We start from the raw sequence: 140,983 nt of genomic DNA, 5'->3' as shown, positions 1-140,983 counted from the left end.
GCCAGTGAGATTGGATGCACCTTGTTACCACCATAGTGGGCAGTGCACTTCAGAGAGGCTGTGGTACTTTTCTGGGCAGACCATCTGAGCCACAACAGAGACCTCATTTTGGCTTTGAGTGAACGTACAACACAAAATCACAATTTGTAAAAAAAAAAAAAAAAACTATGGCTGATGGTTTCTTCGTATGACATTTTTTTTCAATCATGCTGTACAGTTCTGTCAGCAAGAGGCATTCTTACATTGTTCAATGATCCACTGAAGCTAATCAAAATATATATTTGTCAAAATATGAAGAAATACCTGCGTTGGTGAAGCAAACCATGGCAGGTCTCTAGGGGTGATCTTTCTGTTGTGAAGGACAGTATTTCTCACAGACAATCAGTGGAGCATTAAAGTGGATCAGAAGCCCATTTTCACAGCAGGTGATATGGTAAGAACTGGAGGACCACAGTCAAGCCCTCAGTCCCCAAGTGCTATCACTGCATCCCAGTCAAGTCCAGTTGTTTTTAGAAGTTGGTGAAATATCATTTGCATTCATATGGATTTAGTCAATTCATGCTGGGTTTATCCTAAGTTATTTACACCAGAGGGAATGGATTATGTATCTAATCCATATGACTCGACCTTAGAAACTAGGCTAGGCCTATGACTTCATTTTGGATCTTGCCCTACCAGCTGGGTTAATATAGGAAAATGATACATGTAGCTACAGGAATGATTTTACATGTATGAAAAGAAAAAGACTTCATTACAAAAGTACTGTGCCTCATACATTTTGATAACAGAATTGTACACTCTCAAAACAAATGTGTTGAAAATGCATTATGTTTCACACATCTCTGTGTCAAGATAGGAACAACACAGTTAAGAGTTGTTTGCGTTTTTATTTGGCACACAATATGTGTACTTGCTTGCTTAATTTTTTTAACACATCTGTGTCCAGATAGGGACAGCACGTTAATTTTAGGAGTGTACAAGCATTTGCAAGCACTAACATTACATCCAAAAGACATAACTTAGATGACACAAAAATAGCCTTTGAACAGTGTCCAACGTAACATTTCCCACCCACTACCCTCTTGGGCAAACACATGAGATTTGTGCTGGGCCCTTGTTTATATTTACTGGCCCAGAAAAGTAATTTTCACACAAAAAACAGTTAATTTATTACATTGTAATAAGCTCCCTCTTTACATTTAGTAGCTTCACTTGCTTAGCTTGAAACAGGTATAGCACCATACTGTAGGTGAGCTGAGTTGACTCATGATGGTGACTGGCAGATTAACTGATTGGCCAACCAACTTCCCTGACGTGCTCTTTTACTAGCCTCAGGTCAGTGGGCCATTGCAGTGGAAACCCTGCCTCCACCTCGAACACGGTCCTTTTCTACAAACCGTTAGTTATAGATTTACAAAGTAATGGAGTCTGCAAAGACTTGCCAACATAAAGAAATCCGATCTGATTCAAAAATGACAATATAACCACAAAGACCTAAGCCTACCTTATTGCCTTCATTACTCCAGTGTCCTTCGTGGAGCATACTGTAACCCTGTATTCCCAGGTAACACTTAAACATGTATTGATTTTTTTTTTTTGCAGTGGCAGGCCAAAGAGCCCAAACACTGTGGTTTTGTATAGCTCTATGTCCTTACATATGCTGAGATACCAGATAGCTACCTGAGCCCGCCATAAATACAATGGTTCACTATTAAGAGTGACAAGTGCAAAATGAATCCAAGGACTCCATGCATCCATCTAGCAGAATCAATAGGTGGCACTCATTTCTCCTCCATTCAGAGCCACAGGCAAAAGATGCCGTTAAACAGATACAGTTAGAAGCATGAAAGAGCTACAGTATGTGCTAGTGTCCAGGGCGAGTGATGGACATGTTGAGTGCGCTGGACTATAGACTATCCAGTTATGCACGATTGCACAACCATACAATAATGCATACTAACTCCATATGCAGAACATGCTGTAATGTACTATGATCCCAGACCCAGACTCAAAACTACTCTGCCGAAAACTACTCCACTATCCACCAAAATCTCCTTTTTGGACCAGAGAGAAATTGGACATTGAGAGAAAAGGTGCCCTGTACTCTGCACCACACACATGCATGATTCAACAGTACACATACAGTATACTTTCCAGTAAAAAAAAAAATAATGGACCTCACTTCATTAGAAAGGGACATTTTTGGTGTCCCCACTCTTTGAGAGTGAGAAACCCAATTAAGCCTCGCTTTAAGGTACAGGTTACAGTGAAGTGTCAGTTAGGGTTTGGACTTGTGCCAAAGGGTAAGGGCAAGGGGGTAAGAGTGAGGGAGAGGTCATGGTTAGGGTTAGATAAGTCTTGGGACAATTAAGGCAACATTAGAACAGTCTGAACATTTGCTCAGTTGGGTATGTTAAAGGTTTCACTGAGTGGAGATGAGTGCTCCATCACAGTGGCCTGCTATGTGTCAAAATCATGAGAGGAGAGATGTACAATGTAACACTGCTGTCTTCTGACTAGTTGTTAATTGTTAATCACCTGGGGGAAAAAAACCTAAAATGTTGTTTGTGTGTGTGTGTGGGGGGGGGGGGGGGGTGTTTTCACTTTCTTTCAAGACAGCTGCAGCTTAGGTGGGCCAGCTTTGTAATGCTTAATTCCATGAATGCAACTCATCACAATACAAAACAATTACTTCTCTGTGACCACTTTACATACTCACTGCACCGACATTAAAAATTATGCAGTTGCATTAGTATACTGTCCACCTTGTGAATTTGCCATTAAGTAAAGTGTGTTATGCTACAGGTTGCATGTGTAGGAATACATGTTGGCCTATAACCATTATAGCAAAGAGCATCTCCACAGTAGACAGATGGCTTCTGTTCAGAGTACTGTATATCCAACCTCTCTTGTAGGTGGATGGAATCAGGCCTCAACACCTTTGCTGTCATCTCATCACAACTAAAGACTGGCTAATGTAATTTTTGGTCACAGTGCCATGTGTAACTGTCATTTCTACTGACTTGCTGAACTATATCACAAAACTTTGTTAATAGAACAAAAGGGCTAGACGGGAAGGCTGATGAGCTATAATGCCAGAGTAATAACTTATAGGACTAATAACAGCCTACTAACAGATTTGAATAATTTTCACATCGCAAAAATGCCAGACTATAAGCGTGCAACTATTTGATACATCAAGGATGGGCATTTGTTATAACAGTGGGCAGATCTAATAACGACCAGGCCTAATGTTGAGAGAACTAAACGACATGCCAGCGATTCTTCTTCACAAGGTCATGGTGGAATTCCTTGTTATATACCCTGTGGAAGAACATTCATTAATGCTGCTCGCTTACCATACACTCCTTGGCAATGGATGCCCTCCAGATATACGTTGAGAAGCCACAAGAGACCAAAACGTAACCCCATCTTTACGTTAATGTCAACATATCCAGCCCGGTAACGACAGGTTCTTTCCCAGGCAGCACCGGTTTCAAAACTAGTAGCAATTTTCCGTGGTTCCGCCGAAAACCTGGATTTTCAGTGCGCCGACAGGGGTAACGGGGACTGTCTGGTCAAAATAGCAGATAGCGCTGGTAATCGGCTCGTGCTCATCTGGTTGCTGCGGTTTAGGAGAGAGTTATACTGTGATGTTATAAGAATATGAACCGCAGGCGTGAACAGAAGTAAAAATCACAGTGAAAGGGGGAACGTTCAAGACGTATGTTCCAACTGACAAGTCAATTGGTAGCTCAGTGGTCATTGCACATTTTAGATCAAACCCTTGAGGAGCCGATTGACATGGTAAAAGTATCAGAGAGAGCTACAGATATTTGCCACGAGAGCATTCTTGATCGGTATCCTGTGATATCCACTCGAATCCGGCGTCTCTTCTCGATATTCTACGGCTCCCATTGCTGGATGAAACAGAACCAACGATTGAGAAGGACGTCTCGTCTTTTCCCCCCGTGACTACACACAGGACCCAGTGAATGGCAAGGCTAAACGGCTTTCTGTGATAGCTGTGGTGATGAGATGCTGTTCGGCGTTCAGATGCTGGATCCAGAGACCGTGGACGGTGGACTCATCTCCGGCGAATGAGAACAGGTCCTCCAATTCGCCTGATATGCGCAAGGCTTATTACACGGCAGCTAGCCGTCTCGTTTGAAAATACCAGTATCTGTAAATATTGCAGTAATTGCAACATCAGAGTCCCTTGTAACTGTTTTCTACAGAAAAGAAAACGTTAAATGCGGAGGATAATTTCAGGGGATGGTCATCCACGCTGCGCCATACGTAGCCTACTGCACTGGAACGCGAAGCCCCAGCTGGTTGACGACGTCAAAGTGTGCGTGAGTGCTCACATCTCATTTGTATGAGAAGCACTTCCACACCGAAAAACGCACCATGTTGAGCACCACACAGCTTTCAGCTCTTCCACCAATCGTTCGGTTAAACATTAAACTGAGGAGGCAGTTCACCGTTTAATCAAACGATTGCTTTTTTACGCATTCTTTACCAACGTTTTATCGTAGGTCACAGGCATTTTAACCTTCCAACTCTTGCAGTCTCCAGTTGTTATATTATTTAACTGGGAAAGGCAGGGCGCCATAAAATTGTGACAAATACTCAAGCTAAAATAGAAATGTAAAAAGATACACAATACTCAGAGTACTATCTTTCATCACATTATCAGGACAAATTAAATCCACCATTGCTTTGCCGTATTGCCCTCAGAATCCCACAGTCATGTGAAGGGGCAATTCAATTGGGGTAATGGTGAAACAGGAAAAAGGATGAAAGAGGCATTTGGTTCATCTAAACTATTTGTCACGTATGCTCAGCCATTACCGTCGACCTGGACAGATGTGCAGTTTATTGGGCATTCAGTACTGCTGGAGTTGTACAATGAGTGCCATCTCCTGGAGACAGAGGAATATTATTAGCAGCCTGTTGAATTGGTCCTCTTACATATTCTGACAGTAGGCCTAGCTCTGCTCACATACAGCAAAACTCCGTTTATTTTCTCCAATCCTTGGAAAATATGTAGTGATATTGAGATTGTGAAATATACTTATGCTGTTTCACATGGACATGTAGCCTACTCCTGTTTTTCTTTTTTTTCACTACACTCTAAAATGAACCCAGTTGTGTCAGTGTCAGTCAGTGATCCATATGCATACAATAAATAGACTACCTTCAATATGAATATGAGGTTGACTGCACATGACAAACCTGTCATGTTTAAAACCTGTCTAGGACATGCTTTGTCCTTTACATTGCATCAACATTTGTATCTATGTAGGACCAAATACATCTATTTAACTAAAAGTCACTTAACACTTAACATTCTCAAATAATAACCCAAATAGAGAAGATGACAAAATACATTAGTCTGTTACATTATAACAATACAGTCTCCTTAATAGAACAATATAGTGACATTTACTTCATCCTCCAGATGTTATGCAGATTTAATGGCTTTGAATCACATATTTTAATGATGTACTTTTATATTCTTCCATAATTACAATCACTATTCCTTTTACACCTTCTAACGGATTCCCTTCCCGAAGCAGTGGTTGTCAGACTCATCTCCAGGGACCATCAACTATTTAACATGTTGTGTCTGGTTTAAATGCGACAAAAAAAGAGATTATCTAATCAATGCTTAAATTAACTGTGACAGTCAACAAGTAAAATGACAATAAACACATGAAATGTCTGATGATTGTTGCGACACTGCTTGGATTTCGCCGCATCAAAGCCTCCCAAACCAACATGTGCAGTGTCGCAATTAAAAAGCCCAGCAGGAAACTGACACATTGAAGTTATGATAATAAACCATTGGAAAAGATGCAAGTGCCCAGGCAATTTCACATCATTTTAGGCACAGGAAGGCCAGAATCACAGGAACACCAACAGAGCTTGTAAAGGGCCTTTTGAATTCAGCTTACCCACATGTGATGTGGCACCAAAGGAACCAGAGAAGACATCACTGACAGCTCTCTCTGTGGACTCCTCTTGTTCTCGTAGTTAACATAGATTTGCTGTAAAAACGATCACGTTCGCTGAAATGATCGCTGCTAAAGCCGATTAATGGGAAATAGTGCAGTGGGCGATTTCAGACACATTCAGTCGTTACATAAAGGTGTTATATACACCAAAATCGCATTGTTTTTGAGGCATGGACATGCCTTCTCCCATTAGCGGTTATCTGCTTTGATCTATGACTCAAATGCCCGTGTGTTGGGGACAACATAAACCATTTTTATTGTCTCCACTGTAAGTCACCGGGGGTCAACGGCGGGCAGCTGTTACACATAAAGTTAGGTCGTGTTGGAGATGGATCATTCAGCCTCCTTTGGAGGTTATGAATGCACATGGCTGACTGGATACCTTTTGTTTCTGGAGTGACCTTGGAGGCATTTCTCAGACCCACGGGGAGCCATGGTGTGACTGACCCCCTCCATGTATTACCTCCTGTCTTGCCATCCAAGCTTTTGCTGTTTGGCTGTAGAGGGGGAAAGAGAAAGAAAGAAAGAAAGAAAGAAAGAAAAAACCTTCCACAGCAAAGTGGTCCCACTCCTGATTTAAAATCCATTGATTTATTGCGCTTAATTTTTTATTCATGTAGGTTTCTCTCTCTTTCTCTCTCTCTCTCTCTCTCTCTCTCTCTGCATCACTGCTGAACAGTAGCTGGGGCCATTTGCTTGTTATGGTCTTTGTTGGGAGATTCAATATTTACGATTCATGCATCCTTAAGCTTTGGTCACTTGAAGTTCAACACTGTGTGTCTTGGAGAGGTGCAGTGGTGTGCTCTGCCACATTATACAACACTATCCTCTTTAGTATCTCCAGCTAGTAAAATTTTGATGTCATTTTTACATCCTTTGTGAACCACCAAAGCATACATTTACAAGAAAAATCAAGATAGCAATTAAATGTATAATAACAATAAAGTAGATAACTATCAGATTCATGCATCCCATTCCAACATCTACACACACACACACACATAACACACAGACACACATGCATTGAATATACACACACCCACGCACACACACACACACACACACACACACACAGACACACACACACACACACACACAGAGAAAGAGAGAGAGATTAGTACATACAATCACACACATACACACACACACACACACACACACGCACACACAAACACATACAGTACACTCTCCATATTAAACATTTGGAGCTAGCAGCATCTGTAGGGAGAAATCAGATCTGCCACAGGGAGCTGACGGAATCTCTGTTCTCATCAGTTTGTGCCACCTCGCCAGATCAAGAGAGATGCAATGGGGTTATTAGATTTCCCCATGCTGACTTCTCACTCAGGAAGCCCAGGCATTGTGTCAGAGTGCTGCTGCCTCCGTGCCGAGCGAGAGCTTGAATGCATTCTGTGAGTTAAAGTCTTGGAAAGTAGTCAGACGGAGAACAGATGTTCTTTTTATAACCGTACATAAAGCAAAACCTGCTTGCTCTACTTTATTCATTCCTCAAAGCACCATTTCAAGGTTCCATTTGGTGTGTGTATGTGTGTGTGTGTGTGTGTGTGTGTGTGTGCGTGCGTGTGTGTGTGTGCGTGTGTGTGTGCATTTGCGTACTTACATTTGTGAGTGCTTCTTGGGTGCAATCGCTGGTGCATATTACATTGGGGAAAAGATTTTTTTTTATGTGATCAGTATAGGCTAGCAAACACGAAACAACTTAAGAGGAAAGATCACAGCCAACTTTAATGACAGGAGTGAATTGTGGGGTTTGGAGTCTAGTCGGCACGAGTGCTACATTGATAAACAAACTCAAATTTAAACTCAGTTGAGCTGGAACAGATCCTGGGCCGGCCTGCCAAAACAATCTATTCGGTTATAATTTCAAAGGGGTAAAGGAAATGTGGCTACAAGCGCTCCGAAAAAATAACTTGTGTACTTTTAGCCGACTGATTAAAGCGAGTGTGTTCTAATCTAATCAAAACAAGGAACACACACAAACATAAACACAAACAAACCCTGATTTGTTTCTAGTCGCTTAAAGGAGAATCTTGACATGGTTATGATGCCTATATTTCTCACCTCTGGGATTTTTAAAAAGCACTTCCGAGTCAGGCTCACCTTGACAATCACCTTGAGAGATAGTTCTCGTCTGAGCCACAGTGGCACTGGATGCGCTCCAGACTCTTCCATATTCATCTGTAATAAAGCGACCGCTGGTGTCCTTTAATACCAGACTACTCCCAGGATTGTTTGCTCAAGTGCAGAGTACTGACTCGCTCTCCTTCCCTCCCTCTCACTCTCTCTCTCTCTCTCTCCATCTGTCTCCCTCTCTCTCACTCTCTTTCTCTCTCCATCTGTTTCTCTCTCTCTTACTCTCTCTCTCTCTCTCTCTCTCTCTCCCTCTCTCCCTCTCTCCTTCCCTCCCTCACAGTCAGTCCCAGTCTCTGGAGGTGGTAAGCAGCCCCAGTCATTGGACAGAGACAGATCTGCTCTCTCTCCAGCTGAGGCAATAACAAAAGTCGGGGGACATTTTTTTTGAAGTACTCCACACACCATATCAAATATGAAGCAAGGTACTGCCCGGGTGGTGGCAGCCGGGGTGACACCCAGCCAACAGAGCCAAGGCTCCAGGGAGGTCCCCTGTAAATATCTTTGTACAGCTGCCATTGTTAAATAATATTCATCCCCAACGCACTTGGTCTCATAGCTACCATGGCCATTGCACAATGTACATCAGTAAAGGTGTTCAGTATTAGCATAGCCGGGGGGATCCATTGGATGCTTGCTAAGGCCTCTTCAAATACTGCCTAATTACGCACAAATTTGATAAATAAGCGTGGATATCTCTGCCAATCTTGTGTTTGATCAGTGTTTGTGTCAGTGAGTCAGTCTTTTGATTTGGGTTTGGACTTGATGGGGAAAAATAAATGGGCGATGGACACAAAGCATCACTGCTAGGACTGATTTGAAGGGATAAGGCACACAGCAGAAAGGATGGATGTGACATACCTGCATCTGAGTGACATGCCTGCACACTCCAAGGTTAAGTCCTTCTTTAAACACATGGGTGTGCCATTGAAATAGCTGTAATCTACTGTATATGCTACCATCTAGATTGATCTGAAGTCTACCTCCATGACTGACACTCATCCCAGCACAGTGATGACACCAACATGTGACATATCAGTTCAAATGGGAGAGGAGGAAGTGGGCCTGAAAGTCAGCCGTTTACTTTGACATTATTTATTTGATGTGCTGGTGTTGGAGCCAAAGCATTATACTTACAGGAATCATATTTAATTACTTTGAAACGTCAAAGATTTGACAGTTGATTAGCTTTTAAGTCCTAGATTATAGAAGATTAGCGGAATAAAGTGAGCTATCGCTGCTGACAACAACCAGTGCAGCGCACAGTTAGCACAAGTACCGTCGGGCTAGGACGCCGTGTACATTTCAATGACTATCTCCTTGTACAAGTGACAGGCAACACACATCATGATAAGGGCAGTAATGCACAGCAAGACGCGACAGAACAGAACAAAGAGAATACACTAAGGGTCTCCTTGAGGTAACTGAGATTCATCCAGCCTTCAGATGGTTAGGTGTGTGTAGAAGGGCACATTGACTCTATCTGCTCGCGGCTTTAGCTATTGTTCCAATCTACAATTGGAATGTACTGGGAATATGATGTGATTGACTTTAGTCCAGGTTTGCTCTGTCCAAATTCTATATTTACATAGACAACTCTTAATCTTTCCCTGGAATGAGTGGAGACATTCTGCTACAAAAGCATTTCTCTCATTCTGTGACGGCTGAATAGCTGAAGGTGAAACGAATAAAAGCAATGGAAAGTTTTAGCAAAGTACCTGGCATGGTAAATGTATTTGAATGAGTGTTCAGCGCCAATATGCAATCTGTATTCAAGCAGTAGCACTCAATGTCATCCAAGTAAGGACGTCGTATGGCCTGAAAATAATCAGACATGACTGTTTGTGCAGGAGTCACTGGCACCCCTTACTCCTTCCCGCTTAGCTGCGAAACGGAGGTTTTGCTAAAGCCCATTTTATCGCTTCAGTTTTTATTTATTTTTTTTAAAACCCACACTCAAGGTCGGCCCTTTGAAATGATTTGCAACAACACCATAATCATAAACAAGTCAGACAGGGATTTTCTTTTGTGTGTGAGTGTGTGTGTGTCTGTGTGTGTGTCTGTCTGTGTTTGGGGGTCTCTGGTTAGAGAAAAGTATGTGTGGGGGCTTCTTCTGATAGTCTCATTACTGTGAGAATAAGCCTCTTTTACTTGGGTCACATCTTACACAACACCTTCCGTACTTATCGCCTGGAAACTCCTCGGCGCCCGTTGGGTTTGGCTCTCAATGCCGGCGGCTTGCTGGGAGGGCTTCAAGCTTAATACTTGTTAACAGCTCTGCGGCTCTGCTATTGTTAAGAGCAAGGACGCTGTAATCATGCTGCACAATCAAGCGAAGAAAACTCCCCCACTAGTCTTCTCAAAAGGTATATGCAAGCATGGAATATGCAGAACGTTTTACTTTCAGGAAAGCTATGAAACTGTAATGCCATTTTATAGAAAGACTATTTTTCACGGCAAGCCCATTAGCCCGTTCTTGGAAAAGAGTGGTGTGATGGCTTGAACTCTTCTCAATCTTTCTCCATGTCTTTATCAGAGGTCAAAACACCTCATTTTGTTGCAAATGCGGCAGGTCCAAGCACCGTTTTTTAATGAGCGTTCATTCCATCACGGTATGCTCAGTGAAGGCCATTACTGCCCATGCCTCAAATGTTCTTCCTCTGTTGCAAGTTTGTTTCAGTGCTTGGTAATTGGAGTTTGAAAGGTGGCTCCAGCTACCTTAAGACAATGCAATATTGATAACATTGGGTTATAGGAGCCATTCCTAATTGATCTGAAAATGCACCCTCTCAGTCTCCTTGTCTCCTTCCAGCTCGTTATTTTTACCATTTGTGTTGTTTTTGTTTGTCTGTTGTTTTTTTCTCTCACAGAACTAGGTCTCACCCATTCTGTGCTTCAGCGTTGTGTCTTCATCAGTTACAGGAAGATGTATTTTACATCCGCTCATAATGATGTGGAGCAGAAGGGCTCGGCTGATAGTCAAACGTACAATTAGCTGAGCTGCGGCGGCAAGCGAGGAGCTTCAGCGGTAGACAGGTTTTACCCCTGAGACGAGCGAGCGCGAGACATTTCAGAGGACACACTTCACTGTTTTTGGCATGAGAATCAAGATCACACCTGGAGCATTCTTAATTTGCGTTTTCACTTTTTCCCCTCTTCCTCATCCTCCTCTTCTTCCTCTTTCCCTCTTCTCCTCTTCTCTCTCTCTCTCCCTCTCTCTCTCTCTCTCTCTCTCTCTCTCTCTCTCTCTTCACATTATTATCTCTGGTTATGTTTTATGAAAGACGCATAAGGGAGCCGTGTAAATTTTAATGCGGGTTTGAGGCTCCTGCTCCGCTGAAATATGAATATAACTCACAGGCCATAAGCTCACCCGTCCCCAGATGTCCCAAGGAAGCTGGAGAATGGCATCATTACTTACTGCGGCCCACGCCCACCTGCGACCGGCCGTCCTCCTCTCGGTGTCCTTGTGCGAGCTGACGGAGCAGGAAAAAAAAAAAAAGCTAAAGATGCTCTTTCCTCCGTATCATCATAAACTAGTTATCTTTTTTTCATGTGGGGGTAAAAGATGCATGCTCAACTATCAATGGGAACATGCTGAAGCAAGCATGATGTTTTTTTATGTAAACATTTTTATTTATTTATTCTTTTGCACATTAAGCAGACGCACTCTGGAGACACGCGCTAGTAATTGCCCTCTGCACCCGAACAGTGATCCCCCTCCACCCCCAAAGGTCGTTTTGGGACTTATGTACGCCTTGGGTTCAGGGGAACACTGGACGTTGCTGGCAGCCAGAGTGTGTGCATGTGGTTTTTGCATGTGTTGTGTGTGTGAGCTCCCCAGTGTCCCGTGTATAGCTGCGCGCATCCTAACAGCGTGCGTGGCCAGCGTCTCCCGGAGTGTGTCCTTGACTGTGTGAGATGTGTGAGCTCGTGGCGCGGTGCTCCATCACACACACTGGGGAGGAGAGGAAGTGGGAGGACGTGTGGTCAAACTTGACGTTGCTCGCTTGCAATACACACACACACACACACACACACACACACACACACACACACACACACACACAGACACACAGTCTCTCTTTCTCTCTCCCTCCCCTTACCTGCCACCCCAGCAGACTCACTGCACTTAAACAGGCAATTAAAACATTACAGAGAGGACATCGGCGGAAGCGAGCCAGAGGAGACAACCCCATGGATGGATGGCTGATAGAACCGTAACGACCCCGGAGGGCTCCCGGGTCCCAGGCGAGGGGTCATCTTGTCACGCGCCCCAGCCCCCACAGTGGCCTAATTGCCCCCCCTCCAGCTCTAATTTGCCTCCATCCTCTGACAGAGTGCCAATTCTGGGGCCCGGCTTAATTAATCAATGACGTGAGCTGCTATACAAACATGCTGTTTCTTAAGACAAGGCCTTGCCACTGGGAGTATCTGCTGTTTTCCCTGCCACCCGTTACTGTTGTCTGAGGTTTATGGGCCATATGTGTGTGTGTGTTGATTACAGTGCCTAACCAAGTGAAGGTTGGCTGAGTATTATCATAATAAGATTTTATATCTCTGTCAGGAGTGGCTCATACCTTTAGGGCTCAGCTTTACAAAATCATCATAGATATTGAAACACTCCACGAAACAAATGGAGAAAATAAAGACATGTCTTATGATGCTGTCTGACCTCCAGCATTTTCATTCGAATTTGCTGAAGAATTTGACATAAATTCCAATCAACATAAATCAGTTACGCGGAGAAGGGTATTTTTTGGTGGATGTTTAGGTGTTTTGTGGAACCCTAGGGTAAGTGAGGGGGTGTAGGCGTAGGCGTAGGCGTTGGTGGTGAGAGAGAGGGGCAAGTGCAAATTGAGTGGCGATGCCCCCTGGTGGCATTGCTGAAGAGAGACCGAGGGCCGTGGGCGTCTTCTCCCAGTCATGCCTCCTGACGCTCACGCTTCGCAGGCTGCCTCTCACGGTTAGCTGCTCGGACTAATTACCACCAGCGCTTGTGCATCCCACCGCTGCGCTTTTGTGTTTTTAATGGCCTCTGTAATCAAGCACACATGCATTAGAATACTGATCGCCCCGATGCTGTGACTCTGAGGCCCTCACCATTTCTCTTCTCACCCCTCTCTCCTTCTCTCACTCTCGTATCTTTCTTTTTCGAATTGTTGTTCTACTCTTCTTGTGTCCTAGGCTCCTAGCCTGGGTGTTCCCATGCTGCCTTGCACACGATTTGATTCACGCAGCCTGGAAACTACCGCCCTAATTTTTGCCTCAGATAGGGGACCAATCACCGAACAGGGGGGAAAGCAAGACAATGATGAGCTATACACAGACGCATTTGATAGACATCCGTGGCGCCCAATAAACGGATCTGGGCATTTTTTTCAAATACAAGAAAATTAACCATTCTCATTGAGAAGTGGTGGCGCTAGCCAGGCTACTTGGGTCCTGCATTCTATACTGTATTTTTCTGTCTGGGTTGGTGATATTTCTTATACTTTCCTTTAGGATGTCTTTTTTACCACTTCTGTGATTTGTCATCCTTATGCTTTCTTAGTTGTCAAAATGGGAAAAAAGGTCGATGAATTGAGTATGAATCTAAGATGCCAGCTATACTTTAGATCAGTTACCTTTGTCAGCTGGTTTCCCAGGCACATTGCTGCCATATAAAAATATCATCGTTAGCCAACACAGCTCTATCTGCCTCGCTCGGTGTCAGTTACTGTCAGTCAACTGACAGACAGACACATCTACATCAGCTGCAGTCGAATCAATGTGTTGCACACTGGGAAATGGGTAGACTCGGGAGGTACAAGCAAATGTGTGAATCTGAAGGCAAAGGTGTCAGATGGTCTTGCAGGCATAAGTTGTTGTTTTTTTTAGATTGATGCCTTTTTCTGTCTTGAGGGGGCATTTGAGATCTATATTAGTTTAAAAATACTGTCTATTTTCTAAGTTCCTGAGTGTCATTACTGATGCTTTAAAGTATGATGTGATGTGGATAGACACTTGAGGACACACCACCTGCACACTGATTACTGTTATTCCACTAGTGACCTGGGGGGAGAGAGAGATGGAGAGAGGGCAGGGCTGGAGGAGAGAGAGAGAGAGAGAAAGAGAGAGAGAGAGAGGGGTGGAGGAGAGCGGGAGAGAGATTTAAAAAAAGAGAGAGATTAAGCCAGAGAGAAGATGCGAGAGAGAAAGAAACAGAGGAAGACAGAGTGATAAAGTGCACTAAGAAGAACAGATGAGGGAAGAGAGACATTTAACAGTGAACAGAAAGGAAGGAAGTGTTAGCAGAGAGAGAGACAGAGAGAGAGGCAGAGGAGGGGGGGGGGGCGGAGGAGGGGGTGCTACATGATTTAGTAAACCAAAAGGATTAGCAGCCAGTAAGGGAGACGGGTGATGTCAGAGATGATCATGTCAGCAGAGACGTCAGGCGGTATGGCGGAGCGGAGTGTCTGAACACTTCCAGAAGGGCCTGTCAATAAAACCTGGCCATGTCTGAAGGCTACGCGTAACATTTATTACCAAATGCCATGCGGCCTTGGTCAATTAAAAAATGGCTGGAGAACCTCACTCTCTCTGTGCACAATATCTCGGGGTGCCACACATTAAGCAAGCTGACAGTCTATGTCCGGAAGGAGAACTGGGGACAAGAATTGAAATTCACAACAGGGAGTTTTTTAGTGGCATGGAATCAATTACACATTACCTAACAACGAGAATGGATTCATTCTCTGCTTGAGAGAGACAAACGGTTCCTCACCCCATTAAAGCACTTTAATGGATTTTGGTGATTTCTAATAGGGGGGGAACGTGGGAAGAACTGTAATGGAAAACCACCTTTTGGAAAATTAAAAGGGAAAAAATTCAAAGCCATTAAAACAAGCCATTACTTGGCACATTTAAGAAAAAAGGGAGAAAGTTATGAAAGTAACTCGCTTGTTGCTTGCGTCTCAACTTCTGAAGAAACTGTAAAATGATGAATATGTCTCTGAGTATCTCGCTAATGGAAACCTACATAAAATTTCAGCCTGCTATTAACACCCACATTTTTTGTGCATTCGCAAGTCAGCTCCTTGGAGGAAACCATTACAATGAAGTCGAGGAAAGAGAGAAGATGATGGTACAAGAGAGAAGCTTAAAAATTGCACTGTACTTATCTAGAATATTCTGGCAAATGAGATGTGGAAGGGTGCTCTCTTCAACAGACTCCACTACTTCTTGCCAGTAGCCCTGGGCTTGCGAGTCACAGAGACATATTTACATATTTATAAATTCCCCTATAACCCTGACTCGGAGCCATGTTTTAAGTGCTCTGGGATAAAGACATTTAGAGAAACAATCACTAAATTATCTCCCCAGCCTCCTCAAAAAGCATTCACTGTGTGTGTGTTTTCTTTTTCTCTCTCTCCCTTCCTGGTGTCCGTGTAGCCGGCTGGTGCGTGTGTGGTGTTTCGGATTCACTCAGAGGCAGCTGCACGGAGATAAAGGCATCTTGGAGCCTGGGAGAGGAGAATAGTCGGGGGCCTTTCCCGAAAGCATTGTTGAACAACTACCATCATTAAATGATAAAGAGACTATTAGTTAGAACACTCTCTCTCTCTTTCTTTCTCTCTTAGTTGTCTTGGTGGTTGATAAATGATACTATCAGGAAACACAGCCTAGAGCAAGGAGCTGTAGGAAACAGAGAGAGGCTGACTGAAGTGGATCTTGCCCTGATCTGAGACTCACCTTATCTGGGCCCAGATCAATGCTGGAGTTGGTACAGAGTCAGTTGTTGGGGATCACGTTTAAGTCTAAGTTCAAGGTTTGGTATATTCAGATGCTTTTGCCCCAAGCAAGTTTTCAAGTCACTTAAAATTCTGAACCTTAACACTGACAATCAATACAGCAGCATTAATGATTGGAAAGATGACGGAGATTGAGCTTGAAGAATAAAGCCTGAGGAAGTTTGAGAATTGGAGGTGTTTGGCACACTAAAATAAATTGATGACTACAAAACTGGTTTAAGAAATAAAATGTGACCATTACTACTCTATCTATACATTCATTTGAGATGGTGTTTTTTGCAGCATGCTTGTTTTTAGCATCAGTAACAACTATGCTGGAACCCCATCACCACTCTTGAGATAAGAACAAATATACATTATTGATCCTATAGGGAATGCATACGTGCGTCAAGCAGAGATATCACAATTTCTAAAATGCAGTTTATGTATAGAAAATCTGCTGAAGGTCTTTACAAACAATGGTGTTGTCAGTTATGGAAGAATGAGAGATGTTTTTGAGAAACTTGAAATGTACTTGGAAATATACGTGCTATGGTTTCATCGTGTTACTGTATGTAGCCGATGGATGTGTTTTGTCAGCCAGATCAGGTTATGATTCTTGATGGTGTGCTGTGCTGTGCAGTTTTATTGCATGTTTCCTGTGATAGACTACACACACATTGCATTTTTGCACTAACATCATCCTAAAACTCAGTTACTGCGAACAGACAGAATGAAGTGGAGCAAATCTTCATCATGAAAAATGCAATACTGCTCTCAAAGTTTACCCCTCGAATCATGGCAACCTGAACATAAAGTCACATAAAGAGATATATGGCTAGTCACAGTATGAGAATAACTTATTCAACAGTTCACATAGGCAGAAATGTATTTGAATGTATAGCAGCTTTAGACACTAAAAAACAAGGACATCTGTGTGTGCAGTAAGGAAATCATTTGGATTCTGACTCTGACAATAATATAAAATAACTAATGTAACTGCTAAATAAAGAAAAAGATGTTTGCCTGCTGTGTAAATGATAGCTGCAGTTGTAACTCAGCTATGACACATTAATACGAAATGTAAAAAGTGAACCTAAACCTGGAGGGTGAATGTGGTTTTCCAGCAGTGTGGATGAATCAGAGCATTTGTAGATACATTTCTAATCAGAGTTTTCATTCTCTGTGTCTGATTGAGGATGTTTTTCGTCCTCACAAAAACCCCACTGCTGACTGAGCCATGTCAAGGTTGCCCCCTTAAACAAGTCATTTGATCAAGGTCCAAGGCACAATTTGCGGTATGAAATTTATTTTCCCAAGGTGGTAATGAGTTCATCTAGATATAATTACAGTGGATACAGTCAAAATAGCAATACATGGACACACACAATAAGCTACGGAAGATGAAAAAAGGCCCCATGTTGTTACAGGTGGGTTTTTTTCCCTCTCTCGTAATGTGGAACTAAAAACTAATTCTCACACCCCAGGAAAGCCAGCACTAAAAAAAAAAAAAAAAAACATGTCCCCCAGAATGCCGTCTTTCACACTTTTGCAGATATCAGGGGAACAACAAAGCTCTCTAAGACAAAAACAAAAGATCCTATCTTCTGCCATCATGAGCACAGCACAGTCAACAATTTAGCTACTTCTTGATGAGAACAACAGTGAGTAGGTGTCGGCGACCCGAGGCTGTGATACAGGAGGAAGGAAGCGATGATAAATTACCCACAGAAGGATCCAGTGAGCAGGTTCTCTGGGAGTTCAGGATGAAATTGAGTTAAACTGAACTCTGTTTGAATTGAGGCATCAAAACGGAGAGTGGGAGTGGCACTGAGACCGTTTTAATCAGAGGAGCGTTGGGAGTGCCAGTGTAACTAATTCCTTGGTACACTGCAGTCCCAGATGCCAGCTCAGCCCATGTTGGTGGCATGACGGGGTGACGACAGACGTGGGGGAATAGTGCTGGCACAGATACTCTCCAGATCAGGAGCACAGTCATTGCAGAGTTGTTTTCCAGGACTGGGACTGTGTGTGCGTGTGCTTTTGTGTGTGTGTGTGTGTGTGTGTGTGTGTGTGTGTGTGTGTGTGTGTGTTCATGTTTGAATGTTAGTGTTTGTTTGTGTGGGTGTTTGTTTGTTTGTTTGTTTGTTGGTGGTGTGTGTGTGTGTGTGGTGTGTGTTCATGTTTGTGCGTTTATGTTTGTTTGTGTCTGTGTGTGTGTGTGTGTGTGTGCGTGTGTGCGCGTGTGTGTGTGTGTGCGTGTGTGTGTGTGTGTGTGTGTGGTTGTTTCTGTCTGTCTCTCTGTCGGTGTCTGTGTATTAACCTCTTTAGGGGGGTGAAACCACCGTTCAGTTCATCAGAGTTCATCACTACCCAGGCAGCGTGCAGAGCCGTATAATAGTGTTTCTGTTACCTTGTGACCTGCTCTGTGCTCCTCATTCCATTGTGCCCCCCCTGTCTGAAGGAGAGAGCGGGAGCTGCAGTGCACTTGTTCCCATCACCTTCCGAGGTAGCGGCTCCTTATTTTCGGTTCTGGATTGAGCTGAAGTGCACCACATGGTCTCTCCCAGGACACCCCGGTGTTGCTCCAGCGCCAGGCCTGCTGCTGCTGCTGCTGCCAGTGGATCCCAACTGCCTCCTCGGATCAGATCGGCTCTGGCTCCGTGTCCCGTCCCCCCCGGCCTGCTCATCTCATTCATATTCCCTCATTAGGAGCCCGCTGACATTGTGTTGAAGCTATAGGCCTCAGCATGGACAGGCTAGCTAATGACTGCTGCTAACATGATCCTCACCACTCACTAACACCAACTGACCAATGTTCAGTTTCACTCTGACTATAGGGTCTTTATGTAGGTGATTGATGTGACGTGACATGGGCGCTTACAGACAACTCTCTCCTCAAAGACGCAACATTTTGTGGAATTCAATCATCCAGTGATAAATAACCGCTGTCAAGTAGGTAATGTTGCCCAAAGATGGCTGTTTAAAGCGTCTCTCGTCCTTCCCCCCGTCGAGCACCTCGCTGTAAGGACATCAAGGGCCTGCCTTTTGTGCCGGCGTTTTTCCAGCGTGATATTCATGCGGCCCCAAAGTACCCTGTCAGCTGTTACACCTGGGTGCACTGTCTGGATCTCTTCAATATTCATGTGCTCCACTTCAGCCACAGACCCATAATCCATTCTCTGCCTGGTTCAAAGGCACCTGGCATCGGGAGGCAGAGTGGCGGACGTGGGCCTCCCGAAGCCCACGGAGAGGAAAATGGGAATATGGGAGCAGTCATTTTCTGCCCGTACAATTTCTGTGTATTTTCACAGCAAATAGCTTCGCTCTAATAGAAGGTACCTTAAAGTAAAAAGAGTAATATACTTTGAAACGTTCAAATATTACTATGAATAACAATATTTTTAGTTATTTTATTTGTCTGTGTTTTGAACTGAATATTATTTTATAGTGCATGAGAGGCGGACTGAGGGGTGGGCCTTGGGGAGAGATGATCTCTCTGTATCTGGTTAGCCGTCCTATCAATGCTCAAATTATAATCAGGCCATTTGTTAAAACTATGTGAACTACAGTGGTCAAGATTACAGCGCAGTAAAGGTGGTCTTCAATGAACAATTAGAAAGACTGAGCCTGAATTTCACCAAACCATTTGTAAAATCATCTGTAGGCGGACTATTTTAATAAATCGTTGCCAAAATGGTTGTTTATCTTTAGGTCAGTCACAGTTTCGTTTCAAATGTGTTTATCTGCTTTATTGTTTGCTAGAATTCCCTTCTCTCTACTTTCAGTAATGTTCTGAAGCCCCATTAGCATTTTGTTTGCGGCTGGTTTAAAGCACCAGCTGGTGTTGTTGAAGAGAGGCTCAGTTGCCACCTGCAACCCAGAGTTTCAGCACGTTCACTTTTTAACAGCGACAGAGGCCATGTGGAAAACAACGTTCTCTAGGTTATCTCCGGGGTCTCCACAGAGAACGTCAAAGCATCATATGAAGCCATTGTTGTCATGGCAGTGTTGACACTGCTCCCTTGCTGGGAACACAACCAAGCAACTTTATTCATCGACAGCGATTTTGAGTTTGGACATGGCTATAATTGACGGGGAGTTATCGCCCGTTTCAGGATGTCCGTTCATCACAGCTCGTTCATGCGCGCTCGTACCATGAAAGCGTAAATGACAGAAACTTGTAGACGATCAAAGCATTTCCGGCTTGGGCGGCGTCAGTAATGGAGTTTGAAATCATTCCCTAAGAAAAAAAAGATCCACCTGGAAACTGTATCTCAGTTTTATGCTCCAGTCTCATCTGGGCCTTTGAACAGTGTAATAAATTATATCTGTGGGCGTCATTTCAGAAGGGCCTCACTTGAAAGATTGTGCTGGATAAACATTTATTGGCATTTGTGCTACAGAGTGAAAGAGTGAGAGAGAGAGAGAAAGAGAGGAGAGCGAGAGAGAGAGAGAAAGAGAGAGTGAGAGGAAAAATTGCATGAGTTCAAGAAGATTGATAAAGAAAGGACCCAGATGCTTTCAATCACCAAGTCACATTTCAGGTGTGCCTGGGCATTTTCAATTCCAATTTTCATTGCTCTTTTGTCAACAAAAATGAGACGATTCCTTTTCTATGTAACCCTTAGCCTATCTATTTTCGGTGAGAGGCGGAATAGAAAGCATGATAACAGAAATTCAATTAAATCAACCATATAAGACGCAATTGTCTATTCAGTGATGCACAGAATAAATCTCATTGATGCATTCCATACAAGTTTTGATTAACACCTTTGTTAAGTGCATAGTTGATAGGCTCATCATGTAGAGGACATATTGTGGTCTATTAGAAAGTGTTGCATCCTTCCATATAAACACCTCAAATCCAGCTCCTTTTTCATTTAACTTTAAATAACACCTTTTTCTTAAACAAGAGTTTGCAATTCATGCATTCACACCTTCAAGTGCATGTGGCCCACTGCAGTGCAAAATGCCATAAACAGATTGGTCTCTTTAAAGGACACTGCCCATTATTACAACCAATATACCTGTCCAAAGCCTGACATCTTGTCCTTTCTGCGGATGAAACACTAGACAATATGTACCGGTAAGCACACATACCGCATTGTTATAAGGTATGCTGAAGCACAGTGCCGGCTCCACAACATGCATGCATGTACTTATTTATTTATTTATTTCAGGTTTCCTGGAGTGCCTTTTAATGCTTCAGAGACACAGTATCCTACTGTGACCTAACTACTTACTGACTACTTACACCGGCAGAATCCAAAATCAGCACTAAGGGCCAAGAGCAGATGAAAGTGCCCTTGCGGGATCCTGACAAGGTGGCGAAGGACCCAACAAAAGGACCCTCGGCAACTCATTACGGGCTGAAAACCGCGGCTGCTTCCGCTGGCGCAGAAATCAAGACATCATAGAGCAAAAAGCGACGTCCTCGCTGCTCAATTATTTACTGCGTTTACCCGGCACGGAGCGGGGAAGAGAGGAGGGAAGACATATTCACTTTGACAGGAGGATCTTGGTGACTTCTAATTGCGGCGAGGGAAACTTGGGGATTTGTGTGTCGGCAGGAAGGGCATGGTGGCCAACGTCGACAGCAGCAACATGCGTGTCATTTGTGAAGTTAAAATTGGCATTCTTCCACAAATAACAAGAACATGGCCAACCGGGAGAGAGAGAGAGAGAGTTCCGATTAAAATTTCGCTGTGTTGTGAATTCAAAAAAAGCCATTTGTGTGTGGCCCATTTTCAAGGAGGCCCCTACAAGGAGCATTTCAACCCATTGAGCGGTTTAAATCCATCAAGGTTTTTGTCGTGTGTACTAAATAATGGAGACCAGGATGTAATTACGAGTTGTCTCGCAGACTTGGGGGTGTGGATTAGCAGCTCTCTAAACTGAAAGGATTTCTCCCAGAGGATAATAGCTCAAGTGTTGCGTGCATTGTTTTGCCGTTCAGACAGGTACAGCAACCTCCCTCCCTGCCCTTGTATGGAGAGGACGTCTTTGTTTGGCAGAAAACAAATTAAAGCCTCTGCCAAGTTCTTTTTTTTTTTTTTCAAGCATGATTCATTATGGCTCCTCTGTATCCCCTTGCACCGAGATGGAGAGGTTTCCATTGTGACCGGATATGCGCGTGGCCAATGCATACAACACAGATCTAAAACAAACAACGCAAGGCAGCAAGAGGGGTTGGTTGTTTTTTTTTCTTCTTCTTCTTCTTCTTTCTGGAGATTTCGGGGGAGTGCAGGTGTTTCTCCGGAGACTTTCAGAGTGAGCAGAAAGCAATCATTGGATTGCTCCCCTCGTCGACACCTAGCTCATCGCCTCCCCCGGACGATCGATGGGACATTCTATCCATCACTCCATAAGCAGTGAATAACTGCCAAGGCTGCATAGATTTGATGTGGAGAAGGGGGAAGTCGGCCTCCATTCTCCACGAGCCAGCCTCATTCCAAGTCCTTTTATTATTATTTTGAGCGCATTTTTCACCTTTTCACAGGGGCTACCTTTCCTGGCGATGTGTTAATTACTTCCTTTTCAGTAAATGCTAACAGGCCAGAACGACCACTCAGGAGAAACCCGATTATCAATCAAGATGAGGGAAGGCGAGGTGTGTGCAGGCGTAAAAGCGGAACAGGGTACACCGTGTGAATTCAATTTGGGAACCTGCACACCCAAAGGCACGGACAGAAAACGCTGAGAGGGACTCTATCACAGACTTTTTGCTCACACCCACCCCCTCCCTGGCACATCTTCGCTCTCGCTAACCTTTCACACCGAGGCTGCGGTGGCGGCGGCGGAAGCGGCAGCGGCCGCCGCGGTGGCGAATAATGGCGGAGTTAAAATCCAGGGCCTGCCAATAATAAGAGCCGCAGAACTTTATTAGGCCTGCCATTATGGCATTACCGTCTCCCGGCATTATGGACACCGCAGAGAGTCACTGTGATTAGTATGTGCTGTAAATTACCTGGTGTAAAAACAGCCATTGTCAGGAGCGAGAGACCAGAGTACCCCTCCAACCCACCCACCCACTCTTTTTTTTTTTTTAAAAAAGGTCTACCTTTCAGCCACCCACCCACTTCCCATCACCAAAATGACTTTAATAGCCGTATCGTCGCTCTAATGCTATAGCCCAAAGGTCTTTTTTACTGTCATTCGAACTCTATTTCCATGGCGCCTCATGCCACGGAGAACTGTGTCAAATAGACTGTGTATGCTCTTTTTCATATAAACGTCACAAAGTCTGAGAAGGCCTCACTCACCGTGGCAACCTTGCTTTTCCTTTAAAAAAAAGGCAGCCACTTCTATTTCTACCACCACTGAGAACATATGAGTGACATTTTGTGATATTTAGGAAGCCACGTCTGATCTATTCTTGTGCGGCAGGCTTCTCTGAGGCACCGTGCCTCTACATGAATGCTCTAATAACCAGAGCCAATAATAACTCATCTACATTCCGATTCATTCCAAAACTTCGGGTAATCTTGGAAAGGCAACATGAACCCCCCCCCCCAAAAAAAGGTTCTCTGAACTGTTCATCGAGTATCACTGATTTGCATCTCTCTTTAGTAATTCTGAATATCACCTGAGCATTGCAAGAGCAGTAATTTGAAGTGTATTTACAGTTCAGTGGAAGTGCATCTGTCTAACTTCAAAACAGCAAAGTTTACATATTCGCCCAAGTTAAATAATGAAAAGAAGCCTCTTTAAATGCATACCCTTATAAAAATGTATTGCAAACCTCCCACGACACGCCCAGATGTCCCTTGAAAGACTTCACTAATTAAAAATCTCATTACCTTACATGGAAAAAAAAAACCCTAAACATCTTTTCACCTGAATTGTCATCAAAAGAGTCAAACCCATACAAATTGAAAACGGTCGGCTCGGGGGCAGCGTAATCCCAGTGTGTTACAATTTTGCATCTGCAGGCAGTATTAAAACTTTTTTCCAGACTTCGGCAAACAAAAGGGGACAGAAATCAAGTAAAATAGCAGCCCTCTCTCGCCTAATGAGTGAGAGGCACTCTGGGTAATGAGTTCCCCTCGCAGCAATGTAAATGTTAATCCATCCATAAGGTTTGGTGGCAGGATTTCCAATAAGATGGGAGATGCCAGTGAGCATGTACGCTAATGTGCGTGCGCAAGGGAATATACATATGGATGTGACAGCAATCGGGGGGAGATAAAAAAAAAAAAAGCTTGTTCATTACAAGTGTCTCAGCTTGGCATTGTGTTCTACCTGGTGCTTATAGTTGCCTGTCCTTTTTCCAGCTTTTCTTTTGAGTTTATTGCTGGCCTGTGTGTTTGTTTGCTTTTTTGTTTTTTGTATACAAAATAGCAAGACCACCTAGCAGAGCTCCCGCCCCCCCCCAGGCCCAGTCCTCCTGTGGCACTGCGGCCGTCCTCCTGACTGGGCACAGCAGTGCCAGGACATGCTCTCGCCCCCTGCCCACCACAACAACACACTCCCCGGGGGGAGGCCCCATGTACACTGTCACTTGTGTGTGTGTGTGTGTGTGTGTGTGTGTGTGTGTGTCTGTGTGTCTGTGTGTGTGTGTGTGTGTGTGTGTGTGTGTGTGTACAGTGTGTGTGTGTGTGTGTGTGTGTGTGTGTGTGTGTCTGTGTCTGTGTGTGTGTGTGTGTGTGTGTGTGTGTGTGTGTGTGTGTGTGTGTCTGTGTGTCTGTGTGTGTGTGTGTGTGTGTGTGTGTGTGTGTGTGTGTGTCTGTGTCTGTGTGTGTGTGTGTGTGTGTGTGTGTGTGTGTGTGTGTGTGTGTGTGTGTACAGTGTGTGTGTGTGTGTGTGTGTGTGTGTGTGTGTGTGTGTGCGTGCATGTGCATATTTGTTTGTGTCGACCAGCCTCCCCGACCATATTGCTGATGACATCACAGACTCTGCTGTGGTATATAGTGCCAAGAAACCTCCTGACCACAATGAGCCGTGGGTCTAGCCAACATGATGTCTGCTTTTCACGCATGGGCTACTTCATTCACAGAGTATTTATTCAAATAAAAAAGGAATGGTGGTAACTCAACACACTTGATGAAAAAAATAATTCTTTTGAATGGATAAGTGAATTTGGCTGCCCTGGATATATGCTTGGATATATTAAAACTAACACATTATTTATTGTGGACTGAAAATATCTTGGTGAGCTCGATAAACAAAGTCATCCGATGACTTATTGTTGATGCCCTTCAAACAGAAGGCTTCCTTTTTATTCTCTCTCCAGAAAACTCATTACTTTAACCTTCGGTGCACGTCGTGTAGAGCACTTCAAACCAAAGCCGATATATTTTCATCTAAAAATTCAGTAAAGGTGAATAATCTTCATCTATTACAGGTCATATTAGAGAGGGGATACGTGAGGCGTTTGCCTGAATAAAAATGTCCCCTTATGCACTGTAAAATACAGGTTTTAATCATAATAAATTCAAAACTGCTGGTTACACCACTAAACGCTCCAAGAAGCATGACTTTGGGCATAAGATTTAAATCTGAACTTCTTTGAAAATTAATTCAATTCCTCCGTCAACTGGGGCAATCAAAGGGAGGATTTGAGCAACAGAATAATACCTAAAGTATTTCCCCTCTCAGCACCACCCTGTAAATTTCTCTCTTTTTTTTCAATAACATGAAATATTGCCTGTGGTTGGGGTGGGCCGCCATTGTCAAGCTCAAAAAGATCATATCCGCCTTTGCATAGGAGCGCCTGGCAAGGATCAAAGGCACCGCAGCCCTCATTTTCTCTGGAGAGCCTGCTTTAAATGTGTTCAAAGACTCAAAAAAATATTGTGTAACATAAACAAACACTAACCACTGCTTTTGTTTTATCTGCTGACAGACTGTCACCTACTTTAAATCACTGAAGGTGAACAATACAAAAGCAGTGTTTCCGGCAAAAGCTGTGGACAGTTTCATAAAGTGTGTCACAAAGTGAAAGGAATAAGTATATCGGTCACATGTACGATCACACTGTAATATAAGGTTTCAAGCAGACACTGCCATGTTCTTACATCAGAACAGTTGCCCATGCAGTCCATGCTAAACTGTCTTTTGTCTAATGCTCGTCTTCTCCCTCCAATTTATAGCCGCCGATTAAACTCCTCTTGTAATATTTTATGAAACCGATATCTGACCTATTAAAATTCCTTCCCTCTTTAAATTGTGAAGAAGATTAGCGTCTTAATGTCACACTGCTTGACTTTATCTTATTTTAATCTTTTAATGCGTCTACTCATTTCAGACATATTGACCATACTAATGAGTAGTTTTGCTAGGGCCATGGCTGACTGTATCAGTGAGGAACTTACCCAGACCCAGAGCTAGCCCCAGCCTAGCCGCTATCATACAGTCAGATGGTAGAATGATGCCTCTGAGGTGGCTCTACTGTAGGCTACACTTTGCGCAAACAAGATGGCCGACCATGCAGGTAACTCACTGCCAAGCTTGTGCTGGAGGAGACCTGGTCTCACAGAACGCTGTTGCGGCTTGTCACATCCAACTTCAGCGTCACAAGAACGGAGCCTCTTTGGTTATCATGAAGGGGGAGTACCTATGTTCCCCGGGTCCTATGTTCCCGGCTTTTCCCAAATACATATGTATGTATTGCGACCAGGGAACATAGGACCCTTTTGGGGAAAAACAGGGAACCTAGGACCCAGGGAACATAGGGATGACCCCTCATGAATGCTAACAGCCACGGTGGGCTCAGAGGGTATTCGCATCTCCCGATGACTGTCTCTCTCTCTCTCTTTCAAGGCCCCCCATGGACAGGTGTAATTCTAATACCCACTGATGCGCACCCATGTGCCAACTTCAGTGTGCTCCCATCCATTTGGGACCGCCACAGCGTTCACTTAATCCCCTTAGCGCTGGGCAGAGCCACCATTTCATTACAGTGATATCCCAACTCCTCACCTCAATAGCTGAGACATGACACCAAATGGGCTCGCACGTTAGAAAGGCTCTGTCTTTGCGGCGACAGTTACGGAGGCTCACATTTCACCGCTATCTCCATCTTCGGGGGACAATTGAGAGAATCCGTCTCAGGGTTTTGGATGCACTAGCTGCATGGATGCTGTTGAGGGGATTTGCATTACTACAATTACCTCACTAGAAGAGGCTAAACAGCTACCCAAAACATATGCTTTCCCAGATGCTGAGATTCAGTTCACTGCACTTACGGATATGAGTGTTTTCACATGGCTGTCTGACAAGCTTTTTTCCAGACCACCTTTTTAGGCCTTCCTTCCTTGAGCTGCAGTGCAATTTCATCTGTCCATTCAGGAAAGACTACAAAACAAAGTATAGGCCTACCGTTATGGAGGGGAAATATTCTAACTGATCCGCTCAATTACTTTCTTTACAAACTTCTTAAAATCTCACCAGGGGAAAAGATATACGGTCTTGTCTTTGTTTAGAGTGGAAGCAGCTACAGTATGTCTCATCTCCTCTTTAGAAACTAGGTCCCCAGTCAGAGTGTGTTACAGAGGCTCAGTTAACCTTTCTGTTCTGCCGGAGGGCTGAGAGCATGACAGCCCCAGTGAACAAATTGTTTAGGGCAATAACACCTTCATTTTCAGACGCTAACACTGTCTGTCTTTCAACTGTTAGGTCGCTTTCAAACCTCTTGTGATCTCTCTCAAAAGCCCATGTGGGGATTACTAAGACCAATTTTGATTGGCAATTTTTTGGTGGTAAGTATTGTGTCACATGCAGATGTACTGCTATTACAATGGGACAGTGTATTATGTAAAATGTCTAGAATATGTTCAATGCACTATATGTATAGTATTATAGTACAGTTAAATTTGGACAGACACAATAACAGTATTATAGAACATTTTCTCCTGCTATGTTATTACAGAACACCAATGCAATACCTATAGTTACAATATATTAAGCAGTTATAAAGAACCTTAAAACACCTACAGCTTGCTACCAAAACCAAAATGGCTTTACAGTAGCTCTCTTTGAAGTCCTGCTAACAATACCGGTCTATTTACAAGCAGTGCTTGCCTTCCACAGGAGGAAAGCTGTGTTCAACTCTCCTGGGACAGTTTGTGGAAAGTTCAGTGATGTTGATATCCCAAACTGACCTGTCTGATTCTCCGATGTAGTCTGTGTCGGGCCGGAGCAGTCGACAGCAACCCAAGCCCCCCAGTGCTGACTCCTTTTGATGAATAATTTACAGAGTCAATAGGAAGCTTGTGGATGTGCTGCTGGTGCAACATGCCAGTGGACAGACAGTGTGTGGGCTCGGTGTTTGAAGAATGGAGCGCTGCTGAACACTGGAGTCCCCGGGGCCAGTGGTCTGTGTGTGTCTGTGTGCATATGTGTGTGTCTGTGTGCATGTGTGTGTGTGTGTGTGTGTGTGTGTGTGTGTGTGTGTGTGTGTGTGTGTGTGTGTGACTGTGTGCATGTGTGTGACTGTGTGCATGTGTGCATGAGTGTGTTTGTGTCTGTGTGTCTGTGTGCGTGTCTGTATGTGTGTGTGTGTGTGTGTCTGTGCGTCTGTGTGCGTCTGTGTGTGTGTGTGTATGTGTGAGAGAGAGAGGAGAAAAGGAGAAACAAGGATGTCACGGTGAAAGTTTGCCATAGTAGTGGACCACTTGTAAAAACATGCAAATGTCGTACTCTTTTTGGAACAAATGGGATGAAATTACTGAAATGCCACTGTCTTATGAAGGCTTCGCATATTTTGGAAGTGCACAGTTGCCAGCATTAGTCACTTTATTCAAACGTGTCTTGGTCACGTGGGCTACAGATAAATCCTCATCAACTGATTGGCTGAAGCATCAGACCACAGAGCATGTTTAAATGTCAAACGTTTATCTCGTCTCGTAAAAAAAATGGCAGGGCCATTTGGGCAAGTGACAGGTAAATCCCATTGGAAAACATAAGGCTGGGCATACACGTATGTGACACTGAGTTGGAAACAGCTATAAACAGAGTCAGTCAGTTTTGGGGGAGAAGGACACCCTTATTGACTCATAGGACGTCAGCCAGCAATTAATACTTTACCCAGTGTCACCCATGCATGAAAAGCCAAGACTATCAAATTAATCCTGAACGTTGTGTTAATTATGTGTTTGGATTGTGCGGAGCTTCGGAGGACAAATGAGATATCACCATGTTTCTGTCAGGGAGGGAAAGGGGTGAAAAGCCATTGAAGCCTATTACATTTCAACGGTGGATTGAAACCACACAGTTGGTGTGTGAATTATGAATAATGAATAATGAATAGACAAACAGGTTTATGCAAATAACCGGCACACTGAGTGTGCTGTATTCATACAGTGTCAAAGAGCAAGTGTGCAGATTCTTCTGAGATGAGTTTTCATCCCCAATAGCAGTCATACTTAAAAAAAAATACAAACATTTAAAATACTCTGAATGGTTATTGGCTGTTTAACTCAGTGTGTTTTGGGTTTTCTCTAAGATGGATGACTTCCTCAATGCCTGCGTAACTACTTGAAGACTATTTAACAGCCTTGAACAGATTTGCCTCTCCTCCGTCCCTCCTGGTCTCCCCAAAACTATTCTCGGAGGCTGGTTTGTGCCTCTCCACAGATGTTTCATAATGGATCCGCAAATTGGAAGTAGATTTAAATCTGATTGCGCTTACCAAGTGCACTGATGTCCTCTCTCAGTGTGTGTACTATGCTCAGGATGTCATTATCCCTGCATCTTCCTCTACTTTTCCCTTCATGATCACTGGAACACTCACTGTGATTATTTCTAAAGTTTAGTGGCAGGGAACAGATACTTATTCTCCGTGCGCTAAAGCAGCACAATGTAGGAATTACCCCTTTTCATAAATTTTCAAGGTACTGGGTACCGTTTAGCACTGAACTACGCAATTCCTCTCAAACTGCCAAAAAGGTTCATGCTACTACCCGTGACAATGATGTCGCATAGTGCCATGTCAGGTGTTCTGGGCGAGCATCAGCAACATCAGATAAGGATAATGGGGACGTCAGATACTCCATTATCCTTATTGTTAGTCAGTGTGACATCAAAATGAGTTTGAAGCCATTATTTAAAGGTGACGGAACTATTGTATAATACCCACCCTGAGATCACATTTTCTTTACTCCACATATTGCACACACTTACATTCATGCCACAATCACTACGTATTGGGTAAAGTACACGTTCAAAATCAGTCATGCATATTGAACAAAGACCATAAAACCTTTGCCTTTTGCTCATTGTACTTTTCTCATTTGAGCAGATGGGTGGCCTAAGTAACTATTTTATATTGGCAAAAGATTAGAGTCTTACTTCATGATTATGAAACAACTTACTGTGTGTGTTTCTTCACTTAAATGAATCTGTAGTTCAAATAGAGTATGTTCCACATCATTATCCAAACTCTGAATACATGGCGCTGACAAAAAAAATATTTACAGTTCAAAAAGTGCTAGCATCTGTCAGCACTTAAAATATCTATTTAAATGTCAAGTCTCATTATCAATGCAAGTCAGCCTTTAAACAACAAGCCAAAAAGAAAATATCATCATCCAAAGATGTGCTCTATCATAGTTGCTGGTGTTAACGACCTCAATCAAAGATCGTGAGCATTCTGTGCATGGAGTTCCTCCACAGTCTATGACCATTTCCAACATTTTCTTCCACATCTATTGCAACGCTATACCCATTACGTTGAGTGATTCACTCGGAAACTTCAACCGCACGGCTGTGCTTACTTGAGTGTGACTTTTTCTGGCCCTGTACACTTCCAGAGCTTCCAGTAGGTTAGTCAGAAGTTGAGAGCATCTACAGAGGCCTGGGGACACATTAAAATGCTAACGACGGACTAATCACTCTAGTCTCTCTGCTTCTTCTGCCATGCACACTTTGCCACACATGCATTCAATTATCACAGCTTTCCCACCCATTTAAGTGAACTTTTTCCGGTGCTAATTGATAGATTAATCATTTCAGTCCATTTCTACAATGTTTCTGGTATTCTGACCATGCATACATTTGCAAAGCTATTTGCAATCACTTACATGCACCATTAAGCCAATCATTCCAAATGGGGCAGGAGCTGAAAGGAGACCAGGATAGCAGATTAATATCTCCTTAAAATGTTGCTACAGAACTACATCCAGCCTCTCTCCATAGGGTCCAGCATCTCATCAGGAGCTTATTGGAGTGTGACGCTTCTGACCTCGTATGGTATCTTCTCTTCACCAAAAAAACCCATTTGTCTTATGAGCTGTCTAAGCTGCCTTTAAGTTGTGGGTTCAGTTGCATATGGGGTTTTCAGAGCATTCAGATGCCACGTATAATGGTATGTGCTCAATTATTGTGTCGGGATTATCCTATAAATTGAAATAATGTTTACTGTTAATTAAAACGGAATGCAATTAAAATATTAACTGGATTCCAAACGCATTTCATTATCATGCTCATGCACAACGATGACCCTTTTTTTTGGTCTTTTGCTCTGCTGGGAGTTTTCAGAGGTGAAGGTGACCTGAAATGCAACTCTGAAAATAATCAGAAATAAATTGCTTAACATTGCATCACATCTCTTGGAGCTGTAATCAGTGGCACAGACACAGCCTACTGCACAGAGTGCACTGGAAGGCAATGTAAATGCTACCAAATACCAATAAATTACAGCATGCAGGCACCATAGTGGCTCCACCCTTTACTGGTGCCTTTGCTAACTCGGCCCATTGCAATATTTGGTCTTGAAGTGTATTAGGGATTAGCTCGTAGCTAAAGGGCTATGCCAGTGCAAATGGCTTTTTAGAGACGCTGGTGTGTATTCTGTCTGCACAGTAGAGATGGTGTTGTCAGTAGGACACATTCACCTTTTCGTGAGGATACTCCTGACAGGGAACAGAGTGAATCAAAGACGATGCAGAGGGGAAAAAAATAGATATTTATGCACAGATCTGCAGGGCTTTTGATGAAGAACATGGAGGTTGGCATCTTTTGGTGTCTTTGATATTTTGGAGGGGGGTGGAGAGTCCTGAGCATATTCCATATTTTCTCCATTTTAATTCAAACACGGGAAGGAAGCAAGATAAAATGAATCTTTCCTGTGTCCTTCGTTTACAAGAAATAACATTTTTAGCTGTAATTCCGAATATTTTTGTTAAGAGTTTGATTTGAGTTAAATTTCACTGCTGGTTATGCCCACTTGGAAATCAGAAGTAAATGAAGGGTCCACAGATCCACTGCCAACCTCAACTTTTGAGATTTGAGAAATGGTCCGGTATCACATGGCTATAATTTTTGTACAAGTCATTCTGTCAAGTTTAGAAGTATATGGCATTTGCCACTGAAAGGTTGCTTTTTTAATCCGTTCTGCTAAACTCAACACATGAAGATATGGAATCACATCATCACATTCAAACGGCATCTTTACATGCATGGGGGTTGCAAGGATAGGCCTTTTTAGCAGTCAAGTAATGATGCTGTCACATCCATATTTACTGTGATGAAATGTTATAATTGATCACATGCCAATGCCTTCTAAACCTTCTAAATCCAGGAGAGTAATATTCCATTCATGGAGCACCACTAGTTTCTCCGGGCAGAAATTGTGGTGTAATTATAACTTGTTCAGTTAAGGTTTCTAATGCTAATGTATTGGAACCCCATAAATGGAAGATCTCTCATTTTGAATGTACATGAATCTAATATAAACAGATATTTCAGGCTAATCCTTTCTCTGAATGTCTGTGGAGTTGTTGCTTTCCCCCCCCCCCATTTTGGCAGCACAGCAGTCACATAAATTTGGTTCAGGTAGACTAATTGTGTGCAAAAAACAAACACGTCCAAAAAAGAAACCTTGGTTTCCTCTCTCACATGCTGTTTGGCATGTGGCACGCACACACACTCTGAGCAAAGTAGCTTAATTCCTAACCTCGAGGGCAAATTAATTTATAAAGTTTGATACAGCCTTCTTAAAATACTTTGATATGAAATGTTAGGCTTATACGCCTCTCTAAATTCACAACCTGTGTTGTGTGTCTTTGTGTGCGCTATGTATTCATGCGTGTGTGTGTGTGTGTGTGTGTGTGTGTGTGTGTGTGTGTGTGTGTGTGCGTGTGTGTGTGTGGTCGGGGCAGTGAATTGGTTTGTGTGTGAGCTGGCGAGGGAAACATCACAATTAGAGATTGGAGGAACTTGCCTGTGCTGATTTGAATGCCAGGCTACATTCCAGACATGAAAAAATAAATGTGGGAACACTGTGAGTATTTAAACACTGGCACCATTGCAAATTGGCAATTTCTTCCATGGGTGATTGCCATTTCGGCCACATGGGCCAAGATCTCACCCAGGGATTTGCTATAGTTTAATTAAGAAGGAGAAGGGTGAAAGTTGCCCATGTTAATTTCCACTAAGGTCAACAAGGTAATCTGGTGTAGCAGCTTAAGCTAAACTCGTTTCATGTTCCATCCTTGTATTTATTTATTTATTTTGTGTGTGTGTGTTTTTACTGTTTTTTCTTTGTTTATTCACTGCCTTAATTGAACACATTCAGCTCAACTAATTAAACTCCCACTGTGTAAAATTGGGAGGGCAACAGATTTTCTCTTGGCCGGTTTGTGGCCATTTTAATTTGGCTGCAGGCATGGATATAATGCTCTGTGGCCGTAAAGGAACACAGGTGTTTTTGTGGGGTGAGGGTTTGCGTAATAAGATGCTAAACATTACAAATTACCCTTAAACCATTTGCCGTTATGAACTACACTTTTAAATAGAGATGGCTATGGTTATTGTATTTAGCAGATGATTGTGTGTGTATATGTTATTATTACACATGCCAATTTAGACTGAAAAAGAAACTATAGAGCTCCTCTAATTGCTAAATCAGTTGGCTAACCAAGGAAAACAGGTGTTTGAACAGCTCATTCCAGCTATTTAATGTTCTCTTTGTCTATTTATTTCATTTTCTATGGGAGTGCGTATTAGTGGAGATACGCAAGTGCAATCCCCTAGTCTCAGAACAATTTGTACAGCGGCTTCCATCTTGCACTCCTGTGGCCTGATCAACATTGGTGTTTTCATGAAAAGCCAGATATGTGAAAAGGTAATCTCAAACAAAAACCTGAATAACCTTTTATTTAATTTGACTTTTTTTTGTGCCTTTCAGAATAATAAATATACCCTGAAAACACAAAGAGATGACAAGTCCCCCCCCCCCTCTGGTTCCCCCACTGATGATGGTGGTGAATACTCATTTGCTTATAACATTTATAGCAACATTAAAGATTTGTTTGTGCCATAAAATAATGTTTCTAAAATCATTTCAGCGGTTCATCAACTCGTAACAAGGTGAACGGCCCTCTATCGGCTAAAACCACATTATGCAACTTTACCAGATCGGGTATACTGTAGCGTACCTGTAGTTTGATGAAATGAGACATAAGAAACTACAAATTTGACTTGCTTGACTCGCAATACATCATACTTTCATAGAATCATGCAACAAACTCTACCTTGTCTGTGGGCATCGTTATTTGCTGATATAAACAAATAGCGCGCGTGCGACAGAGGAACAGTGCTTTAGTGTTGCTTTAAAAAGTGCAGATGCTGAAAGGCATGCATTGCAACATATGTATGGGGCACCACTGTCCAAAGGACAGCCAGCCAACTAGATATCAAAAATATTGCTGATAATGCATACATGATTTATAACACATCGAAGCACAGATCATGCTATTGGGGAAAAAAAACGATATGCACAAACAATTTTGGCTCCATTCCCTTCAGTAAACCTGGCCTTTATTGCCATACATAATATCAAACAAAGACAACCGCAGTGATACAGTATATGCACAGCCTGGATGGGATGCCTACACTTGCATGGCCTAATTGCTGTCTCTTGGGCTTTTGAGAGCTTATCTTGCACAAAAAAAGGGAAACTGTATCTGTGTACCTCATTAAAGGAGATCAATGGTGATCTCTGGACCTGACTGCTGATGCGCCCAAAGATATGATACAGAGCTGCTCCGTGCACTTGGAATTGATAGAGGGCTCGGACCACTGCTGGGCCTGGAGCTCAGCGACCAATACCCTGGCCAGAACATCAGCAGTGGAGCCAATGCTGCTAAACCGGAGGTGCTTTAAATCCTACACACTAACACACACACACACACACACACACACACACACACACACACACACACACAGACACACACACACACACACACACACACACACACACACACACACACAGACACACACACACACATGCACACACAGTCAGTCACACACACACACTAACACACACACACACACATACACACACACACACACACACACACACACGAAGAGAGACAGAGAGATAGATAGCCAGGCAGCCAAGACGAATATCATTTACATTCACAGTCAACATTCAGTCACCACATGACGACAACATTACAATATCTACACTTACACCTGACAAGAAATGTGTCATGAAAGTCAGATAGACTGAGCACATTGTGATATTTCAATGCCTAAAAACTCCCTTATCCTTGATAGGCCTATGTGAAATACGGTATATATGTCATATACTGTAGCACATGTTAAACTTTTGCCATATCAGGAATATGATTCCCTTCTTTTTTAAAACATATATCTTCCACTGTTAAATGGATCTCATCCATAGACATCCAGAAAGCAAACTTGACCAAATAAACTCTGACACTAAAAGTCAGGCAGGCATAGTTAATGGCTCGTTACCATATTCATTTGACACTCCCCCCTACCTCACCCTCACCCCCGTGTGGTGCAGTCGTGTCTACTAAGTCGACTCATTTTCCCAGATCCCCCTGTGGTTTTCTAAGATATTGCCTTGTATGGAAACTGAGGTCCCCATAGCCCTGTGAATGTCGTCAGTGCTGTGCACTTGAACCGTAACCTCGTGTGTGTGTGTGGCACTGTTGATTTGCATGTTTGCGGGAGCTCTCCAGTGGAACTCTACCTACATACCTCCACTCCCCCCCCCTCACACACAATAACACACACTCAAAACACCCCTCCACCACACACACACACACACACACACACTCATATTAACACACACAATCATCCATGTCACACCAGTCAGCTTATTATAGCGGGGCCGCTGTGGTGGCATGGGAGCTGAAGTGGGCGGGCTTGATGCCAAATGTATGTGAGGGTTATAAATGTTTATTGGTCTGCGGCACGCTCGGAAAACACATCACCAGGAGAGAAAGGGAGACGCGCTGAGATTGCTTTCACTGAGGATGAATATTGGATTTTTGTGAAATGTCAATGGAAGGCTCCTGATCATTAGACTGAATATATTCATTTCCCCTTCTGGCATTACGGAGGTCCTCTCTTAGTGTTTCCCCACTTGCCATGTCAGGACCTCCATAATCATCATTGTTTGTCATCATTCTTTGGTCAGAGAGTCTATCTGCGCGAGCCTGAGAGGGTGTTTTTTTCTCTCGAACGGAATAAAATTGACTATCTAGCAAGCGTGATTTTCATGAGTGTGGTTGATGAGTCTATGATCTTGCCTGACTTCGATCCATGCTACATGGCCAACCAACAGACAGTTGGATTTATTGCCCACATTAACAGGAGTCCATGGATCACTTTCATTCCGGCACTAATCTCATCATGTTGATTCATTTGAAACACATACATGATGAAGACTCAACAGTAATTTCAATGCCCTCCAGGAGAATTGAGAAAGAGTGCTTGTAGAAGAGTGAATGTAAAATGCTCTATGAGAACTACTGTGTACATTTTCCCTAGACATGCCGAACACTCCGTGTTATTTTGAATGTGGGGTTTTGAAAAGTATTGCTGAAAATGAACACTATTTCAGTTGGTTTGATTAAAATGTCTGTGATATCACAAGTGACATGCAAGTCTGCAAGACTGTTTAGATAAGCAAAGTCAAGCTACTGGTTTTTGTCAAGATAAAAGGAACCTCACTGTCTGATACTACACATTCTATTGCATTTTTCATTAAAGAGTACAGCTTTTATCCACAATAACTGATCGTACTGTTACACATTTATACAAGTTGTTTTCATATCCTTTCCAGTATATAACTATAGCTAATGAACACATCAGTTCCACCATTTAAATCATTCTATGTCTGCCTTTACCCTCTATTTCCAAACTACTGAGACTCAGGATTCCATTCATTGTCAGTTGTTTGCATCAAAATTTCATCTGCTGAGGGGCTGCAAAGGGGGTTACAACACATATTTGGGGTCCAAGTGCCTGCATGTTCAAGTCCGACCAGGGTCATTTCCTGATCCCTTCTCTCTCTCCCACTCACGTCCTGTCAGTCTCTCACTATCCTATCAAACATAAAGGCAAAAAAGACCTAAAAAAAACCCAAACAGGATTTCATCTGCAGTAAGATTGCCGATGATGCTACCAGGACCAGCCCTGAAAATTTGACAAGCCCTTTGGGCTTCTTTCAGCACACTATACCATTTCAGTTATTTAATAGAACATTTCCAGAAGCTCATTCCACTCCCTGGTCACAGCTATGATGAAATTCCACTGACAGCTATCCAACTCTTCACATATTGAAGTTAGTTTCAACTTGCAGGTATTCTGAAAATGAGCTACTGCAGCAACAACACAAATCAGTGTGAGAATGTGTTTGTTCTGAATATCACTCTGAATAGCTGTGAAATGACTTCCAGGCAAGCGAAGCTGTGAGAACACCCCTCAGCCAGGATAGAGGACAGTGCTCTTTTAGGGCAAAGGGCAAAGCGGTAGACCTTGGCTGTCAGAGTCCTAGCGCTCTGAGCTATCGCACAGTTTCATCTGTCCAGCTTTGAGGCCTAAAGTGCCTTTGTTTGTCAAACAGCTGCTTTTAGAGAGAGATGTTTCCCTATACTCTTAACTAAGCTGGGCAGACAAGGGGAATCCTAGTTCACGAAGGTGCTGACAGATGAAATAGTCTTCTGTAACACCCGCTAGCCCACAATGTTTAATATTTGTTTCCAGTCTCTTTCAGGTCCAGAGGAGATGAAATGTTATTTGCTATTTTTTCATGGCCTAGAATAAATATCTTCGCGCACTTCGGAGGTGTTGATGAAAAGAGTGGGCTTTGACTGATTGCATATCTCCTACCGGGGTTTGCTTTTGAAATTTATGAAAAATATTCACTGTGTTGAGAGACTATAAATCTAAAATTCAATATCATGCTCAGTCTGCTGCAATAATACATGCCCATTGAGTAATGAGGCAACATTGCCTCCATCTTATTTTAATTACTATATGAATATTACACTGAAATTGTACTGGTTGGTGTCACAGAAATATTGTTGTGCCGGAGGAAACAGATCTTACAGACTGCATGTGCAGAAATCATGTTAGTTTCATGTGTTTCCCACCATATTACAAGCATAAATTCTGTGAAGTTTCTATTAAACGTGCAGTTTCAAGAACAACGGCTCTGGTTTTATAGCTCAAGCATACATTAGACTAGAAAAAAGGGGCTGGCTACAGCTGCTTTATAATATGCAGTTAGAGCACCGTCACAGGCGCCTGCCTGAACCCCCCCGAAAAACTCAGCTGCTTGGAAATGGATCGTCGCCACAAAGACTCCCTCACAATGGTCTGGAGGATAATCTGTGAACTTGGGAGGATACATACAAACCCGTCGCACATCTGCGGATGTTCCGCTGCTCTTTCCCAAATGAGCAGAGGCACTCCATTCAAATGTGTAATCAGAGGACTAATGGACTTCGGAGTGGTTCCGGAGGCTCAGACAAGAATCTCGGCACATCATAGTTTATTTCACACAACTCAGCCAGTCTCCCACAGCATTAGTACCTATTATCTTAGTTTATGACGATGAAATCAAAGGGGATATCATGGGGACGTTTTACAAAAAAGAGCTGGTTGTGTCATTTGGCCACAGAGAATGAGATTATTCCACTTTGTTTCTCCATATTGTGGAGTATTTCTTGACATGCCTAATCACACTGAGTGAGACTAAGTTCATTTGGATGCTGTGCAAATCAGACATCTGAATGCATGGAGGACATAAAGACTTGCTCTGCCCTATACCATTACCCATCTGTTTTGGTGAGTATCTTTCCTGGTGTAGAGATTGCTTTCTGCAGACACTCAACGTGAGATAGCCTACTTTAGGCTGCATGTATTACCTTCAACATGTCAAAACTTTGAAGTACACTTCAAGCCAGAATAACATATCAGTGCATGTCATACATATATTCTTCACCGCAACTCACCTTGTTTTCTTCAAGGCCTGTACAAGCTAATTTGTTAATGAATGCAATGTAGTAGGCTACAGCTAATGAAGGCATACTGTAGCCTATATATAACAAGAAAAAAATACATTTGATTATTTCTTTGGTTTGTCCAAGACAATTATGAGATTAAACTGAATGACAAATGAGATGTACTTAAATCTTCTGTCTCTTAGATTAAGCATGGGAAGAAAAGGAAAAGAACAAACCAAGACAGTAGGCCCATGTGTTCAGAGACACTGACATCCCCACTGAATGAATTGTCAACACACACACACACACACACACACACACCAATCTTCCAATGAAGTCATACATATTAAGAGAATGTCAGGACATCTTTGACGATATAGACATTTCGCTGCTCCTTCCCAATAAATGACTGGCCCCAGATCTTTTCTACCACCAAGTGGTTGACAGAAGAAGTGCAACTAAACTGCAGTCAAATTCATATGATGTTGGGTAAACATCATGCAACTCACAGTTATTGGTGCATGCAGCAGTATACATGACAACAAGTGTTCAAGAGTGTTCTTTAAGATGTAGACATTTCAGTTGGAGACGATCATTTCTCTGATTGTCTTTTATGAGAGTCATTCATGAACCGAATTGTGTTTAGTGTATAGGCCTACTCTAGTTTATTGAAGTTCAAACTGTTAACTACATGAGTTTTTTGTCACCTCTCTAACCGAATATCTCACAAATAGATTAACCATACGATTCACTGTCTTCTAGACTTATAGTCTGCATAATACATGGTTGATGGGCTACAGAACATTCATCAGAATTGCAAAGGACAAGGCATAACGGAAGTTGTTACAGGAGAAATGTCAGGTTTTAACAAGTAAACTTACTTGAGGTCGACAGGAAACGATGAAGTAGACTACACGATCATGTGAAGATAATGTCTGGGAAAAAACAGGTCCTGCAGGTCCATCTGGAGACCATCCCATTGAAGACAATGTCCAAATCATGAAAAACACAGGAGCCAATCAACCACTTGTCCAGCATGGAGCGGGCTTTATGATGACACAGACTGAGAAGTATAGTTAGCAGTGCTGTTCAATACAACCAATAGATGAGCTAATGTAGCCTATTAAGTGTTAGGAATATGGTTGTGTATTTTTCTTGAGTAGGCCTAAACAACTGTATTTAAAACTTTTGTTTATAAGACAGACACATTACTACCGAAAACGCTGGGTAAGAGTTTAATTTCATTGCTGACTATTAGAATTGGAAGTGAATGAAGAGTTCCCAGACCCGCTCTCTATTTCAGTAAAGATTTTAGAAGCTATGTTCCTCACTGTAAAGTATAGCTACTCTGGGTGCCTTGATAAAGAATGAAATGCAATGCAATGTTGTTGCTGCTATTTACAAGGTAGACTAAGGTCTACCATATTAGAAATAGTTTCCTAGTTTCCCTTTCCTAACACAAAGTGTAGGCCTAATGGATCTAGGCCTAATGGGGGTAATTTTAAACTGATGGATGAAAGACCACAATCTCATATGGCAAAGAAAGATGACCCTTAATGGACCAGACATAAAGCCATGGGACAACAACGCTCAGGATGTCAATTCTGCACAACACTCCTAGAGCCTAGGCTAGGCCCTACAGCGTAGACTTCATTGCAGTGCCCCTGATGCACACATTGTTGTAGACATTCAAGGCCCTCACATAGTGCAAAACGTACATTGTAATTAGTCTACTTTTTCAACTTTCGTGGGCGAGGAAGACTGGCTTCTAAAACAAAGACCACCGCAAGGACTACATCGGGAGTAGGCTACTCGATGCGACCATAGACCTAAAAGAAATGCGACCCTTGCGAACGTGCTTGATCATCTTCAAAACAGAGCCGGTCGAATACGTCTTCACTGCGCATGCGGTGTCCTCTTACAGGCGCGCGGCAGTCGTTCCCACAAAAACAACAAGGAGCTAGTGTTGACAGTGACAGCAATATCAGTAATGTGTTGGAAGTGCGAAAATGACACGGACTCTCATTTCAACTGATAAGATAAGAATGCATCAAGAAATGTAACGTCTAGCAATCTGTGATGTTTCCCGTCGAGGATGTTAAGTACAGACACAAGTTTGCCAACTAGCCAGCAAGCTCGCTAGCTAAAGGTAACATTTGCTAGCTAGCTAGTCGGGTAAGTTTTACTTTGCATAAAGTTTTGTTGTTTTAAAATGTAGTAATTTCTAGCATGATTTTGATTATCTTGTGACATGAGTAGCAGAATTGTGTATGGCGCTTACCAAGCCAATGTAGCCGATATCAAAACGTTGTATGCATGGCCACACGTAACGTTATCGAGCTAGTTGATGCTTTTTGAATAGCGAGGTGATTTAGCTGATAACTTCACGTGGAATTACATATAATATAGTTTATTTTTAAGTGCTTTCCACGTGTGGCAATAGCAGTGACTACGAAGTACTGAAAGGGAAACATTGAAGCGTTGTGATTTTAAACATAGAAGAACTATTTGGAATCTTGCGCAACGTTAATACATCATGGTTTGTGTTTTTTGTTTTTTTGAAATGGGATGGGCATTGGTAGTATTTACCCGAAAACGGCGTTGACGTTGCAGGTGCAGGTGCTGGGAACTTTTTGGGAGACGTGATTTACGCCAAATACTGGGACCACGATGAAGCTTCAGTGCGATGTGGAAGTCATCAGTCGGATGCTCCCTACATATGGGATGAAAGGTCGAGGCAAAGGAGCCAGAGCAGTGTTATCTATAGGGAGACACGTGGACAAAACAACGCAGCGGAGTAGCATCTATTTGTTGATCTGTACAGCAAAAGACAGAGCTGGCTCAAAGTATAAGGTGGGTACCGTAGGTGTCTACTTGTGACCCAGACTTTGCTCCCTTCATCCGTGTGTGTGTGTGTGTGTGTGTGTGTGTGTGTGTGTGTGTGTGTGTGTGTGTTTTAAACAACAAGAGGGGGATATTGTACAGCAGATTAGTCTAATGCTACTATCTCGAAATGTGTTGTTTCCATTGTGACTTTGAATGCCCTTGTTTTTGAATTGTAAAAGCTATGCCTGCTAATGAAGTTGCATGACAATTCACAGACTCCCCCTAAACATGGTTCTGTAGTTATGGGAGACCACAGTACCTAGATCACAGATAGATTTGGCAGCTGGTGAAAACATACAGGTTTTATTACGTCAAGCAAATCTTGCTTCACTAAATTCCTGTCAATCTTCTTCCTGTTGAAATTTTCCATGCTCTTCTGGGTCCAATAGCTGAAGGAAAACATTGAGAAGTTCTTCACAATGTTCATGGAGGAAGGTAAAGCCACTGTAAGACTTAAGGAGCCTGCTGTGGACATCTGTTTAAGCAAGGTAAGACATTTACTATCCATGTTTCTCTAACGATACATACATATAGCTTCCTTTGTTACTACATCATAGAAGAGATATGCACAGTTTGACAACATGCAAAGAAGGCAGACACACACACACTGTGACTCGCATAATTTACGTCAAGGCATGACGGCTCATTTCTTCGAAGTGAGTGGAGGATATGTTTTGGCAAGCACCATTCACTAGTTTCAACAGACACCAGTGGCACAATTGCTCTCTTGTCTTGTCATTGCTTTTGTTACCTGCATGTTGTCAGTCCCCTGGCTCCTGTAAACAAGGGCATAGCAAGCCAGGTGACAACCGCCCCCTTCTCCCGTGATTACACCTCTGCTGCCACTTCTCCATGTTTGCAAGGGGCTTTTTTCCCCCAGATACGTGGCATGTAACAGCAGGTCCTGCAAAAAGAATAAGACGCGAGCAGTGGCGCATTTCAACAATGGAATCTGGTGGTGGCTTAGTCATTGTTTCCCCTGGGTGAGAACTGGAGTGGCGGCTGAGCTCGGGTGACCTTTCCCCCAGTTCATGCACATGTGGTTATAGGCCCCGTCAACGGTGCAGACGATAGCTCCTGACATTTCATGTTGTGCCCCAGCATCTGTAGTTCTTTACTGTGGACAGAGAGACATCTGTAGTTGATAAAAGGGTGTGTCGACACTGAAGCAGTGAAGGTAATCCCTGTGTCATTTGCCATAATTGCTGTGGTGTTATTGCCAGACGAATGTGTTGGATTAATGAATTGTTTTAAAGGGCACAGTTTTTTTTTCTGTTGTTGTTACCATCAGACACAAGGCCGTTTGCAGCCTTGGGGTTTTCTTAGCTATGCACTGAACACAAAGGAAGTTAGATGAACTAAGTTAGGTTGATGATATTCAGTTTTAAATAGGCCATACTTTTTTCCAGTTTCTCATTAGACTGCAACCCTGCTTGCCGATTGGAAAGCTAATTGTGATATAGAAGGGAAAATTGTACTGTGAAAGTTTATGATTACAGGTTATAATAATGAGTACAGATTGCTGCATTGTAGAAAGGTCATACACTACAAGTTTTTCATTAGTTTTTTTCTGAAAACCCAGAAATACCATACATGGCACCTTTAGTTCTGTATTCGTTGTACCTTTTGTTATGCAAGAACAGTCTTTCACTTGTGTGCAAACCCCTTGAGCAACCTTGTGGTGACATTGCTCCTCCAGGCTGATGCCAACAGTCTCAAGAACTTCCTCTCCGCTGCGCGCCTGGCTCACAGAGGAAGTGATGCAGACAGCATGCCTCTCTCCACCCTGACGCCGGTCCGCGCCCGCGACGTGGAGAAGCCCAAGAAGAAGCTCGTCGTCGTCTCCAAAAAGGACTACCCGCTGACCTCCAACTTCCCGTACTCCCTGGAGCACCTGCAGGTCTCCTACTGCAAACTGTCCCGTGTGGACATGCGCATGCTCTCCCTCAAGCTGCTCCGCAAGCTGGACCTCAGCCACAACCACATCAAGAAACTGCCCGCCACCATCGGCGACCTGAGCTTGCTCGCCGAGCTGGTGCTCCACAACAACCACCTGGAGGCCTTCAGCCTCGCCCTGTGCCTCTCCAGCCTCCAGCGCACGCTCAAGCACCTGGACCTCAGCCAAAACCGCCTGCCGGCCCTGCCGGCCCAGTTCTGCCAGCTGCAGGAGCTCGTCACCCTCAAGCTGGACGACAACAAACTGACGAGCCTGCCCCCTCGCGTCGGGCAGCTGTCCAAGCTACGCTACCTCTCCGCTGCACACAACCAACTGGCGCACCTGCCCAGCGACTTCCGGAAGCTCTCGTTGGACAACCTGGACCTGTTCGGCAACCCGTTCACACAGCCCAATCCCTTTGACCACACCATTCAGCTCAAGTTCCCTCTCACACTGCAGGAATTAGCTTCCAGGGCTGTCGTCAATCTCCGGTGAGGACACAAGCACAAGTGTAACACTATTGTTATTATTTTTGACCAATCTTGATGTTTATTTAATCTTCTACCTCACAAAATCTACCCGAGCCCCAGGACAATAGTATGTCCTCTGTCGTTAAAATATGAATGTAATGTTAATTCCAAAATGTAGATGACTTAGAAAGATTTACCATCCGCTTGAAGAAATAACAGTACTATGTCCCTATGGAGATGGTTCTCAGTTGTACAAATCTTAGGTCAGACAGGTCTGGACTTTCTGGTTTTTCGCCTCTGCACTGAATCTGTTGTGGCTTTGTTTGCAACAAAACAGTGTGTCGTCTTTGTTCTAAACACCTTGTTTTCATGTCACAGAATCCCTTACGGACCTCAGAGCATCCCGTTTCACCTGTGCCCCGAGCTGGACGCTGCCAAGGTGTGTGACTGCGGCCGCGCCTGCCTGGACTCCTTCATCCAGACCTCAGTCAGCATGAACCTCCACCTGGTCTCCCACACCGTGGTCCTCGTGGACGACATGGGCGGCACGGAGGCCCCCGTGCAACGCCACTTCTGCTCGCTCATGTGTTACTGCGAGTTCCTCGACAACTGTGTGCAGCGAGGGGTCAGATAATGTGTGTTTTTGTGTGTGTGTGTGTGTGTGTTTTATCTATATATTTCAAAACGGTTGAGTCAGCTGGACCTTTTTTTTGGCAGCTAGCCAGTGTGGTGATATCAGCCTGTTTGGATATACTCATAGAAGGGTGTCTCGATGCTGTGATTTTAAAGCTGGCTCTGGACAGTATGCTGGTTTGTTCACAGCTCATGTGCCAGTATTTAAGAGGTCAGACTTTGGAGGCAGAAGTGGCGATTGGTGGTTGAATGTTCTATGTATGTTATATGTGTGCTGTCGTTTTTGTTTTGTTTTGTTTTGTTTTGTTTGTTTACCCTTGTCTGAATATTGGGTGCACTTGGACGTTGGAATAAAGCACTCCATTAGCCTACTTGAGTGTAAACACTTTTTTTTTTACTTATTGTAATGATTTACAAGCTTGAATGACTATTGAATTTGAAATAAATACAAAACAATATTCCCTTTGCCTGAGAATATACTGTGTTAACATTTAGCTCTTTGTATTGGATATGGATGGAACTGCACAGCCACAGAATCACAACATGTAAAAATGAACTAACAGGATGATACAACTGCACAACAAACTTTGAAGAAGTAATGCTCATTTAAAGTGTAACTCGAACTTTTGAGGAAGCGGAAAATAATAGCTCACACATCACAGGTCTTGTTTGCAAAATCAGTTCTTGTAGGCCATCAGACAAAAAGGAAATATTTCCATAATCATGTTATAGAATGACTGCAATATCCTCTCAAATCAAATGGTACATTTATGAATCTTATGAGACCACACAGAAGTGAAGGTTCAGACACCCTGTAGGCTCACTAAATTGATTCAAGTGTCTCTCAAGTGTTTCAGTCGAGCTCATAAAGAAGGGAGTTCTGGAACACAAAAGCTGAGGACGTGGTGTGATCGCTGATGATGACCTCGGTCCCATCCTCTGGGTTCATCTCACGCAGAACTACCACAGGCTGCTTGTTGTGTTTAGTGCCAGTGAAGCTCTGCTCTTCAGGCAAGTCATCTTCATCACATTCCCCAGCTACAGACACTCTTTCGCTGAACCGCACAGCCTTTTTGGCCTGTGCACGAGTTACCGTTTCATGCTTATCACCGTCGCTGCGTATGTCAGACACAAAACAAGGCGGCTCGGACATGTCTTTGTGTGTGCCTTCGTCTTTGCCTTGTGATGGACTGTCATTCACATGATGATGTGGGGTCACAGAGTTGTCGATGTTGGACCGCTGCTGAGATATCACACTAGTGTTCACCTGTGAGTCCTCTTGTTCCTTATCTGCCAGGGTGGACTTACGTGTATCCTGTGTTTCACCCTGGGCAGGAAGACTGGCAGAGATCTCTTCCAATGTCTCATCTATCAATGAGCTTACTGCAGCATCTATGAATGCGTCCACCTGCAAAGCATTGTTACAACATCAGTTAAAAAAGACATTCATATGAAGGACAAATATGCCTACTTTAGGAAATGAAATTACTAAACTACTACTTACCTCCACCTCTCTGATTCTAGGTTCATGTACTGACTCCTCTTCAGTGTAATCAGTGAAAGATTCAGCACTGGTAAGGTCAACTGACTGTGGAGTATCCCCTTTGACATCTGAGGAAGATATATGCCATTTCTGCTTGATCAGTCTTAGCGTTGGCAGCCCACCGCAGTCTGACAAGGGTGCACCATCCAGAATGGACTCCCCACACTGAACATCTAAGCCAGACTGTTCAGTGTCAGTTTCAACACACGTGTGTTTGTCTGCCTGTGGGCTATCTCCAGTTGAAGTTATTTCCTCTGGCTCCTCAGTGATTGGCCCATTCTGTTGTTCCCCTTCAGTAAGAAGTTCCAGGCTCTCTGAACTCAAAGGAGATTCCTTAAGAGGAAGAACTGGCAAGGTGACAACCAGCTGTTTCTTTTGCTTGTTGAACCTGGCCAGTCCTTTTTTTTCATCCACAGGGTAGGACAAGTTAAGCTCTAGACGGTATGCAGGCTTACTGGATTTAAAAAAAAACTCCTTTTCTGTTACCTCCAGGTCAGCATCCGCCGCAGACTTGAGCAAAGGCAGATGAATGGTAATCTCTATTTCTCTGGGGCGTGGACTGGGTGCTGAGTCTCTGGAGCACCTGTAGTCTTGTAAATCAACAACTGACCTGTATTTTATAGTGTAGTGCGGTTCTGTTGGGTCCTCCTCTGGTTCTGTGGGTTGCTCCTCTGAACAGCAAGTTTGTATGGTTTTAGCAGGTTCAGTGTCTGTTGACTGCCCACCGGACAAGCTCATTGTGTCGTTGTTCAGTGTTGACAATGTCTGGATTTTGTCATAGGGGTAAGGGAATGCGAGGGGATCATTTTTGTCCACAACTTTTTCTGTTCTTTGTCGTCCAGGTGTTGGCTGCCTTATCACAGCTGCATGGGGTGCTCCTTTGTATTTTTTCTTCAGAACTTTGGTATTCTTCCTATCCAGCTTGACCTTGAAGGAGTTTTGTATCCCGTCCATCGCAGTACTGTCGACAAGGTCCATGAATCTGTCATTTTTACTTGCCATGTGGAGAGTGTCAGGATGAAAAACGACGTCGTATATCATGTGCTTGTTTCCATTCGAATCCACGTCTAGCCTCCCTGGTGTCAGACTGTATGGAAGTGACCAGTTCAGACCTCTTCGTCCATCCTCATCGACGACGGCTTGACATTCTGCGATTTTGATCAACTCATTTGAACAGATATTGATGAAGCACTTCTGCTTCCCGTCACTGGTTTTCAGGACACGAAAAGGCTTCGGATGGACGAACTGGACGTCCATGCCCCTTTCCTTTTCCAACAGCTGTATTTCCTCCTCGTATTTCTTCTTGTTTTCTGGATTTGAAATTTCTTCTGCATATTCGTGTAACATTTTCCGAAAAGTTTCATTCTTCAAAGCTTTGCCTAGACGGCTTATTTCGTCTGATGTCAGATCCATCTCTTTAAGTTTCGAGCCCAATTCCATTATGGTGACACTAACGTTAACGTTAATCTGAAGTGCTAACTTTATAAACTGTGGTTCGCGCAGGCCTAGGTTACCACAAACGAAATTCTTAAAACCCGAGTAACATCCAATTCTACGCTCATTTGGTAACTGTTCAAGTTGTATGTTTACATTTGTGCCTGTATCTAGCAACTATTTTAGCACCAACGTAGCCTAAGGTTGAAGCGATGTTAGCAAGTTACTAGCATAAACAAAAGTTGTTGTAGCCATGGAAACATTACCAACATGCTTTCAGGTAACCATGGTAACATTGACACGTTCCACAAATACATTCCACAAAAATAAGTTATTTATTCCGATGAATAATCATTTTGGACATGATATGAAATAAAAAGTCATTCCTGAAATACCTTATGATCACTTATTCAGCCAAAAGTACAATGTATAAAATAAATAGTAAACACATTAAATGTTGAAAACACAACTCATATGATATGTGCATCTTTTGAGGCTTTAACAGCAGTAGCCTACTTGAGGAGACTTCGAGTTGATTAGTGTGACGGACATGGTCTGTGTACACACTTTTAGCTGAAAAGGAGGAGCCTGAGGTATAAAGCTCATATCTGATCTGGTAATGTACTTGCTGGTCTAAAAAAAGAAGTCCGTTTTTCCACAGCCCCCCTCAGTTTTCTTGGTAAACAGGGAAGTTCTTTCTGAAACACTGTAGACTTTCTGGCAATGAAGTCTTCACATAACCTAACAACAGAATGTGGAATGCAATTTCAAAAAGATGACACAGTGCCTACATGTGCAGGCCTACATATAATGAGAGTAAGTGATTACTGGTACTCCACAGCACTAAACGTATGAGTCACCACTGCATTAGTACTGGATACTTTTAGTACTGACTATATAGAGGCCTACTGAATAAGATTTTCCCCTAATTCAAATGAGTGTTAAAAAGAGGCAGACAAATTCAGTGATTAGAACTAAACTTCATCATTCAGTGTACTGCTACATTAATTAATAACATTATATTAAATACATTACCTTAGAAGGGGATATGGCTGGGTTTGGAAAACTAGTGCATCATTGCAATGACCCTAAGTAAAGAAATACATATTATTCATTGATGACAGGCACAAAAAAGATCACAAAAAAGTCTTCAGAATAGCCTATGCAATATGTCATCATTATAATATTAATTTCTATTTTTGATTTGTGATGTAATAGATTTCTAGCTGCTTTCAATGTGCCTAACATACTATTTCAATAAAGTGTCCTTAAAATGTTAATTGTGCCCTATAAAGTATGTGCACAATTCTGTACAGGAAACTATTGTGAAGATGGCTTGGATACTCACAGTGTCAACAAGCAGGATGTAGTCACGACTTCCTCCAAATACAACAACGTCAGAGTCCCTGCCCAAGCATGCAGTGTGCCACAACCTGACATAAATAAATAAATAAATAAATAAAAAGTTCACGGGAGGAAGTGCAGGGATCCTGACTCTGAGACAGAAGTAACCTTATCAAGTTTATAATGGTATGTGTGACAAGAAAAACCATGTGTAGATAAGACAGGTTGTTCACTAGTATGGGAACTGCCCGGCCTTTTAAACTACCTCGGCTTGTCCTTGTAAGGGTGATCCAGTTCCTTCCATTTTTTCGTCTCAACGTCAAACACCCAGCCATCACCTATTTCCGTGTAAATTCAATACACAGATGTACATCATATTTTAAATTATTATGTATTTGGTATGCTATGGTAACATTAATTCAAGGTGTTTAATGGAATTGTACTTACTCATGGGTTTGCAGTCATCACTCAGTCCCCCAAAAAGGAACAGTGACGTGTCTGATATGGCAGTGAGGGTATGCCATGACCGCCCCACAGGAAGCGTAGAGACAGGAGTGCTGGAAATGATTTAAATTGTGTATTAGTTACTCATTACTGGTGTGGTTTCAGAACACACTAACTATTATTTATACCAGCATTGGGGCAGCCGTGGTGTACTGGTTAGCGCATCGGGCTTGTACCCGGAGGGTTGCCGGTTCGATCCCCAACCAATCCACCACGGCTGAAGTGCCCTTGAGCAAGGCACCTAACCCCTCACTGCTCCCCGAGCGCCACTGGTTGGGCAGGCAGCTCACTGCTCTGGGTTGTGTGATTCACCTCACTGTGTGTTCACTGTGTGCTGTGTGTTCACTAATTCGGTTAAATTGGGTTAAATGCAGAGAACTGAATTTCCCTCACGGGATCAATAAAGTATATATTCTATTCTTTTTTCTATTCTTATCAGGGTACTTTCCCCTAATGAGAAGATTTTGGCATTGCAATACTCGGCATTGATTTAGACCAGCAGTTCCAAAACGTTTTTTCCCCCCCGTGTACCCCCTTCTACATCCTGACATGGCTCGCATACCCCCACCATCCGTCACATTAAAAAGTAACACAGTCTATTGACGTACTCCTTCCAGGCATCATGTTCAATAAGCTGCCCTTTTTTTTTTTTAATGAAAACATAGCCTACTACAGAGTTTACAAATGATATCCTTTAATTTCATGTTTCCATATCATTCTGAGCTGATTTGAAATGATTTATTTATTCATAAAGATTTAATAAGTTCAAGATGTCAGCCTTACATTTCAGACCATGTCCAGGATTTCAGATCTAGGCAGAAGACATCACTTGTTCGGTTCTCCTGCAAAAGATAAAAGAGTGGCAGGGGGGGATCAACCTCCCTCAAAATGTATAGTACTAATCACGTAATTACATGGTTGTGTATTACTGACAGGTTACACAAGTGACCACTGACCATGACTCTGCCTCCACAGATATATCCCTTGCTCCCGAGGACAGCACTCGAATGGGCTGCTCTTGGAGCAGGAAGATGACCCTTTGTACGATAAAAAAAATAATAAAAAAAATCACACTGGTGATCACTCATTACTACATTGCAACCAAGTACAAAAATAAGGGTTGGTCATTTAAAAAAGTAAGTTATGCATTACATATTTACATCTACACCTGAGTATGTATGCTGATGTTGCACAGTAATTGTCATCAGGGATGATATACAGCAGCACTAGGTACATTGGGAAAACCTCCTTTCCAACCCCTTAAGAAACTTGCTAGTAAGAGATTATTTTCTAATTTCTTTTGTATTTCTTCATGTAGTTGTTAAAATGTGTACTTTTGTTGTTCTTTGTACATCAAATAATGTGCAATATGAAAAAAAAAATAATCTTACAGAAGTGCGTGGTTGACTCCAGCTGTTTGTTCGGGGATCAAACACATGAACCTCATTATTCCATCCCCAAAATACATCCTCCATCTGAAATTGATGTAAATGTCACTGATAGGTTTGGCACTTCATCTTAATCTGAAGTGTTAAATGTCGTACATTTGAGCTCACCCATGACGCCTCATCTACGATAAAGTTTCTAGAGTTGGTGAGCTCACTAAGGAGTTTGTGACCATAACCACCAAAGTAGATTATCCTGAAGAAGAAAAAAAAAACATGTCATTGTAAAGGACCTAGCATAATAGAAGTAAGCAACAGTAAACACTGACAAAATGTCAAAACTGTCTCAACTAGTTGTAGATCTTTAACTAAAACATGACAGTAAAGGACATTTTAAATGGAAAATCCCTCATCATTTAAGCAAGCAAAGTGCTCATAAGAAAAACAAAGTTGTAAGTCACAGTCATTCAACACTTGGTCTCTCTTGGAATTTTGGAATGCGTTGCAATGATTGCTATGCTTTGAACGAACACAACACCTGGACTGCTGAATTGCACGCCAAAGAACGCACTGTAGTAGAAACACACTCCGAGTTGCTGGGAAAAAAAAAAAAAAAACGAAAATCCTGTAATTTTGTCTTACTTGTCTTGATGAACCCAACAGGACAGTTTATCTCGGGGCGATGGCACTGACCCCGTTTCATGTTTCCTCTTCCTCCATTTGTATTTTTTATCCAAGAGGTTTACAGAGTAAAGCTGGTGAAAACACAACACATGATAACCAGGACCGTATACTTTCAGTACGATGTTTTGGGACTTAAAGATCATATGAATCATATATGCTAGAAGAATAAATATTTGTCAACTAACCTCATTTGTCTGGCCATGATCACCACAACCTCCAAATATGAACATTTCACCATTGAGTGAGCATCCACACATGCCTGACATGGATGGTGGGATCTCTCCAGTCATGGAGGCAATTTCCCTATAAAAGCATGTGTGTTTAAAACACTGTCTCATGAAGACATAGGCTGCATTTTTTAGACTATGCTGTAGAATTAGAATTAATATCATTTTATCATTAGGCATGTAAAATAAGCTAACTCATGAAACAATTTTCGATGTCAGCAAATACAGACCATGTACATTGTAATTTGTTGTCTGACAATTAGGCCTAATAATTAGAAATCTATATCCTATAATAATAGTAAAAGGTGTACACATACAGTAGGTATATTGGTAGTATGTATTTCAGGTAAATATGAGTATATGCTATGAGTATAACACTTTTCTGAGACAACCTCTTACCAAACACCACTGTCCAAGTCATATAACCAGATCTCATCGTTTGGGAGGAAGATTTCATGTTCAGCAATTGACTAAAGGGAAAAAGGGGATCACAGTGCAGAGACCTCCAGTTAGTCACATTTGTGCTTAATTCAGCCTTCAATTCCAAAAAGGGTGTCGACACTGCAAGACTTAACCACAGCCAAAAAACCCCACTACTCACTCACCACGTATCCCCCCCAAACGTAGAGGAAATTGCCCTCTACAACAGCTGTGTGTCCACTTCTTTCACGGGCCACGAGTTCCTCACGATAGTTACCTTGCGATTCCATAAGCTAATTTTCAACTACTAATTCTGTTATATTCCATGAATAAGAATTGTTTTCAGTCATGAAATGCAACGACCGGGTTGACAGGTCGAAACAAATATAAGGAGAGGAGGAGATTTATGATAGCCTTGCCAAAGATTGTGGGTAGGCGGAGCGAAGCCTGCCAACGCAGGGAAACGAGAATAAAAGTCGGAACCTGCGAAACTTTGTATTGGCCCTACGCTAATATCTCTCATGTAGCACCTGTTATTAGATGGATTTGTGTCCTCTGTATTTTCATATACTTAAGAAAAAAATATTGGTGGCTTTAAAGACTTAAAATGAATGCTTCCGGTAATATGAAACTGTTATTTTGAAAAAGATCCCACCCTCTTTTTGGTCAAAACAGAAAACACTGTTAACAAAGATATTTAATAACCACTGAGATACACTAGTCCAGTTATGAACGCTACAGTGTCTGTGGGGTTATGTTGTTTTTTCTTCGTTTATCAATTTCACCTGTTAAAATAACATGAGAAAATGATAGCAGATCTGTTATCGTGTCCTGTTCTAGGTCTACTTCAGTGTTCTCAGTTTAAAAAGAAGTAGCAATCTTGCCATTTAAAGCATATTCAGCATAGTGAATGTTTTGCCTTCGCAAGACGTGTTTCCTTACTAGCAGAGGCTTTTATACGGGACTTCGAATAGTTCAGCAGCTAAAACTAAAAGAAATATGCTTCAGTCTTACTGATCATGCAATTTATGCTAAATGAGTTGTCTAGTAGTTGAGTGCATGGTCGCCGCCCTCACAAAATATCTTTGTATTCTTGGCGGAAACGTGAACACAGAAGCGGAAGTTGAAATTTAGCGCCAACAGTTAAAGCTGAAAATGGATGTACGGAAAGTGAAGACCAAAGTTTCTGCGGGGTTCAAGATGCGGGGATTAATGCTGCGACCGTATGTGTTATTTTTATCAAATAAATGCTACTTTAATAATGCCTCAATGATCTCTCTGAAGACAAAGACTGTTCCAAGATATGCCAGCTGTAGTTGTTGTTAGCTCTGTGCGCACCACTCACTGTCAAATGGTGAGCACGGCTAATCTAACCAGATGGACAGTCATTGTATTAAGAATAATGTTTTGGATTAACAACATTACGCTCAAGAATCCAAAATGCAGGCAGAATACTTTTCCCCGAGTTATTTTATTCGAAATGTGTTGTCAACATGATCACTCTTTCCTCCAAGCTACCATGAACAACCCAAGTTCATGATCATTCTGTGTAATAAATGCCACACATGTGTTGAGTGTTGAGATGCTTTGTAATACGCCTAGACTCATTAAACTTGTTTTAATCCTGTGAATTAGGATTGAGTGTGCACAGCCCTGTTGGGATCAGGTATTGACAACTATGATGTGCTTTCACAGGGAAGCCAGCAAGTATTTATTGGAGGTATTGGAATCTGTGAGCGAGACTGACCTGAATGATGTCATTGAACGCATACTGGATGCTGTGGAAAAACAGCCATGTAAGGACACACACTGGTTTAGATCATGCAAAACTGCTGTTAGCACCACTAAGTACAGTCTCTTTTTGTGCCTAATGGTTCACTTCTAATGGTTCACTGACAATTATCTTCTTTTCCAGTAACGTCTAGCATGATTGAACTGTCTATCATGGAGACAGCTGTGCAGGACTGCAGTCAGTCATGTGATGAAACTATGTAAGTTAACAGAGAAAAACACATCTCGTCACTACATTGGCAGTTTTTATTTTGTATGAATATGATTCATTTTGTTGTGTTTTGTAGAGATAATGTTTTCAACATCATTGGAGCTTTCGATGTTCCAAGATATATTTACAGTTCAGAGAGGAAGAAATTTGTACCGTAAGTCCCCACAGATCATACGCATGACCATTTGATGTGCATGTGACCATGCATTCAGTTGGATGTTAATCTCTAATGCTACGGTATGATTCTGGTTCTGTTACAGTCTCAGCATGACCACACATCCATCACCCAGCCTCTGTGGCGTGGCTAGGGACAAAGCTGAGCTTTTCAGGGAACGCTATACCATCCTACAGCAGGTCAGGCACCTCAACTACGCTTCCCTTGTTAAAAGTCCAAAAGTCGGAAATTATACCATGCATTGAACCAGAAAGCATTGAGGTTTTAATGTCATGATATACAGTATACAGTGCAGTCTGATGTGTTTATTCTGTGCATTTTACATTTACATGAAGTCTTTTGGCAAAGCAAAGCATTAGTGAAGCCTTTATCATGTAGGAAACATTCTGCTTTTATTGTTGTTGTTTTTTTCCGTTGTTCAGTATAATGTAACTTTTTTTCTGAAATAGTTGTCTTGTTTCCATAGCGCACTCACAGACATGAACTTTTCACTCCTCCTGTGATTGGCTCGGCTCCAGAGGAGGGCAGAAATAAGTTCCAGGTGATGTCACAGTCTTGGAATATTTGCCATAATTTAGCAGAAACAATGGCACCTGAACAAACATATAACAAAGTAGTTAGTAATTTATACATTAAACTCCAAAGTTCTTTAAGGTAATTAAGTCTTATTTGATCTGTAGCTGAAAACAGTGGAAGCACTCTTGGGAAGCACGTCTAAGCTGGGAGAAGTCATTGTCTTGGGCATGGTAACACAACTGAAAGAGGTAAAGCAAAGTTAGTCCTTTTGTTGTTGTTTTTGACACATTGATGCCATGACATCCTCATGTTTATCTTTGTTTTCCGTCAACAGGGCAAGTATTATCTTGAAGATCCAAGTGGCACAATACAGCTGGACATATCGAAGGCAATATCCTTTGACAAGCAATAGTTTTGTAGGACGTATGTTTACGTTTTGCATGGCCAGTGTCCTGCCAGTGTTGTTGATTACCTTAACCCTCTCCTTACCAGTTCCACAGTGGCCTTTACACAGAGTCCTGCTTCGTTCTTGCTGAAGGTAAAGTGCATATTATGCTATTCAACTTTCTTTAGATTCGTTTCCACCCAGTATGTGTTTGACATTAATTGTCACTACATCGCATCGCAATTATTCCTCCCAAAATATATATTTTCCTAAAGCAGTCGCAATTCAAATAGTTGTTACTGTTCTTAATTGTCCTGTACCGGTAATTACTTTTTATACAGGATGGTATGAGGACTCCGTTTTCCATATAAATGCCTTTGGGTTTCCACCGACCGAACCCTCCTCCACAACAAGGTAATCAGACAATCACATTTCACTTGCCATTTCTTGGTGCCTTTACCGTTTTTGGCTAGTACTGATTAATGATTGATTCATGAATGTTGAATGTTTATACTGATTTAATGTTTATTATTCTCAACTTGTTCTACAGAGCCTACTATGGAAACATGAACTTTTTTGGAGGCCCATCCACCACCTCAGTCAAAACCTCTGCCAAACTGAAACAGCTGGAAGAAGAGAATGAGGACGCCATGTTTGTCATTGTGTCTGACTTGTGGTTGGACAATGTAGAGGTCCTGGAGAAGATTCACACCATGTTTTCAGGTGTTGTGATTTTTTCCTACTGTACTTCGATAAACCACACGCATGGTGTACCACATTTCACTCTTAAGTATCCTATCTGAATAAAGGCAAACACCCCAAAATGTGTTTGTTTAAAATTGCTATTAATTTTTGACTGCACAAAAAACTGCACTCAGCGTTTGAAATGTGTGCTGATTGTTTTCAAGGTAATGAGCAATTTCTGTTTGTCCCTCTGCAGGTTATTCAGCCATGCCTCCCACCTGCTTCATCTTCTGTGGCAACTTTTCCTCAGCCCCATATGGAAGAAACCAAATCAAATCACTGAAAGGTGTGTTTTAAAAATGACATTGATAGCAATTGCATAGCACAGGGTCTCCCTCTTTTTTTTTTTTTTTAAATGTTTTTGTTTTCTATTTCTTTTTTCCGTATAGAATCATTGAAAGCGCTTGCTGATCTGATCTGTGAATATCCAAACATCCATAACAGGTATGTGTACACTGCCCTTGAATGTTTTTATTGTGCTGTTGAGAAGTCATGTAGATGTTCACAAACTAAAGGTGTATCTTTGCCTTTTTATATTATGATTATTATTATTATGATCATGATGATGCTCATGTGTTAGGCAAGACATTCAAGTGTATATTGCATCATAAAGCTCTTGGCTGTACGTACGTTAAGATACTCAAGTCTCCAAGCCATCTTGTTTTCTAAGCATATTGGAATCAAGAACCTTCTAACAGAGTTTTTATCCGGTGAAACTGCAGTAGTCGCTTTGTGTTCGTCCCTGGACCTGAAGACCCTGGTCCCAGTGCAATCCTGCCTAGGTGAGAATGCTACACATCCATGTTATCCAGTTACATGTCTTTGGATTGGGCCTTGGGTGTGAATTAGAGTATTTTGAGAAACGGTCAGAGTGGTGTGATTGGTTGGATTGTTTTGTAACAGCTGTTGAATATGTGTGAACAATGAATACCCACAGGCCTCCACTGGCGGAACACATCACAGAGGAGTTCAGACAGAGAGTACCGTTCTCTGTGTTCACCACCAATCCATGCAGGTAGAACATCATGTTTCCATGCCCATTTTAGACATTAATGATCTGTCAGAAGTCTCAGTTCTGATATAACAGTTTCTCAGGCTGAAATGGCATACTGAAATGGCATACTGCACACTGCTCGCATACTGATCTCAACTGGAAAGAAGTAAGTCGTACACACAAGTAGTATAGCAGTATGGCATTACAGGGTCTTAGTCTATGCTGTGATGTGTGTAACCCAGTACTGGTATGACCCAGTAGTTGTGCAGTGTGTAGCCAGCTAGATCAGTCTGGTAGCTGTGCAGTATGTAAACCTCATGGCTCATGTGCTATGGTTTATGTAGGTAACACACAGATACATTATAGGCAGGCTCCCATGTTACATATCCAAATTTATTTTATACAGAGTACTTATGGCTTAAGACCTCAGGACACTATTTTGGTGAATGTACCTCAAGCTAATTTCTAATTTCCTTAAATCACTTTAAAGGTTATAAAGGTTATTTTAAAGCCATAGAACATAGCCATAGAGTCTATCCATTTCTTGCAAATGTTTTAGTTGATGTCACTTTTATTTCCACTTGAATGCACTTGAGTTGTCTTTGCCTCTTTTGTGTTTTGTTTTTGTTTTGTTTTGTGATTGTTGAATGTTTTATATGAAACTATTTGTTGTACTTGGCCAGGTCTAGGTTAGACTTCCCAAATCTTTTTTTGCTTCTCCAGGATCCAGTACTGTAGCCAGGAGATTGTAGTGATGAGAGAAGACTTGGTAAACAAAATGTGCAGGAACTGTGTGCGTATGCCAAGTGGCAATCTGGATATCCCAAACCATGTGAGTAATCCTATCTGAACCTTTAGAGAGATTTCATGTGCATACATACATCGAATTCTTCCCTTAGCCCTGTTCATATTAGGGCGGTTCATTTAATCATCATTTAATGTTTCTTTTTTTGTGATTTCTAAATTGCAGTTTGTGAAGACCATCTTGTGCCAAGGTCATCTGAGTCCTTTGCCGTTGTATGTCAGCCCGGTATACTGGGCGTATGACTATGCGCTGCGGATTTACCCTGTTCCTGATGTCGTTGTCTTTGCTGACAAATATGACCCCTTCACCATCACCAACACAGACTGCCTCTGCATTAATCCGGTATGTCATTTCTGTGAAGAAAATGGAGATCTCAATACTACACTCTTATTAGCAACTTTTACAACAATTACGTTTCAGTAGAAAAAGACTGCCATTGTTTTCTGTTTGATATTTTTTTAATCCATAACATCTACAGTTAAAAAAGTGTCACGGTGATTTATCCATTCATTTTCATGTTTTGCTGTTTTAGGGATCATTTCCCAGAAGTGGCTTCACATTTAAGGTGTACTACCCCTCCAATCGAACAGCTGAGGACAGGTATGAAATAAATGTATTCTAGTTCTGCCATTCTCAGATCTGTTTAATGCTGATGTTTGTTGTTCATTTGTTTTGTATAATGCCATGTTTGTGTTTTTGTCTTCACAGCAAACTTCAAGGACTGTAGCAGACCTGGCAATTCAACATCTTGTTGTGCAACTTCACTCTTGTAAAATATTGTTTTTTCTAGAAATGTCTTTTAAAAAATATTACATTTGTTTTCATGTCTGTTTTGTTGTTACTGTCAATAAAGGTGTATAATGACACTCTAAAAACAGTATTTTTACCGATATATACATAGTGAATTCACAGATTTAAATCTGGGGCTTCTGAATATAATATTTTCATGTTCAAGTTTTGTCTATACATAAGTAGGGTATTCTTTCACATACGGTCATCAGATATGACCGGTTCTTCTGAATGTATATATGCACTCTGGGGTACACATACTGTGTAATACTGTGTAACATGTAGGCATGGCATTTAGCTGCTCAACTTTCCTGTGCAGAGATCAATAAGTAGTATAAAGAAGAAAGATTTAGAAAAACAATTCTGAATAGATTGAGAGAGACAGGGGTAAAAAAGTGTGTGTAAGTGCAGTGTGGAAGCCCATGTAATGCATTTAGAGTGTTTTCTATGTATTTAGGGTGCGGATGGCTTGAGGAGAGAAGTCCTCCACACTCAATCATTCATAATCACAGAATTATTTATTATCTTTATCTATTATCACTGAAAATCAACCATCATGTTATGACACTCATACATGTCCTCATGTTATCTATGCTCCATGTCTAGTTGAACTGTCGAAAGTACTTAAACGTGTAGGGAAAATTGAAGTGACCTAATGATAGCTGTGCTCTTGCCTCTGCCACTGAGCACAAGCGCACCTATCACCTGAGATATACAAGCTATGCCTCATCAAGTCCTGGTGAGGGTTCAGGGTCAATGATTTTCTCTGGAAAACAGACTGTGTGAGCGTAGCCAGAGCGTAGCCATTAACAGTTGCTTTTAGACTGATTGAAGAAACCTCATTACGTTTTTAAAGCCAAATAATCAGATTATTCTCGAGCAAATTCTAACAATTTAAAGATGCATAGCCTATGTGTCTCTTTTTATGAGTTATTCCAGAGACATTATGAAAGGACTGGTTATTCTTGTTGGCACAACCAGCTGACACACAGAAAAAAATAATTATGAGTTTCAAAAGTATCGTCATAAAGAATATCAAAGCATTTCATTATTTATGGATTGGGACATGTTTTGGAGATGCTAAATCCTCTTTCATTTGGCGGGCCTGATCATGCAAATTACCTTTCAGACCACCTGTCAGTACACGATCCGTGACTGGCTGTAAATCCGTACTGCGCATGCGCGTAATCTTGCGCATGCGCAGAAGGTCACCGTGTTTTTCGATTGTTTACGACACTTGCATGATCGGTTCTACGCATGATTGTATCTATATGGCTCTGGTTAATACATGCCGTTAGAAGTAGAAGAGTAATAAAGTATAAATAGTTTAAATGTACATGTTTTAAGTGAACAAAAAGAAATATAGCGGTTACCCAGACAGCAATTACGAGCTCGAATAAACGTCGATCGCTGGTCTGGGTTGTGTTTACAAAGTTAGCTACTTGCTAATGTTAGCAGCTTAGCTGGTTGCTAAGCGAATTCCAGACACTAGCAACCAAAGATTCTAGAATCTTTGCTAGCAACTGTGACAACTCTATGTCCTCACGCTAACGATTAGCTTTACGTCAAATCAATGATCTTAAAGTGTCAAATACACACTACGCACAAATTCACACAAATGTCATGCTAAATCTTAATCATGGAATACAGCTGATCTGGGAAACATTTTCTTTTAGTGGCCCGTAAAGGTTGCATGCGTGCATGCACACCTGTATGCCTAATATAGTATGTAAATAATTTGACTGGATCAGACAGAATGGGAAAGATGATCACCTCTAAGCTACATTTAAATGAATGCTATTATAGCCATTGATTAATGAAAAATATCAAAGTAAACCAACTTGTTGTGTCGACAAAAAAATGGACTCAATTATTGTTTATTACTATATTTTATTGCATACTCGAAGTAGAACACATCTTGGCAAAACCCTTCAAGGTTATAGAGTGTATTGGTTTTCATCCTTTTGAAGATGCTCTGCAACTTCCGACTGTAAATACACCTCAGTATCACCTCACCTCTTGAATTTCCCCTTGGGGATCAATGAAGTATCCATCTATCTATCTATCTATCTATCTATCTGTAGTAGGCTACAAGAGACCCCCCCTTCTTTGTCATGAGTGATATATATAAATTACCACATAAGTCTAAGACTAAACAGAACTTAATAGAGTGTGCGTGCCTCTTTCCACAAATCATGTGTAGTGGTAGAGTCATAAGGTAGGAGGTCAAAATGACAAAACATGATTTAGATAACTTATTGGTGTATTCATCTCCAGTAGGGATTACTGCAATGGGTTTTTCGCTTGGGTGTCACTGAGTCAAGCCCTCATCTACTTCTTTGGCTTCCGAGGTTTTCTGTGAAAGAGAATCACCTTGAGTTGACCATTTTTCATTTTGAATGCACTTCATTCACATCAATGTATTATAACTGGTTGGGCACCGAAACACTGTTCTGGTATGGCAGAGGTGCCAACGCAAATGGTAGTAACTGTACCGAATGACCGCAATACCATAATAAACTACGAGTCCCTGTACATCATACGCCATTTCTAATATCTTGCTCTGATAGCACCACATTAAGATACAGTTAGCTAACATAAACACTAGATGTACAAGCTTAAAGCTGAGGGGTGCACCACATAGGTAAGTGGACAGTGTTTGAGAACTCACATGTATAACTTAGTGTTGAGTACAACTTTGTCTTAACAATAACAGCAATAGCGACAGTACCCTCTAGAATTATTGGCACCCTTGGGTAAAGTTTACTAAAACCTGTATAAAAACGAATCTTTTGGTGATTAATTGTACTCCCACAATGAAAACATATATGATTTAGGCTACCTAAGATCATCTGTCCCCATGTTACACCCTAAAAACTACCAACTCTTAGAAGAGTCCGTCAATGCAAACGGTCATGTCCCACTGAAAGATGGTGTTAACAAGCACATAGAAGGGTGGAATATAACTAATTATAGCTTAAATCACATCTACTCTTTAAAGGCATTCCAAAAATATATAATAGGCTACTGAAGATGATCTGTTGCCATGTTACACCCTAAAAACGACCAACTCTTAGAAGAGTCCGTCAATGCAAACGGTCACGCCATTTGTGTCCTTCAGCTTGCACTGGGGGGGGGGGTCTTTGTGGACTTGGTTACAATGCATCTTCTGGTGGTGTGAACTGTTAAATCAGAGTGAAAGTAAGAAAGAAAAAGGACAGACAAAAGTAATGTATTAAAATAATATTACTATGGCACTACAACAAAACAATCATTCATACACTAATACTGATTAGAAAAACAAAAGGGCAGACACTAAGAATCTACAGGTACATACATACATTATAGACTCAACATCTTTCATTATAATTTTTAGGTGTGCGTAGGTGTGCAGTGTGGCGCTGGTGGTTTTGGGGTGGTGTATTATGGGTATTGAGCATCTTGGAGGAATAGGCGATATACACGTTGCTAGGTTACGGGGACGCTGGCGAGACACGCCGCTCCGTCTGGCATCATATTTTTGTTTGTTTTGATGTAATGTTCGTTTTATTCTGTTAATTTTTTTGTATTTATTTGTTTAGATGAATGTTTTTATTCGTTAATTAACGATATTTTCGATAGTCTTGCGCTTTTGTTAGTCCTTATTTTGCTGCTTCAAGTTGGCTGATGCCACAAGTGAAAGTCCTTAAAGACCGCTGACGATTTTTGCCCTGGGCCTCTCACATCCTCCATCCGTGCGCTGCACTTCATCGTCTGATCAGAACATCCGAGCTGAGGACCATGGCTACCAAACGCGGGCGGGCGGGCGATAGCCTACCAACTGTGGGCGATGCTGCCGACTGCCGAGCTGCTGCCTGGACTGAGTCTGTCTGAATCGAGCAGCGCGTAACGTTGGAGGCCAGGGACAAAATGTTGCTAACCTGCAGGGTCGCTCTCGACTTCAAGCTGCTCGGTGCATCTGCTGCTTGTGCCTCTGCTTCTGGTGCTCTCCAGACGGCCTGCCTAGCGACTGAATTCCGCCGGGTTGGTCTGATCAGCTACGGGATGTGCATCATCTATTGCCCTGGGACTTTTATCGGCCGTCTACTGATGCAGTCATTTGGACTAATAAGTTGGCGTGGACTTTTCTGATTTAGTTTGCTTTTATTATTTATTTGATCTGTGTTTGTTTTTGTCTGTCTTGTAATGTCTTGGTGTCTTGGAGTCACGGGTACGCTGGCGATTACGCCGCTCCGTCCGGCATCTTTTGTCTTGTGCCAACTTTGTCTTTTGAGTGTCTGTGTTGTTTTTATTATTTGTTGATTTTTGTCTGATGTCTGTGTTTGTATGTCTTGTGCCACGGGTACGCTGGCTAGTACGCCGCTCCGTACGGCATTTCTTTATGTAGCGATTTGTTATTTTTTAAATTTGTTTGTTTGTCTTGGTGTCACGCTTGGTGGGCACGCTGGCGACTACGCCGCTCCGTCTAGCCTCTGTTGTCTTATGTACCCTATGTTTCTTGTTTGTCTGACTGTTTGTTTTACAGCACTTTGGTCAACTGTGGTTGTTTTTTAAAGTGCTATATAAATAAATTGACATTGACATTGACATTGACAGTTGAGGCCTCAATTATCAGCCCCCTTGAAATTTTGTAACATTACTCCCTACAATGTGCATTGACTGTTTACCTAAAGATTCCAAGGAATAGGCCTACCCATGGAGGTATTATAAGAACTGGAGAAAGTGAACAAGTCCTGCCCCCATTCATTTCAATGGGAATGCTAGGCTAGTGAAAATTGCCAAAATTGAACGATTTTTTCGGGCTTCAACATGGCATTTCAAGGGGCTTGTTTCCGGTGCCGTTTTACTTAGCCAATTAAGTGCCAGGTTACTGATTGACGTAAGGTACAGAAGGAGAGCACGTGCCCACACTAAGCTCGTGCATGAGCTGAGAGTGGAACAGCCACCAATCAGCATGAGGAAAACTATGGGAAAACGGCACCGGACATGATGTATTTCTGGAAAATGGCGACGAGGAAGTGCCTTGCTAATCGGCGAAGCTAATCAGTCAAATCCTGACCCCCTGGGCCTACCGGCACTTGAACACCTGTCTGACAGGGGACTGCCTTTACAGGCATGCTGAAGATGAAAGAAATCAGCCTGGACCTCAGAAATAAAGTCATTGAGGCCTATACTATGGCGGAAAGCTATACTGTAATTTCTAGATGCATCAGTCTCTTCAACAGGTGTGCAAGGCATCATTATACATAGGGATGCACCGATCCGATATTTGGATCGGATATCGGCCCCGATATGAACAAAATAGCTGGATCGGGGATCGGAAAAAATTAGCCGATCCATGGGCCGATCCGAATTTAATATAGTCTCAAAAAAAGGCTGAGCCATGACGCGCAACCAGCCATTTAGCGCAGCTCACTGCTGCGGGTTAGAGCGTGCCTCACCTCACTGTGTGCTCTGAGTGTCTAAATTCATGGATGGGATAAATACAGATACCAAATTTATGTCATAGGATCAAAAGAATATCTATACTAACCACCATTTGTCATAGATTAATTACGATCTTTATGCGTTTTGTTGCATTTAGGCAACACGTTAATGTGTAATAGTCAACAAAATAGGCTACTCAAACTAAACACATTGTCATTTTCATCTCATCTGTATAAACTGTTCTTGGTATAAAGACATGCAAATGTTCAAATTGGCTGTTAAAAACTTATAATTTATTAGATAAAACGTACAACTTCTACCGTTTACCACCATTCAAACTCCGTGTGAACTAATTAGTTTATCGTGGGGAAACTGCAGGACCGTACCACTATGAGTAAATAGAGGGGTTTCGCGGGTGACACCATTTTGGCAGGGGTGTTTCAATGTATGTCACTAATACGGGATTTTTATCTGCAAAATTGTTTTTTTTGTTAGATGTATTATTTAGTAATAACTGTGAACTTGAATTTGAATGCTGTTCCAAGTTGCTGCTGATGTACAACTGTTTATTTTTAATACTAGTAATATAATCAATAATGATGATGATAATTATAATAATAATAATAATAATAATAATAATACATTACCTTTATATCTAAGTGTTATTTTGTTAGATTTTTTTTAGGAAAGTAATGTTTAGTTAGGGAAAGACTGAAGAATGAAGTCAAGCCTGATGCCTTTAGTCTTTTCCACATGGTGAGGTATACAGTTTATTAATTAACAATGGTATCGGATCGGTATCGGATATCGACCGATACGCAGAGCCCAGGCATCGGTATCTGTATCGGGACTGAAAAAGTTGAATCGGTGCATCCCTAATTATACAGTATAAAGAGTTCCAAATTTGTGCAAAACAAACCTAGGTGTGCATGAAAATGCTAAATATCTCAATCTCTAGAGAGAAAAAAAATCATCATGTGTTTCTCTATGGCAAGTCACGTTCATAATACGGTTTTGAGATCCTAGCAAACTCCTGTATGGTATCCAATTCAAGATTCATATTGCAATTGCATCCAAATTTGTTTGACAAATAAACACTTTTTTTGCGTTTACTTTGTTCATTGCAATGCAGTTAAAAAATATTATAGAGAATCATCATATGTACCAGGCAAACAAGTCAGGTCAGATCAGATAGTGTCACAAATATGGAGTGCAAAAAGTGTCAAAAAGTCATTTCTCAGCACTAAATAAAAATGGCCATTAATTTCTGGAAGGCACACACCAGATATTTCAGTAAATTACTCAGCCCCACAGTATACCTCCACCATGGTTCTTATATTGCCATTTCCGGGACAGTCATGCCTACACAAACATGTAAGTCATGTCGGGCTGTCAGCTTGCTGTGGTGAGATACACGTCAAAATGTAAGAATTTGTGTAGTATGCTTTTCAAATTTTTATTATTTAAAAATCTACATCAAATCAATGCAAGTATTTATACATGATATTGTAGCAGATCTGTGTAGCCTAGACTGTGCTGAAAAAAACAATATGTGGCACTTACAATGACCAGGATAAATGCTTCTAACTAGAAGTAGTGAAAATGCCCTTAAAACAGCTTAGGGCTCATAGGGTTAAACTGGAGCTGTTTGGGCACATGGATGTTGCCTATGTTTGCCGAAAAAAGGGAAGGTCCACAACCATAGCAATACAGTTCCCACAGTGAAGCATGGTGGTGGGAGCATCATGTTATGGGGCTGTTCTGCTGTCTCATGCACAGAGAGCCTTGTTTGGGTGCATGGGATCATGAAAAAGAAAAAATAATGTTGACATTTTGAGGGCTAACATCAAGACGTCTGCTCTTGGTCTAGGCTTAGGTCGCCACCAGTGGGGTATCCTACGAAGCAAGTTAGACATGTCTAGGCTATCTAGACATATCGAGGCTGCACAAAGCCTTAACTCGGGTATTAAAGGAACCGTATGTAGGAAATGTATTTCAATTAATCATAAAATGGCCCTGATATGTCACTAGACATTTAGAAAACATGCTAATTTCAAATACTTACATCACTGACAACAGTAGTCCGGCCAAGATACTGTCATTTAAAAGTGAAGTTGCAGCCCTCAACTGTTGATGTTGTTATGTTGTGTTTTGGTTTGATGCGCCACCCTACACTTATCTACGAATCACGAAGTCAGTAGTATTTCGCCATCCGGGTTGCCAGCTATGCTATGTACCACCATAGACAGCTGCCGCTACAAACATATCAGATAAAAAATGTCTAACGTTATGGAACCTAAAAGACCTTGTTATGAATCAGAAATATGTCGAAATAAAACAAGGATTTAGGAGATTGATACGGCTGAAAACGGAGAAGAATTAGAAGACAGACGTCACTGTTGATAATTTGCTCCTGGACAGGTACAGATTCATTACTTTGGCTAACTTACTTGTAGGCTAAATGGACATTTCAAATAGCCTATTCATGATAGTTGAACAAAGTTATGCATGTTCGTGAAAAGTAATGTTATGTTGGCCATATGGAGGAGGTGGGTCATTGAATTGAAAAGGTAGGCTAAGGAATTGTTTGGGAAATAGAAACAGCTAGTAGTCATTGCTAACGTCAGCAATGCATTATCAGAGTTTGTTTCTCTGTCATTATGCTGAGGAAAACAGCCCTTGCCATTGAAAGCCTAAGTTCCTGCTGCAGCTAAAAAAAAAAGAAAAACAGTGGCCAATCATTAAGTGCAAAAACTAGCCTCATATTCAATGCATTTATGCTCCCACTCCATTTTTAAAAGGTAAACTATGCAAAGTTTTTCAGTTAATCAATTCGTTCCATACTGTTATATATGATTAAATGAGTCATTACCGGTCGACCGGTGATTTTTTTCCGGCCACCCTAGTGGTCTGTAGTGGTAGAACCACACTTGCAACTTCAGGAGACCTCGGGCACGCACCCATGCTCTACTCCAGGAAGTGTCATGTAAAATCTCATGAAAAGGCACGGCAGACTGACCGTTTGAGGAGTTTTGTAAAATATACACGCTAAAGCTGTAGGGGAAGCTCTGCAGAGAAATATACAAGCATAAAACGAGCAAAAACGAAAAGTGAAAGCGAAACCGGCGATGAAATCGCCAATCCTGCATAGTATACCTTTAAGATATGATTAAAAGTTTGAAGAGCTCCAGGGTTGGCTGTACTTGTCCAAAGTGTTCACAAAAGGACTTGAATGAAGGCTCAGATTGTCCCCCTCAAAATGATACCATAATGAAATAGATTATGTAAATATGTCTTTAACAAAGGCCAAGCAAGACATGCACCGGTGTCTAAATGTGTTTTTTTTCCAATGGGGGAGCGTAACTTTAACAGGTGATAACCCTAATTTAGCTGTGACCAGGGATTAAAGCAAAAAAAAATCCTGAGCCTGAACTTTTTTAGACTTTGTATTAGGGCTGTAGTCAAGACCACCTTTGTCGAGTCCAAGACAAGTCAAAGACCAGGACCGGTCGAGACCAAGTCAAGACCGAGTCCAAAGAGGTTCAAGTCCAAGACAGACCGAGTCCAAAAGACTCGAGTCCGAGTCAAGACCGAGTCCAGGACAGAAAAAAACAAGTTGCATGCATGACAGTATAAAGACAATAATTTTGGGTTATTATTAATTTTGCTGATCTAAATACCCACCCAGGATTTGTAAGTATAACCATTCCCCTTAATATCACATACTTCCCTTGAATATTATAACATAATAAAGATGCCTGGACTCGGTCAAGACCAAGAACCATATTTGGCAAGACCGGTGGCCGAGACCGAGACAAGTCCAAGTCAGATACCAGCCGAGTCCGAGACAAGTCCGAGACCATAAAAAAACGGACTCGAGTACTACAGCCCTGCTTTGTATGCAACTCTATACGACACTATGTTGGTCGATCGATTGGAAACCGGTTTACCGGAGTGTTTGCACACGACACAGGCCTTGTTTGTGATGTTGGACCCCAAGAAAGGCCAATAGGTGGCAATAGTAGTCCAACACACTACAATATGCTACATGTAGCATTTAGGATTTCTTTTTAGCCTATATCAAGTTTTGCTGCTAATCTTTGTCTTTGACAGGTTACAAATTGACCTACAATCATAAGGTGTCATGTTGTCAGGATATGTGAAATTGGAAGGCAGGCATTTGAAGAATAAGATTTAGTTGCAACCATTTAAGTTAAGGTATTCAAAAAAAAGACAATGATTCTCTTTCTAAAGAGTAGCCTAATAACAGTGTTTCCCACAGATTAGAAGGCAATGTGTGGTGGTCGCCTCATGTCTGACTTTTTATCACTTTGCTTTCATATAATGTGAATTTATTTATTTAATGATTTTTTAACAAGATGTAAAGCACACACACACACACAGACACACACAGACACACACACACACACACACACACACACACACACGTGTAATTATTTATACATTCTGTATACTGACATTTCTGATATTCATAACAGCAAACTTTATGCAGCTTATAGCCTGCTATTCATATTACAACTCCACCTCTTAAATTCAGCTGTTTGATTGAAGCCTCAAAATATTGTAAACAAAGTAGCATAGTTGGCTAGTTTACCATACTAGCTGGTTGGACTGTTCAGTGTCCCCACGTGTGTTTAAGTTTCAAGGTAAGCTCATACTTTTTCTCCTTGGGACAGGCCCTTTAAATCTTGGAGTTTAAAAACATTGGTATTGAAATGGTCAGTCAACTTGAATGCAGAGTTTTAATCAGATGTGTGCAGCATAGCCTACTAATGATGCTAACCGTATTTAACAATAATTCCGCTAGTCGTCTTCTGTGCGTCATTGCGTTCACGATTGTGAATGATTTGTTTGGATTAAATGTGCATGTCGAGGGGCGGGTGTCCATTGCGCACGAGAACGGGCCAAAGAGAATTCGTTTACTTCTATACGGTTTGGTAAAGTTGCACGCATAGTCTACAAAATTTGCGGAAGAACTTATGCTTCCACCCGCAGCATCGGTGCATTAGAGCGACCGCGCTTCCAGGGATGATCTCGTTATGGAGACAGACGCGGTGTGTGCACGAAGGGGAGTCTGTGTCTGTCTGAATGTGTGTGTGTAAGTGTGTATTAAAGAGTGCGTGACGCTCGAGTGACAGAGAGGGAGAGCAGGCAAAGGAAATTCATCTTAACGAATGCTGCGTGTTTTTCAAAAGCGTTAACAAATAAATAATATTTTTAAAAATGAACGCAGTCAATGGCCGCACGCCGGAATTCCGGCACGGTGCCGGAAAACTTTAATCCCTGTGTGACTCCAGAAAATGTTAACAACAGACATGTATGTTTTCAAAAAGTATAAGCAACCTTTGCCCCCCTGAGTGCCACCTTGAGTGGTACCAACATCTCATCTGGCCCATGGACTAATGTGTGGGAAACACTGTACAGGCGGCGCATGTCATTGCAACATTGCTCTGGAAATCCCCCCCGCATTAATTGAAACGTCAACTTTATTGTAGGCTACTCGAGGCCAGAAAATAAATAGTGACATAATCGATTATGGCACTTTGCCGCATCGATGCTGAATCGTGCATGCCCCACATTGCGATTGCTTCGCCGAATCGATTATTGTTGACACCCCTAGTTGATACATACATACCTCTCACGTTACAATGCATGCCCTCAAAGGCTCTGGTGCGCCCTCCTCTCAAAAAACAAAATTCAGGATCCTGCAAAAAGAAAAAAGAAAAAGAAATGAGGATTGATTTCTAAGCACACCTCAGTCCTGTGTTCAGTGTACCAGCATAACTGTACACAGTGCATAAAGTAGGGTCCATCAATATGGGGAAATTTCAACTGTTCACAAAGAGCAAAGTTTCTAAACATTATCTAACACATAACACACAAATCTATGATTGTGACATGCCATACACACAAACACCTGTGTACGGAAATAGAAAAAAAAATACAATACATATACGAGATCTACACATCTAAACAGCTATCCTGATGGCATTTATAAGTCAAACACGCCTGAAGTTAATTGCATAGGCTACTCATGGGTTTCATCAGGTCCCTTTCCACAGGTGTATTAAATCAAACACCTTGGCTTTCAGCGCAGACTGCATGGCACCTGTGGAAATGGACCTGATGAAACCCAAGAATAGCCTATGCCTATGCAAATGGATAGTCGTACTTGGCTCATTGTTGGTAATTAACTTCGGATGTGCCTGGTCTGTTAATGCCAACGGGATCCTCATATCACGGACGTTAGGGTAGCAGCTAAACCTAAGATCCTTCATGCCTCCGCTTTTAACCCTCTCTGCCTGGCTAAATTGCAAAGAATCCTCGAGGTAGTAAATAGTGTTAATTTTAGTTAGCTTGCTTCGTTCGTGCCATAGAAGTACAACTAAGCCAGTTAACATTTTTGCTCAACTTTATTTTCTTTCACAGGTCAGAGGCTGAGCAATTTAATATACACGTAAATTGCATCCAAGCTGCAAAGAAACAACGAGCTAACACCCCAGCTAGTCAATGTTAGCTACCTTGAGCTAAACAGCTAGCTTGGTTCGTGCCGTATAGTTGGTGCCACTTCTATATATTTTCCCTAGCTTGCACTTCTTTACACAGACATGATAAATATTTTTCGGTTGTTGTCCTAATTAATAATTGTTAATTGAATTGCATTTCTGAATTCTTTCTTTCTGTTTAATATGGGTGATAGAACTTGGTGATAGAGCTCGAAATATGTAGAGTTATTGTAAAATGTTAAGGGAACAATTGCTAATGCTTTTGAAGGAAAATGCTAGACAAGACCAGAGAATGTCTACAAGACTTACCTCAAGTTCACCGTAATTTCGCAAGATTTAAGTCAGGCGTTGAGTCTTCTCTCATCCAAAGTTATGCACAGGTCACTCCAGTGATGACTTGAACTGCGTGCTTGCCGTTTGCAGCAACCGTTGAAAACCGGCTTCATACTGGTAAAAATAGGCTAAGCCTTTCAATTTAAATATCCTTCGAAACAGACTCGCCGTGAACTGAATAATAAATTATTATTTATTAACATAACGTGCAGCTTATAAAGGTATGTCGTGCCGTCAGTTGTACCGTTTGTTGGCCGTCAAGCGATCAAGACATGCGCGGTACACATTTCACAGAGGAATCGTTACGTTTCCTATTTCGTCATTATGCGCATGCGCAGTACGGATTTACAGCCAGTCACGGATCGTGTACTGACACCACCCAAGATTTTTCATCTCGTGTTCAGGTTCGGTTGTCACTTGTCAGTGACCTCACAAGTATGGCCAACATGGCCAATCTGGGTTGATAACACTCACTTCCGGTCCGGCCTCCTGCAGTTAAACAAATATAATTTGTTCGCTCCTGTTGCAATTAACTCAATCCGATTCAACACGGGCTTGTTTTAACAATATTTTGCGCGCTTGGTCTCAAGATTGCAGATAGTTTTCCTTTAGTGTTCGTAAACTTCGCTGCATGCGGCTGCACTAGGTATGTAGTTTAACCTGCTAGCATTAGCTAGAACCCTCAGCAGCAGTACTGCTTACAGTAACGTTCTCGATATCAACATTAGCACGAACTGAAGAACCTTTGGTTGGTTTAAACGGTAAGAATACACCATAAAAACATTGCTAACCATAAATATTGCACCGCATCGGTTGTTTATGTGTGTGTTGATTCGTGTTGGCATTTTCTTGTTGACATGCCTGCTGCTGCTGACATGTGCATTTGTTTTGATCCTTCAAACACGCTGTGCTAACGAAGACAGCGACCTTATTTCACTAGTATGCCATTACTTGACTGTGGTCGAAAATGTTAAACTTCATTCAAATTCTCAACGTCAAGTTCATTTGGAATAAGTTGTTTGGGTGTTGGCACAAAACAAGACCCTGGGTAGCCTAAACCTAGCCATAAAGCATTGCTAATCGGATGCTGTCTTAAGGAGGAGTTGAACTAGCCGTTGAGGAAATAACAATCGCACACAACTGCAATATTTGTGATATCCCACCAGCAATGGGGATAGAGGAGCTTAATTTCACATTGTGAATTGCCTTGATTGCTTTTCAGGAGCATGGCAGAGATGGAGGACGATTTGCCTGATGGTATGCCCAGAAGAGGGCTTGAAGATGACGAGGATTCTGAGAGAGATGAAGATGAGAGAGACTGGGTGGTATGGGATGAGGAGGAAGAGGAAGAGGTGGTGGTAGACTCTGATACACACTTGTCAAAGGTGGACACTCCTCCTGAGCGCAGTGGTCATATCGCTGTCGTTGATGGAAACTTCATGTATGTGTGGGGAGGATACAAGGTATGCTTCCAAGTAAGGCTTAAACATCAAGGTTTGCTATTATTTTTGATGGGAACATCTTGATTTTTTTCTCTCTTTTACTCAGATTAACACCTGTACTGTTTGGACTTTATCACCAAATTGATTTGCTGTAGTTGTATTTCAATTAATGCTCGAATAATTTGAAAAATTCTCTAAATGATTGTTCTCCTCAATCAGAATGCAGAGGCCATGGGCCTGTTTGAACTGTATCTGCCCAGGAGTGAAATGTGGATTTACAGCATGGAAACAGAAAGATGGTAATTATTTTTGTATTATGCTGTTTAGATTTTATGATGGGTTTCATTGGCCTGAAGTGTGTAATTTCTTTGAGTGCCATTTAATGCTGTTTTCTCTGTAGGAAAATGCAGGAAACAGAGGGTGAGTTGCCAGCCTCCATGTCTGGCAGCTGTGGTGTATGTGTTGATGGCGTTCTCTATCTGTTTGGAGGACACCATACCAATGGAAACACCAACCTAGTAAGTCATGCTGAAATACAGATTGTAAGACTGATGTGCATATTTCATTTGAATATATATTGCAATCACAGACTGGGATATTGAATTAAGACAACCACGGGGTAACTAAAGGCAAACCTTTTTCATCTTTCACTTGTACTGGTAATATTATCCATGACCCTATGCCAGTAATTGCCTTATCCTACCTGTGTGACCTGTAGGGTCATGCGGTTAGTTAGATGGTAAGCTGTACTTGTTGTGAGTGACTGCCCCCTGCTCCTCAGGTGTATCGTCTTCCTCTGAGGTCTCCTGTGCTGCGTTGGGAGAAGGTGGCTAATCTCAAAGGCCTGGCCCCCACCTGCAAAGACAAGTTGGGCTGCTGGGTGTACAAGAACAGGTGAGGGACAGAGTAAAATACTCTACTGTTAAGTCAAGGTCATGTTAAAAGTATTTACCCACAAGTTTCAAGATCATTCTTTAGTAGTCCTCTCATTGTAGAATGTCACCATTATGCATTTGAGAATCAATCTCGTGAATTTTGTTAGTTTACTTTTTTGTGTGTATGTTTCAATCAACAGCTTGGTGTATTTTGGTGGCTATGGCTACTTTGCTCAAGAGGGTCATAGAGGGATCTTTGAATTTGATGAGACTTCTATCATTATGGTGAGTTGTTACATTTATTAGCTGTTGGGACAAAAGGGCATTGTACATATGGACACTGGTATTTTATGTATTTATTCATATGTATGTGGTTTTTTTTTTTTGTCGTAGGGCAATCATATAGCACGTGGCTGGAATAACCATATCCACGTTCTGGATTTGGAGACATTGACATGGAGTCAGCCAGTCACAAAGGTGGGACTAGCTGTATGTTATAAAGTCAAACCAGTCACACAATCATTACCTGGTCAGTCATGTCCTTGTTCACAACCATTTGCTGGTCTCTTTACTTACTCTTCTATTTACATGCATTGTGTAAATAATCTATGGGAGTGAATAATTAATGACCGACCTTCCTTATCGCTCCCATTGTTTAGGGTAATGCGCCATCTCCGAGGGCAGCTCATGCCTGTGCAACTGTTGGCAATAGAGGATATGTGTTTGGGGGTCGATATATGGTGAGTTGATAAAGTTGTTAAAACAGCTTTCTTTATCCTTTAAAGTAAAAAAATATCCCAGAAGACCATTTATATATTGTGTGTTCATGAGATGGAACAGTTTTCTTTTGACCTAGTCTTTTGTCTGGGGTGGCATTTATTGTGTAATGAAGGCGTATATAGTTTTGTATGTTTAAAATCCTTCACAATGATGGAAGATTACCCATTTAAGTCCACTGAAGTATGAAGGAACATTAGTTAACAGTGAGTCATTTGTCTAATAATACACTGTTGTCCAATTTGGATGAAGTCATCTTTGATGTGTCGGAATAGTTAACTGACTATATGAGGTCTTCACCCAGAATTACCGCTTGAATGATCTGTACTACATCAATTTGGACACTTGGGAATGGAGCGAGATGTAAGTATATTTAAGCATAAAATGAAAAAAAAAGTTCTGCATACACACACACAGGAACAAGGAAAAATAGTAATATATTCCCTATATAATGCTTAGCGTTCTATCAGTACTAAAGATGACAGTAACAACTCTTGTTATTGTCAGTATTCCATTACATTTCACTCAAGATTTCCATAGGTTAGCACCATTTCCACCTGCATTAGTGTGCACTGTGTGTATTGAGCTGGTATTCCTGTTTTCCTAGGTCTGTGCCCCAGAATGGTCCAGTAGGCCGTTCCTGGCATTCCTTCACTCCGGTGTCCCAAGACCACATATTCCTGTTTGGAGGGTTCACCACTAACAGACAGACACTGAGTAAGTATGGATGCAGTAACAGTATAGACATGCTTTTACAGAATCATGTGTCAATTAGGTATTCTAAACAAATATGAGTAAATGTATTTAATGTACATCTATTCTTCACAGTATATCAGCTCTTCAAATGTTTTAAAGTAGTTCTGAAATGTTGTCCACAGGTGATGCCTGGCTGTACTGCATCAGCAAGAATGAATGGAAGTCCTTCAAGCACAAGCATACAGAGAACCCAAGGTACTAACAGGCCCTGTACGTTTCAACAGCTGATGGCTGGCAAGACAGACTCTCATCTGCATCAGGCTAATTAATGTGTTACATTTTTCTGGCTGTTCTCAATTACTGTTTCAGTTACAATGGAAAGTTCTATTTCATATCGGTCAACACGCCACAGTATGGGTCATCCTCTCCGAGAGGGTGAGCTGTTAGGAGACAGAATAGCAAATTAACCACTCCCCGCTACGTGCATGCAATCAACCCCAGTCTACATATACAGGTGCATGCATGCTGGCACTTTCTCTTTTTGCCATCTGGCATCATGCCACTCCCCGAGTGACCACGCAGTGTGGCGTGTTGACCTTCATTCACAGAACCTGGGTTACCTGCGTAACCCTTTGGTTTAACAACAGTGAGGTCGAAGCATTAATCACCTGACCCGCAAGTGTATTTTGGTAGTGCGCCTTCAGGGGCTATGGGCCCTCTTGTTGGAATGGATGATGATGTGGTGTTTGTCTCTCCCTGGTGCAGGCTCTGGCATACGACGTGTTATGGCCCAGAGGGGGAAGTGTTTGTATTTGGAGGCTGTGCCAATAACCTCTTGTCCCGTGAGCGAGCCGTAAGTATCCACGCCCTCCAAAATGGAACGAGTTCTGTTCAATGTTCAGTCCTGTTGTGCACTTAACTAGTAAACTGTATAATGAAAAAAAATGTGCATGCTACATCCTTAAACAACAAAAAGTGTTTGCGCAAAGTCATTAAGTAGTACGTGTATAAGCAAATATTTGAAGTAGTATGAACTTTTTTTGGCTCTAATTTGGGGACGAGCGTTTATGTAGAACTTGTTTGCTGGGCAGAACTAAAGCCTTGGCATTGCTAAATGTTGTAGATGTCACCTTTTCTCCCCTGAGAGCATTCCACCATGTCTAGGGTTGCTCTTGTTCCTATGTGAACTTAATGCTGGTGTTGAGCTGAGGTAAATGGCATGACTGAGTTTACCTATGAATTACCCAGGAAATGAATAATTGAATGTACAACAACAAGCAGTCCTACTGTCAAACAGAATCATGTTACTGTTTTGAATGTGCCTTTGCCCTCGGTCTGAATCGACCTGGCAGCATTACCCCTTGATGATATCATTATCTGAACAGGCCCATAGCAATGAACTACTGGTGTTCAATGTCCAGCCCAAGACATTGGCGAGGTGAGTAAAGTCTCTGAACTCCTGTTGTTGTAAACTGACCCACATTCTTGACCTGTTGTTCCATCAAATCAAATTACTGATAAAAACAGGCCACTTAATCAATATGGCAACTGATTGGCCCAGCCTTAGTCCATTATTTTTTCATGTCAGGACAGGTAGATCGGTTTGTCACAAATAACAAAGTGAGTCTTTGGTCCTTTCACATGACAGATCATGTAACATTTTGCCCCTGAGGGCACCTCGGGTAAATCGAACAAAGAACCCCTGCATTATGTTCCACATAATCTTTTACCAAATCACCTTAGCACGTCTGAGTAACAACAGTAATGGCTTGATCGTACTTCATATCACTTTGTAACTCTGTATCCCAAGACTCGGACTGATTTGTTGCTCCACAGGTTGTGTATGGAGGCAGCTGTACAGCACCGAGATCAGCTGGAGACCATCTGGGACTACCTGCCCAAGCATCTGCTGAACAGCCTCAAACAGAGGATGAGCAGCGTCAACACCATGGGCTCCTAAACGGAGCAGGCCACTGACACTCTTGGATGTATGGTATTGTGTGTGTGTGTGTGTGTGTGTGTGTGTGTGTGTGTGTGTGTGTGTGTGTGTACGTGTACGCACTGCCACAGTCTTGCCCCTAGAGGCTGGAAAAACGACTTGGTTGCCTGCGAGTTAGCATTGTTTGTCATCAGAGGGCAGGACAAGACGACAATTCCAGTCGCTGCAGTAGAGCACGTCAAAACAAAAGGTTGTGATAGGAGGATTTGTACCCATGTCCACTTGCCTTGAGTCCCTTTTATTTTGAAGCAGAAATATGCCAGTTTTGTGAGGATGGCTGAGAGTTGACTTTTCTTTTTGAATGCATAGTTTTATTGTGTACATATGTCAAAATATATTTATATATATTTTTGTTCCTGTGGACGTGGACTTGCTCTGTGCTGCGTGTTTATTCTGAAGGTGTGCAGACTTATGTCTGCAAAGAAAATGCGTTTTGGTGTGTGTGTGTGTGTGTGGGTGTCTGTATGTATGTGTGCGTGTGTTTTTTTTCTCTGCTGTTTTCTTTTCTTTTCTATTTTTTCTTCTTTCTGCTGTGATTTCATGTACGTCTGCTTCACTTGGTTTTATGAACACTCAAAAAATGTAATGGTCAGAACTTTGTCTTAGTGCAAACAGTGTACTGTAGCAGTTTGATCAAATTTGAACACAAAACAACTATTCTGTCGTCTGATTTGCACAAAATATTTCCAGAAACATTTTTTAAATTAAGATGTGTAGACATTTTGTTTTAAATCCTTTGATTTGAATGGAGAGAAAATAAACGTAACCAAAGGATAGTGATCTAGCTTTTGTCTGAATTTCTTACAATTAAAATTTAATCTTTACTTCACACAAGATATTCGAATGAAGGCAAAAGAAATATATTCATATCCTTACACTGCAGTAAGATGACAATGATATCACACAATTGTGTTGGTGAAACAACGGTCCATAATACAGTCCTGAGGTCCTCAATCTCAACAAAATGTCCACTCTTTCCGTGAGCAGTGATGAGCATGGAATAGGTTTGATATCCATACCAGGCAGTAAGGGTGAAATTCATAGCTACTGTCTGTTTGTCTTTCCCGAGCATGTTACTGTATGTACAGATCAGCCATCAAATTCCTCCGTCTAGGCCAGACACCTTGCAGGCTCATTTCTTCTTGGCTGCCAGTATGTTTGGAGCGGAGACCTTCACTTTGCCCGGCATGTTCCGGGACAGATCTGTGTCCTGCAAAGCAGACAGAAAACAAAATGGTATAGATAATCACAGAGAGCATGTGCAGGTCTATTTGCCCTGCTCTTTCATAGCCTTTTTTTTGTTGCTATATTTTGTATTTAAAGTGCTGAAAACGGTTTCCATTGATTCCATTCCACCCTTTCCATTTCTGTTGGCTAGAAATATGCATCTTGGAACTGTCCGTATTTCTCATCTTCACTGGGCAGTGAATAGAGTCAAACACATGAGGGATGGTAGTGCCAGAAACTGTCAGTTACAAATATTTTCACTAAATCTGAGATCAAATACCTCAGAAGAAGACAACAGGACTGCGCTAGTGACCCTAGTTGTGTGGTCAGTGTAGCTCTAAACATTTGCTGTGGTTGAACAAAAGGTGTGCTGTGCAGATGGTTGTTACCTTCACACTGCGGAAGAGGTCTTTCTCTCGAGTCGTGACCTCCTTGGCACGCATGAAGCTTAACACTGCTGTCCGGGCCGCTGTCACAGAAATGCAGAGGTCAGTACAATTCTGGAAGTAAGTCTAGTTCAACTTTTAAGGACACAAACATGATTTTTAAAAATACCTTTCCCTTTCTTCTGTGCGCCAGGGGTCAGCTTCACCTTATGCCTGTGAAACAAATCCCCAAACAATACACAGGATTAGTTCAGCGATCAACCAGATTTTTATCATCTTTACAGAGCAGTTGAATCCTGTATCTTTAAGACAAAGCTGGCAGAAAGGGAAAAAATATCTCTAAAAGGTGACTGACTGAAGAGAGTTCATGAGCATAGCAAAGAATAAGGAAAAGGCTAAAAAAGCTTTACATATTTGTAGGAATGTATTTTTCAGCAAGTAAATTTAAAACAGCTACAACAAAATTCCCCAATTACTCCAAAAACAATATAATTCCCTGACTTAACATGTCTGGAACCGTAAAACTGACATGAGAGTAAAATCCCATGACCTGTGGGAACCCTGCTAGGTGTTGAACAGTGAAAGAACTGCTAAAAAAAAAAAAAACATCTTTCCCCGGCTTCTTTTAAATGATGTTCAGCAGCACGTACTTGTAGCTGGAGAGGGAAGTATAAGGTGCACACACAGGCACTGCAAAGAGGAGCACGTCCTCAGGGTGGGGTTGGCCACTGAGAGAGGTCAACAGGTTCTCCGCTTCCTGAGGCATTGAAAGGAGAGCCCTGGGTCATTTAGCTTATATCACAACTTAGCGTCAGTCTCTGTATCGTTATCATGAAAACAGCATTTTCACTGATGATCAAACAAGAACCACACCTCAGCTCCTGGGTTGTCTGGGTCCAAATCATCTGCCTCCTATTTGAAGAAGAAACGAGAGAGTTAACTTGTGGCAATGTTATCTCAAAGGTCATTCACAGATATGATCCAATATGGCTAAACTAAACCAAGCGAACACAAACATTAGCGGTCAGCACCTTGTCATCTTGTTCAGGGGCGGCCCCTTCTCCCCCTGCCTGGGCGTCCTCTGTGGCTGGCCGCTCCGGCCTCTTCACGGCGCCCTCCTGTGGCCGGGGCTTCTGAGGCGCTTTCTGAGGTCCCTTCTTCATAGGCTCTTCTTTTCCTTTCCCCTTCTTTCCCTTCTTCACTTTCTCCTCTTTATTCGAGCCTGCAGACTATACAAGGAATGAAGGACCAACATTTATTGTATTTAGCACTTATTTATTCATCGATTCATTTGCATTCAGTACATTCTGTGTTGTATCTGTAACAAAATGTCATCACAGATTTGAGCACTTTATCTAATATTTTATGTAAGACAGCCCTGTGTATTACAAAGTCTACACCAGTCTCTTTTAGACCAAATGAGGGGGGGAAATGACATAGTCAGAACTGTTCTGTTTCCTTCAGCCTCACTCAATACAAACATCTGGGCATGTTGATCGGAAGGTTACATGTCCATCTGTCTTACCCAGAGCTGAACTACAGCCAACAGGCACTGAACCATTACACATCTCACTACGAAATTTCACAGCATCTTCTCTTGCCAATATATTTAATTGTTTTTACTTTCTTCAATATGTGAGAATTGATTTTACTATCCTGATATGGCATTCTTACCCCTAGCAGTTTCATCATCAGCTCCCGGTCCTCTTCGTCCTGGTCCTTGTATTTGTCCTTGATCTTCTTCATCTTGTTCTGGGAAGACACAAATCACCGTTATTGACTTTAAAGAGGAACTATGCAGGATTGGCGATTTCATCTCTGGTTTCGGTTTCGGTTTTGCTCGTTTTATGCTTGCATTTTCTCTGCAGAGCTTCCCCGACAGCTTTAGCGTGTATATTTATACATGTATAGGCTATATTTAAATATATAAATTGCAAGCGTGGTTCTTCATCTCAGACTTCCAGATGTAAACAAGGAGCGATCGTCTCCTGCAGAAAGTTGCATAGGGTCTCTTTAATATATCTTTATGAACTAGTGACTTTAACAAGATAGTCAGCTGTAGTGGGTATACTGTGATCAACTAGGCTGGGTGAACCCTGCCTGACCTGCCGGCGAATTTGAATTTCGCCCGGCAACTCAGGCTGGAACCCTGCACATCTATCTCCTCTGTTCCCTGCCAGAATCTTTGGCTCCAATCACAAACTAGCTTATCCAAAAGATGTACCGGATCGTTGGTCTGATTGATTGAAGGATTATCCAAGCATACGGAGTCATGATTTGAACAATGCCAATAGAGCTCGACAGTCCCGCCTGTCCTGCGAGAGAGCACGCCTCTTGTGCAGTAGAAATGAAGAGCAGAGACTCCCCATACTAATGTTCAATCTTAAAAGATTGAGCTTAGTATGGTGATAGCCAGACTAGTGATCAACCCCGAATGCTAATATGTATTCCTTGCCTATTTTAAGTGGGTATACTGAGATGGTGATGCTTTTTAAGTAGATATACTGCGTAGTCCTGTGCATCACATTGACTACACCACTGGTACCGGACCTTTAGATGAAACAACGTATGGTCGGGTCGGGTGTATTTGACAGTCACCTTCTTTCTTCTAAGCGTACAGAGTTATTTGAACAATGCCCATTGATCACGCCTCTTGTGCAGTAGAAACAAAGCGCAGCCTCCCCATGCTAATGTTCGATCTTGAAAGTTTGAGCTCTGTATGATGATAGCCAGACTTAATTCATCAGTTCACATTCAATACCGTTCCACAAGCCCAGATACTGGACCTTTAGATGAAATAACGTATCGAGTGTATTTGACGGTCACCTTCTGGCCTCTCTTCAGCAGTGGCTGTGTGGGCGCTCCACCCTTGCTGCAGCTGCTGCTGCTGCTGTTGTTGATGTTCTGGCTGCTCTCCGGCTCCTTATTGGTCTCTGGCTCCTTATTGGTCTCTGGCTCATCTTGGTCATCAGCGTCATCATCATGCTTCTGCTTCTTCTTCTTCATCTCCCTTCAAAAAGCAGACGTGCATCCATACAGACATGCCAGTGGTGTAGTCTAGTTAGCTGTAGTGGATATACTGTGATGTAGAAGTTAGCTTTAGTGGATATACTGTGATCAACCCCAAATGTTAATACGTATCCTTGCCTATTTTAAGTTGGCATACTGAGATGGTTGTGCTTTTTTAGTGGGTATACGGCGTAGTCCTTGGTCCTTGGTCTTGAATTTCCCCTCGGGGATCAATAAAGTATCTATCTATCTATCTAGTCCTGTGTATCATGTACTGTAGACTACGCCACTGAGACCTGCATGGGATCCAGTGGAGGTGCTAGAAAGATCAGAGTCTGGACTGCAGTGGGTGTGATTCCCATCCTTACCTCCTCTGCTTGGCAGTCAGGTGTTTCCTAGCCTGTCCATCAGCATCCACCTGCACAACAGTGTACGAGTTAGAGAGAGCAGTCCGAGCAAACATAGATCATTATTTACTACTTATTTCAGAACTGACCATAGATTTTTACCTGGTTGGAGACCTCCTGTTTAAAGCCAGCAGCTTGAGTCACTCTGGAGGAGAAAAAGAGAAACAATAGTCACTGCAGGCCCTTAATAAAACCTTAGTTAAAAGTTAATATTGTTAAAAGGTACGACCACATTGGGTCAATAAAGTACTGAATAATTCTACAAATGGATTTTGCATCAGATGATGCTGTCCGCACCTCCTGTTGGAATGTAAGTGGGAGAGGGAGATGGTCGTGTCGGGGAAAGCAACATCTGCACTTTCGTCTTCACTCTTAACATCTGTCTCCATCTTCTTCTCTGCCACTGCCTTTGGTTGGTCCTTCTCATCAAGAACATCCTCCGGTTCCTCAGCCAGTGGTTCTAGCTCTTTGCTTTCTTCTTCCTCTTCCTCCTCGTCCTCATCCTCCTCCTCTTCACCAGCTGTCGTTTTTGAGTCGGTCTTGTCTGGTGTCGCTCCTTCTGCCCTGCTCTCACTATTGGCCTGTTCCTCTCCATCTGCCTCCCCTTCATTCCCACTGTCTTCTCCTGACATGGCAAATCAAATCAAATCAAATCAAATGAACACATAGTTAAAATATGCAACACCTTGCAACAAGGATCCCAAAGACACACACATACACAAACACACACAACTTAACTAAGGTTTATACACTGATTTTGCAACATTTATTCAGCTCCGAGGTTAATACACAGGGGCGGGCTATATAAGTGAATGCATTTCTTTCTTCATTCTTCTTTATGATTACCACACAAGCTGATTCTATTCATTGGGCTACTGCGGTTAATACACAGTTTTGTTTTTACTAATTTAAACACTGCCCTGCTGTCTATACACAGTGCAGCTGATACATAGGAAATGACTGTGTGTGTGCCTAGTCATGAATTACATGAGTGGTCATGAGAAAACGTGTGACCTAGTGAACATGTAAACATGTGTACATGAATGATGTCGTACCCAGTAACTCCTCGCCCTCCTCCAGCAGTTCTGCAGTGCTGGTGGCCACATCCTCCATCTCCTCTTCGTGAGTCTTCACCTTCCTCTCCCCCTTGTGCCTAACCACACTCTCATCATCTACCTACACACACACACACACACACACACACACACACACACACACACACACACACACACACACACACACACACACACACACACACACACACACACACACACACACACCAAAAGGCATCACTTGCAAATTATGTGTAAAAGCCGAACAATAGTATTTACATTTCTACAACAAAAAGCTGAATGAATGAATAAGAAGGTGTACCTTGAAGAGGAAGCCAAAGCCCATTATGAGGTAGGATGGAGGCAGGAAGTTTTTCTTTCCTGCATAAAAGGCGTGACAATTCGATTTTTAGTTATGCAAAGGAGGTGATGTAATGTTTATTCATCTATCACATCTATCGCTGCCATTCTCTCAGGTCTGTCTACTGTATGTTGTAATAGACGTGTAATATCATTTAGAGCCTACTGTCTTTCAAGGCATGTAATGAAGTTCATTTAATGTGTAACATGATGCCTTGTACCTCTGATCATGAAACTTCCTGTGGTGAGATACTCTCCAGTCGGTGCAGTCTTTGATACCTGGTGAGAGAGAAAGGAGCCCATTGCTGACATGAACAGCAGATAGCCATCTGTGTCCCCTAACTAAAGCACCCTCAGCAAGTACAATACACTTCAAATGATATGCAACCTTGTTTTCAAAGCTGCACAAAGGAACCGGTACAGTCAGTCCACCGTACTGTACTGCCTTTCCCAACCATCCCAATGTCCATATAGATGCTAGATCCTCTGGGAACAACCAATAATAGCGCTCCTGACAGATTGCTGCGGATATTGGTGAGCTAAGCAGGACACAAGAGAGCCCCCTCCCTGTCGGATGATGAAGCCTTTCAGCTACATTTATTTATATGTTTATATATTTCAAAAGGGCAGTGCACAGTAGAATTAGCATGCCAGATTATTGCCCAAAGGTACATTTATATCTATACTCCCTAGGCAGACATCTCAGTTTCATCAGTCTTTTTCCGTTCATGTACATGAAAACAAGGTCACCTAAAACCCAAACATTCTCTGGCTAGAAGACTAATACAATATTGAACACAATATTGACAACTTGACTTGTGAACTACTGTGAGCAGTGAATGTGTTCAGACGGGGTGTGTGTGGGGAAGGGACTCACTTGATGGTGGTGGACCCACCAGGCACTGGTGACGACCTTGGCATCCCAGGCGGCACTGTAGCACACCGCCATGGTGCCCGCCTCGGTGAGCGTGCGCGGGGGAACGGGCACACCTGCCATCATGGATTAAAAAGTCAGTCATCTGCTGTGACAATAATGATCGAGAGAGTACCAACAACACACAGACAGACTGTGATTCTGACTCATGACATTTCTGAAAAGAATGACACTCATAAACATTCATGGGACACCAAGAAACATACCGTAATTTCCCGACTATTAGCCAGGTATTAATATGGTTTTGTTTCTTTTAACTTGCATAAAACACTGTCCTGCGGCTAATACGCAGGAAATTACTGTGTGTACTGTCTGAAACAGTTTGTCTGTTTATAACATCTACTCCGTCTTCTTGAGTTAGAAAAACTACTAAAATATCCATTTGGTTCCAGATCACAAACCAAAAATGATCATGATCAACACAGCATTAAGTAGGGTTCAGACCAAAGACTCCTGACGAGACGAGACGAGCGCAACGTTCTAAAACCTTGCAACTGCGATTAAACATGTTGAATGCTCTGCAACGGCTTGCAACTACGTGCAACATTTAATTCACACCGCTGCAACTCAGTCTCCTCGGGTCGTGAATCTTTGGTGTGAATTGGGCTGTAAAAAACTATTAAACGAGCGGTAGCTGGACTCTGCTGGACGTTCTGTTACCTGAGGGATTCTTGATGACACAGCTGGTGGCTCCGTGTAGGTCAGCGTGGACGTAGATGTCCCCTGAGGAGAAGAGTATTTTTATTTACACGCTCTATCTCTGCCATCACGCCAGGGGGGATACACTTGCAGGCCACGAGGGAGACAGACCGGTTATGCTTCCTTCAATTATCACACACACACACACACACACACTTCTTGTATGTACCTGCTCTCAGATATCGTTTGACAATCATCTCGTTCTGTTGTTGATCTCTACCAGCGATGATGAGGTAGTTCTCCGAGCTGATGAACCACAGGAACTTCTCAAACCTGAAAGAACATGACAGAGGCATCAATGCATCCATCAATGGATCCATCACTACATTAAGCACAACAACAGTTAGCATTCCGACAGGAATATTGACCCTGGATGGTGCCCAATGTAACTCACCAATACACCTTCCTAGCCTTCTGAATGTTGGTAACAGTTTGAACTTCCTTGAGGGTCTGTTTTGTCTTTTTCTCAGCAGACTTGAACGCCTACATAGGAACAGAAATGATGAATACAAGAGGTAAGTATATGGTCTTTTGGGCTCCATTGTCTGCTAAAACAGCCAGGATCTGCGTATAGAAAGAACAACTGTGTCACCTTCTGTGCAGCCTCCACTGTCTTCTGCTCCTTTTTTGCAGCACTGCGCTTGTGGTCATAATACCTAGGGAGATATTTTTTAAAAAGTACATTAAAAACATTACCATAAATTAGAAACAGCAAGGACAAAGATGGGGGCACAAAATAATAAATAGAGTACAGCCGATCACAGACTAGGGAACAGTCTTTCATCGTTTTACTGTAACAATGCAATAACAAAGCCAGTATTACTCATTAGTGTCAACTCATGCAAATGAGCTCGTCCAGTCAGATGACAGCAAACACTTGGGTGGATTTGTGATGTCTTGTTTTGCTAAATAAAATTAAAAAAAAAAACACACCAAACTCACTTATTTGTGTTGGTATAAGCAAAGAGGCTGAGGATTCCTTACTCACTTTTTAGCGTTGGCGTATGCAGAGAGGCTGAGGTCCACATCCACCAGGATGGGCTTGTTCCTCTGCAGCTTCCCCTTCTGTTCTTTGTACTTCTGTTTGTTCTTCTTCCCCTTCTGCGTCTCAGCTTTCTCCACTACCTCCTCTTCCTCCTGCTCCTCGTCCTCTGGGCCGACATACGGGTTCCTATCCAGATACAGTATACTTTATCAGTCTCTAAACTTCACCCAAAATAACTTTTATTTGAAAGGTCAGCTTTGCAAAAAAACAACAACTGACCATGAGGGTTCACACACTTTCAAGCAGCACTGTAATTACTGTGTAATATGAAAGTGATTCTATAACTTCACTAGTACAACATCCAAACATAAAGATAATCAGTTCAGTCCTCAGGAAGGATACATAATAGTACTCATAACATATTATATTTTTCTTAGAATGAAAGCATCTTGCAGATGAGTAAGCATGCATGTAATATCCAATTAAATGCATACAATGTTTACTAGATAGATAGATAGATACTTTATTGATCTCCAAGGGGAAATTCAAGATTACTAGAACTGTAGGATTGATTTCCACCAAATCCCAGACCGGCAGCTTGACAGTGCTGCAAGTAAGCTATGCGGGTTGCTTACTTGAGCAGCATGGTGATGTGGTTGGTCTGCAGCTTCAGCTCCTTGATGGCGCAGGCCACGGGATCGCCGGCCGCTTGCGCCTCCTTGACGATGAGGCCGATCTCGGCCCAGTCCACCTGATTGGCCAGGGCGCTCCGCACCACCTGTAGCGCTCGCTCCACCATGGGCAGGTTCATCTCCACCAGCTCACCTTTCAGCCGGTCCACCTCCTGTCAGACAAGACACAACACCACACACGGTGGGGATTAATGGGGTCGTCATATACTGACAACACAACACCACACACGGTGGGGATTAATGGGGTCATCATATACTGACAAGCAATTCAGACAATCAAGTGATTTCACTAACTGATTTCTTATACCGTACAGATAAGCGAAATCAATTTAGTTTTAGACAAAAAAAAGAGACCACATAGTTATGGATCAACCAACAAAATGATAAAAGCAACTCTAAGTAATATATATATATTTCAAATTGTATTATATATACTGTAATATTCAATACACAAATGACCAGTATGCTGCCTGTAGTAATTTCATGAAAATTACTTATGTCTCATTTATGTATTAAATGATTATCATGTGATCAACACTGTTACATGAAAACTGACACATGCAAGGCGTGTTTTACTTGAGCTTGATGCAAGGCCTCCAGACGATGCTCATGGTCTCTTTTAACGTTGTCCAATTTCTTCATAGCCTGTTTCTCCTGATGCAAGGCTTTCAGATCAATCTTTTGACTCTCCATCTTCGAAAAGAACTCATCAACCGCCTGGTGAACAAGGAAAGGTGTAGGCGTTTTAGACACTGCAAAAATTCAATGACTAAAATGACTAAAGAGAAACGATATGAAGTTCATCACCTTATCGAAAGTATCAAACTCAACATGGGGATTTTTTGCATTTTGGGCGAACAAAAAAGGGTGGAATTCTTCATACCTGAAGAATAAAACAAAAGATTTCCATAAAATGAAACTAACAAGAAATTATATCGTCATTTTATATCATCATTTTACTAGATTCAGACATTTTATAATTAATTGGGAACAATCACAAAATCAGAATAGTTATAAATACAACACTATAACTGACTAAATTCAAAAGGTTTTTAAAATGCTCATACGTCAGCAGTTCTTCAGCTGGCTTATCTGGACCTAAACTTGGTTTCTTCTCACATTTTTGAATAATGTAGCCCTGTTGTTAAAGATAAATAAGATAGATATTATTTAGTTTGGTCAATTAGTATGACAATTAGACAAGGAAATATGAGTGAATAATAATTATTTCTCACCTTTCCACTAAAGGTGGCAGTTTTCTCCATGTACTCCTCTGCCATTTTCAATGCCTCCAGGATCTTGGGAGCATCTAGAGAAAATCAATGCATTATACCAAACCAACATCTGCAAATGTATCTAACAAGTCATTATAAAGTAGTGGAGCGATTTAAGGAGGGCCTAATGATAACAATAGTATACCAATAGTATATTAAACATGCTGAGCTCTAACCCCATCACAAGCACATGCCACATATACAGTACCAAATGCCACAATTTACCTCGTGTGACATCAAACTGGTTGTCTACTTTCATGAGGCCTGAGAGTCCGACCTCCATTAGACAGTGCTCAATAAGAGTGGCTCCATAAGCTGCAGTGACAAATACGGGTTATACATCATCATACCACATGATAGGCAAATGAATCATATGCAGTCACAACACTGAAAGATTAAAAGTTAATCTTTTCCTGAGCGTTAAACTATTCGCTCTATTACTAAAAAATGTATTGGAATAGAGGTGTAACAATACAGTCACCTCATGATTTGGTTCAACGAGACAAGATTCAGCACTCTTGGTTCAATACTCAAAGTCGTTAAGCCGCAATGCTCAGTTAAATGTTTTCTTGTGTATGTTAGGCCTAGGAATATAACCTTTTTCGCAACTGACATTTGCCATTTTTTGAGCTGTGAAATGCCACAGTGCATTATGTGTTTGTAGTGTCGATTCTATTGGCAATCCGCATTGTTACACCCCAAACAAGGGACTGGGTGAAGTATATGGTATAAGTTAATATGCTTCACTTACGAAGGTGAGGATTAAGCACTCTTTTGACTTGATCTCCATTTGGAGCTTTGGAGAGAATGTCCGTTAGCCTGGAATCCAATAAACATTTAAAAATTATGTTCTAACTTCATAGAGACATTTCCCTTGAATTAAAAGTAAGATTTGCAAGACGACCCCACAGAAACATTTCCTTTCAGTTAAAGGTGAAGGAGTTTATTATTAAAGTTTTTAAAGTTAATAAAGGAAACCTCATCACCGCCATACCTCTCCAGACTAATGAGTGGCTCAGGGGGCTTGGCGTTCTCCACAGGGTATCTCTCCCTTACGGCGATCTTCACATCCTCCTCCCCCTCTCCCTCTCCCTCAGCAGTGCGGAACCGCAACAGGTTCAGGATGCTGTACTCGTAATCAGCCAAGATGATGTTACCCTGCCACAAAACACACAGAATTGAACAGGGTTTTTAGTAGGCTTCAATATGTCCCAGCCCAGGCAACAAGTGTCGCTCAACAAAATATGATGCAAAAGCAACACAATTTCTGTCTGCTATGGGAGTCCCCTGATGACAGTGATTGTGGGCAAAAAAATCATGTGTTTAAGACATATTCATCCACACTACAAGGAGATAAACTAGGCTATTAAATAGATTTCACCAATGCAAAAGAGTAAAACCAGGAAGAATGGAGAAGCATCGTCTAGCGTTGGAATGCACAGTCAAAGGTTCTCACCCTATCATAAAGCTCCACAATCAGGTGGTATGCAGCTTCGTCTGATCCGAACTGGAAATCCACAATCCTGTCAATCCCCAGCTGCTTGACTGACACCAACCTTCTGGATTTTAAATGTTTCCGGCACTAGGAAACAGGCATGAGAGTCAATGAGGTCTATGGATACAAATCATAAGGCAATCTTCTTCTACTTCTTCACAATTTCTGAAAAACAAGTATAGATTCATTTATATTCACATTCTTACTTTCATGGCAAACCCCGATGGCATATTATTTTTAGGCCACTCGAATTCCGTGGAGTGGATTCGGATTCCAGACTCAATCAACACAACAGCTTTAGTGTCAGGTCTGAAATATGAAAGCAGAAAAATGATCGATCATGCTCACACATGGTTTCTAAAGGCTATGAGCTGTGAGCTGCTGTGGTGTCGTATCTAGATGAAAGTGACAGATCAGCACTTACTTTTGCAGTCGAATGAGATATGTCTTGTTGTCGATGTCATAGACATTGTACACTCTCATCCCAATGTAGCTAACACGGAACAGAGATAGGAGAAAGCTGTTAGGGCAGTGCTGTCTTTGAGACATATATTTGATGACGTAAACATATGGATACATATACAGTTCAATACCACGCAATTACCCTAGTAATAAGATACATTAGATACATTCCAGGAGAGGTTTATTTGCTTTAAGTTCAATGTTTCAAGAACTAACAGGCCAAAGTTAGTGACTAGCATTAGTTTAACTTACTACATCAAGCAAGCAAGCTGGGAAGCCTCTCACCTGACATCATACGAACAGTATTAGAGCACTTACTTGGCATTGATTTCAGCAATGACTGCCCTAATATCCACTGTATTGAATCTCGTCTTCATTTTGTCAGGTGTTCTTCTAACTCCAACGTAAATCAAAACATTTGTACGCTGAACTACAGTCACATAGTTCTGCACATTAGCAACATGGCACAACTACGCATGCGGACACTTGTCTACGGAAGCCGAGTTGCTGCATGGGCGTCTGTGAACGCGTATGAAGTCAACACACGCACGCCCATTGACCTCGTGCGCGCGCAAACACACGCACTCGCGCGCTTGAGAGCCAAGGCTGAGGTCGACGGTCGGGCATGTGTGCCTATCAAGATAGGAGCCAGGGCTCTGCATACTGCTGAGTGTCAGAGGACGCGGGGAATACGCAAGATGTTTTACGCTGGCTGCCTAGAGGCCGAGGGAGTGTTTCTTGATAACCGCTCAGTGGTGGAAATAGGGTTACGTGCACAATGCTTGTCATTGCGGATTGTGGAAAGGCTTTTGCCATTGTAATATGGGTTTCATTAAACCATTATGGATTATTTAACATGTTAAGATAATGAAATTGCGGCCGCGCTAATTTTAAGGGGGAAACTATGAAATAAAGCAATTTCATGGAAGTCGACAAGAAAAAGGAACGGCATTGTCGTAGGTCTGAATCAACCCTCAGCAACTCCCTCAGTAAAAGAGGTAAGGATTTTTTTAAACGGGCACATTTATGTAGCCATTAAGAATAGCTCGGCGGGCCTGTTGAAAAAAAATCTGAAATGACACAATCGCGATCTGCTTGCTGTCATAATAATTTAAGTGAATGTTTTTTCTTCTTCTTTCGTTTTTGTATTATTTAAACAATTGTCAAGGTTTTTTTGTATGCCTGGATTATATTTGACAATGTCTCCGAAAGATCAAAAGAGGACAAGTGACACTGGCAGCGGTCACCAAATAGTGCGGCTTGTTAGACAGTAGCAAAGTTTCTTGTTTCGCCTCCTCCACCTCTAGGGTCAGAGTTTAGGCGTGCCTGGTTACCAAGGAGACACAGAGATCAGCAGCAGCTAACATGGCGAGTGCTGACTGTTGAGTAAAGGGCTCGCCAGCCTATTTTGTTTTTTTTATTCCACTACTGTCAGCGTCGTGGTGATAATGTAACTGCCACAATGCTTCATGTTAGTTTATTAACCGTATTGTGGTTAGTTTCAACGTTTGCATAGGCTACAGTGTAACGTTGCAGAGGAATGCATAGTAAGTTACAACTTGTCAAACAGTTTCGAATGGGATGGAATTGTTTACAATGTAACACCAGAGACCTTGTTTTGTTTTGTCTATCGAGTTGGCTACAAAGCCTTGCATAGCATTTATTGCTAATGCTAACTTCTAATCAATGCATAACAATTTATTGTTCACTTCGCCCATGACGGTGCTGTAGTTTGACTCATGCTAATGTGGCAGTTGTTTACCCATGGTAGCCTACATAGTCATAAGACTAGCCTACTTTTCTTCTCGGTTGTTTATTTATTTATTCATTTCATTTCATTGTGTCATTTAGATTACAGAATAATCAAGAAAATTGGAGAGGGGACGTTCTCCGAAGTAGTAAAGACCCAGAGTCTGAAGGATGGAAAATACTATGCCTGCAAAACGATGAAACAGACCGCCGACAGGTACCTACACCTCAGTGCACTTGGTGACTTGTTGGTTAGGTGTGTGAGCAGCTTCAGACTGTAATTGGATAAGGGGTGCCTCACTCAGTGACATCATGCCCTCACACTGACCTTGTATACAGTCTAGGGTCAAGGTACATTCTCTCAATTGGGGTTTGATTTTCGATAGGCTACCATTTTTCTCATCTACCTCAAAACTGGGCAACAGAACTAGGTTATTTACATAAATATCTGCTGCATTGTTGCTTTCAAGTTCATTCATATAGTAAATGGAGATTCAGTGGTTCATTTATGTTTCTAGCCTCGAGAAGGCTCATGGCTTAAGGGAAGTTCAAGCAATGAAACGGCTGAACCCACATCCAAATATTATCCAGCTTCATGAATTGATATTGTAAGTATATTTTGGATTAGAAATTCAGAAAATTATATGATATACTAGGCCTATTTATTATATACTTCACATGAATGATATATCACAACAATTACAATGAAGATGTTTGCAATGACCTGATTTGTGTTATTTACTATTTATTAATAGTGATCAGGAATCTCGGTCTGTCTCCCTCATTTGCGAACTGATGGACATGAACATCTATGAGTTCATCAAAGGTAGGCCTACATGAAATTAGGCAATACATTCAATTAAATATTAAATTAATGAGTGTACTGCAATCTGTTAAGTATATATTACATGTGACAGCCTGTCTCTTTAAAGAGGCCAGGTTGGCTTAATTGGAAATATTATAAAAACCATAACTGTATTTTGAAGCATGGTTGCCAGTCACTGTTCAACCATCTTTGATTGAATATAAGCTTTCTCTCTGCAGGGAGGCAATATCCTTTACCTGAAAGCAAAATCAAGCACTACATGTATCAGTTATGCAAATCTCTGGATCATATGCATAGGTGAGCTGCAAGACAGATGGAACCAGTGTCCTGTGTGTTCCATTAAGTCCTTTGGTATAAAGGCTAGAAAATGCATGTGTGGCATACAAGTTTGTTACAGTGTTTTGGGATAAAGATTAGTCTAGGTGAACTGAAGGTGGTGTGAGACGTCACAGCATTAATATAATTTGAAAATGCTAAAGCAGTTCAAAAGATTGTGGATGGCATGGCCCAACAAGATCTGAAGAAACATATTTGTGAAATGTGTGAGACATCACCCTCAGATGAGATAATAATATATCTGGTATTAATATATTCAAGGGGGAAGCAGTGTGCCAGATTTCATTTTTTTCCTCATCTATTTTCTGAGGACCTGCCTGGATTCAGTGCATAATTTTACAACTCTCAAACAAGACTTTACATTTTTGACCCTAAATACTATCAGCATACCCTTGTCAGCCTTTATGTTTGATGTTTTTCTAGTCCACAGATTTCGTAGTGTCAAAGTCATATCTGGTCATTGATGAGATAATGATTTTCTCATTTACAGCATTGGCATTTTTCACAGAGACGTGAAGCCAGAGAATATTTTGATTCGAGTAAGTATTATCTGTTATACCCCTTAGTGGTCACAGCCTTAACATAGGCATGTGTCCTTAATATGAGCAAAACTAGTAGGACATGTACAAAAATAGCACTGGGCAAGTTCATGAGTGACCTTTCCCTGTAGCATGACGTCCTGAAGCTGGGAGACTTTGGCTCCTGCAGGAGTGTGTATGCTCAGCCCCCTCACACTGAGTACATCTCCACACGCTGGTACCGTGCTCCAGAGTGTCTGTTGACGGATGGCTACTATTCACTCAAGATGGACATCTGGAGCGTTGGCTGTGTCTTCTTTGAAATCATCAGGTGAATATTTTTTTGTAAACTGAGCCTTTTTTTGTGTCCACACTAAATTGAAATATTGATTTAGATGTTATGTACATCTTTTGTGGTTACAGTCTACACCCCTTATTTCCTGGAACAAATGAACTTGACCAGGTGAATAAGATCCATGACGTACTGGGAACACCTGACAGTGCTACGCTCCAGAAGTTCAAACCGTATGTGCTTCAATCTCATAGCTTTATTCTTCATTTTCCATAGGAAGTTAATCTCTTTCAAGCCATTAAGCCTACACTCTCTGTTAAGCCTCTCTTTTGCAGTGTCTTCTTAAAAGCTCTACAACATAACATTACCTGGAGATATATTTAAATTGCATCCACATTTCTATTGCAGGCTAGAGTAAAGAACACATTGGTTGCACTAAGTATGTCTGAGCTCTTTGCATTAATTGCATTGCACCCTTTAGAGTTTTTTTTTTACCTTAACATAACGTCTAAAACAAAATGTTGATGGCACATCATAACGTAAAAACGACTCTTCTGCCATTGTCTGAGCGGCCCTCTATAAGCGATTACCGAAGTAGCAACTTTCTGTGTTCGGGTAGGAACACTGCTCCTCCCCTCCGAAATCGAAATGGAAGAGCTGCTATGCTACAGGGATTTGGAGATCTCTTTCTACAGACTGCTGTCAGTGCATTCCCTGTAGATTGTATCAGAGAGTTATGTTCATACTTTGTGGCAAAAGACGCACATTTAGTTTGTATATTGCACTTCTCATTTGTAGGGGGAACCCCACGAGTTAGGACTGCATTCTACATGATGTCACTACTAAGCCTGGAGAAAATGATTAAGTCAATATTGAGAGTTGGAAGGGTGTGCATACGGACAGATAGAGAGCTAAGGAGTAACCAGAGCATATTCCAGTGGTCCCAAGGACATAGGAATACCGATGGATTGCCGTCCACCTGAGTGAAGTGCTTTGCTTCCATTAAAGTGATTCCTGTCTCCGCTGTCGAGCAGGTCCAGGGCGATGAGCTTCAACTTCCCTCCGCGGAAGGGCAGCGGGCTCTCCAACCTCATCCCCCAGTGCCCCTCCCCCACCCTGTCTCTGCTCTACCAGATGCTGGCCTACGACCCAGACGAGCGCATCAGTGCACGGAGCGCCCTGCACCACACCTTCTTCAAGGACCAGCGGTAAGACCACTCACTGGCTTTACGTTTTTTTTTTTTTCCAGTTTTTTTACAGTTGCATAATGTTATACATCAAGCCTTTCAGTACATTAATAGTATGTATAAAGCAAGCTGTGGGGGAAATTTAATGAACGCAGCAGGGAATGGATAGAAGCAATGCCAAAGGTCATTAATGTAGTGTCATGAGTATGCGCAAGATTCTGGCTTGTAAATTAATCTGTAAAGAACTGTATGTAAAAAAAGTGTTAAATGACATGGCATAGATTTATAGATTTATAATCTATGCCATGATGGAAAATTCTAATGGAATATATATATATATATATATAATATAATACTGTATAATGGAACATTTCCGGGTCTAAGGTTATAGGAACATTTTCAGTCTTATTTTCAAATCTCAAAAATGGACCATCCTACACCTGAAAAGTTAAAGCCCTGTTGAGCTCATCCAGAGTTCTCTCTGACTCACTCACACACTCGTGGGTTTCACCCTTCTCTCCCAGCATGGCGGAGAAGCGCGCGGTGAGCCTGCGGCGGGCCATCGGGACGGTGGACGGAGGCGAGACCAGCGGGACGCCCAACTCCGTGGACCAGCTGTGGCGCATCGCCAGACAAGGACGGAGACAGGTGATGGAAAAAACAAACTAACCAACCAAGCGCTCACCTGAGCCTCGGAGTCAACACATAGCGCCTGTCGAGTGGGAAAGATGAGACTCTCTGCTCACCTTGCAAATCTAAGCACCACCTCCTCCCTTGTCCTCGAAAAAAAAAACCCAGACATTTTATACTCTCGTCGTATATGTTATTTACTTTACCTTGTTTTTTTGTCGCGCAGCATCATCTGAAGCACATGGCCGATCCGCTTTTGCGGTGCAATCCTCATCGGTACCCTGTGGAGCTGCCCAAACTCAATGTGGTCGTGCCCTCTCCGAAAATCACCTACCCGGTGTCCAGCTTGCCCGCTCTCACCATCACGCACAGGGGTTCCCTGCCTGCCATCACTTCGAAAAAGTGCCACTCACGCCTGGTAAAGGTGAGATGTCACGGTACCACAAAATATCATCACATTTCTAGCCACAGGCACACAGGTGGGGTCAGTATTTATTATATCTAGTCACTGGAGCGCAATACATTCCCCCCCCCACTGTATAAGTGATACCAAAGAACATAGCTTGGAAATTGTACTTGACCATGTCATATTTTGCTAAAAAAAAAAAAGCTTCTGTGTAACACCAAAGTCATGAAACAAAGCATTTCATGAACATGCCATGGCAGTATAGTCACACGTTTCAATTTTTTAAATCCAAAGGATTATTAACTGTAATGTTGACTGACTGCAAAGGATATGTCCATGACCATATTGTAAAGAGTTAATCCCATGGTTATCTCGATCTTATTACAGAAGGTTCAAATGTAGTAGCACTGTTGAGCTTTACAATTACATGTAGGCTGGTAGAATGTAACAGTTCACTCCTGCCTCACTCTGTGGTATCCTCTCTCTGCAGCAGCCCAAAGAACCTCACCGCGCAGCTTTCAAAACATACTACATGCCTCCTCTGGACAGGAAGCGTGGGGAATACTGATCGACCACTAACTACCTACATATGACCTCCCTGAGTGGAATCACTTGGGAACATCTCAAAGGTTCAGAATGGAACAGTGTTCATTCCAAAAGCACCGCCACTTAGTGGCGAGGACATGAACAGCAAGGGTAATGAGTGACCAACAAAGCTCCAGTGAAACGAACCCTGTGGACTACTCTACAATATTTGTACATTTCTTTGAAGTGGTGAATAAAAATGGTGAGACTGTATTCCCATCTCTGGAATCACATCACTTATGTAGCAATGAGGATCGAACCATCATCATATCAGAACAAGGACGAAGGCACCCACATAAAAAAAAGTACAAATACAAGCACTTACTCTCTAATGTGAAGTTATGACATGTTGTACGTTCCTGACATTTTACCATTGGTAATGTAAAAACTGACCTGTTTATTGTCCAGGATAAATATAGGCACCCCGCTCCATCAAGTGTTGGCCATTGTTTGTCATCAACCTTCTACTTCCTCTAGTGCTCACCTTTTCCTGTGTATAATTTGTTTGTCACCTGCACCGCTTAAACAAATGCCATGGCAATAAAGAATGTAGTTAACATTTAAAGAAAGCAGCACACTTGTTTTTTTACATTTATAATGTCAGAGCACATCACTTCCTTGAACTTAATGTCTTTGAGACAGATCAAGCAAAGCATACATCTTGACATTTTAAGATTGGTTACTCTCTTTTCATGTCTAAAAAAAAAAAACACAGTGCATCTAACAAGTTTTAATGTCAGATGGTGAATAACGTCCTTACAATTTAACTGATTCCCTAATCGGCTTCCTGAACATTAAAGTCTAACAGGGCCAGACAAACATGGCAATATTTATTAGGGTAAGCCGCCCCACTGAGCCGCCATTATGAGTGTGTTTTGAGAAAAAAAAATCCAAAGGGTGGACAATGTTAATCAAGACGCAGCAGGAAGGTTTTAGAAAGTAAAGTAATCAAAAGTTGTGCCACAATACCATAATTATAACGGACACCATGAGAATACCAACTATGTAACTACCATTAGCTGCTTCAGCTGCTTTCTTTTCAGTCAGAAATAAAGGCTGGTATCAAACATGTCATTTGTTCCAGTTAGAAAGCAACTATATGGATTCTTTATTCCCAGGACAGGACAGAGTGAAAAATATGGTCTCTCCATACCATGAAAACTGGTGACATAAAACAAGGGAGAGAAAATAACAAAATAATAATAAAAAAAAAAAACACACAGATCACGGAGTGAACTTTGAGATGGAAGTCGTTTGTCAGTAATCGAAACATGAGGCCACACATTCATATACGTTCTCGTTTTAATGCAGAACAAAAGGTGAAATGTAAAATGTCAACCACATTGAAAAACCAAGGGTATGACCATGTCAGTGTCTTCATCCCTTCCCCAGTTAGTGTAGAGTCAATGTAGGTTTCATCAACAATGATTGGTAGTCACAAAAGAAGATACAGTAAAAAACATTTAAGTGTGTCACACAGATAAGGGTCCTACTGTTCAACTTCAAACCTATTTGTTCCTAGTTGGATGTTACTTAGCGTTACATTGAGTAATAGCATTGCTGTTGGTAGGCAAAATATGAACTATCTCCATCTTTTTTTGTGTTTTTTTTTTTTTTTTCTTTAGTCTTTTCTTGAGACTTCCTGAGCTTCATATAGTTGTAGAGTCTGAACAGCCCCTCTGCTGAATTACACGTCTTTATTTCTTTCTTAAGTTTTTTTTTTTCATCATTCTTTCGTGAATCTGTTAACAACAGGTAAGCGTTTCAGCTCGTCAATGAGAGCATTGAACACAAAAAATCTCCTATACCAAAATACCTCTGGATGAACATTTGTACAAGAGAAAATAAAGAGAAAAAAACAGAAACCTGCATATTTAAGATTATTTTAATATTATTAATATGTATAGTTTCTGCTTAAGAAAGATCACTATTTCCTTTAATGATGACAAAAACGTCCACTAGAGCACTGATCAGTTTGCTGTTTGCCTCATCAAATCACTGAATTACAATATTGTACAATATTATACAGAGCAGATTTTGATCTGAAACAATATTAAAATAAATGCTCAATAGATACAAAGTTATCAGTTCATATTCTCTCCTCCTTATTTCTGTCTGCGAGTCCTTGCGCGCACACACACAAAAATGTAAAGCCATTCTCTTCTAATAAACTATTAAGTGCAAACAAATTTTTTTCTCGTTTTAAAAAACTATGATTGCAGCATCCAGCTTTTTCAGATTTCAAATTTCAAGACAGAGGATAACAAAGCCAAGTGCATGGAGGCCATCCCCAGAACCTTCCCATTTCTTTAAATCCTTTAAAGTAGTTACAAAACAAAAAGACAAAAAAAAAAAAAAAAATCAGTGCAAAGTTCTCAATGAGGAAAGAGTCTAAAAGAAAAGGTGGTTGGAAAGGAAGGGTGAGGGAACAGAGAGGAGAAATCTGGAGGGCGGTGAAATCCTCAGACTCGTGCCTCCCTTTATTTGAGAACATCAGCCGGATGGGATCCTTTACCACTGATTAGTTGTATGGTTCATTTAGTCAACCATGATCCAAAATCCGGAGCAGGAGAGGAGAAGGTAGGGAGGGAGACAGAGCGGAGGTGGAAGTGGGGTAGAAAGTCAAGCAGATGTGTGTTAGCCAAAAAAAAAAAAAAAAAAATGTAAAAATAAATACAACTCTTTTAAAATTCGGGGATACACCAGCCGCTTTTTGAAGAAAAAAAAAGAGAAAAGAAATTGCACCACACCCCTTTTTTCCATCTGTATCTATGCACATCCACCAAACTCTGGGCCGCACAAGTGACAACCAAAACATAAAGATCTCAGCAGGGAGTGGAAACTAGGGAGGAAAAGAAAAAGGAAAAGGGAAGAAAAAAAAAACAAGGAAAGGGGTATAAAGACAAAACAAAACTTGCAATGCTTTTTTTGAGGGTGAAGAGCAGCATCCGTCTCTGTGTGCCTCAACATCTCTGTGATGCAGGATTCTTAGCAGCAGACATATTGTGGCTATACTACAGTCCCACTTGGTGAGTTGGCTTGGTTTTGGGATGACAATAAGCCCTGCAAAAAGGGAAAACAAAAACAAAAAGGAAGTTGGGACAGGTCACAGAGAAACGTAGCAGCTTATCTTGAATTTGAATTTAAACGCATTTCCGCTTTCTTCTCTTTACATGCACAGACCCGTTTGCTACATTGTTTATTATTCTCGTGCGAGGGTTGAAGAGCTTCAAGGTCATAGCGGTGGTTCACTGCAAGTTGAAGAGGTCATAAATATATTGACCACTATTTAGTATCTGCCAACAGTAACACTGCATATGAATTGGCTTTCAGCGGTGTGTTGGTTCGTATTCTGAATTCTAGGATTTGGCTGTTATGGCACAATATGCAGAGTCTGCACATCTAAGAGGAAGCACTGGCCTCACTAAGGCAAAACATTTTGAAATGATGGCAACAAAACAAACACACACAGGAAGCAAACATGCATTATCAAGCTGAAAATACAAAAGAGGTCTGAAGTGCTCTTCTTTTCTAAAGCCCCCCCCACACACACACACACACGCTAACACATTTGTTAGAGGTGTTTGCGGTGGCAGTCAATACATCCTGTGTTGCTCGCCGGCCCCATCGCGAGCCTGACCAGTTACCCATTAGAGTGGACGGCCTGGCCCGGGCAGGCCTGATCTTTATTGGAAAGGCAGCTATTTCTATTTGCCTTTGAATGACAAGAGATAACACTCCTAATGCGCGCGCATTCACGGACGCACGCACGCACGCTCGCAGCCAGCAAGAGATATGCATCTTAGTGATTGCTCTAGCCTGGCGTATTCAGCTAGATGGAGAGCTAATGAGACCAGCGTTAGACAAAGGCAGCTGAAAAGGGGATAGAGACAAATAAAGCCAATTAAAAATGGAGATGAGGGACTCAGAGAAAGAAAGAAAGTGAGAGAAAGAAGGTGAGAGAGAGAGAAAGAAAGAGAGAGAGAGAGAGGTGGCCCTCGGTCCTGTGTTGCCACAGAGGAAGAGGAGCCAAAACCATGCGCAGCTAATGTTACACCAGACAAAGTGCACACGCACACACACACACACACACACACAAACTTTCTCTCTGGGTGTGGGGAAAGCCTTCCAAGCTGTTGCATGAAATGAGATATGAACAGTTGAGGGGTAAACAAGAAATCCCATAAAAGCAGATGGAGGGGAGTCCCTTTCAATACACCGTCATGTTGATGCAGAAGGTTGGTCGATGGGCGAGGGGGGTCGACCGACAGACAGAGACAGACAGGGTGGAATATGGCTTTTCAAAAGGAACTTACCACTTTACCAGGCCTCGCCCATGTGCAAATAAATCCCTCCTGACAAGCGGTGACAAAACAGTCCTCGAGAAAGATCAAGACGGTGAGTCTCTCGTGCGCAATCTTCTTGCAGATGAGCGGCTCCAGCAGGGGCACGTCCTCCATGCGCGGGCACAGCAGCGTGCCCAGCGTCTTGGCCGGGTCCGTTTTGCTCTGCTTGGCCAGCAGGTTGAGCTTGTCGCTGCTCTTGCTGCTGATGTGGCCCATGCTGTGGTTGCGCTTGTGGTCCTTCTCGTGGTGGTGGTGGTGGTGCTGGTGGCGCTCCTTGCGGTCGTGCGAGAGCGAGAGCGTGGCGAACTTGGCCACGCCGGCGGCCAGCCCGCCGTCCATCACGCCGCCCGATTTGCCGCCGCCGCCGCCACCTCCGCTGCTGCTGCTGCTGCTGTTGCCGCCGGCGACGCTGGCCGCCCCGTGCGGGAGGCTGTTGGAGCGCGGCAGCGTGGCCGCCGTGCCGAGCGAGTTGGGCGCCGAGGGCGTGTTGGCGCCGCTGTTGTTGCCGTTGGTGCTGGGGTTGCTGCTGTTGGCGCCGGCGGCCGTCGTCGTCGTGGACGTCGCCGTCGCCGTGGAGATGACCGTCCCGCTTCCCCCCGTGCCGGCTCCGGTTCCGGTTCCGGTGCCGCCCGTCCCGCCGGGGGGGCTGGTGGCGTTCATGACGTTGGTGTGCGTCCGCGTTCGCGAGAGCGGCAGGTGGGGGAACAGGATGTCCTCGGTGAGGTCCCACAGGCACAGCTGAGTGTCCTGGCCCACCGAGCCGAACCGGTACGTCACGCTGACCGGCCGGCTGTCGGTGGAGTTGCGCTTGGAGAGCCGCGACTGCGTGCTGTTGGCCCGGTCGCGGCCGAACTGCGCGGACGAGGAGCCGGAGCCGGAGGCGGAGGCGGACGACGACGACACGGGCTGCGGCGGCGGCGGCGGCGGAGGAGGCGGCTGCTCCTGGAAGTCCTCGTCGGAGCCGCTGAACTCGAGCGGCTCGCTCTCCTCCACGCTGGTGGTGCAGTGGTCGAACGCCACCACGCTCACCCACGACTTGTGGCCGTGGCCGCGCGCGATCACCCGGCAGTCCAGGAAGGACCACACCGTCACCAGGTCGTCCTCGCCGCCCGCCACGATGTACTTGCCGTCGGGGCTCCAGCACGCGCACAGCAGGCCGCCGAAGTAGCTCTTCATGGTGCCGTGCAGCTCCACCGCGTCGAAGTTGAAGACGCGCAGGAAGCCGTCCTGGCTGACGCACGCCAGGTGCTTGCCGTCCGGCGAGAAGGCGAACTCGTTGAGCGCGCCCTCGCCCACCGTCCAGCGCAGCAGCGGGTTGCGCGCCTGCTTGCTCTTGCACGTGTGCACGGCGTAGTTCTCGCCCTGCTTCAGCAGCTGGTAGTGCGGCGCCGTGGTGCCGCACGTGTGCTCCACGTTGTACAGGTACATGCTGCCGCTGGCGTGCGCCACCAGGAACAGGCTCTCCGAGCCCGGCACCCACTTGACGCACGTCACCCGCGACTTGTCTATTAGTCTCTGAGACGGGTGCAGGGCGGGGAGGGTGTGGGTAAGTTCAGAGTAGAGCGGGAGGTGGCAGGTCAAGTCAGGGTGTTTATTGTGGCAGTAGAGGAGAGAGAAAAAGGGTGGGGAGAGTTGGCAGGGAAGAAGGAAGGAGTTGAGTTATTGCAAGAATCTTGAACACTTGAACCACAAGTTTACTTTAAGTGCACTACATATTTATACTGATTAATACAATGGCTGTTATACAACAGCAAAGCAAAACAGGTAAGAAATACTGAAGTGGAAAAAAACGACATCTTGTTATTACAGTCCAGAAGGGTTCCTACAGATAAATACCCTCATAACCTTACAAGTGCCTGTGAAAGTACCACGCAGAAGCAATGACTGCGCTCTACACAAAAGGCAGAGCTAAGACTCATGACCCAACCTTATATTCAACCTGATATAAAAAGGTCATGTAGTCAAGGGCCCACACTTCAGCTCATCTCTCCATGGTCTCTCACACAAAAAATCATGGCTACGTAAACACTCCACCACCATCAATCAACGCCTGCAGTGGTCTCAATAGAATGAGTCATCAATAGCATCAATGAGACTGACACACAGACACAGACACACACACGCGCTTACTTCTTCATTGAAGAGCTTGCTCGTCTCCTTCTTGATAGGGTCGATGAGCTGCACCTGGCCGGCTGAAAAGCCAACCAGCAGAGAAACACTCTCGGCCGTAGCCGTCAGGTGGTTGAAGTCATGGCACGTGGGCTGCGTCCCCTTGTAGATCCGCTTGTCGATTGGCTTGCTCAAGTCGGCAGCCTGCCACCACCACACCAGTACACACATATGCATATAAACACACACACACACACACACACACACACACACACACACACACACACACACACACACACACACACACACACACACACACACACACACACACACACACACACACACACACACACACACACACACACACACACACACACACACACAGAGAGAGAGTGGTCAATGAAAGAACAGGCATATTTTGCACAGCTTCTGAAGGAGTTTGCCAGCTAGCCTAATCAACATAGTGACATACATGATTCCAAATACAATGACACACAGGAGCAAACAGATGCTGAAAAGTTTTCTATGGATTTTCTAATATACAAGAGTTGGGGTTCTGGGAAGGTCATAGGTTTGGTGTACTCTGACTGAAAGGCACTTTTTATTTTACAAAATATGACAGCAAGATGGAAGAGCATCCAACCAGGTTGTCAACAGTGTAAATCTTATCAACTGGCTTTTTCGCAAGAGACAGAGTACTCTTTCATCTGAATGTTTCACAACAGCCAGGTCATTAAGCTGTCCAGGCCATGTTCAGGAATCCTGACGAGTGAGAATCTTGGAAATCCTCACAAATACCACCTTCAGCACTCTCTTCCTTGAGCCGACAAAAAATGCAGACTTCAGGGATCGCATTTCCAACAAGTAGTCTGCTGCTTTAATCTGCCATATCCTACCTGCTGGCCTATGCAGGCTTGCTGCTTGTTTATCGACAGCGAGCAAAACCCAGTTTACTTGGATCGGATGTGCGGCACTGTATGTCAGTCATAGCTAGGTCCAATACGCAGCACAGACAAACACATCTGTTCTCAACTAACTGACCCACTGGACACGGGAGGCACAGGGTTTCAGGATAAATACCCCAAACAATGATATGTCCTGTTTTCGGTACACAACTACATGCCAAGACAAATGGAATACAGGCCAAACTATATGAAGCACACAGCTAACTCAACACTCGTGATGCACTGTCTGCCATCAACGCCGGCCAAACCAGTGCGCAAAATCTGAGACGCTGGTGGTCGCTTGTTTATTTAGCCTGGAAAAACTCGCGTTTGCACTGCGATGTGCGAATGGGACTAGTTTATCTTACTAGGTGGCCACTGCCGTCCATCATCTCCCTCATCCCCCAAAAATGAAATAACAGATGCAACCGACCAACTAAGTAGAAACATTTGGCTCACTGGAGCAATACTAATTAGCAGACACTGTCAATGCCTCTGTAGAATGTGTTGATTTAGGCCAGCGGAAAACAACCATGCACTTGTGTCCTGGCGGGCCAACACGAAAAAGGTCTATGACAAAGCTAACGTTAGCTAGCTATCCAAGACAAAATAATTCCAATGCGCAGCAGGTCAGTACCATGACACCACCGTTCCAAAAAGCACAGCTGAGTCATACATTTACAGGTCTGTGAAGCTTAGCTTGGCTTTCCACTCATCAGGGACTCCGTCTACACCAATGCTTTGAGTGTCACGTCACTAAACATCCGAGCTGAAGAGCAGCGGAGGTCAAACAAGTTAACCACTAAGTTATTAACACATTTGCAAATATTAATCAGAGGGCTTTGGGCTGTGTTTGCCTTCACAGTCACGGGGCGTCCACAGCAGGTGAAGAGGGGCCTGCGCTATCAGCTTAGGACGCTATCAGCTTAGTAGGGGACTTCTGGTTAACACTGCTAGCCACCTAGCATGCTAGTACGCGCTAGCTGTGTTGTGCATACCACAACACTGATGCTAATGTTAGCTTGCAGCTAACTGGCTGCCATCAATTCACAAACTAACCCAGACTTCGCAATTCAGTTCAGTTCCACAGAATTCAGAACACTCAGCATCTGTCTACACAGGTAGCTTTACAAACAAGCAGCAGGAAAAACTAGAATCGTAAACGGAAAGGATCGTGTTTACCTTTCTGACGCCTTTGTAGATATAGAAGTACAGCTCCCGGCCCACATTGAAACAGATTCTGTCGCCGTTGCCAGACTGATCGTTGACGTTGACGAAAGAGACTTTGACGGGGTTAGACCCTTGTGAATTAAAAGGCACCCTGTTGGGGCGGCTATATTCGGAGTGAGTGAGGAGTTTGTAGGCACCTTCCCGGGTGGTGAACTGAGTTTTAATTTCGTTCATCTCCTTCCCTCCTCCCTCCGCCGCCATCTTTGAAATTTGCATTCATCCTTCCTCGGGCCCGGATCTTACGCGAGAGCATGCGCATCTCTGGACAAGCGTTCTCAATCAGTGTGCGCAGCCCAGTGAATCTGCCTCATATTACTGGAAGCAGTTCAATATCTCTAATAAAACGTTTCACATATCATGACAGCACATATTGAACAGAGTGGAAGAGTGGAAATGTTTTGACATAAACTGGAAAAGAAAATGGGAAGCTCAATTTTCATAGGCCTTTTGCAACTTTTCTGTGGACTGTGAAACAAATCAGGTGGCTCCAATAGGCTGGTTTTCCAGTAGGCCATCTTGTCATCAGCAAATGAAAGAAAACATCTTTCCCAGTTTCACAAATGTGTTTTCCATTAAGACATACTGTAGTTACAGTGCACTTTATAGACAGAGATAACAGTGATGTGAAAGACAGCATCTCAACGGCAATCCAGTAGGCTTCTACAATCTAAGGTAAACTGGACTGTCAGTGAACCCCACTTTTTCCATAGATGTGGATGTTTATTTTCTGACCATTTGTTGGCAATATCTCAGTAAAAAAGAAAGACATGGTTTGACAAGAGAGATGGCTATGTTGAAAACAGGTAACATCTCTGAGTGGCATATTTGAGAATTTTTCTTTCAAACAGGTCTTAACTCCAGATGGAATTATAATTATTAGTATTATATGAAATTATACGAACCATCAATAGACAGAGTATCCTTTCCTTTATTTTCTGACGATCTGAAGTCAAATTTAAAGGCTAAATTAAACACGTCTCCTTCAAAACAGTTGTAAAAGGAAGCATCATTGTGACATGAGAACAAAACCATAGGCTATAATGGCCAGAATGTAAACAATAGTGTGAATGGGAGACAATGCAAAGTAGTCTATACAACTAGAAACATCCTGAACATTTTAAAAATCCTCTTATTTTCAGAATCACAGGCCTATGCTCACATTTTTAGAAACCTGCTGTTTTCCTTAATTCATGTCTCTTAGTCATCATTACTGAATAGAATTGGCTATACTGCATGCACTTACTGTCCATTAGACATTTATGCAGGCCATGCAATCCGGTGTAGTAAAATGGATATATCAATATCATCTCTTTATTAGTTTCAAAATACAAGGGCAAAAGAGCAAAGATTATCGTGTTGTGACATCATCACCACCATACACCAAAACAAAGGTTTTAGCAAAGATCCGCTTTAACCCTCTCTGGTTTTAGTGCTCTGAAGCTGAATCTGGATCTGAGTCTGTCCATGGTGCTTACAGGTGCCAGACAATATCGCCCTCTATTGGTCAATGCAAAGCACTACACCACGATGCAGGATGTTGAAGATAAAAAAAATAAAATCACTCCATGGACGTGTATTTTTGAGAGTGTGTCCATAATATAACTCTAGTTATGATTGACCAATGTTATTTGCTGTTATACAGTGCTTAAGTCTTACAGACAGCAGACTTGACTTTGTCCCTTGGATATTGTAATACACACTAACAAAGATGCTAAAATCCTGTGCTAGTCATCGGGGGTCTCAGGCAATGTCCATATCTCCCAACATCACATGCATTACTATATCTAACCAACTCACTGCAGTCTCAAATTAGAAATTTGGCAAGTCACAGGGTGGAAATATAAATAAGACAGTGCAAAGCTTTAGGGAACAAAAGCACTGAACATTTGTTTTTAGAAATATAAATCCGAGCACAACAGACATATTTCTCCCCAAAATGAGATCTTCGTTGCAATTCAATAACCTGATGGAAGCACATGCAATTGTATTTAACTACATTTGGTTATTTATTAGTCATATATATGCGTAAGAATGAGTGAACTGCATCACTGGCTTATGGTGAATTTGACACTTGGACTGGTGCAACCAAGTGCTCAAAAGAATATGTGTGGATTCAGTCAAGACATTTGAAAAGCAATACAAATGGCTTTATATAGATTGTCCAAAGCTGTGATAAAAGATGAAAATGCCAATGAAGGTTTTTTTAGTCACTGTATCCATCTTGCATCAGAAATTATTTAACTAATTTGAAATGGCTAATTAGTATAGAAGTGCTTATAACTACCATAACTATGTGATCGGAGACAGAGCTAAGTCGGCCTGTTAGGAACTGTAAATCATAGCTGGTTGTTGGCATTCAATTTTGCTTTTTTAGGCTACAACAACACAGACCTACATAGGCCTATTGAACTTTCAGCAAGTTGACCAATAACATTTGTATACGTTTATGTGGACTGCCATCTTTAGTTAGATTTAGCAATCCTAAATGTTGAGAATAGCACAATAATTCAGCATAAGAACTTATTACAGTAAGAGGCCTACTGATTCAAAAAGCCCCTGGTGCATGAAGAGGTACTTGCAGATTCCCTGCCCTCAATCCAGAAGAGGGCAGCAGAGCAAACGTTACACTTTTTTTTTTACCTCCTCCAAAGTGTACAGGCCATACCAATCAATTGATGATACTGATTTAAGTTTTTGGAGGGGCGTTACAAATTCAATCAGACTGAAGAAGATTGTGAAAATTCATCAGTGCGATTATATTGTAGATAAATGGGCAACATTGCCATAAACTAATGTGGAAATTGACAGTAAATTGTACACATTTGAACAAGATCAAAGTAATGAAGGCATTCAGTGAAGACATCAGAAGTGGGTGCTGTCAAAGGGCTTGTAAGAAGGTTGGGGAATCAAATGAAAGACGTGTCAGTAAACTGCTTAAAGGACTACACAGTGAAATATTAACCTTCATTCAACGTTTCATCAGAATGTATTTGTAAGCGTTAGGATTGATGTGGATGCCTCCAAGTTGCAGTGTTGAATTGCTCTGGTTTCCATTAACTTGTTTTTCTTTTCCTGAATTCCGCCATGTTTTGAGATTTATTCTGGTTCGGGAGAGGTGTGTTGAGTGTTGTAGCTACAGATAAGGTGGCAGCATTTCAATTTACATTCGTCTTGCAAAATGCACACCTCTCCACAAGTTTTTCGAATTTATTTAGATTTTATAACTCACAGTGGACCGTGAAAATTTGGGAAAGCAAATGATAACGGACGCAGAGCTCTTATAGCTAGCCATCTTCTGAAGATTAGCAGGGGCTTGTTCTCTCCTGTAAATTCTTTCCTCTCGGAATGTTCTCCAAAAAGCCCCATGGGGATGTCAAAAAATCAACACAGAAAGTCTTGGATCCAAAAAAGGATGTCCTGACACGTCTGAAACACCTGCGAATCGTAATAGGTGAGTTGGTAAACGGTCAATATAATGTACTTTGCTGTCTTGAAGCTGTTCAGTTCGCTAGCTCGCAAGCTAATCGTGATGTATCTCGTTGGCTATCCTGAATTATAGCGTGGTTGAATGTCGCCTGTTGGATGCAGTGAGAAATCGACATTTATCATTTCGGTGTTGATAACGATGTTGTTGTTGAATAGTGCGGTATTGTAGCAGAAGTGTCAATTGGGGAAGCCGTCGTTTGATGTTAGTAGTCAGGGAGCCATGGGGTCAGACCTGGCTTTGTCGGTTAAAGTTTTTTTTTTTGCAGAATCTAGTAGACTAGGGGTACCTCTTTAAGATTTAAGAGGGTGCCCGGTGATATCCCTTGGGCAATTTCGTATATTAAGCCTTTCTTGTCCAATGTGTTGACTATAAGGCGGATATACTACAGGTGAATAGGGTAAAAAAATTAACAAGCAGATATCACTATGAAACTTCACCAGTTGATTACTTAGATCAATATGGAAAATAAATGTATTACAAGTTTTCTGAAATTTAATGTTTGAATATGCAAATTAGGTATGATGTAATTAAATATGCGCTGATTTGCATAAACGTAAAAAGATCAAATCTGAACATTGGGTAAAGCCAGTTTCTATTTTTTTCTTTTCATTTTGTTGACATAAGAGATGAAAAGTATTTTAGAGAGGGAATTATGGATATCTCATTTAGTTATTCAGTAAATCAGAAAATACTATACCAGCCTTTAAAAAATCAATTTTCGCCATGTTTTTTGGAATAAAATGTCATGTAAATCAGGCTAAGAATAATATATCAACAAACCCCTCTGCAAAATCCCTCTAAACATGGTTAGGTACAAGACTGAAAAGTTTGGTGTATGTAGATGCTTGTGAAGTGGAGATTTTGTTCTCCGAGTGAGAGAGGAAACTCATCCATCTGCCTTATATTCAACACATTGGACAAGAAAGGCTTCATATACGAAATTGCCCAAGGGATATCACCGGGCACCCTCTTAAATCTTAAAGAGGTACACCTACTCTACTAGATTCAGCAAAAAAAAAAACTTTAACCGACAAAAGTGAAGTGTTCCTTTAAGGTTCTCGTGAGCTTTTGGCAGACCAGACCAGTCACTAAGCCATGGGGTCAGGTTGCAACCAACCCAGGTCCGACCTGGTTTTGTTGGTTAAAGTTTTTTTTTTTGCTGAATCTAGTAGAGTAGGTGTACCTCTTTAAGATTTAAGAGGGTGCCCAGTGATATCCCTTGGGCAATTTTGTATATTAAGCCTTTCTTGTCCAATGTGTTGAATATAAGGCGGATATGGATGAGTTTCTTCTCTCACTCGAAGAACAAAATCTCCACTTCACAAGCATCTACATACACCAAACTTTTCAGTCTTATACCTAACCATGTTTAGAAGGATTTTGCAGAGGGGTTTGTTGATATATGATTCTTAGCCTGATTTACATGACATTTTATTCCAAAAAACATGGCGAAAATGGATTTTTTAAAGGCTGGTATAGTATTTTCTGATTTACTGAATAACTAAATGAGATATCTATAATTCCCTCTCTAAAATACTTTTCATCTCTTATGTCAACAAAATGAAAAGAAAAAAATTTAAGCTGGCTTTGTCCAATGTTCAGATTTGATCTTTTTACGTTTATGCAAATCAGCGCATATTTAATTACATCATACCTAATTTGCATATTCAAACATTACATTTCAGAAAACTTGTAATACATTTATTTTTCATATTGATCTAAGTAATCAACTGGTGAAGTTTCATAGTGATATCTGCTTGTTAATTCTTTTACCCTATTCACCTGCAGTATATCCGCCTTATAGTCAACACATTGGACAAGAAAGGCTTAATATATGAAATTGCCCAAGGGATATCACCGGGCACCCTCTTAAATCTTAAAGAGGTACCCCTAGTCTACTAGATTCTGCAAAAAAAAAAACTTTAACCGACAAAGCCAGGTTCACCTAAATTATGGCATTTGGCTCCCGGACTATAGCATGCACAATGTATGCAGACCCCTTGGCCACATTATAGTAATTTGACTAGCCTATTAAAACTTTGAGTCAAGTCTAGTTCATTTTTTTAACTAAATGTTTAGTTTGACAGTTGAGCAATACCATTCTAAATGAAGATGCTTCATTTCGGAGCTAACGGTAGCAGTTACAGTTTTAACACTATTCCTCTGTCCCCCTCTGCCCGACAATAAACTCCGATTATTAGGGTGATTGAGTTGGTTGGGTTGGTTGAATGATTTTTGTAGAGTTTTCACCAACCTCTGAGTTTTCTCATAGACTTGGGCGAGGAGACAGAGTTCTCCTGCATGCACTGTTTCTTATACCACTACAACTTCCATCCATCAAGTTATAATCAGCTTACTTTTTCCATTTGTAGACGTTTAATCCATTTCAGGAAACTTGCCTTAATGCATATTGCCGTTGTTGTTTTGTAATTTGAGTGTGTGTTTGTGTTTGTGTATGTGTATGAGACTTGTAAGAAGGGAGAAGATGGGGGAATGCTTTCATTTGAGGCGGAGGGGGGAGAGGAATTTGAAGGATAGGCTTGGCTCTTTGAGTGCTGGGTGGACCGTCACAGAACAACAGAAATAAACCAGGGCTTCCTCTGGGACAGGACAGGAAAGTCAGAGGGGGTGAGATCTCAGACCCTATTCCCAGCGGGGGCCTCTGTGTTTGGATTAGAGGCAACAAGCGCTTCCTGACATATGATTGTTGCTTAGGCTTCTCCATCCAGTCCAGTACAGTCCAAGTCCTGTTATCCAACAAGCCTTTTGCACCGGACAAGGCAAAAATGTTTTTCTCTGCTTCTTTTCTTTCTCCCATTGTTACTTTATGGATGTCTCTGCTTGAAGCCTGATTGAAGAAAGTCACGGACAGTTGGATTGACAGAACTGCCCCCCCCCCCCGTCCATGAGCACATGAACTGGTTTCCTCTATTGTGCCCGGTGCTCCAGCAATGTTCCTGTTTCCACTGTACAGTAGCCAGTTGTGTGGGAACAAGCGGTACCATGAGGGTGCCCCGTGCCAGTGAGCAGGGAGTGGGGAGAGGCATATCCTTCTGGATTAAGTGCCAGTGTTTCAGAGAGGGAATTAGCACGGGCACAGCCTTAGGCTAAAGTGCAATTCTAGCGAAGGAGGTCCGTTGAAAAACAGAATTTTAGTTGCTGATTAGATTGTTGTCTCTTTCAGGGGAGGCAGTCTCAGAGGCTTGAAGTCTGAATCGCTGACTAGACTTATGGTGTTTTGATTTGATTACTCATTCATTTGATCATGGATTAATGCTTAAACAGAAGTTAATGCACATCAAATATGCTCTGCCAATGCCATTCATTAGTCATTTGAATGGTTTAATGATTAGCTGTGTGTTAAGAAAAAAAAACAAGTCGTAGAGATCATATGAGCTGGAGTCGTCTGGTCGGTCCTCCATTCCCTAGATCACATCTTTTCGATAATGTCATTTCCTCTCCAAGTAGACCTGACACACCTACAGAGACATGACTTTTGGCAAGGAAAAGGAGATAGACCCAAATGTCCCTGTGCCTCAGATGGGTGTGCCCACCATCTGAAACGCATTACGGCCGGGCTGATAAAAATCAGCAAATAGTGTTGGCAGAAAGCAAACCAGAGCTCTGCGGTAGCTGATCTCTTACACACACCAGTAAAGGAGGAGGAAACACACACACACACACACTCACCTCCACACACACCTCCACACACTCACACACACTCGCAAAATCTCTATTGTAAGGTAATATTAAGGAAGTGGACACACATTTTAGCCTGGCTTTGGTTACACCAAGTGAGAAGTTGAGTTGCATTTTGGAGTTGCATTGTGAGTCCAGACAGTCACTGCAGCTTGGAGACGGCTCAACAATCGGTCAGAGAGCTGGCCCATTTGTAAAGGTCAGCCCGCATGGCACCGCGATAAGCGTTGTGAAGTGGGCACCCCATCTTACAGCCATGGAAATAAAGCTGCTACCACTCATCAACGACGTGACTGGGCTGACTTGTTTGTTTTTTTATATATATATATATGGAGTTGGCATGTGTTTGTTTTTTCACTGGCATTTCATATATTAGAGGGGTACTGCTCAGTAGTAGATTTTGTTTCATTGGGTGTCGTCAAAGCACGTTCATATCGAATGTGCCAGCTTCACAGAGGTACTGTGTTGTCTCACATTCTCAACGTACTCCATGGAGCAGGCAGTAGGAGTTATGTCTTGTCTATATGACTGTGTAGTGTGACACCTTTTAAGGGTGCAAAGGGGAATCGGGTCGAAGTCAAAAAGAATGGTCTAGAGCTGGGTGGACGGTCACAGAACAGACACAGCTATTTCAAGGGATGCAAACATCATCATCTTAGTGCTACTGTTTCACAAGATTCATTTTATGTTTTCATGCTTTGTATTGAAATGTTGCAGAACAGTGCTGGGCTGGCTGACATGATGCACCATGTACACTGTGTGTACTGTATGGTTACACTAGATGCAGGCAGGCATGCCATAGAAATCTCTGGGTCAGCGTGGCTCATGGAAGCAAACCGATCTCCAATCAGAACTCCTCCTCATGATGCTGTCCTGATTGCATTAAGTCTCAAGCAGCAGTCCATATCCTGCCATTGCCTCTTTGCAAAGCTCTCTCAAACACCAACTGCACCCAACACCCAACAACGCGCTGATTTTGCACATGCGAGGTGAAGGCCTAAACGTTCCGTCTACCTCAAGGCCCTCGGTGATAAAGCAAAACAAAAATCACCGTGAGCCAGTCAGGGTTGCACTGGGTCATCGGGGTTCAGTGCCAAACGTCGGAGTCGCAAGACTACAGGGTAAACACGGAGACAGAGACATTATCGCCCAGAGTGGTTTTATAAATACTCCCCGCTTATCAAGGAGCTCCTCTGTGTGCGAGGGCCATCGGGGCTATTTTGGAGCACGCACACACACACACACACACACACACACACACACTTGTGTGTCCGGGTGGTTCAGCACAGGCAGTGCATCTCCCCCTGCTGTGTGCTGTCTTTTGTCTGGGGCCAGTTCAGTCCACTGAAAGCCTGCTGAAGTAGAGAAAGAGCTGTTGGGAGTCCTTAGAATCAGGTCGTTCTCTCTCTCTCTCTCCACCCCGCTCTCTCTCTCCATCCCTCTCTCTCTTTCTCTCTCTCTCTCTCTCTCTCTTTGGCTTTCTAGATAGTAAACAGAGCAGCAGGCTTATTGGTCGTTGCCCTGACAGCTGCTTGTCAGTGGCTCCATCTGAAATGCGGGGCGTGCGTCTGTGTGCGCGTCCGTGCGTGCGTGTGTGTGTGTGTGTCACATGCACGTCTTCATTCCTGACTCTCACTACTGGGCACCGGTGCTGGATCGCAGATCGTATCATGCCGCAGAGTGTCAGGATGCCTCTACCTGCTGTGCAACAAGTTAGTCGGCCAGGTCGCGTCTCGTGACGCCCGCAGTGCACAGGACTGTGTGTCGGTGTGGGCACATGCTTGTTGTTTGTGCGCACATGACTGCCCGAAAGTGGCACTAGGCTATTCGGAGGATTTGGCCTCTCATCTAGTGCTGGTCTGATCCATATTATTCACGTAAAGCTTCATTAATCATCCTGCCGAGCTGTACCAGTACATAGTCCTCTGATGTTTCCTATTTTCAGTTTGTTTGGAGTGTTGTTTCTTAGCTTGCTGTTAGCCTATATAATGACAGTGGGAAGTTCAGTCAGTTTCTGTCAGTTTCTGTCATTTTGAAAGGATGAACTGGAATAGCGGAACAAGCCACTTCTCATTTGCATGAAGCTTCAGGTCTCTTGTCACACAGACATACTTCATGTATGCTTATCCGCCAGTGCTAAGCTCATTTATATACACACACACACACACACACACACACACACACACACACACACACACACACACACACACACACACACACACACACACACACACACACTACCCATGGCGCTAAAAGCCCATTAGAGCGGAAGCAACCCATGCATAACTGTGGGCCAGTATTGTCTCTTGGGTTGGGTAATCTACAGACACCACGGAATGAAGCTCAACCACTGGGCAAAAGAGCGAGAGAATGACTTTAAGCATCAGTGGAGCACTGACAAGACCGTGGCTACTGGCTAGGCCTAATGGCTGGAAACGCAGCCTTTGGCACTGATGTCTCCGCTCTCCAGAGCTGCTGGTCGAGATATATTGACCGGTGTCGCACGGCTGCAGGTGGCCTGGCTGAATGCTCCTCTTTGCATTATCTGCCCAACCATCTGCAGCTCTGCTCTCCTGAGGACTGGGCAAAGAATGCTTTGCCTGTTTTGAGAGAGTTACATGACAGAAGGCCTTGTGGTTCAGTTTTGCACTGTCCTCTCTTAACCATATGTGGTCATAAAACAGGAACACGCTCAGGGACATTGTTGTTTTTTTTTTTTTTTAAGTGGTATTTGTGGACCTATTTGGGCTTTTCATTCAGACAGTGACCATTGAGAGTTAGAATTAGTGAGCAGGAGAGCCAGCAGGAGAGAGTGGGATGGGGTCGGACTGGGAAGCGACTGTGGGCCGAACCCTAACCCGGGTCCGTGTGGGCACCTTGAACGCAGCGCGGACGCCACAGCCACCTGCACTCCCCTGCTCGGCCACAGCCTCATCCCCAGCTTCACCTCTCCTTGGTCCTCTCCTCTGTCCTCGTCTGTCTCTCTCTCTTTCTCTTTCTCTCTCTCTCTCTCTCTCCTCCTCACTTGTCTTCCTCCATTCCCTCATGGAGCGGGCTTACTGTCTTCCTCCATTCTCTCTCCTCCTGCGGGCTGCTCAGAGTGTGCTTACTGTCTTCCTCACTCCGTGCTTACTGTCTTCCTCACTCCGTGCTTACTGTCTTCCTCACTCCGTGCTTACTGTCTTCCTCACTCCCTGCTTACTGTCTTCCCCTGCTGGCTGCCTGTGGATTAAGGGGTCAAATCATGCCACACAGGATATCTCTTTGAAAGCTGTGTTTCTGTTTGTGTGTTTCTGTGTGTGTGTGTGTGTGTGTGTGTGTGTGTGTGTTTCTGTGTGTGTGTGTGTGTGTGTTTCTGTGTTTCTGTGTGTTTCTGTGTGTTTCTGTGTGTGTCTGTGTGTCTGTGTGTCTGTGTGTCTGTGTGTCTGTGTGTCTGTGTGTCTGTGTGTGTGTGTGTGTGTGTGTGTGTCTGTCTGTGTGTGTGTGTGTGCGCGTGCCTGTGCCTGTGTGCCTGAGGTTCTCCAGGCCACAGGAAGACGAGAGCCATTGACACTGACAAACGCAGCTACTTACCTGAACACAAACACGCGTGCGTCCGTCTGGCCCACTCACAGAAGTGCAGCGCACGCTCTGCGTTTTCTCCGACAGACGCTCTCAGTCTCAGTGCCTTCCTGTCCTATCCGTGAGCTTTCATCTTCAGGTTTTTTAGATCTGGACTCTCTCTTCTACTGAACACAAAGAGCACCTGAAAGGTTGAAACTGAGGTACTGTAGGAAGTGATGAGACACTTCGGAGGGACTGTTTCCCTTTACGCTAACCTAATAGCTTGTGTGATCACATCACTTCCACCGGGTCACGTTAGTAGCACATGGCCTGTGCTACTCCAGGTTGCGCCTACACTATGGGGTCTCAAGCAAGCCGGTAGGCTGCTGTGTCATTACCATTACCGCCCTAATAGGAGTCAGACGCTCCTTCTCCTGTTGCCTTGACTTCTTGTAATAAACGGCCCAGTGGAAACACTTTACAGTCCAGATGCCCTTTTCTCTCATGACCAAGGACACACTGATGTGGTCACAAGTCGGGTGTGTGTGTCTGTGTGTCTGTGTGTCTGTGTGTCTGTGTGTCTGTGTGTTTGTGTGTGTGTGTCTGTGTGTGTGTGTCTGTGTGTGTGTGTCTGTGTGTCTGTGTGTCTGTGTGTGTGTGTGTGTGTGTGTGTGTGTGTGTGTGTGTGTGTGTGTGTGTGTGTGTGTGTGTGTGTGTAATAAACATGATTGTGTGATCTTGCAGCACAGAGGTTAAATCTGATGTGGCAACAGCCTTTTGGATTTGGTTTGCTTCACTCGCTCATTCGTTAAATCAGTGCTGAACAGCTTAGACACTCAGGGAGTGGCACAGCTGATCCAGACACAGGGGTTTATCTGTATGATGCTGATACCCACTATGAGTATGAAAACCTTAAGCTGGTTTTAGATCAGTATGTATTTGAAGTTTAATCAATCTCTCTCTCTCTCTCTCTCTCTCTCTCTCTCTCTCTCTCTCTCTCTCTCTCTCCCTTTCAGAGAACGCAGAGTCTGTTGACCTGAAGCACTTCTTTGACCAGAACTACTCCCACATCTACTATGTCTTTTTTGAGAACTTTGTCACCATCGAGGTCAACCTGAAACAGAAAGGTAAGTCCGAAGGGCAGGGTGGACAGCTGGTGCGCTCTTGACCCAAAGTGCAATCTGGCATGTTTTATGGGTATAAACAGATGCAGCAAGACCAGCAGAAATGTCTCGTCGGCCTGTGCTGCGCCGGGCCCTTTGCGTCCACATAGCCATTTAGTGCACAAAGATCTTGCTGAAGCTGATGCAACCCATTGAGTTTGCAATTGATGTGCATTGTGCACAATGAGGTTCATACTGAGGCAATGCTGCAGCAGCGCCCGCAGAAAGCTGCCTCCATTAACCGCAGCCGGGGCCAAAAACGTCCCCAAAACGAATGCATTTAAATGATGCTATCTGAGAGAGCTGTACAGTAGAGTGCAGAATTAGCTTTTGTCCCCCTTCCTCCTCCCCTGCGTTTAAGCCGAAGTCAGAGGCGGCCCGCTGAAGGGCCTTGTTGTGCAGTGACGGCAGATAATTGTCTGGCTACAAAGAGGAAGTTTGTTGAGGGCGCTACCATAACAACCCACAACCGAACCCCGCCCCCCCCCCGCCCGCCGCCCCAACCTCAAAACCCTCCAGCCTGCAGTGCCTCTGCGTCTGCTCCAGTGCAGTGGTCAGCGGCGGAGAGTGACCTGTGACACGGCCTGGCTGGGCCGTCTGGTCCGAGGCGAAGTCTTCCTCCTCGCCCTCAGTGTTTTCCTCAGAATGGAGACTGTGCCACTCTGCTGTCTGTCTCGGTGTCACTCGCTCCCTTTCTCTCTCTTCCTTTCTTTCTTTCTTTCTTTCTTTTCTCTCTTTCTCTGTCAACTAGCAGCTTCTCCTCCCTGGTCTTTGGGCGCTGTGGATCCAGGCGTGTCAAACCAGGGTGGCTTTGTTCCCGAAATAGCCCGCTCTTTCATCCCTGAATTATCTGCCGTGCTCCTGTCCCCCTGTGTGTGCGTGTGTGTGTGTGCGTGTGTGTGTGTGTGTGTGTGTGTGTGTGTGTAGTGGGGATTTTTGAGGCTGATATGATATTTCACTGTGTGTGAGAGATTACTTGCAAAGTTTTGCATTCCAGCGTTTGATGTGTGTTTGGAGAAAACTGATGCATGTTATTCCTCTTATGTGGTGCCATACTGCACCTTAGTAGATGGCTTAGCTCGTGTGTGTGTGTGTGTGTGTGTGTATGTGTGTGTGTGTGTGTGTGTGTATGGGACAGATGTGAGTGTGAGTCTATGTTTTAATGTAAATATTTATGTCTAAACTGGAAAAAAAATATTTTTCATCAGGTCACAAATCGCAAAGGGAAGAGCTGGACTCCATTCTTTTCATATTTGAGGTGAGGACTCCTGCTCAGTTTTGCACACACACACACACACACACACACACACAGTGTCTCTTTCAGAGGCTAGACACAAATGATTGTAGAACCTTGAGGTTAGTTTGCACAGGCCTTATCCTGTCTGTGTCCTATCTGTGTTTGTGTATTATGCCAAGGTAGTTTCCGTATCCATGTATTGATGAGCTCAGTATTACCTCACTCTCTCTCTCACACATACATACTCACACACACACACACACACACACACACACACACACACACACACACAGAGGCGTGTAGTGTGTGTAGGTTGGTCACACTCCTGTCCAAGAGGAAGAATAGCTGTAGAAAAACAGGTGTTGCTCACCTCGCCCAGCTTTCTGCTGTAATCCCACTGAGTCACGGAGAGCAGGTAGCAGTTAGCGCCGGTTTCATCACAACAGCTCCCCAAGCCAGACATGATCTCATCCACAGTGTAGAGTCCTTAATCTGCTGTAATAACACTGATAGTAGAAATATTGGGTTTTGTGATTTGTTGCTTACACCACCTGTGTCTCTCCTTTTTGCAGAAAATCCTACAACTTCTACCAGAGCGTATCCACCAACGATGGCAGTTTCACAGCATCGGTAAAAACATGAGGATCCCTTTAGAAGTATTTGAAAAGAAATTAATGTTACTGGAAGAGTTGAAAGTTGGCTTTAGCAAAGCATAGTGGCATATATCTGGTTATAGTATGTACCTAACTGTATGCTGCACATACTGTATCCACAGACTACCAGCCTTTTAAGCATAGGCTTGGGCATAGGTGCAAACACACACACACACACACACACATAAACACACACACACACACACACACACGCACACGCACACACACACTCACACGTGCACACATATAGGTTGTGCTTGGTGGTGGTCTCTCCTTTTCCCCTGTGCTGAAGGCTATGCTCAGATGGATACAAAGACCACCAAGAGAAAGCCAGAGGGTGCCAAGGCCCTGGGGCTAAGACTGACCCAGGGCTGACCGAGAACTCTGACACCGCTGATATGGAGATATGGAGGACAGTGTGGGTGGTGTGTGTGGTGTGTGTGACTAGTGAATATAGTGAGTTTTCAGGGAAGCTGTGTTGGTGTGATTTTGGGAGTTTGTTGAACAGTGAATCATTTGTGTGTGTGTGTCTGTTTCTGTCTCTGTGTGTGTGTGTGTGTGTGTGTGTGTGTTTTCACCCTCCCAGGTCTTATCCTCAAGAAGCTGTTACACACAGGAAATTCCTTAAAGGTGAGCAAAATGCAAAGGTTTTAAGGCTACTAGACCGTAGGTGTATATCGATTGTTTAGTATTTTCTCAAAAGTGCATTTTAGTTTAGTCATTAAACCTTTCACTCATTCTCCAGTGATGAGTTAGATTAGGGAACTTTCATGTTCTCAAATACTTTTTTTAGTGCCTATGTGTGAGGGCAGTGTGTGTGTGAACTTCCCTGTTTTTATGCGGTTAAGTTGGCAGATAAATGTTGAGGAAGTAAAAATAGTTTGGGTGTAATATCGGGTGGTTTTGAGGGCTGTGGTGACTTCATGTAATGTGTTGGTGTAACTGACCTCTTAACCCTGCACACACACACTCACACTCTCTCTCTCTCACACACACACACACGCACTCACTCATTCACTCTCTCTCACACTCACACACTCACATTTTCTCTCTCTCTCTCTATCTATCTATCTCTCTATCACACACACACACACACACACACACACACACACACACACACACACACACTCTCTCTCTCTCACACACACTCACTCACTCTCACACACACACACACACACACACACACACACACACACAGATCCGTCGGGAGGGCGTGCGTCTCTTCCTGCTGTGGATGCAGGCGCTGCAGACCAACGCCCTGCCGGAGCAGCTGTGGATCTTTGCCTGTCTCATCCCCGGCTTCCCCTCACCCATGTCGGAACACGGGCCCCGCACACTCGACAACCTCATCAGCCCGCCGCTCTGCCTGCTGGAGAGTATGTATTACACACACACACACACACACACACACACACACACACAGCATGCACTCAGCCATATACATATGTACATAGATATGCACACTAGCGTTCAGCAACCTCATTAATCGGCACTTTGCCTTCTGGAGAGTATGTATGCATCACACACACACACACACACACACACACACACACACACACACACACACACTCAGCTGAAAACACATACACACATGTTCAATCACTCAATGAGCTCAGTGGCCCACCACTCTGTCGACATTAGACAGAGTGTGTGTCTCTCTCTCTCACACACACACACACACACACACACACACACACACACATGAATACACACAAGCACTTAGCATCCTCGTTATCCCCTCCCCATGTGTACAGGATGGTCAATATCACAAATCAAACACATTCCAGCACTCCAGCTATCACACAGTTACAGTCGGCACAATCGTGCTGTTGTGATGTTCTTATTCTTTTGATCTGCTCTTTTGCTTCTAGTTCCAACCATTACAGACATTCTAGACACACCTGGAGCACATCTGTCACAGAGCAAGAGGTCTGTAACCTGCCTCACACTCCTTTTTTTCCCCCTTCTTTCTTTTGTCTGCCCCCTGTCGTAGCTCAAGTGGGTCCCGAGGAGATCACCCCGCTGGTCCCCCCGCAGTCGGGCGATAAGGCCCAGGATGACCTGACGGGCTACTTCCTGGAGGCTCTGCTGAAATACATGGTAAACCAGGTACTCCTCCTCCCCCTCCCCGCCCTGCACTGCACTGCCCCTGTCCTGCCCTGCCCTGCCCTGCCCTGCCCTGCCCACACCTCTAACACCGCTGCTGGTCCCACCGCTGGTTGTTGTTGCTGCTGCCCGCTGGATGGTGTCGGTGCCGCCTTCAGCTGGACTCCCGACCCCCCCCCCCCCCCCTCCCCGACCCCCCCTTCTCTGCTCTCCGACCGGGCCGATCTCGTGGTGAACCCTCCGTGGCTTCGGTGTCAGATGCATCTTAGGGGGGGGTGGTCTGATTTGGCTCCAGTTCTGTAAGAAGCGAAGCCTCAAGGCAATGTGAACATGTTTAGCTTGGTTCATATATTTATACGTGTGGCCAGTGCTGCATTCTGTCAGGTGTGTGAGAGTTTTTCTGAGGATTGGGTGCCGATTGAGCATCAAAAAGCTGGAATCAGACGACCCCATAGCGATCGGGACGATGGCTCTGGATGCATCCCTCATTGGTATTGGTGTCCGCAAACTGCTGCTGCTGCTGCTTTTGATGCAGTTGTGTGCTGACACAGTCACAAACACACACACACTAACACACACACACACGCACACACACTCACTCGCTCACTATCACACCCCAACACAGCACATGGTACAGTTCCCCCGGGCTGCTTCAGACAAATGCACCATGCACTGCCTTGTCTGTTGTTGTTATTCAACCTCCTCAACAAGCCAGCGAGGGATGAGAGGACAAGCAAAGAGGGCTAGAGATGAAAGAGAGAGAAAGAGAGGACAGAGAGAGAGAGGAAAGAAGGAACAAAACAAGCACTGTGTCCAGTCTCATCTGTTAAATAAAGACCATTGTCTCTCCTCTCGCCTCTCCTCTCCTCTCTCCTCCTCCTCCCTATCCCCTCTCCTCTTGCATCGTCTGGTCTGGTCTGGGCCCTCTGGTGTTTTGTTTGCAGGCTAAGAGCCTGGAGTGGCGCTACAAGGAGAACCATGAGAAGGGCTTCGCGTTCCTCTTCGCCAACTTCAAGAAGTACTACCTGCCCCACATCTTCCCCAACTTCTCCAAGGAGACCAGCCTGTACAACCCCATCCTGGGTAAGACCACCGCTCCCCCTCAGAGCTCTAGTGTGGGGCGCAGGCACCCCCGAGGGAGCTCCTGATTGGACAAAAACCTTGTGAGAAAGTGTTGCAAGTCAAAAATAGCGCAGGCTGCCTTAAGCCTATTCAGCGTATATTTCTTATATCAAGCATACCTCCTCATCTCCCAGAAAGTCACCATGGAGAATGATTTATGCAGCCCAATGCAAGCAGTCCCCTTGATGTGTATCAGTCTCTGATGATGTTATTAATGGATGCACAATATTGGATTGTTGGCTTTTATTTCTGTGCATTGTGCCTGTGAATGATTGTGTGTGTGTGTGTGTGTGTGTGTGTGTGTGTGTGTGTATGTGTGTGTGTGTATGTGTGTCTGTCTGCCATCGTGTGTGTGTGTGTGTGTGTGTGTGTGTGTGTGTGTGTGTGTGTGTATATGTGCGCCCTTGTCCCTTGGACAGAGGTCCCCTCCCTGAGACCAAAGCCTTACTACACGGTGCTGAAGCGGGACCCGGACACCAACGAGGCGCTGTACTGCACCAAGGAGAGCTTCCTGAACGCCCGCGTCATCTTCATCCGCTGGCTGGTGTCCTTCTGGCTGGAGCCGCGCGCCAACGCTGCCACCCTCATCCCCGGCGTGGAGGGCGAGAACGTGCCAAAGAACATCCAGGTAACCACGCACGCCGATGCACCGCACTGGAAGCAGAGCAGAGCAGAGCAGAGCAGAGCAGAGCAGAGCAGAGCAGAGCAGAGCAGAGCAGAGGTGAACAGTAGAGTAGTGTGAGTGGGATTTAGCAAACGCTTTTATCTAAAGCTACAGAGTCTCTCAGTATTCAGATTCAGACCTGGGCTGATCTAAAGGGAAATGGTATGAGTGGGATTCAGCAAATGCTTTTGTTTAAACTAAGTGATAGTCTCGCAGCATGCAACATCAGACCTGGGATTCTGGGATTATCGTTTCTTAGGCAGTGATGCAACAGCTACTCCACCACACCCACTGCTGTCCACGGCCTTAAGTCTTAAGATTGTGTGTGTGTGTGTGTGTGTGTGTGTGTGTGTGTGTGTGTGTGTGTGTGTGTGTGTGTGTGTGTGTGTGTGTGTGTGTGTGTGTGTGTGTGTGTGTGTGTGTGTGTGTGTGTGCGCGGTAAGTGTGTAGAGACGAGGGGGTGGCAGTTTCATATGAAGTGGGTGCGTGAAGGTACAAACTGGCTGCGATGCTGGTACAAAGAATGGCCCTGAATTTTAAAAGAGGCCCAAAGCTCAATTACAAACTCCCACAGACATGCACTCACCAATCCTCACTAGTGTCCTTAGGCACAGTGTGGGCTTCACTGAGTCAATATTTCTCTATTACTTTATGTCTTGCTCATTTACACTCTGTCTCTCACCCTGATACACACACACACACATACAGTACACACACACACACACACAGACTGTCCTCTCTCTATCTCTCTGTCTGCCTGCCTGTCTCTCTCTTTCTCTCACACAAATTCAAAAAATACACATGGATCTACACATATGCAGGTCTCCATCACCCCTGAAAATGCTCAGATCTAATGTGTGAAATGAAAACCAAGTAATAAATGAATAAATTAAAGAAGAAAACTGCATTAGCTGCATTAGATAGTTTTTCAGACGTGTCGATATATTTAGCAAAAGTGAAATGGAAACATTTATGTGAGTTTCTGTGCCCCCCCCCCCCCCCCAACAGAGAGCAGCAGCGGGTCTGGCTGCACGGAGCGAAGACAGTGGAGGCCCCCGGGGGCCCGACTCGCTGGACGGCGGTATGGGCGTCGGAGGGCTGGGCGGCGGAGCGGAACCCGAGCAGTCGCACTCCAACACGAGCACGCTGACCGAGCGCGAGCCCAGCTCGTCCAGCCTGTGCAGCGTGGACGAGGAGCACCTGACCGACATCGAGGTGGTGCGCCGCGTCCTCTGCTCCTCGCGCACCAACGTCAACTTCATCACCGAGATCTTCCGACAGGTGAGCGCCACGGCCGAATTAGATAGCCATCTGTGGAGGACCTGTTTCTTTATAGAGAAAGGCTGCCAACAATGACCAAGCGTATTCACAGAATTCACACAAGTTTAATGACACAAACTGCATCATGCCTGAATTGTAATAAGCTTTGGATAAGAAAATGTGTCCATGAGTGTGCAAATGATCATGTAGGCTACATTTCTGAGATGACTTTGAGGTCCTATTGATAAGGTGGAACTCACTGGGTACTCCTGAAGAACTTATGGACGTTCCAAGTTATAGAAGCTAAAATGAGGGAGCCCTTTTATAGCAAATGAGGACCGATGACCAGTAGCCTATTAATTAGCTCCTCTGACATGTGAACAGTTGAGGCTTATTAACACGCATCGTCTGTCTCGGATAAATGTGAAATGAAAAGAAACCATTGCCACAGACGTAGCATAGGAGTGACAGATTAGCATGTAGCTGTAGTATTTGGTGTGTAGGGAGGAGTTGTCAGCTCGTTGAGGCCATGCTATCAGGCAGATTTACAGAGCCACACAACAGAGGTGGAGCGCTCAGTGTTTTGGCGGAACTTTGTAGCACAGAGGACAAGTACAGTAGCCGGCAGATTTCACTAGGAAAAAGGGAGGAAGTTTACCATTTCACTGAGGAAGTTGAACACAATAGATGTTGCCGTTTCGCTGCAGCGCCTCAGTCTCAGACACAAACCGCACCAAGTTCTGACATTTACCCCCATAGACTGTTTAGGGAACTCTCCCACTCAATAGGAAGTATTTGTAGTGTAACACAGTAATTACTCAATAGTCTCTGTAAAGTGTGCTAACACTAAATGCACCAAATCGGTGAACTTGTTCCACTGATGTCCTGATGGTCACACATAATCAAAACATGTTCTACCAGTATGCACTGAAACACTTAGGTCATCTGTCTTTGTTATGCCAATATTATACTAGTTAATAAGTTAGCCCATACTACAGATCTCATAATGATGTGCTATACATCCATCCATACATCCATCTATCTGACACATATGTTTCTGTAAAGGTGCGTCTCATCTCCTGTGCCGTTTCCAATGCTTTCTGGTGATGGAGCCGTGTTGCTGATCGTTGTGTTGTTTTGTGGCATGGCGCGCTGTGCTGTGCTCTGCTCTGCAGGCGTTCCTGCTGCCCATGTGCGAGGCGGCGGCCATGCGCAAGGTGGTGCGCGTCTACCAGGAGTGGATCTCGCTGGAGGACAAGCCCGTGTTCATGAGGGAGCCCGAGGAGGACCACCGGGCACACGCCGACTCGGCCAGCGACGCCACAGACAAGGACGAGGAGGTGGGCACTAGCACTGGCACTGGCACTGGCACTAGAGTCGGGGAAAGGGAATGCAGTTTTGGACCTGCCAAAATCCATCCGCTCAGACACTTGCTCACTGAATGTCAAATTTATAGTGTTTCTCGTTAAACTGGATTCCACATTTTGTTGGAAGTGGTAGCAGATGAACGGATGATAAATCTTTCTTCACTCTTTTCTCCTTTTCTTTCTTTCCTTCTCTCTCTCTCTCTCTCTCTCTCTGTTATAGGAGAGGTCAATGAAGGTGTCCAGTCACAGCAGGACCTCAAGCTGGTGCAGGAGTTCTCAGAGCAATATGCTGGAGTACAGCGTCCATGCTGGTGTGCAGTCTACACTGCAGGTACACACACACACACACACACACACACAGCCAGTATCTCTCCTTAACACTCACTGTATGTACACACATATTAATATACTTACATGGAAGGTAATGCTATGGAGTAAATGTTTTAATATCCATATATTTTGTAGTCACACTATCACACAAAATACGATCCATCACATTTCGTGTTTAAATACCACTTAATAACACGTTTAAATAACACTTTTGTAAGCAAAAAAAATCCAAATGGTCTCACTCTGTCTCTCCCTCCCTCCCTCCCTTTCTCCTCTCCCTCAGGTCTTCATCACTAACTCGTCGAACGTGTTCCTGCTGGAGCCGGCTAACGAGCTGAAGGCGTTGCTGGAGGAGCACGTGGACATGTGCAAGCGCGTGCTCAACATCTACCGCAGCCTCGTCATGCACGAGACCATGGACCAGAAGACCTGGTAATGCAGCGCTCCGCCAGAACAATACAATGGTATAGAATAGAATACAAAGACAGTTAGTGGCACCAGCCGTGGCGCGACTGGCTGGGGCACCTGCACCGCACGCCGGCGACCCGGGTTCGATTCCCGACCCGTGGTCCTTTCCGGATCCCACCCCCACTCACTTCTTGTCTCTCTATACTATCCTATATGATTGTAGGCATAAAAGCCCCCCCCCCCCCCCCCCCAAAAAAAAAATATATACCAGAATACAAAGACGGTGTATGTGTACATACCACGCTACTGACTAAAAAGGGGTCACCTAGCTTCCCAATTCCTTAATGACAAGAAGTGCAAAAAAAACAAGGTCACAGAATCCATCTCTGCTGGCTGGTGATTAAACTTTTAAAAGCTTTGTTGTTTGCCACAGTGTTTTGCAGTTAAGTGCTCTAATGCATCTTGAAATATGATTAACATTTTCAGGAGCCAAATACCTGTCCTGTTTTTAAGTTCACTTTGCTGAATGACTCTCTCCTCATGAATAATACGCAGTGAATGCTTTTCTTATTATGTGAAAAATGATATGAACTTTCATGCCTTTCTCTGCTATCTTTTTCTCTCTCTCTCTCTCTCTCTCTTTGCTGTTTGGCACACAGGGAGCAGGTCTTATTGGTGTTGCTACGGGTAACAGAGAGTGTGATGAAGAGAGCCCCCTCTGTCACGCCGTCCGGCAAGAAGAACCCCACCCTCTCTGGCCGGCTAGCAGGGGCCATCTTCCAGGTGCCGTCTCACAATCTTCCCTTTACTTCCTGCCAACTGTACATTCTCACTCCCAGATCAAGCTTATAACACAATCATGACCAGTTCAAAAATGCTGCGGTTGTGAGTTGAAATCCTGCCGGGAGTGTACTTATTGCAAAATCACATGTAGTGGCACTGGCCACACCACTAGGGGAATTGCTAAAACATAGACCAGCAGAAACAGCTGAGAGAGAAAAGGTGTGCGCATGTCGGAGTCAGAAAGATTTCCATCCCATTGAATTGTGTGTGTGTGTGTGAATTGCCTAAAACGTCAAGATACGCATGTATACACGCTGGGCTTGTCAACTCGATAGCCCATATATGTCTGCTAATGAAGCTCTGGCCACTTAGGCGTCTACCCATTCTGTTATCAGCTCAGGATCAGGCAAACAATCACCGTTAGCTAAGACTAGTTTATTAACGAACGGTTTGCGGCACAATGCCTGTGCATAGTGCATACCTTGACAAATCAACATGCCCGTCTATTAGCGCCACCATTTTTCTGACCCCATGCTGTGTGCGCAGCGCACCCAACCAAGGCTCTGGATGAGTACAAACATTGACAGGGTCTATATCTAAGGGCACCACAGGCTGTGGACTCTTTTAAAATAGGCCTGAAGACACATCTTAGAAAAGCTTTTAACTAAAATACTTTTTTCTGCTTTTATATGCTGGTTTTAGTTTAATTTGATATGCTAGTTTTTAGCTTGTCTTTATATGCTGGTTTTAGCTCAATTTTATCTGCTAGTTTTAAATTCTTCTATGATATTTGTGTCCTTTTTTTTGGTGTGTGTGTGCATTGTAGCACTTTGAAGTCATTGATTTGGTGTAAAATGCAATGCAATTAAAATGTAGTATTATTATTATTATTATTATCTATAGTAACTTTACTGGGTTATTTATACTTGTATGAGGGTTTGCATTGCTATCACCCATTCAAATGTCTTTTGTGTTGCCTTGCGTGTGGCGTGTCCAGACTCTGATTGTGGCGTGGATCAAAGGGAACCTGAACGTGTACATCTCGCGCGAGCTGTGGGATGACCTGCTGGCCGTCCTCTCCTCGCTCACCTGCTGGGAGGAGCTGGTCACCGAGTGGTCACTCACCATGGAGACCCTCACCAAGGTGCTGGCACGCCACCTCTACAGCCTGGACCTCAACGAGTTGCCCCTGGACAAGCTCAGCGAGCAGAAGCAGAAGAAGCACAAGGGCAAAGGTCAGGAAGGGTGCAGGGCATGGTGGGAAATGTAGGATTGTTGTGAATGAGAAATCTCAAATGGCCTGATCCTGTCCATTCAGAGTTGTTTTGAAATACTCTGCACTGTATTGCACTGTTTAACCTGTGTCGGAGGTATAGCTTGTTCTTCTGTTGTTTCAGGCTTGAATGTCAATGATTAGTATTTTCTTCTCACAGACAGCTCTAATTACCAAATTAGCATTAATTTTTAATCGAAATTAGGTTTCTGTGGAGCAAACTGAACAAATTAATCTGCTAAGCTGGACACTTTTTTGTGTGTTATCATATGATTTGCCCTTTTCACAAACCCACCTCTGAGACATGACCTTTCTTCTGTATGATTCCCACCCTCTAGGTGGCGCTAACGAGGGCCACAAGATGGCGGTGGACCGCTCCTTCTCTAAGGGCTGGAGTCGCGACCCGCCGGGTCAGGCCGCCATGCGCCAGCGCAGCGCCACCACAGCCGGGTCGCCTGGCATCGAGAAGGCCCGCAGCATCGTGCGGCAGAAGACCGTGGGTGAGTGGACGGACACCTGCGCTGGACACACACAGCATAGAGAGAAGTTAACACTGCTACGTTCTCTAGGTTCTAGGTCTAAGTTCTAGTTTTTCTCTGACCGGTTCTATGTAGTATACATCTGTATGCTATAATGTGTAGTGGTTCTTCTTGGTTCTTCTCCGCTGCTCTGCATCTTCACCCACCTGCACAGCAGAACATTTGGAGTCTTGAGTCTAAATTTTAGACCATATTAATACCACTAACTTTAATCACGTGGAGTAGGGATGGGGAGAGAACTTCAAGAACAGCACTGATAACTGCTACTATAATGTAATGTAGTGAATAGTTTGGGCACAATTTTATAACTGAATTAATTTTAGTGATGAGTTTGCTTTAAGTTAATAATACTTTTGGATTTTTAATGAGAATCATATTCATGATGTTAGCTGAGAGCTTCAAGGTGTTTTAATAAGTAAGCGTCTTGATAAAACAGAAAAGTAATGTATTTTTTATTGCAAGAGTATGCCATCTATTCTCCTGTGGAACAAGGCTTCTTATGATGCTCTTTCCGAAGCACAGTGGTCACTGTGGAATGTTTCACTGTGGGAAACCAATAGTGTAACATGTCTCAACATTTTGACTTAATGCCTCTCTACTGTTGTAGATCACCACTTGGATAGCGCCACAAGCATAACGCACTTTTCAGCTGTCATTGCAGAATAGCCTGATAGCTATGTTTCCATGCAAATGTTCCTATTAGATTGGAATGTTTTAAATATAGCTTTTTGCCACCAAATGCTGCACACACTGTTGTTGCTGTTACACTAAATGGCGACAAATGCAGTTCATGTATATACGGTTGTTTTACCGTTTTTTTTTACTAACAAGTACATGAATTTAGATCCTCATAATGAATAAGGATACAATTCTTTCTGTTTCCATTAAGTGACAACCAGACCATCCTTAATCAGACCAACAACTTGGCACAGTTGGATTGATGACATGATAGGGCGAAAGAGAGGGATAGAGAGAGAACAATAAGCACTTTGCCAGTTGTAATGAGCTTCCAATAGACTTTTGAACATAACTGGGTATCACATGTGTTCATAGATTTATTTAATGATGGGGATGATCACGTTTGAGTTGTTCAGCACTTGAATTGTTCTCCTGGAATGGAACCATGCTGCTTTTGTTTAACAGAGCAACTGATGCACTTCAATAAGCCTTTCAGGCCTTGTGTCTGAGGGTATGCAGTGTGTGCAGACAATTATGGATGACCTCTCTGTCGGGGGTTCACAGAGAGGCCTTTAAAGCAACACTGTTTTTAAAAGATACACATTCCCTTGCAGGAGACTAGTTCAGCCCAGATCAAGTTGGCAGTGCATTTCTAGCAAAAATGTGTTCTAAGACTTATATTATTTGCTAAATCCAGTATAATCAAGAAAAGCAGGAAGATATTTTTTCTGCTAGACATGTATTGGATTGATGAAAAAAACAAAATCATTGTTAATTTGATTTTGGCTGAGCTGTTGCTTTAAGGCCATGGGACTGCAGTGGAATCTTGTGCACACTGTCCCCCTCTCGTAATAAGCTCCCTAACGCCCCTGTTCTGTGCACACCATGGAAACCACACCGCTGGTAGCGGATTGGACGATCCCAGCACCGAGCCTCCACTCCTCTCCTGCTACCTCGAGTCTTCCTTTTCTAACGGTCACTGCTGTCTGCTGAAACCCAGAGCTCACTCTCCTCTCCTCCTTTTCCCTTTTCCCTTCTCTGACTCACTCACTTCACCACACCTCTCCCTCCCTCCCTCCCTCCCTTCCTCTCTCTCTCTCTCTCTCTCTCTCTCTCTCGCTCCCTGCCCTTGTTTGTCCCAACCTGCTCTGTCTTCATTCCCTGTTTACCCTGCCACCTTTGCTGTTCTTTCTATCCCATCCTCCTCTCTCCTTTTCCTAATGCTCTCTCTTCCTTGCCTCTCCTTCTTTCACTTCACTTTCTCTCTCCTTCTATTCTTTCTTGCCTTATCTCCTGCTTTACCCATCCCTTCTCTCTACCTTGTTCTTGCATTCTTTCTCTCTCTCTCTCTCTTTCTGCCTGTCCGTTCTGTCTCTCCCTCTTGTTCTCTCTTTACCTCCATCTCTCCCCTTCCTTCCATCCTTCTCTCTCTCCATCCTTCTTTCCCTCTCTCTCTCTCTCTCTCTCTCTCTCTCTCCTCTGTGACGTCCGGCTGTAGCCCTGCGGAGCTGCTCCACGGGTGACAGCTTGTCGTTTATCCGCAGCGCTAAAAGTGCTCCCGTCCTGATCCATCCTGTCCACCCTCTCCTGCCTGACTCTGTCCTCACCCCCCTAGCAGATGAGCTGTCAGGTAGAGCCGCCTCCTCTCCTCTGCTGCCTGCCTGCCTGCCTCTGCACCTCCGCACCTCTGCACCACCCCCAACCCCAACCAACCATAACCCAGCCTAGTCTAACCCAGCCCAAACACCCCCCGGCCTGCTGCCGTGAGTGTGTGTGAGTGTGTGAGTGTGTGAGTGTGTGAGTGTGTGAGTGTGTGAGTGTGTGAGTGTGTGAGTGTGTGAGTGTGTGAGTGTGTGAGTGTGTGAGCAGGTTTGTGTGTGTGTGTGTGAATGCTTGCTTGCATTCTTCCCCTAATGTAAACCCTGTGTGTGTGTGTCTGTCTGTCTTGCACTTCCTGTGTTGTCTATGTGTCTGCACTGCATCACCTATATCTGCTTGACGCACACTAGCACTAAGTAGCAATCTTAGGTTTTTGATGAGAACTTGTCACTTCACCTCTATGGTGTGTGTTCATGATATGCATGTCTCAATACCTGCCATTCCATTCAGTTCCCCTTTGCCCTTTCCTTTCCTCTTCAAAATGTCTCCCCTACCAGTCCTCGGGTCGTGCATTTTTTTGCCCTGGGTTGCACGTGTTTGTGTGTGTTGCTCTGCGATGTGTGTGATGTTACTGTGTTCCACCTCTGCCGTCCTCCTCTGCCTCCTACACCAAGATAACCTCACCAAAGTTTTCTCAACACAGAGAGTTTATGTCCTACTCTGTTAAGCCTCTTTGACACTTCACTCATGATCCATGATTGCGATCACGCACGTGTGCAGCACACTGTGTTGTGTCAGAGATGACCGATACCACTCAAGTCACGTTTGCACATTGTTATGAAACGGCTGCCCCCCCCAGGGAAGTTGTTTTTTTTTTGTTTGTTTGTTTCTCCCTTTTTTAATTTAAACTGTTTGCCATCACCGTATGGATACATTTCTTCCTTTCAACTTGAACTAGTTGAGAGTCGGAATGTTATCAGATCGCCAAGACTCGTTGCCATGATTGATTATTCTCCTCAGGAATGTTCATTTGTTTGCGTGGTGCCAGTATTCCTGTAGCTGGATGGTATGTGTGTGTAGCATGTGTTTGTTGCATCTGCATGTGAGTACATTGGGTACAGCGGTATTCTAGCTCTTTTTAAATCACGCGTAGCTGAATGCCTGTGGCTGAGCTGCCTTACCTGCGGCCCAGGCTGCGTCTGGTAGACATTGGCACGGTCACAGAGAGTGGGATATCGCTGCACCTCATACTGAATCCAGCCCATATATCTCAGCCCTTTTGGATTATACAACTGCTTTGTGTATTTGTATAGACATGGCTTATCCCTAACAGTTGATAATGTTTGTTTTTCTCGCTCTCTTTCTCTCACTCTCCTGTCTCTCTGTGTCTGTGTATGGGCGGATGGGGATTTTCCTATCATTGTTTGTGCTGGTTTCTGTGTGTGTATGAGCGTGTCTGTTTGTCTGTCTGTCTGTCTGTCTGTCTCTTTCTTTTTGTTTGCGTGTGTTTGTATGTTTTTATCTGCATATCTCTGTGTGGATGTTTCTGTCTGCCTGTCTCCCTGTCTGTGTCTGTGTCTTTGTGTATTTGTGTGTTTGTGTGTGTGTGTGTGTGTTTATCTGTCTATCTCTGTATGGATGTGTCCGCCTCCCTCCCCGTCTGTGTCTGTCTCTGTTCTCTCAGATATGGAGGACCCCCCGTTGGCCCCGCGAGGGCCCCGCCTGCGGCACAGCTCCCAGAGCGAGGACGCGGCGCCGGTGTCCATCTGCTCCGAGGTGTTCGGCGCGTCGGTGGAGGCCGACCTGACCCCTCCGGGCGGCGGCGGCGGCGGTGTCGGTAGCGGCGCCGTCGTCGTCGTCGGAGCCCTGCCGCCCCTCCCTCGCAGCTCCAGCGCCTCCGACATCATGGAGCCCTTCATCGCAGAGCGCGCCAAAGGTGCCTGCCCCCACCCCGACCCCGACCCCTCCAACTGCCCCCCTCCACCGCACACCCCCTCCGCCACCAACACCACTGCCACTACTACCACCACCACCACCTCTAGGGGTGCCGTTGTCCCAGAAACGGCCCCCGCCGCCCCCCAACCGCACAGCTTGGGGGGCGAGCCGACCCCCCTGCAGTCCCTTTCCTCTTCCCCTCACCACCAGCAGCAGCAGCACCACCTCCCCCCACTCTCCTGCACCCCTCCGTCCTCGCGGGTTGCCGCCGGCGACGGTAACCGCGGCGGCGGCGGCAGAGGCAGAGTGCCCTGGCTGGATGCCGGCGAGTGCCACAGCATCTACGAGCAGCTATGCCACCCGGCCCCTTCCTCCGCACCCCCCTCCCTCTTCACCTGCGACCCCCTCGCCGCCCCTCAGCAGCATCAGACCCAGTGCACTGTGGGAGATGTAGGCAAAGGCGGCGAGGACGACCTCATGAGCTCGCTCAGGGAGTATTTCGGCCAGGGGGAGGACGGTTGGGCAGGGGCGGGCTTCCTGACCAGCGACCGCACAGAGGAGGCAGGGCCAGAGAGGGGGATAGAGACAGGAGGAGGAGGAGGAGGAGGAGGAAGGGTGGAGAGAGGGATAGTGGCAGGGGCAGAGAGAGATAGGGAGAGATTGAGGCTGGAGGAGAGGAGAGATAGGGGGAGCGCGAGCTCGGCCGGGGAGGACGAGGGCGTAAGCGCCCCCGAGCGCAGCTTCTACGAGTGCCTGGAGCACTGCGACTGGAGGTCGCCCAGGAGCTGCTGCAACCCTGCGGCCCAGGAGAGTAGCCAGAGTGTAGCCGTAGAGGAGGAGGTGGAGATGCAGATGCAGAAGCAGAAGCCTCAGGAGCAGGAGGAGGAGCAGGAGGAGGTGGAGGAGGAGAGGAGGTGCGAGGAGGGCACCAGGAGGGAGGCCTGCCTGCAGAGACAGAACGCCACCGAGGCGGCGGAGGGGGAGCCCATCACGCAGCAGCCGCCCGCGCACACGCTCGCGCACACACACGCGCCTCACACGCACACACACCACCTGCTCCACTCCTCGCTCCGGCTGGGCCGAGTAGGGCCCAAGAAGCGGGCCCGCGCAGGCGTGGGAGCGGGGGGAGAGGGCGATGGTGGAGGAGGAGTAGGTGGGAGCGGGAGCGGGGTGCACGTCAGCTTCCGACCGTCCACCGAATCGGTGCAGTTCCACAACCCCCTCGACCCCAAGGAGGCCTACTGGAAGACGCGTCTGAGACGCCTCAGCCATTTCAGCCACAGCAGCCACGGCGGTAGCAGCAACAGCAACAGCAGCAGCAGTAACTCCACCGGGACCACAGGGGGCGCCGCTCAGGTCTCGGGCGAGGGCCCGGCGTCTGCCGGCAGCGGCGGCGGCCCCCGACGCGGTAGGTTGGGCCGCTCGGCCCTCCGACCCCGCGGCTTGCGCTCGCGCTCCCAGGAGGCCGGCTCGGCCTGCAGCCCCTCGCGCCACCACCTGCCGCACCACCACAGCCACCAGGGGGCGCTGCTGGGCGGCGTGTACAAGTCGGTGGTGCACGCCCTCTCCCATAAGCCCAAGGGCCACGCGTCCCCCCAGCGCCACCAGCAGGCCGTGGCCAAAGCGCAGCCCACCGACGCGCCGCTGCGGGACCTGTACACTCACGTTATGGGCTATTTTGGAAGGAAGCCCCCAGGTGAGGCAACCCCCCCCCCCGGAGAGCCGAGGAGAGTCCCTCCGCATCCGCCGCACCACAAAGCAACCGCGGAGCCAACATGGCGCCCGTTTTTCCTCCTCTCATGGTTTTCCTGCCTTGTGTTTTTTTTTTTTTTTTTTTTAATTCTAATTCTTTTTTTAATAACAGGGTTTGAGTTTTTTTTTTCTCTCATGGCTGAATGCGAATTGACTTGAAGCTTTTTTTTGTGTTTGTTTTACTCATTTTTTTGTATTTCTTTTGGAAAACAACAAAAAACAACAGCAACACGGAGTTGCGACGGGCCTTCTGTCCTGGGACGGCTGCCATCTTCCTCCCCTCCTGCTCCTCTTCCTCCTCCGGCTTCTGGGATTTTAATCTCTGCTCCCTCCCCCCCTCCTTCCCTGGATGCTGCATGCGGCCTCATGCCTGCCCTCCCCCCAGCCTATCCTCTGTCTCTCTCTGATACACACACACACACACACACACACACAACACACACACTCTCACTCACATATCTACACACCTGCATAGGTTCTTAAGACCTGCGCATATTCTGGTACATCTGCAACAGTAGGCAGACCAGCCTACCTGCTGACATGCTCAAGAGTTTATTTCCTCTGACCCCAAAATGTCTTCTCACCTGTGTTAGAATCGCCCACAGGATAATACATCCATATTGCATTCAAGTCTGTGGTGTTTTTATGTTCTGTTGAAGTGTTAGACATGTACAATGAACTACCAGTAGGGGGCAGCAGAGGTTTTGTTATGGCTCTGTCCATTTACAAAATTGTAAAGTCTCTCCTCTCTCAGTGAAATCATGAAGGGTTCAGGGGTCTGTCTCTTAGTTCTGATTGTGCTAAAAAACATGTTCTTTTAGCGTAACATGCACTTAAACTACCATCTGACAGCCATGAAAACAGTGGTTTAGAGGTACCCTGAAAATGCTTGCAGTCATAACCCTTAAAATGAGAATTTTCGCTTCACTGATCATAACTGATAACCTCCAGCAACAGTCTGCGTATCTGCATATCTTTAGGTCACGGCCGCCACTGTGGCCCTGGGCAGTGGTCAGACTAACGGGGCTGGTGGTAGCAGAGACAGTGGCTAGGCTCCAGTGGGCGGTGGGTTGGGAAGGATGCCTGGGCCTGCTGCTCATGCCTCTAACTGTGTGGTCTGTGTGCTGACTACAGTGACCTTCGAATGGAGAATAACCTCTAACCTCCCTCCTCGCCGTCTCGTGCTTTGGGATTTGGACTGGCCTGGCCTCCGCAGCTGCCCTCCCCTAACACCCCCCTGTACATACGCTCACACACACACACACACACACACACACACACCCGGTCAAGACGCCGGCGCACGACGGCTGAGCAGTGCTGTTGTAGTGCGGTCTTGCGACCTGGGGCCTGGGGCCTGGGGCCGCCGCCGTTCCACTTATCTGTGCTCTCTCTCTCTCTCATCTCTCTCTCTCTCTCTCATCTGTCTCTCTGTCTCTCACTTTCTCATCTCTGTCTGTCTCTCTGTCTCTCACTTTCTCTCTCATCTCTGTCTGTCTCTCTGTCTCTCTCTCTCTCTCTCTCTGTTTTGGGGAACTGCATGACTCGATAGTATGGTTTAGCCCCTGCATCGCTTGTGTGGTTGGAATCAATTATGCGGTCTGCTGACTTCTATTAATTTGCAACATTATTTCTTTTAATTAAATTATCAACTTTTGTTTTCTATTCTATTTTGCATACACCTTAGATTATTTGTTTACTCTGAGTTTTGTCCCAGTTCTGGTAGTAGAAATTATTAGTATATAGAATATTTTCATTATCATAGCTTGGCTGCTTACAGTTACACGAAATTAAAGGTACAATGTGTAATATTTTGTTGTCATGAACAAAAGTCTGCCATGATGATTTAATTTGATTCATAACATGATGAACGTTTTTGTCAATGATGTAAAGGATTTTTTTTACAACAAAGTTTACAGATTGTACCTTTTAAACCATTAGATCGAAATAGGCTAAGGCTCAGACTAGTTGTGTACATTGTCTGTGTACATTGATTTCTGCCATGATTGTGGGTTTTTGAACTCAATTCGTACTTTGTGTGTGTGTGTGTGTGTGTGCGCCTGACCACAGCCAACAAAGAAGATCTGGCTCCGAAGATGCGTCCGGTGTCGAGTGACGCGGGCAACAGCAACCCCAACTTCAGTGACCTCATGGACGAGTTCATCCAGGAGCGCCTGCGAGCGCCTCGGGGTCACTCTGTGAGTCCTCCTGACCAGGTGCACGCAGAGCGACGCCCGACACACACACACACACACACACACACACACACACACACACACACACACACACACACACACACAAACACACACTCTCATTTTACAATTTTCTCAAGATATTTTTTTTTGTGTCTCGCATGCACACAGTTCACTGATATAATTTCACCTGCATTACAGGTATCTCTAGATCAACCAGCAACCATCCACTTTGTCCCTTTACCTTTTTATTGAATCTCTCGCTCTCTCTCTCTTTCTCTTTCTCTCTCTCTCTCTCCTTTCTGCCTCACTGCCTCATCAGTAAATTAAACCATCTCTCCCATCTATCTATGCCACAGACACACACACACACACACACACACACACACTCACTCACTCACTCACACACTCCTCTCCCTGGCTCATCAGTAATCAATGGTGCCCTCTGTCAGCAGGGCATGACTCGACGTGGCAGTAGTCCAGGCAGTCTGGAGATCCCCAAAGACCTGCCCGAGCTGCTGACGCGGCCAAACGCCACGCGGCCCGCCGACGACCCTGGCGTGCCTTCCGAGTGGACCTCGCCGGCCAGTGCCAGCGGCAGTGACCTCATCAGCTCCGACAGCCAATCAGACTCCTTCAACGCCTTCCAGTATGACGGCAAGTTTGACAGTAAGTTGGCCTGACTACCTACCGTTCAGGTGTAAACCCAAAATATGATGCTAAAAAAAAAAACACGCTAACGTTACTGATATGATCTAGTTATTTTATTTTATTGATCTTTCTCTCTCTCAATCTATTTTTTTTAATCTATTAATCACTCGGTCTCCCTGTTCTCGATCTTACAGACTAATGATGCACATTTCTGGACATTACTGTAACATTGAATATAACAGTTTTACCCTGTTTTTATCATGTGGAGAATGCTAGTCTATAGCACTCTGAAACAGAATTGTGTTTGTGTGTGTACAGTATATATAAAATTGGTGTGTGTGTGTGTGTGTGTGTGTGTGTGTGTGTGTGTGTGTGTGTGTGTGTGTGTGTGTGTTAGATTTCAATTTCGGGGGGGAAGCAGCTGCCGGCTCCCTGGACAGAGACAGTCTGGGCGGCGTTCCCCAGACGGCCGAGGAGCAGGAGCTGTCCAGCCTCACCACGCTGCACATCGACTCGGACACCAGCAGCCAGCAGGGTGTCTCTGCCGACACCGTCACCATCACAGGTCAGACACACACACACACACACACAGTGTCACACATGCATTCATTACGTTCCCTCGCAAAAGACAGTTGTCCTCTGTCCTCTAACAGATTCAGATTTGGTAGGAATTGACCTTGTGCTCCCAGGCCACTGAATAATCGATAGTCAATTTGGAAGTTAGATACTGTAGTTATTTATGTCTAAATAAGATCACCAGTATGAAATTAAAATAAATGAATGCCTGAAATAAGATACATATTCAGCTTTAGTCATATTGTTATATTGTTAAATTGTGTGTGTGTGTGTGTGTGTGTGTGTGTGCGTGTGCGTGCAGGATCAGAAGGCGCCTCCCCTATGCACTCCCTGGGCTGCTCCCGTTCTCAGACGCCCTCCCCAGCCACCCTCACGGCCGAGCACGCCGAACACAAGGACCTGCAGCTGGACGAGAAGCTCCACCACTCTGTGCTGCAGACTCCTGATGACCTTGGTAACACACACACACACACACACACACACACACACACTTTGATTCCTTACTCATGTGGTTATGGTCACATTTATTTAATGGCCAATGGCTGAGATCCCTGTTGGATTTGCTTTTTGATTTAAGATGTATGTACACTGTACACTTAAATAAACTTCACTAGAAACCAGTCTGTTGACACTGACGTTATGCCTTATCCCTTCCTCTTCATACTGTCTCTACCTACCTCACCTCCAAATTCTCTCTTACTCTCTCTCTCTCTCTCTCTCTCTCTCTCTCTCTCTCTCTCTCTCTCTCTCTCTCTCTCTCTCTCCGTCTCTCTCTATCAGAGACGAGTGAGTTTCCCAACGAGGACTGCAGCGTGATGGCCGGCGGCTCTCTGACCGGTTGGCACTCGGACGTCGCCACGGTGATGTGGCGGAGGATGCTGGGTATCCTCGGAGACGTGAACTCCATCAAAGACCCCGAGATCCACGCTCAGGTGTTTGACTACCTGTGCGAGCTGTGGCAGAACCTGGCCAAGGTGAGCTCTCTCCTCTGCCACTCCTAGGGGGCCCACAGGCTAGGGTGGCATAGGTGGCACATGCTGTATGTTTCGATGGTTTTCGTCATATGTGTTTTGCCGAGTTGTGTTGTATCATATAGGTATTGGTGCATTAGAAAAAAACAAAATGTCCTCCGCACTCCTGAGAATCACTGTCTGGTGCGTCAACGGGAAAGGACAAACTGTAGCGAAGAATCAAAGTTCACCGGAGCAAATCAGACGTGAAGTTTTAGAATTTTATTAAGGTGGCAACATAGTGGACTAACGTTTCGACGTATCTGACGTTTGACGTTCCTAGGTATTGGAGCGTCTTGGATTGTTGTTGCTTGCTTGCATACTTACCCCCTGCTCGTGTGTTTGCTTGTGTGTCCAGATCAGAGACAACCTGGGCATCTCCATGGACAACCAGTCCTCCCCACCTCCCCCAGACCTGATCCCACCCCTCCGCATTCTGACCCCGTGGCTCTTCAAGGTGAGCTCATCCACTCACCTGAGTCTTTTTGATGTTTTGTTTTTTTAAGTTATTTAAAACATGCAGCTGTAAATGAATTGAATATGCTTGTCAGTGCAGCAGATTTTCTCTTCATTTTAGAAAAGGAAATGCAGCTGTTTTTTCATGTGTGTTTGTGGTCTGTGATTGTGTTGTCTTTACGAGAAGATGTATGTGTGTGTGTGTGTGTGTGTGTGTGTGTGTGTGTGTGTGTGTGTGTGGCCTCATATGCATGTACAGCTGTGGAACCAGTGCACATATTTCTGGTATCATCCTACGGTTGCTGAGTGACATTCTAAAGTATGTTCAAAATTAGCATTTTTGACCAAATTACTGTAACCTGAACCAACAGAAAAATGTGCAGTCATCTCTTAATTTTTTCCAGAGCTGTGTATGACGGGAATGTGTGTGTGTGTGTGTGTTTGTGTGTACAGTCTCTATTATTTTTTTCCATGCTTGACACCTTTTGGAAATAAGTAGGCGTGCAATGCACGTGTTCACATGTGTGTGGGTTGACATTGTGTTTGTGTGGGCTGACATTGTGTTTGTGTGGGTTGACATTGTGTTTGTGTGGGTTGACATTGTGTTTGTGTGGGTTGACATTGTGTTTGTGTGGGTTGACATTATGTGTGTGTGTGTGTGTGTGTGTGTGCTCGCTCTCTGTGCAGGCCACCATGCTGACTGAGCGCTACAAGCAGGGCAAGCTGCACGCCTACAAGCTGATCTGCAAGATCATGAAGAGGAGGCAGGACGTCTCGCCCAACTCTGACTTCCTCACACACTTTTACAACATCATGCACTGCGGCCTGCTGCATGTCGACCAGGTGTGTGTGTGTGTGTGTGTGTGTGTGTGTGTGTCGTCTGTGTGCACACCTTAACTAATCAGAATATACAGTATGTGTGCCTCGTGCAACAGGTCTTATTTTCAGTACCTTTTTGAATGACAACTTAATTGTTGTATTATTTAACATTTGCTTTGATGTGTTAGTGAACATGTTTCTCTCTCCCCCTCTCCCTCTCCCTCTCCCTCTCCCAGGACATTGTGAACACCATCATAAAGCACTGCTCTCCGCGTTTCTTCTCCATCGGTCTCCCCGGGGCCACCATGCTCACGCTGGACTTCATCGTGGCCGCCAGCAGGGTGACCGCCTGCTCCTCGCTCAATGTAAGTCCCGCTCCCGGCGTTCCGCCAACGCCTTTCGGAGGTGTCTCGTGGGAAAATGAGAAGTTTGCCGTTGC

General features: G+C 43.7%; 9 protein-coding genes and 2 long non-coding RNA genes across 16 annotated transcripts in view; 5 read left to right on the top strand and 6 right to left on the bottom strand.

Annotated features, from left to right (window-relative positions):
- Positions 1-41,067: 41,067 nt before the first annotated feature.
- lrr1 (leucine rich repeat protein 1) lies at positions 41,068-45,539 on the top strand. Of its 2 annotated transcripts, none has more exons than XM_062522275.1 (5): positions 41,068-41,328; positions 41,767-42,006; positions 42,429-42,527; positions 43,739-44,466; positions 44,824-45,539. In XM_062522275.1, exons 2-5 carry the CDS (start codon positions 41,824-41,826, stop codon positions 45,077-45,079), a joined length of 1,266 nt encoding a protein of 421 aa, XP_062378259.1. In that variant the 5' UTR covers positions 41,068-41,328; positions 41,767-41,823; the 3' UTR covers positions 45,080-45,539. The 2 variants fall into 2 exon arrangements, with proteins under 2 accessions (XP_062378259.1, XP_062378261.1); XM_062522277.1 differs by having other exon boundaries at positions 41,736-42,006.
- Positions 42,393-43,743, bottom strand: LOC134067177 (uncharacterized). Its single transcript, XR_009936480.1, has 3 exons — positions 43,663-43,743; positions 42,791-43,156; positions 42,393-42,428 (listed from the first exon to the last, which is right to left on the bottom strand). It is a non-coding gene; the product is annotated as an uncharacterized LOC134067177 (long non-coding RNA).
- Positions 45,540-45,562: 23 nt separating the features above from the next.
- On the bottom strand, positions 45,563-48,307 carry dnaaf2 (dynein axonemal assembly factor 2). The gene is made up of 2 exons (XM_062522274.1): positions 46,583-48,307; positions 45,563-46,486 (listed from the first exon to the last, which is right to left on the bottom strand). The coding sequence occupies exons 1-2, from the start codon at positions 48,059-48,061 to the stop codon at positions 45,932-45,934; spliced, it is 2,034 nt and encodes a 677-aa protein (XP_062378258.1). The 5' UTR covers positions 48,062-48,307; the 3' UTR covers positions 45,563-45,931.
- Positions 48,308-48,371: 64 nt separating this feature from the next.
- On the bottom strand, positions 48,372-53,079 carry LOC134067176 (kelch domain-containing protein 1). 2 transcript variants are annotated; one of them, XM_062522279.1, is made up of 13 exons: positions 52,805-53,079; positions 52,599-52,669; positions 52,158-52,275; positions 51,931-52,043; positions 51,460-51,544; positions 51,295-51,378; positions 50,860-50,940; positions 50,687-50,742; positions 49,847-49,956; positions 49,665-49,737; positions 49,404-49,488; positions 49,091-49,143; positions 48,372-48,796 (listed from the first exon to the last, which is right to left on the bottom strand). In XM_062522279.1, the coding sequence occupies exons 1-13, from the start codon at positions 52,907-52,909 to the stop codon at positions 48,658-48,660; spliced, it is 1,173 nt and encodes a 390-aa protein (XP_062378263.1). In that variant the 5' UTR covers positions 52,910-53,079; the 3' UTR covers positions 48,372-48,657. The 2 variants fall into 2 exon arrangements, with proteins under 2 accessions (XP_062378263.1, XP_062378262.1); XM_062522278.1 differs by having other exon boundaries at positions 50,687-50,745; positions 52,805-53,076.
- A 656-nt stretch (positions 53,080-53,735) lies between these two features.
- On the top strand, positions 53,736-59,108 carry pole2 (polymerase (DNA directed), epsilon 2). The gene is made up of 19 exons (XM_062522273.1): positions 53,736-53,842; positions 54,315-54,415; positions 54,535-54,610; positions 54,698-54,775; positions 54,882-54,975; positions 55,263-55,337; positions 55,477-55,560; positions 55,647-55,703; positions 55,802-55,850; positions 56,039-56,111; positions 56,248-56,420; positions 56,638-56,727; positions 56,831-56,885; positions 57,164-57,223; positions 57,379-57,456; positions 58,159-58,267; positions 58,406-58,582; positions 58,773-58,840; positions 58,949-59,108. The coding sequence occupies exons 1-19, from the start codon at positions 53,775-53,777 to the stop codon at positions 58,965-58,967; spliced, it is 1,584 nt and encodes a 527-aa protein (XP_062378257.1). The 5' UTR covers positions 53,736-53,774; the 3' UTR covers positions 58,968-59,108.
- Positions 59,109-60,920: 1,812 nt separating this feature from the next.
- LOC134068162 (uncharacterized) lies at positions 60,921-71,595 on the bottom strand. Its single transcript, XR_009936603.1, has 3 exons — positions 71,293-71,595; positions 70,113-70,182; positions 60,921-62,211 (listed from the first exon to the last, which is right to left on the bottom strand). It is a non-coding gene; the product is annotated as an uncharacterized LOC134068162 (long non-coding RNA).
- A 175-nt stretch (positions 71,596-71,770) lies between these two features.
- Positions 71,771-77,885, top strand: klhdc2 (kelch domain containing 2). Of its 2 annotated transcripts, none has more exons than XM_062522256.1 (14): positions 71,771-72,077; positions 72,539-72,779; positions 72,978-73,057; positions 73,159-73,276; positions 73,540-73,652; positions 73,834-73,918; positions 74,027-74,110; positions 74,293-74,373; positions 74,715-74,773; positions 75,018-75,127; positions 75,289-75,361; positions 75,872-75,959; positions 76,492-76,544; positions 76,943-77,885. In XM_062522256.1, exons 2-14 carry the CDS (start codon positions 72,543-72,545, stop codon positions 77,064-77,066), a joined length of 1,305 nt encoding a protein of 434 aa, XP_062378240.1. In that variant the 5' UTR covers positions 71,771-72,077; positions 72,539-72,542; the 3' UTR covers positions 77,067-77,885. The 2 variants fall into 2 exon arrangements, with proteins under 2 accessions (XP_062378240.1, XP_062378238.1); XM_062522254.1 differs by having other exon boundaries at positions 72,539-72,791.
- Positions 77,886-90,557, bottom strand: LOC134067161 (ribosome quality control complex subunit NEMF-like). Its single transcript, XM_062522253.1, has 32 exons — positions 90,406-90,557; positions 90,050-90,118; positions 89,832-89,934; positions 89,587-89,712; positions 89,125-89,288; positions 88,882-88,949; positions 88,356-88,445; positions 88,092-88,165; positions 87,924-87,994; positions 87,664-87,739; positions 87,433-87,573; positions 86,800-87,008; positions 86,168-86,350; positions 85,772-85,835; positions 85,574-85,662; positions 85,349-85,452; positions 85,141-85,203; positions 84,424-84,536; positions 83,768-83,825; positions 83,509-83,567; positions 83,190-83,310; positions 82,432-82,759; positions 82,237-82,279; positions 82,096-82,145; positions 81,545-81,728; positions 80,393-80,470; positions 79,750-79,947; positions 79,592-79,630; positions 79,369-79,475; positions 78,888-78,931; positions 78,722-78,801; positions 77,886-78,315 (listed from the first exon to the last, which is right to left on the bottom strand). The coding sequence occupies exons 1-32, from the start codon at positions 90,462-90,464 to the stop codon at positions 78,238-78,240; spliced, it is 3,333 nt and encodes a 1,110-aa protein (XP_062378237.1). The 5' UTR covers positions 90,465-90,557; the 3' UTR covers positions 77,886-78,237.
- A 114-nt stretch (positions 90,558-90,671) lies between these two features.
- LOC134067410 (MAPK/MAK/MRK overlapping kinase-like) lies at positions 90,672-96,829 on the top strand. Of its 3 annotated transcripts, none has more exons than XM_062522684.1 (12): positions 90,672-91,085; positions 91,939-92,053; positions 92,355-92,444; positions 92,592-92,662; positions 92,881-92,959; positions 93,489-93,537; positions 93,669-93,847; positions 93,940-94,041; positions 94,843-95,016; positions 95,520-95,643; positions 95,852-96,049; positions 96,525-96,829. In XM_062522684.1, exons 1-12 carry the CDS (start codon positions 91,010-91,012, stop codon positions 96,597-96,599), a joined length of 1,332 nt encoding a protein of 443 aa, XP_062378668.1. In that variant the 5' UTR covers positions 90,672-91,009; the 3' UTR covers positions 96,600-96,829. The 3 variants fall into 3 exon arrangements, with proteins under 3 accessions (XP_062378668.1, XP_062378667.1, XP_062378669.1); XM_062522683.1 differs by having other exon boundaries at positions 90,673-91,085; positions 96,522-96,829; XM_062522685.1 differs by lacking the exon at positions 90,672-91,085 and adding an exon at positions 91,438-91,634 and having other exon boundaries at positions 96,522-96,829.
- A 1,071-nt stretch (positions 96,830-97,900) lies between these two features.
- wdr20a (WD repeat domain 20a) lies at positions 97,901-105,446 on the bottom strand. Its single transcript, XM_062522681.1, has 4 exons — positions 105,198-105,446; positions 103,093-103,275; positions 100,933-102,477; positions 97,901-99,679 (listed from the first exon to the last, which is right to left on the bottom strand). Exons 1-4 carry the CDS (start codon positions 105,444-105,446, stop codon positions 99,626-99,628), a joined length of 2,031 nt encoding a protein of 676 aa, XP_062378665.1. The 3' UTR covers positions 97,901-99,625.
- Positions 105,447-108,339: 2,893 nt separating this feature from the next.
- ralgapa1 (Ral GTPase activating protein catalytic subunit alpha 1) overlaps positions 108,340-140,983 on the top strand; it is a 97,218-nt gene continuing 64,574 nt past the window's right edge. Inside the window, 26 exon segments of the mRNA XM_062523816.1 lie at positions 108,340-108,696; positions 116,991-117,101; positions 118,346-118,395; positions 118,947-119,004; positions 119,614-119,657; positions 120,226-120,403; positions 121,021-121,136; positions 122,078-122,216; positions 122,675-122,883; positions 123,928-124,200; positions 125,355-125,519; positions 125,767-125,877; positions 126,160-126,308; positions 126,944-127,067; positions 128,065-128,302; positions 128,679-128,840; positions 131,056-131,187; positions 132,841-133,092; positions 136,911-137,056; positions 137,485-137,701; positions 138,081-138,248; positions 138,561-138,713; positions 139,040-139,233; positions 139,628-139,726; positions 140,413-140,568; positions 140,781-140,909. Coding sequence (XP_062379800.1) covers positions 108,591-108,696; positions 116,991-117,101; positions 118,346-118,395; positions 118,947-119,004; positions 119,614-119,657; positions 120,226-120,403; positions 121,021-121,136; positions 122,078-122,216; positions 122,675-122,883; positions 123,928-124,200; positions 125,355-125,519; positions 125,767-125,877; positions 126,160-126,308; positions 126,944-127,067; positions 128,065-128,302; positions 128,679-128,840; positions 131,056-131,187; positions 132,841-133,092; positions 136,911-137,056; positions 137,485-137,701; positions 138,081-138,248; positions 138,561-138,713; positions 139,040-139,233; positions 139,628-139,726; positions 140,413-140,568; positions 140,781-140,909 — 3,879 coding nt within the window. The 5' untranslated portion in view covers positions 108,340-108,590.

This window comes from Sardina pilchardus, chromosome 20 (assembly GCF_963854185.1).
Source record: "Sardina pilchardus chromosome 20, fSarPil1.1, whole genome shotgun sequence".
Lineage (NCBI taxonomy): Eukaryota > Metazoa > Chordata > Actinopteri > Clupeiformes > Clupeidae > Sardina > Sardina pilchardus.
The sequence above is the reverse complement of the archived record's forward strand: the minus strand, read 5'-3'. Positions and strand labels throughout refer to the sequence as shown.

What these genes read in the sequence shown, in the direction of transcription:
- klhdc2 (XM_062522254.1), top strand. Translation starts at nt 72,543, where the DNA reads ATGGCAGAGATGGAGGACGATTTGCCTGATGGTATGCCCAGAAGAGGG. An exon ending in GGAGTCAGCCAGTCACAAAG is followed by an intron (nt 74,111 to 74,292) that starts GTGGGACTAGCT and finishes CCCATTGTTTAG; the next exon opens with GGTAATGCGCCATCTCCGAG. An exon ending in TCTTGTCCCGTGAGCGAGCC is followed by an intron (nt 75,960 to 76,491) that starts GTAAGTATCCAC and finishes TTATCTGAACAG; the next exon opens with GCCCATAGCAATGAACTACT.
- LOC134067410 (XM_062522683.1), top strand. Translation starts at nt 91,010, where the DNA reads ATGGAAGTCGACAAGAAAAAGGAACGGCATTGTCGTAGGTCTGAATCA. An exon ending in CATCTATGAGTTCATCAAAG is followed by an intron (nt 92,663 to 92,880) that starts GTAGGCCTACAT and finishes TTCTCTCTGCAG; the next exon opens with GGAGGCAATATCCTTTACCT. An exon ending in GCCACTCACGCCTGGTAAAG is followed by an intron (nt 96,050 to 96,521) that starts GTGAGATGTCAC and finishes CTCTCTCTGCAG; the next exon opens with CAGCCCAAAGAACCTCACCG.
- wdr20a (XM_062522681.1), bottom strand. Translation starts at nt 105,446, where the DNA reads ATGGCGGCGGAGGGAGGAGGGAAGGAGATGAACGAAATTAAAACTCAG. An exon ending in GCAAGCTCTTCAATGAAGAA is followed by an intron (nt 102,478 to 103,092) that starts GTAAGCGCGTGT and finishes CACCCGTCTCAG; the next exon opens with AGACTAATAGACAAGTCGCG. An exon ending in GGGCGAGGCCTGGTAAAGTG is followed by an intron (nt 99,680 to 100,932) that starts GTAAGTTCCTTT and finishes CCCTTTTTGCAG; the next exon opens with GGCTTATTGTCATCCCAAAA.
- LOC134067176 (XM_062522278.1), bottom strand. Translation starts at nt 52,909, where the DNA reads ATGGAATCGCAAGGTAACTATCGTGAGGAACTCGTGGCCCGTGAAAGA. An exon ending in ATCATGGCCAGACAAATGAG is followed by an intron (nt 52,044 to 52,157) that starts GTTAGTTGACAA and finishes TGTTTTCACCAG; the next exon opens with CTTTACTCTGTAAACCTCTT. An exon ending in CCTTACAAGGACAAGCCGAG is followed by an intron (nt 49,489 to 49,664) that starts GTAGTTTAAAAG and finishes TATTTATGTCAG; the next exon opens with GTTGTGGCACACTGCATGCT.
- pole2 (XM_062522273.1), top strand. Translation starts at nt 53,775, where the DNA reads ATGGATGTACGGAAAGTGAAGACCAAAGTTTCTGCGGGGTTCAAGATG. An exon ending in GCTATACCATCCTACAGCAG is followed by an intron (nt 54,976 to 55,262) that starts GTCAGGCACCTC and finishes TTGTTTCCATAG; the next exon opens with CGCACTCACAGACATGAACT. An exon ending in CCCAGTGCAATCCTGCCTAG is followed by an intron (nt 57,224 to 57,378) that starts GTGAGAATGCTA and finishes GAATACCCACAG; the next exon opens with GCCTCCACTGGCGGAACACA.
- lrr1 (XM_062522275.1), top strand. Translation starts at nt 41,824, where the DNA reads ATGAAGCTTCAGTGCGATGTGGAAGTCATCAGTCGGATGCTCCCTACA. An exon ending in GAGCTGGCTCAAAGTATAAG is followed by an intron (nt 42,007 to 42,428) that starts GTGGGTACCGTA and finishes TGGGTCCAATAG; the next exon opens with CTGAAGGAAAACATTGAGAA. An exon ending in TGGACATCTGTTTAAGCAAG is followed by an intron (nt 42,528 to 43,738) that starts GTAAGACATTTA and finishes TTGCTCCTCCAG; the next exon opens with GCTGATGCCAACAGTCTCAA.
- LOC134067161 (XM_062522253.1), bottom strand. Translation starts at nt 90,464, where the DNA reads ATGAAGACGAGATTCAATACAGTGGATATTAGGGCAGTCATTGCTGAA. An exon ending in CCACTCATTAGTCTGGAGAG is followed by an intron (nt 88,950 to 89,124) that starts GTATGGCGGTGA and finishes ATTGGATTCCAG; the next exon opens with GCTAACGGACATTCTCTCCA. An exon ending in GGTGGGTCCACCACCATCAA is followed by an intron (nt 83,826 to 84,423) that starts GTGAGTCCCTTC and finishes CTCTCTCACCAG; the next exon opens with GTATCAAAGACTGCACCGAC.
- dnaaf2 (XM_062522274.1), bottom strand. Translation starts at nt 48,061, where the DNA reads ATGGAATTGGGCTCGAAACTTAAAGAGATGGATCTGACATCAGACGAA. An exon ending in CTAGAATCAGAGAGGTGGAG is followed by an intron (nt 46,487 to 46,582) that starts GTAAGTAGTAGT and finishes AATGCTTTGCAG; the next exon opens with GTGGACGCATTCATAGATGC.